At 43.3% G+C, this 121,896-nt stretch overlaps 5 protein-coding genes and 1 long non-coding RNA gene across 10 annotated transcripts in view; 4 read left to right on the forward strand and 2 right to left on the reverse strand.

The window, feature by feature from the left end:
* Window positions 1-3,647, forward strand: part of lrrc8ab (leucine rich repeat containing 8 VRAC subunit Ab) — a 14,096-nt gene extending 10,449 nt beyond the window's left edge. For both annotated transcript variants that reach the window (XM_010876077.5, XM_010876076.5), the window contains one exon: window positions 1-3,647. This exon is cut by the window's left edge and continues 940 nt beyond it. The gene's annotated coding sequence lies outside the window, so the exon portion shown is untranslated.
* A 7,352-nt stretch (window positions 3,648-10,999) lies between these two features.
* Window positions 11,000-13,209, forward strand: ppil3 (peptidylprolyl isomerase (cyclophilin)-like 3). Its single transcript, NM_001303780.1, is given in 6 exon segments — window positions 11,000-11,023; window positions 11,310-11,384; window positions 11,687-11,780; window positions 12,350-12,417; window positions 12,535-12,653; window positions 12,917-13,209. Coding segments are annotated over 6 exon segments (486 nt in total). The 5' UTR covers window positions 11,000-11,020; the 3' UTR covers window positions 13,044-13,209.
* A 960-nt stretch (window positions 13,210-14,169) lies between these two features.
* Window positions 14,170-20,821, forward strand: zgc:101858 (L-xylulose reductase-like). The gene is given in 8 exon segments (NM_001303782.1): window positions 14,170-14,294; window positions 14,456-14,626; window positions 14,981-15,159; window positions 18,181-18,274; window positions 18,627-18,696; window positions 18,804-18,840; window positions 18,933-18,996; window positions 20,524-20,821. Coding segments are annotated over 8 exon segments (798 nt in total). The 5' UTR covers window positions 14,170-14,270; the 3' UTR covers window positions 20,683-20,821.
* On the reverse strand, window positions 20,727-91,827 carry col27a1b (collagen, type XXVII, alpha 1b). Of its 2 annotated transcripts, none has more exons than XM_010876075.3 (60): window positions 91,395-91,827; window positions 89,044-89,114; window positions 81,767-83,139; window positions 78,352-78,405; window positions 72,055-72,108; window positions 69,089-69,142; window positions 68,216-68,269; window positions 62,990-63,034; window positions 61,591-61,644; window positions 60,471-60,515; window positions 57,512-57,565; window positions 55,306-55,350; window positions 52,692-52,745; window positions 50,785-50,829; window positions 50,445-50,498; window positions 50,261-50,305; window positions 49,535-49,588; window positions 49,356-49,409; window positions 48,905-48,958; window positions 48,754-48,807; window positions 48,337-48,390; window positions 47,749-47,793; window positions 45,809-45,862; window positions 45,578-45,622; window positions 45,318-45,371; window positions 44,914-44,967; window positions 42,960-43,013; window positions 41,971-42,024; window positions 39,831-39,884; window positions 38,985-39,029; window positions 38,486-38,530; window positions 38,132-38,185; window positions 36,895-36,948; window positions 36,483-36,536; window positions 36,198-36,251; window positions 36,048-36,101; window positions 33,957-34,064; window positions 33,588-33,641; window positions 33,195-33,302; window positions 33,059-33,112; window positions 32,829-32,882; window positions 31,881-31,937; window positions 30,981-31,034; window positions 30,755-30,808; window positions 30,594-30,647; window positions 29,681-29,734; window positions 29,490-29,597; window positions 29,278-29,385; window positions 27,432-27,539; window positions 27,213-27,266; window positions 25,976-26,038; window positions 25,620-25,673; window positions 25,475-25,510; window positions 25,032-25,085; window positions 24,885-24,908; window positions 24,711-24,776; window positions 24,301-24,472; window positions 23,910-24,019; window positions 23,239-23,457; window positions 20,727-23,006 (listed from the first exon to the last, which is right to left on the reverse strand). In XM_010876075.3, the coding sequence occupies exons 1-60, from the start codon at window positions 91,445-91,447 to the stop codon at window positions 22,860-22,862; spliced, it is 5,172 nt and encodes a 1,723-aa protein (XP_010874377.2). In that variant the 5' UTR covers window positions 91,448-91,827; the 3' UTR covers window positions 20,727-22,859. The 2 variants fall into 2 exon arrangements, with proteins under 2 accessions (XP_010874377.2, XP_019908216.2); XM_020052657.3 differs by lacking the exon at window positions 91,395-91,827 and adding an exon at window positions 89,944-90,083.
* Window positions 91,828-103,768: 11,941 nt separating this feature from the next.
* LOC105014070 lies at window positions 103,769-114,802 on the reverse strand. Of its 3 annotated transcripts, none has more exons than XM_010876072.4 (10): window positions 113,580-114,802; window positions 112,943-113,146; window positions 112,653-112,836; window positions 111,973-112,156; window positions 111,444-111,541; window positions 110,697-111,128; window positions 110,312-110,488; window positions 106,993-107,180; window positions 105,643-105,866; window positions 103,769-105,129 (listed from the first exon to the last, which is right to left on the reverse strand). In XM_010876072.4, exons 3-10 carry the CDS (start codon window positions 112,783-112,785, stop codon window positions 104,505-104,507), a joined length of 2,061 nt encoding a protein of 686 aa, XP_010874374.1. In that variant the 5' UTR covers window positions 112,786-112,836; window positions 112,943-113,146; window positions 113,580-114,802; the 3' UTR covers window positions 103,769-104,504. The 3 variants fall into 3 exon arrangements, with proteins under 3 accessions (XP_010874374.1, XP_010874373.1, XP_019908217.1); XM_010876071.4 differs by having other exon boundaries at window positions 110,697-111,170; XM_020052658.3 differs by lacking the exon at window positions 112,653-112,836 and having other exon boundaries at window positions 110,697-111,170; window positions 112,061-112,156.
* LOC109616522 lies at window positions 113,889-118,202 on the forward strand. The gene is made up of 3 exons (XR_002197671.3): window positions 113,889-113,974; window positions 116,502-116,572; window positions 116,675-118,202. It is a non-coding gene; the product is annotated as an uncharacterized LOC109616522 (long non-coding RNA).
* The last annotated feature ends 3,694 nt before the right edge of the window (window positions 118,203-121,896 follow it).

Here is a 121,896-nt window from a genome sequence, read left to right on the forward strand (position 1 = left end):
TTTTCTCATTTTTTTAAAAGTTGTTTATAATATCTCAACATGTGCCCGATTGCACCCTGCATCTCCGTGCTCCGCTGGGCACGAAATATCAAGTGTGCCTATAGGCTATTTAGTGTGGTCTAAAACAAACAATCTATAGCCTGTAGGCTTTGGGTTGGTTCAATTTGCTTGAACTGTCACTACGTTAAGAAAAGGTCTTTACTGAATGTCATCTGCCCCCAAAACATTGGTGAACAGTTTAAGTGTTAGGCAGGGTCAAACCTTTTCATTTCGGAGGGTTCAAAGTTCCTTCAAGCACACTTTATTATAAATAATATTTGCTATGCCATGAGAGATTTAATGTAGCAAGGACTGTGAACGTTTAACCAGTGGAAAATATTTTTGTTGTCCCTAGTTCGGTCCTGTGCTCATTACTCTGACGTGTGCACAACATGAGAATTTCAGATAAGAAAAGGTGGGGAAAATGTCAAAGGGACTGTTCCACTCCTAGCAAGATTCATAGAGTTGAAATACTCTTATGAGTGTTACTTTGCTCACTGACTAACATTTATTTAGAATGCTTTATAGAGAAACAAACAAAACCATAACACTGTTGCTTATCAGACTCAACGGGCATTTGAGGAATAACCTAGTGCTTTCTACATTGATCAATAGACAAGACGGGTTTATTTTAACAGTAAATTATCTTTATCGTCTTGGCATTAAGAACTGAAATATGCTGCTTTTGTTTGGTGGGGAAAATCTTTACTGAAATTGTGGCATTGTGTCCTCTACATTTATTGGACTGAGGTCACTGTAAGGAAAGATGGGCATTGTTTCAGATATTATGCCTTAAAATAAGTTAATTTCATAGTTACGTTATCAGGGATAAAAAAAATGTGTGTGCAACAATATGCCATTATTGACTGAAATAGTATGGGTCACAATTCCCATAAAACCATAAAACCACAATTCCCACAAAACATGAAAAGCGGTTGTTTGCATTTTTACACCATTATTTCTATGGGTAGTTTCTAGAACTAATTCAAAAAAAGAGTCTGTGTTTCAAGTTCCCCTCTGTGCTTTGTTTACTGTAAATACATATAGGGCAAGTTGAATTTATGAATATATTCACCTGTATTTAGCCAATTATGTTTTTGTAGAGTGAAATGATGCATACATATTCACAAACGTCACCTTGTCCTGAAGATATTTACATAGTTATCAAATACGGAGTCAGCATAAGCTTAAACGTAACACAGACCTTATTTGAAGTGAATCTGAAATTGAATGGTGAAATGCAAAAAGAACCAGCTTCGCATTTCATCGCTAGGTTGCTGGGGATAAGACAGGTGGACTATTTCAGTAAATGGTTAGCTATGCCTATATTCCAATAGAAAGAATGTTATTTCTGTCTGCAGGCTCAAATCAATATATTTTGCAGTGTGCTTAACTAGTAGATTTGTAGTAACCATATACTACAATCAAGGAAATTACATAAACAAGTTGAATCCCGTCTGTCCTTTACCCTGACTGTCAATGTACAGTTTCACTACTTCAGTAAAGCATAACCATAACTATGGACAGGGATCTTGTTAATTAAATTTCTTTTTTTGTCATTTCCAGAATTAAGGACCTTTGTCTAGGTGCCATATGCTACCAGTTGCCTACTGTTTCATGGGTTTGAATAGAGACCTTTTTACGACTCCGTGGAGAAGAATGATATAGTGTGTCCAGAATGGCTCCCTGTATATTGTGTTGTAGGGGTGCCATTTGTTTCAAATCATTCAATTTTGCTCATATTAATCTGACAACCATTTGTTTTCAATTTCTGTTTCTGTGGACTAAAGTCAATAATAATGTTCTTCTGGAGAAAAAACTAATGTCTGGCTGGCTTTTCCAGGTTTGGCTCAGTGAGCATGATGCAATGATTCCTGGCTTCAAAATGTTTGGTCGACGCGTGCATAAAAGGAGTCTGCTTTTTATCACAAAATCACCATTATCTCACAGTGACAATGAACAGTGGATGAACAAAAAGATGAACCAAATATGCACAGTGGTCTAATGACTGAAGGACAACAAATACATCATAGTAATGATGGGTGAACTTGGCATTGCGTGTCACTATTTGCTAGTGTGAAATGTGTGTTTCTTCTGGTCAAAGCTTACTACCGTATGATCACCCAGTAACGGGATTATTTAAATATGGTATGCCTGAACATTGGAAGGGATGAGAATAAGAAAGGGTTTTATGAAAATATATACGTATATTACACTTGATGGATGAAATCATCTTATGTATACTAAGAGGACAGCCTCAGTTAGGCAAATGCACAAATAATACAGTGTGCAGTGTACTTCTGTCATTGTGCAGCCTAATTTCCTCAGCAGTGCTATGCTAACATTGACAATCAGCTCTAATTTCATATTTTGTTATGTTTTGATGGAAGTATGTACCTATATATACACCTGTAGAAATCCATAGAAAGTGAGACAGTTCCAACAGTAGGGGCCAAAACCTGGTCTAGGAAGCATTTCATCTCAACATATTTTCTCTGAAGAGGTTTTCATTGCTGGACTAGAAGGAATCTCTGTCTAGTCTAACAGCCCTAGATGAGTCCCGCTCCTAATCAAGTGTGATTCTTCAAGGTGTGTCTCCTTGTATCTCGTTCATTATGGAAACTGAATTCAGAGCACAGATAAAACTATTTAAAGTAACTGTCCAGTGAAAATCTCACTTTTAAAAGTAATTTTTCTGTTTTCAAATAGTATTTGTGGCCTACACGTAAAATCACGTAAAGTAATCGCAAAAGAAAATCTCAAACTAGTCGTTTGAAAATAATTGCTCATTCCCTTTAAGACACCTAATGAAATTGCATTTTTGGGAAGGAAAGCTATATCAGTCATCTTGTTATTAATTGTAGATCATATTTCATAGAAATCTGGAAACACTAGACAATTACCTATAATGAGGTGTTTGGATTTTATTTCTTACATGTACTCACAAACCTAGCTAAATCAATTTTGTTGAAGCAATTACTTTTTTTTTGATTGGTCAACATGTTGATTTCATATTGATGTTTTCTGAATTGGGTAGCATAATGGAGTGGTAAACTCAATGCAAGCAATTTTCTGCTGAATATTAAGATAGGTTTAGACCCATTTTTCTTCAGTGTTGACAGCTATCAGTGCAGTACACTTAAACCTCAGGAAATGGACATTGTTTTATCTTTGCATTTTTTTCTGCATAAATTGCCTACTTTTGTTTTTATTCCACTCAGTATTTTATTTTACACAGTTGTTATACCACACATTTTTTATATTTCTATATTTTTTTAAACATTATTTTCTAGTTGTATTAGGATTTAATATAATATTTAATATTAATTGATGGTTCGAATTTATATGTCGAACTTTGAAGAAAAAATAAATCTGAAATCGTACATCACACATGACCATTTATGTCTCCTGTGTATTCACCTGTATTTCATCAGAATTTAACAGTTGTTTTTCTGTTCCTCACTTGAATTAACTAGATGAGGAAAGTCGTAGATTTATTCCCAATGTAGTTGTGTCAAATCTTAATGCATCGTTATCGCCCTACCTTTTCTCCTTTACTCCTTCATTCTTGTTATGAAATTACAGTATAATAAATGTAATTATGCACATGTTGGTCTCGTTTTTACCGTTTGTATCCTGAATCAATTTGCTTTCATTTAATTAGGTGAGAATATAGCAATGAATATTGGATTTTATCTTGTAATACATCAACCACTGTCACTATTTACTGAAATAATACTAAAACTGTTGAATGCCTCTTTAACTGCAGGACCACGACAACCACAATGAAGAGATAGACCTGGATTAATATTTGGGTGAAATTCCACTTACACAGAATTGTTATTGAAGGCAAACATTATTTTTCACAAGTTATTATTCACCTCTGCCCCAGGATTAACTTAGCACTATAAGTATCGTTTAAACTCATGAACTGAAACTGTGCACCGAGCAGAAACAGGCTTTCATGAACAACTCAAGGTAAGCAACTTCACCCAAGTATGAATCTAGGTCGAACCATTGCTTTAAGTTTTTAATGTGATCTGGCTCTAATTGTACTTTATGTGTGATGAATTATAATATATTATCGTTCATAGCATCATATATAATAACATTATTTGTAGATTAGTTAGTCACAACTTAACCATTATTAAGCCTACATGTTGACACTAGAATAGGCTTTTTAGGTATACACACACTTGCACACAAGCCTTATCAGCACCACATCATTGTCGGAGACACATTTGATTGGTCGATTTGTATATCTCAGGATGGATGGCATCACTAGCCTTTTAAAAAATTTGGTCTTTATGAGTGTAGAGGTGTGTTATGTCTTTTGGTTTAGAAAAAAACACCTCCCTGCTGTGGTGTCCAGTTGGACTCTGCTGTTCTATGGTGTCCGCTTCAAAGTGGGGGTCTCACGCCCTGCCAAATATTGACCATTACTCGTTAAAATTGTCTAGAAACCATATTCAGAGGATGCCCATACCTCCCAAGTCCATTGACTGACTGGAATATAGCCACACTTATATTCCAGTCAGGATGGTCCCCCACATCCACCTCCAAGCTGTGTTTTCCTGACCGTAACTCCTCAGAACCTAGAACAGTGACATACTGCCACTAATGATGTCTCGGGTTATTGGTGACTAAATAGACTATTAAAATTAACAAACTCAATAAGTACTACGCTAAAGGTCCCAGGCCAACTAGACATCTACTTTGTAGAAACTGACTACATTTTGTAGAACAAGACCAACAAGTCCGTCTAAAATGAATATCTACTAAAATGAATATCTATTTAAAGTGAACACAAACCAAATTTTCTATGCAAATCTAAATAGTTTATTTTGGAATTGTTGGGAGGGGAGGAGAAAAGAGTAGGTGAGGAGATGACAGAAAAGAGTCGGCGAAGAAGGGAGGAGGGTAGAGGATGGTGTTTGTTTTACTCATATGAGATTCTTATGAGATTCTATGGGAAAGAGGAGTGGGTTACAATAGCCCGTCACGAGCAGAAAAAAACAATGTGTTAATTGTCTATACCATTTTCTAATCCTTAACTGTCACCGTGCAATTTATTATTCATTCTCAACTTTCTGCTACTCAACATTCTTTTTAACTCTTGAACTAAGGCCTCTCTCTCCTTGACCTCGAAGACCTTCTCACCTTTTCGATCTCTCCCAACTTATTGTCCAGGAGTTGTGCTTGATTTGCCAGAGCATCTTCCTCTTTCCACCTTTGGATCAATGACTCCTGCCCAAGCCTGCTGATTTTTAGCCTTTCCTTCCATAGGATTCCTCCGTCTTTCTCCACACACCCTCAATTCGTCTCAACCTCCTCTCTCAACCTCCTCAGCCTCTCATTCTCGTTCTCCATCTTCACAGCATTTTGCTCTGCCCTCTCGTCTTTCACCAGCTGCTGTCTGAACCTCTCCACCTCTTCTCCCTTTACCTCCTCCGCCCAGGTCTTGGTCTTCTCCATCTCTTCCCTGACAGCCTTTTGATTCTAGGGACTTGAACTGAAGGTCTGTCTGCTCCTTCTCTCTCCTGATAAGGTTCTCTCCTTTCCCTGCAGCCTTCTCCCTACTCCCCACCTGCAATTCCCTCTGCTCCATGTTTGCCACCTCTATACTTTTCATCATCACCTGCTTGTCCCTCTTCTTAAACTCCTCAACCCTTATCAACTCCTACTTCTTCTGAATGGCCTCTGACCTGTTTTTCTGTTTTTTGATCTGAGGGACAATGAGTGTTTGCTTTATCCGACTTGGAGGGGAGGGCATACAATTCCATCAACTATTCTATTGGTCCATTGAGCCAAACAAGCATACTCAAGTATTGAAAAGTATTTCAAAATAATACTATTTAGTCAAATAATATAAGTGAAAAATGTCTTACTCCCAACATTGAACATGCTCAAAGTTGGTCATGTACAAAGATAACATCATATAAGTTAAAAGCAAAATAACAATCACAAACAAAGCTATAATTGGCTATATATCTTTCTACTCCTGAACATCACTTTGCAATTTATCTTTCATTCATGACTTCCTGCTACTCACTAGCCTCTTTCTCTCCAGAACCGCTCGATCTCTGCTTCTTAATGTCCAGGGATTTGGACATTCCCTGGAATATCTTGATCTTCTCCATCTTTTCCCTGACAACCATCCTTTCCTGTTTTAGGGACTTGAACTGCAGGTCTATCTGTTCACTCTCTCTCCTGATTCTCCCTCTTTTCCACCTGCACCTCCCTCTTCTCCACCTCCATTCTTGCCATCTCCACCTTCTTACACTCCTCCACCACATGGCTCATCTAATCTGTCAACTCCTTTCTCATATCCAGAATCTCTCCCCTCTCCAGAGCCTCCTCCCTCCTCCTAAACACTTCCTCCATCCTCCTCAACCCCTCCTCCTTCTTCTGATTAGACTCTGCCTTTTTTTCTCCTCCTCCATGGCTCTGACCGTAAGGACAGTCTATAAGAATGTCAGGTCCTGGTTGGTACCAGAGTACCCTAGGCCGAAAGTCGATGATTGATTTTGTGATCGTGTCATCGGATCTGAGGCCGCATGTTTTGGACACTCGGGTAAAGAGAGGGGTGGAGCTGTCAACCGATCACCATCTGGTGGTGAGTTGGGTCAGGGGGTGGGGGAAGACTCTGGACAGACTGGGAAAGCCCAAACGGCTAGTTCGGGTGAACTGGGAATGTCTGGAGGAGCTTTTCTGGCATCCCTGTGGAGGTTGGGGACATTGAACCTGAGTGGTCGATGTTCAAAGCCTCCATTGCCGAAGCTGCGGCGGGGAGTTGTGGTCTAAAGGTCTTAGGTGCATCAAGGGGCGGTAACGCTCGAACACCCTGGTGGACACTGGTGGTCAGGGAAGCCGTCCGACTGAAGTAGGAGGCCTTCCGGGATAGGTTATCCCGGAGGACTCCGGAGACGGTTGCAGTGTACCGATGGACCCGAAGGGCTGCGACCTCTGCTGTGAAAGAGGCAAAACAATGGGTGTGGGAGGAGTTTGGGGAAGCCATGGAGAAGGACTTTCGGTCTGCACCAAGGTGCTTCTGGAAAACCGTCTGCCACCTCAGGAGGGGAAAACGGGGAACTATCCTAGCTGTGTACAGTAAGGATGGGACACTGTTGACCTCAACTGAGGAGGTAATTGGGCAATGGAAGGAACACTTCGAGGAACTCCTAAATCCCATTAACACGCCCTTTATAGTGGAGGCAGAGCTGGAGGCTGATGGGGAAGCATCGTCAATTTCCATGGCAGAAGTCACTGAGGTAGTCAAACAACTCCACAGTGGCAAAGCTCCGGGGATTGAAGAGATCCGTCCAGAAATGTTGAAAGCTTTGGGTGTGGAGGGGATGTCTTGGATGACACGCCTCTTCAACATTGCGTGGGAGTCGGGGACAGTGCCAAAGGAGTGGTGGACCAGGGTGGTGGTTCCACCTGTTCAAAAAGGGGGTCCAGAGGGTGTGTGCCAATTACAGGGGTATCACACTTCTCAGCCTCCCTGGGAAAGTCTACTCAAAGGTACTGGAAAGGAGGGTTTGGCAGATAGTCGAACATCAGATTGAAGAGGAACAATGCGGATTCCGTCCTGGTCGGTTGTTTGACCAGCTCTTTACTCTTGCAAGGATCCTGGGAATATGCCCATACATGTGTTTTATGGATCTGGAGAAGGCGTATGACCAAGTCCCCCGGGAGATACTGTGGGAGGTGCTGCGGGAGTATGGGTTGAGGAGGTCCCTTCTGAAGGCTATCCAATCTCTGTTTGTCCAAAGTGAGAGCTGTGTTTGGGTTCTCGGTAGTAAGTTGGACTCATTCCAGGTGGGGGTTGGCCTCCGCCAGGGCTGCGCTTTGTCACCAATCCTGTTTGTAACTTTTATGGACAGGATATCGAGGCGTAGTCGGGTGGGGAGGGGTTGCAGTTCGGTGGGCTGGGGATCTCATTGCTGCTTTTTGCGGATGATGTGGTCCTGATGGCATCATCGGTCTGTGACCTTCAGCACTCACTGTACCGGTTTGCAGCCAAGTGCGAAGTGGTTGGGATGAGGATTAGCACCTCTAAATCTGAGGCCATGGTTCTCAGCAGGAAACCGATGGAGTGCCTCCTCCGGGTAGGGAATGAGGTGTTACCCCAAGTAAAGGAGTTCAAGTATCTCGGGGTCTTGTTCGCGAGTGAGTGGACAATGGAGCGGGAGATTGGCCGGAGAATCGTAGCAGCAGGGGCGGTATTGAATTCGCTTTACCGCACCGTTGTGACGAAAAGAAAGCTGAGCCAGAAGGCAAAGTTCTCGATATACCGGTCCATTTTCATTCCTACCCTCACTTATGGTCATGAAGGCTGGGTCATGACCGAAATAACTAGATCGCGAGTACAAGCGGCTGAAATGGGTTTTCTCAGAAGGGTGGCTGGCTTCTCTCTTAGAGAGAGAACCGTGAGGAACTCGGAGTAGAGCCACTGTAGAGTCAGGCATCTCGGAGTAAAGCCAGGCATCTGTTAAGGATGCCCCCAGGACGTCTCCCAAGGGAGGTGTTCCAGGCACGTCCAGCTGTTCACAGACTGTTAGCGTAATGACCTTCTACATAGCATTCAGAGGGTATTTAGACCCCTTCACTCGTTCCACATTCTGTTACACAAGATAATCCACAATGACCAAGTAAATACTTGGTGATTTGCCAAAGGTGATTTAACAAAGTACTATATGAAGGGGTCTGAATATTTAGGTAAATGTGTATCCCCCCCCCGAGATACACATTTACCTAAATATTCAGACCCCTTCATACAGTACTTTGTTAAATCACCTTTGGCAGTAATTCTAGCCCTTTGTCTTCTTGGGTCTGACGCTAGAAGTGTGGCACACCTGCATTATTGGAGTAGCTCTCGTTGTTCTCTGCAGATCCTCTCAAGTCGTGTAGAGTTGGGTAGGGAATGTTGCTGCACAGCCACTTTCAGCTCTCCAGAGGTCTTCGATTGGGTCCGGGCTCTGGCTGAGCTACTCAGGGACATTCACAGAATTTTCCCGAAGCCACTCCAGAGTTGTCTTGGCTGTGTGCTTAGGGTCATTGTCTAAGGTCTTGAGCAATCTGGAGGTTTTCATTAAGAGTATGTCTGTGCTTTGCTCCATTCCCTGTTCCCTTGATCCTGACTAGTCTCCCAGTCCATGCCTCTAAAGAACATCCCCACAGCATTATATATGTACACCACTATGCTTCATCTTAGGGATGGTATTGGCCTGGTGATAAGCAGTGCCTGGTTTTCTACAGACATGAATCATGGCATCGAGGATTATCTTGGTTTCATCAGACCAGAGAATTGTATTTCTCATGGTGTGTCAGTCCTTTAGGTGCCTTTTGAGAAACTCCAAGCGGTCTGTTATGTTTTCTTGTAGTGAGAAGTGTGTTCCGTCTGGCCACTCTACATAAACGCCTATTTGGTGGATTGCTGCAGATTTGAATGTCCTTTTGGAAGGTTCTCCTATCTCCACACATGAACTCCACAGTCTTCACAGCAATTCCCTTTGCCCTCTCCAGTGACCATCGGTCACCTCCCTGTCCAAGGCCCTTTGCCACAATTCTTCAGTTTTGCCAGGCCTCCAGATGTAACAAGAATGTTAGTGGGCAGGATTTGAAATAATCTATGACTCTTGGAGGGTCCCCTAAAATATAATCATTAACAATTCTGAAGACTATTTTGCCATCTTATCCAGTGTCTTTTCCACTTTTTAATGTTCTGAAATCTTATGTTTGGAATTTGAACAAGAACTTAGCCTACCAGATATTCACTCCTGAAAATTATATCAAGCCCTACTGACGTGTTACATATGAAAAAATTAGTCCGAGGCCCTCCATTAGTCTATGGACTTTAAAGCTGCACAAAAGTTTTGGTACCCTTCAAGTATTAAGCCTGGACATAATACTTTCTAGGCACTCTAGATAATCCCTTCAAACTCACTGCTTGTTTTTTGCTGTGACATGCGTTGTTTACTGTGGGGCCTGTCCAATCTTTTTAATACACAGGTGGACACCAATGAAGTTGTCAAAACATCTCAACAATAATTAATGGAAACAGGATGCACCTGAGCTTAAATTCGAGTGTCATCACAAAGGATCTGAATACTTATGTTAATTTGTTTTTGTTTTATATAGAAATGTGTTAACATTTCGGAAAACCTGTTTTTGCTTCATAATTATGGGATATAGTGAATGGATTGATTAGGAAAAAATATGTAATCAATTTTAAAATAATGCAACAAAGTTTGGAAACATTTAAGGTGTTTGTATACTTTCCAAATGCTCTTCAAATCTATCTGCTTACTGAGATTCTAGTACAACGACACAGGTCTAATAATAACAACCCACTCTATTACTTCATGACTATCAATAAAAAACCTATTTCATGAAGATGACAGAAACCCAGCAGTAAAAAACATTACACTCTGTGAGTTACATCTGCAACCCAAAAACCAGTGGTGTCTGGCTTTTTCAAAGCAAATTATTTGTTGAAATTGAATTACTTTCCAAACCTTCGAGTGGACACCGGTGGTTAATATACCTAATACATATCTCTACGTATAAATGGGAAATGTCTCATGAGTAAATATATATAAATAAATTATTCAATTGTTTTAGGCCTGAGAAAATTGTAAAAGTGAGGTGTTGAGAAGTATAAAGGGTGAGTAAATGATAAATGGAAGAGTAAAATGTGTTATTATTTTTATTTTGGGGGGGGGGGGCTTATAGTATGCAAAGAACTTGATAAAACACTTTTTTATATTATATCCTTTTAAATAATTTACTCGTCAAATGATTTTTTACTGATATTTGTCATTCCTAGGATTCCATATATCTCTGCAATTGAAATAAAATACCCTACAGTCACGTTCGATAATAGGAACGTCGGATAGTGCGGAACTTTCGTTTATACGGTTTACGACGCAAGTCGAATCTATTTCTCTGGCGCGCTATCTAATATTCTAGCGCTAAAATGGTGAGGCATTTCCCTCTTTCGCCACGTTTTTAATCTATAAAACTGTTGAAGATAACCACAAATTAAATATAATGAATACGCAATTATTTTACCCAGTCAACTTTAGTTGAAGTGTTTTTGTTATGTGTAGATTAGGGTGCTACGTTTCCCTAACGTTGACCTCCAATGCAATGTGAATATTATCTACTGTACTGTAGCTAGCAGTAAGCTCATTTGAACGATGTTATCACTAAGGTAGGTACAATTATTTAATTAAGTTCAAAAACTTTATTTTTCAATTTTAAAGGCAGTGACGCTTCACACAGATCTTGGGGATATAAAAATCGAGCTGTTCTGTGAGCGTGCCCCGAAATCATGTGAGGTAAGTATCAAAGGCTACATGTACACTTGCTATCTTGCTGTTAGAGACACTAAATATAATATCTGTTTAGCTAATAGCCTGGTACTTTCGTCGTCCTCATCCCCCCAGAAAATACACCAAACACAATAGTGCTAAATGCCACCAAGCAGTAATCAGTTGAATAGTGTGTGTCAGTAATAAGATGGAATAAAAGCCTTTAAACCCCTTGGGTCTCCATGGAAAGTATTACGGAACTGTGTTCTATATTACCTTGTAATTTCAATCAACTGTGGCAATATATTGGTCTCATATTGTCTTGACAGAACTTCCTAGCGCTGTCTGCTGGTGGTTTCTACAACAGCTGCATATTCCACAGGAACATCAAAGGCTTCATGGTTCAGACTGGAGACCCCACAGGTAGCTTAATCAGAGCTTTATCATCAGAGCTGTTCTTCAACGCAATCCTGGCACATTGGCACAGCCCACTGTTTTGAAAGCTGCATTTCAATGGCTTAATAGGCTCTTACATTTGAATAAATTAGCAAAACTCTTCACCACAGCAACAGTCAGAGCACTCTAGATGGCAATGTGGGATGACCACACAACCCGGTAGTGTATCTGCTTTTTGTCAGTGCTGTACTCCCCTCTGACAGTTACTGTACCTGTTAGATTGATAGTGACACAAATTGAGTTCCATTTAGAGGCCAGACATGCTTCTGTGATGCTTGTCACTGTGCCTGGTTCGCAGTGTTTCTTCTATTCTGTACTGTGTAGAACCCTAGGGATAATCTCTGTACCAAAGCTCGAACCACAGCTCGTCTGCTTAACAATACTATTAACCAGTTGAGCCACTGAAAAGCTTTCAGTTTGGTATCGTGGGTTAATCTTTTCAAGCTGTGCGATGTGCATGCGGTATAGTCTTACAATCACAGACACCTAACCTCTAAATTTTTTGACAGCATGGCTTACGGTTTTGTTTCCTTTAGGCACTGGAAAAGGGGGGACAAGTATATGGGGGAGGAAGTTCGAAGATGAGTTTAGTGAACACCTAAAAGTGAGTGTTTCTCTTTCATTGAGCTGAATTTAAGTCTATAACGTTGAACGAATTTGGACTCTGTAATGTGGATGAAATGTTTTGGTTCGTTACAAGCCGCGCCACTCTTCTCTGCAGCATAATGTGCGAGGTGTGGTTTCCATGGCAAACAATGGTCCCAACACCAACGCCTCCCAGTTCTTTTTCACCTACGCCAAGCAGCCCCATCTGGACATGAAGTACACAGTGTTTGGAAAGTATGTGAAATACATCTCGTTCCAAGACTAAATGTAATTTGTGTCCAGGAAACCAGACAAATATTTGGTAATAAGTGAATGGCTAACATGCGCAATATATGGCTGTATGAATCTAGTTTTGAACACAGCCCTCAGAGTACAACACTTTTCCGCAGCCCACAGAGCATTTTATGGGCTTTTTGTATATAAACCCATAAAAAAATATGCAAATAATAATAAAAATTATTATACTAATAAAATCCTTTTTATGTTTTTGTCTGTAGGATAATAGATGGCTTTGAAACACTGGATGAACTGGAGAAGCTCCCAGTCAATGAGAAGTCTTTTCGACCACTGACTGAGTGCCATATAAAGGATGTGACGATACATGCAAACCCATTTGCAGGATAGACTAGCTTAAACACCGTCGTATGCACAATATGATCCAAACACATTGTTTGTACCCAAAACAATATTTTGGTTTTATATATTTTTGACCTTTTTGTGTTCTTTTATTTCATTTTTTTACAGTTATTGATCATTCGTTATGTTTTGTAATAAAGAGTTTTTAAAATGTTACATCATAAACAGCTCTCGTTAATGGTTGTTCAATTTTCATTGGAATAACTGATGGCGTGTGGACTGTATAAATTAGCATGACGCCCCTCATACACGCTAATAATCCTTGCGATTGGGTTTTGTGATATTTTCCTTGCTACATTCTACGATATACATATTTTAAAAAGGTTGAAACGATGTCCAGTAAGTGCATTTTGCATTTGGGAACAAAAAAAATGAAAATGAATTCCCAAGTTGCTCTGGGTGGCGATATTGAATGTTAGTGAGTTCATCCTGCAAAGAGCCTGTTCATTTTCGTTCCAGAAGACGTTGAGGGATTTAACCAGGAAACTCAAGTGAATTTAACCAGAATTTGTTAGATCAAACAATAGTTTTCCGTTGGATACGACTGGAACCCGGTTTGTTTAATCGCATCAGTAGCCAATCACGGACAATGTTATTTACTTGTTGCCTCTGTTAGCTTGCGTGACTTTGCCATAGTCCGTTGACTTCTCATCAACAAGTTTTCGTCTGCCACTGACTGGATGTGATTGTTTTTCTGCACCATTCTATGTGAATAGTCCTGTAGGGAGGATAATGTCGAGTAGTTAGAACACTCGTTTGGCCATTCTAACATTCAGTTTAACAATACTTTCATGCCTATTTACCTGCTTTATGTAGAAAGCTGAGGCCATGTGACTCACCGGCTGACATTGTGGTATAGCTTAAAAACTGTCCAGAGTGTACTAATTGCTATATTTTGTATCGTTTACTATCAACATTGCATGTTAACATTGTTTTTCAGATAATAGTTCGGCAACAAAATAAATGCTGTTCCGATTATTGGGTTGGGACTTAGACGAATGTTTCAGTTTGGGTCCAAAGGTAAAACCTGTTGAGAACCACTTCTCTGTGGCATTTTGTGAACAGAAAAGTCTGTAGAGAAAACTACATTTTGGCTTCATCTTGATGACGTCATAGACGAACATAAACGTGAGACCGACCTGTCTAGTGAATTTCACTCGATTTCACATTGCTAGCTTTTTTTTAAACGTGATTGTGGTTATTTCGAAATCAGTTATGACTTCAGAAGAGGGGTTTAAAGTAAGTCGGATTATTTGCTTGCTTGTTTTAGATCAGGTCATTTATTAGTCGCCGCCTTATGCTATTACAACTTTCTATGTACATTTGCATATCCTTGTTTAAAAGATGGCCCGTACAGTATAGCTATAGTCTAATTGTTTTGAATACATGTTCGTCTCTAGGTAACTTCTTTGAAAGGCAAAGTGACTCTGATCACAGGTGCCAGTTCGGGCATCGGTGCAGGGGCAAGCGTCATGTTCGCTAAACTTGGTGCCTTGCTGGCATTGAACGGTCGCGATTTGGAAAACCTAACCAAAGTAGCCAAACAGTGCACGGACCTGGGTGCTGCGGAGGTACAGTATATTGTGAATTTCATGAAACTGTAATTGAAACATTGTTACCAAGGGTATGTCATGCTTCGCATCAATGGTGTAAGTTTCTATTGTTTTGGGGGGTTAGGGTCAATGGACCCAGGAATTTCACTCTTGTCCAGGCGGTTCACATTGACCTGTCTGTAATTCTACACCCCTGCTTCGCAGAATGCCTAGATACAGCTCTTAGCCATGGTATATCACAAACCCCATTAGGACTTATAAACCGGCTACCAACACAATTGGAGCAGTAAAAAGTTATTTGATGTCAGTCAGCGTTCAGAATTCTGCAAGATCTATTGCGCAACAATATATCTGTTTGTTGCGGTCAACCAGCCCCTGCTTGTACCTGGAGACCTGACTAACGAGGACACAGTAAAGAACACAGTGGAGCAGACCATCGCCCATTTTGGCCGTCTGGATGTGCTGATCAACAGTGCTGGCATCCTGGCCATGGGTAGCATTGAGACGGGTGACCTAGCTCAGTATGACAAGGTCATGAATGTCAACGTCAGGTAGGTGTGGTGTTCACATTTATTCCCTGGAACAGACTATCATCAGTTATCAGATGGTATATTGAAATGTCGTTCCGCCAGGGGTCTTCAACACAAACCACCCGTCAATCCAGGGAAACACAAACCCCTATATCCACACACACCTTTCAGGAGGTTATTTCAGCACAAATCTCTAACTATATACAGCACCAGTCAAAAGTTTTTAGTTTAACTATTTTCCGCATTGTAGAATAATATTGAAGCCATTAAAACTATGATATAACACATATGGAGTCATATAGTAAACAAAAGTGTTACAAAAATCTAAATACATAAATATTTTAGATTCTTTAAAGGAGCCTATGGCATTCTCTCAAAGGATTGAATCACTAGGTGTGTCCCACCTTTTGACTGGAACTGTACATCATTGTTTTCTTACATTTTCACTTTTTCAAGAAAATGAAACTTCAATTTATTGTAAGGTTACATTGGTTTTATGAGATAAAAGCTGAAATATGTAATTTGCATTAGTATTCAACCCTCTCACGTTAATATTTAGTAAGGACAGTCATGACAAAAAAATCATGGCACTGTCTCAAATAATGAAAAATATTTTGGGATTCATATTTATTTGCTTTGCAGATCAAGAAAAACAACCAAAAACTGGACTCATTTACTAAATTATAGCATATTCCTCAAATAAGACAATATTGATGGCACCTTCAAGAAGTAGTTAGAAATAAACAGATTCAACCAGTTTGAAAAACACTTATTCTCCTGTTTCATGTTACTGAAAAAAGCAACAACAGAATTGTCTGAGGAGGTCGTACACAAGATTCTAGCCAACCTCAAGGCAGCAGGTTGATCTCCAAACACCTTGATGTTCGTGTTTCCAACGTACATAATGCCGTCAGTAAGATGACGGCCCATGCCACTGTGGGCGACCTCTCTTCACATGGCCGCGAGACAGAACGTGACTGGAGATTGCGGCAAAGTGTTGTTGGATTGGTGGCGAAAGGACATCGATCCACTGCCTCTCAGCATCAAACTGACCTTCAGACACCAGGCTTTTGCAAGGCCCAACACGCACCATCATTCTCCAACTTAAAGTGGCTTGTATGGAAGGAGACCCAGGAGGATCCCAGAGCTAAAAGAGAGAAAGAATTTAAGACAGACTGCAATTTGCCAAAACACACCTGAACACGCACAGTCGTTCAGGGACCATCTAACCCTAGGAGAGCTTTTTGGTAAAGCACGCAATCTCTGCTTACAGAAAACAAAATTAAGCCTTCAAAGAAAACCACACCTTCCCCAGTTTAAACATAGTGGAGGTTTAATGATGTTTGGCATACAGGCTAGTGAACTATTTCATAGGTACTAGACATTTATGGATCCTTGTAAAATTTGAATAGTGACTAGTTAGAGTTTGAATAGGAACTATTCAACACAACCGCAATAGTCAGAAGTGAATAATTCCTATTCAAATGGTTCTTAACTGCAGAGACATCATAGAGATTAATTACATTTTAAGACATTTTATTCATGTAATTGAAGCTAGTAACAACTAGCATAGTGACTTGTACTTTTGGAAAATGTACTAATATCTATTTTAATTGGACTAGTAACCATTTAATATTAATTATTGAAACACTAATATTTAGCTAGCGTCTTTTGAATAAGTGAATGTGAAATAGTTACTAGTAACTTAATAGTTTCCAGTCGCTTATAAATGATGATAAGGCTAACCCATGGATTCAGTCGGTAGGATTAGAAGACTTAAAATGTACATTGAGTAATTAACTTCATGATAATCTTAAGGGCAACAGGGTAGACTAGTGGTCAAGAGCGTTGGGACAGTAATGGGTTAGTGAAAACCCCTGTCGTTCTGTACCCGAGCAAGACAATTAACCTTTACCTTAACAACAATGCTTTCATTGGATTGGAAGTCTGGAATACATGTTCAGTGCATTAATATGCCACTTATCTGGATGACCCTGTTTCTTTTCTGCAAGTATGTTTAATTATTGTGTGTACAATTTGACTGTGTTGAATGATTCTACAGATCAGTGTACCATTTGACTCGGCTGTGTTGAATGATCAGTGTACCATTTGACTCGGCTGTGTTGAATGATTCTACAGATCAGTGTACCATTTGACTTAGCTGTGTTGAAGGATTCTACAGATCAGTGTACCATTTGACTTAGCTGTGTTGAAGGATTCTACAGATCAGTGTACCATTTGACTCGGCTGTGTTGAATGATTCTACAGATCAGTGTACCATTTGACTTAGCTGTGTTGAAGGATTCTACAGATCAGTGTACCATTTGACTTAGCTGTGTTGAAGGATTCTACAGATCAGTGTACCATTTGACTCGGCTGTGTTGAAGGATTCTACAGATCAGTGTACCATTTGACTCGGCTGTGTTGAATGATTCTACAGATCAGTGTACCATTTGACTCGGCTGTGTTGAATTATTCTACAGATCAGTGTACCATTTGACTCAGCTGTGTTGAATGATTCTACAGATCAGTGTACCATTTGACTCGGCTGTGTTGAATGATTCTACAGATCAGTGTACCATTTGACTCGGCTGTGTTGAATGATTCTACAGATCAGTGTACCATTTGACTCGGCTGTGTTGAATGATTCTACAGATCAGTGTACCATTTGACTTAGCTGTGTTGAAGGATTCTACAGATCAGTGTACCATTTGACTCGGCTGTGTTGAATGATTCTACAGATCAGTGTACCATTTGACTTAGCTGTGTTGAAGGATTCTACAGATCAGTGTACCATTTGACTCAGCTGTGTTGAATGATTCTACAGATCAGTGTACCATTTGACTCGGTTGTGTTGAATGATTCTACAGATCAGTGTACCATTTGACTCGGTTGTGTTGAATGATTCTTCAGATCAGTGTACCATTTGACTCGGCTGTGTTGAATGATTCTACAGATCAGTGTACCATTTGACTCGGCTGTGTTGAATGATTCTACAGATCAGTGTACCATTTGACTCAACTGTGTTGAATGATTCTACAGATCAGTGTACCATTTGACTCAGCTGTGTGTGCCCCACCTTATCAAGACTAAGGGTTCTATTGTCAACGTGTCCAGCGTCAACGGGCAACGATCGGTAAGTATTACAGTGAATTAAAGAAAAGGGGGTGTGTCCGTGTACCAAACGTGCTGTCATTTCGAAAAAGGTTGATCCGATATGGATGAAACCCACCTCAATGACTATTCTTAAAGATGACAGTCCGCACTTTCAGTGCATTAACTATGTTGTATAACCAAGTCATTGAACTTGTTACAATGTAGCCCTGACCTTGACTTCCAAATCAGTATCAGCGTCTTGGTTAAGGAAGAAGGGGTTTATTCTTAGCCTATTAGATGTTGGTTTCCCAAGCGGGAGACTGAACTCCAGATCCCACCTGGGACACTGTTCTAGTATGATTTCTGATGCACGCATTTGTCCTTTTTTCTAGTTTCCAGGTGTCCTTGCTTATTGTATGTCCAAATCTGCTATCGACCAATTCACCCGATGCATTGCGCTTGGTAAATTTTTCTCCAGTTTACATTTAGTTTTAATTTCTTTCAAATGGATGAGTAAGGTGGGTAAACGTACACATGACGCTCTTATGTCTCATCCTTTGTTCGTCCAGAGCTAGCATCGAAGCAAGTGCGAGTGAACTCTGTCTGGTATGTCGAACCCTACACCTGTATATTTCCCGATATATTACCAAGTTATTGCAATGGTGTTGACGTCCGTCTCTCCTCCTTTCCTCCTCCAGCCCTGGCGTGATCATCACAGACGTCCACAGGAGAGCAGGTCTGGATGAGGACCAGTACGCTCAAGTACGTTTCGGTGTTCTACAGACACCCGATACATCTCTTTGTAAGAGGTCGTGTTTTCCGGACGGCGTAACAGAGTCTTCCGTACGCTGCCATGTTTCAGTGTTAGCAGAGCACTCTAAATATAAGGCGTCACCTTAGCTCAAAGGTTTTCAGGGTTTGAGTAAAGAGAAGGGAGAGATATTGGGCGGTATCATGCATGCTGTTGAGAGATGTGCCCTTCCACTGAAAGGTACCAGTTAGCACTTTTTATTATTATTCAGTGCTGCCAATTGTAGCCTGCTGTATGTAGGGTAATTGAGAGCTGCAAAGTTACCATTTAAGCCTATATAATGGCCGGTTACATTTTCTTATGTACTAGTTTTATGTCCCAATTTATTTCTTCTATCATCTTTTTTTAAGACATTCTTTTGGGAAATGGTGCGCTTTATTTGGCCGAGACAGTGGGAAAAGATAGAGGCGAGTGCTCCTGTTAAAGGCGCAGTGGAACCGATTTGAATCCACCCTGCGGCAGTGAATTCTCCCTCGGCAGGCAGCAGCCCAGACCACTGGACCGTTCCTGACCACACGACCCAGTTCTTAATGTCTGTTTAGTGATCGGCCGGTGCGGGGAGAGTCCAAATGTAAACATGTCCGTGTACACTTGCCAAGCCATCCTGCATCTGATCACACCACTCGCTCATCCGGGGCGCGCCTTAGCCCCGTGAACTGTGAACGTTTCATTTCCCCCAGCCAACACAAGGAGTTACTAGAGCACAGGAAGATAAGGCAGCCCTGTCCAACATCCATCCGTCGCCCTCCACCGAACCCCTGGGCACTGCAGGTATGTCACGCCTGGCAAACGCCCAGTTCTAATCATTACAATCCCTAGGGATTAGTATCTCCCCCACCTCAGGTTGGAAGACCACATCACAGCAATCACCAAGACACGACAGAGGATGAAATACTTGCTGCTGCCGAAGAGAAAACTATGGAAATCTCCTAATCACGTCCCAATCGTTGAGTCCATCCTCACCTCATCCGTCGCTGTTTGGTTTCTGTTTGCCTGCACATTAAGTAAACTGCTATGGATTATACGGCCTGTGGAAAGGATAATAGATCCAGTCTTTAAGCTCAGCAGAAAAGACCATAGACCTGACTTTTAATAAAGTCCTACAGGACTAGAAAGCTGAACAGTGTCTTTCCGGTGGTGTCACCCTCAGAAACCGGTCCCCTGTCCCGGAGAGACTAATAACACTATGCTTGGCATATGGAGCCACCTACAAACTGTAAACAACTGCAGTATACTTCACTCAGAATCTTCACCCTTCATCTAGGAAAGCCGATATTGTTAATAAGCACATTGACTGAAGTTGTATGGTCAATCAGTGTATTGTACAGGTTATTCACACTCCTGACTTAATTGTTTTAAATAGAGGGTTTAGTGAGGGTTTCCAGGTTAAAGTTATTGGGTTTTTATACATGCAGCAAACCTTCTCCATCTCAGTAACTCTCACCTTCGACCCTTTCCCTCGCTATCTTGTCCACCAGTTCCTGGAGAAGTGTAAGCAGACCCATGCCCTGGGAAGACCAGGTGAAGTGGAGGAGGTTGCCCATGCCATAGCTTTCCTGGCATCTGACGCGTCAACCTTCATTACCGGGGTCAACCTACCAGTGGACGGAGGGCGCCATGCCATGTGTCCAAGATAACGTCCTGTGATGTCATCACAGACCGGCAGCCAATACATAATTGCTCGGGTTGGATCATCTTTTATTTATCGAGTTTAGGCAGACAGAATGTTTACAGAATGGTCTTCTGCTATAAAAAATAAAATAAAAATTGACAACACAACGTTTTTGTTTTAGCTCCAGTCACGCACATGATTCAATTTAGCTTTCAACTTGGGGATATAAGGGCCCTCTTGTGGTGATGGTGTGAGGTGCATAATGATGGGACAACGTTTCATAATAGAAAACATTTTACTCAATAATAATGAATAATACATTCAGTATTTCTATTGTATTTTTTTACTTTTCTTTTGCTTTTATTAAATATCCCTCTGCTTAAGGAGTTTGACATAATTAAAACACACAGATCTACTTGGGTTTCAATTATTTATTCAACATCATAATGTTGAAGAAACATAAAAGGGTTGGACTCTAGAAGCTGCAATATTATCAAGCTGACAGACACAGGACCTGCGAAGATGAATAAATGAACATGATAACCACTAATAACATCTAACCCCTCCCCTAAAATGCCAGGAACAGCTGTTGCCCTCAATAGATGTGTTATGGTTATAATAATGAACGAAACGCAAACATATGGCTCTTTGAATTGTGTTCTATAAGAGGTATTCTGAGTTTGATTTGTTGGCCTGTGGAGTATCATGAATATGATTAACCATAAGATGTAAAACAGTCAGGTTTAAAAGCATTGGTCCAAATACAGTACAGCACAGTTGATTATTAAACAAAAAACTAAGAAATATAAAACAGAAGCCAAAGCCCGAATTTATACAAAATATAAAGCTCTGCTGACGACAAAGTGATAGATTTCTCGCTTAAAAGGTTTACAGAAAGTCGCGAAACCCATTGACATTAAATAACATAAATTAGCATGTTGGGATCCACTGTATACAACAAAGCTTTGCATAATTATACACATTTATACATTTTCGACAAGTCATAAAAACAACACCTAAATCTTCGATAATAGCTTCGGACTCGTACAAATAAGGGGATAGAAGTAACGCTGCAGGGGATAGAACGCTGTTTTGCTTGCGCGAAAAGTGAATTTGATCGGCTTATTTGCATTCATACAGTATAAAAAAATATTCCCTTTGAAGTATAAAAGGCATGTAGATATATTGTCAAAATTAAACAAGATGGCATCCTAACTCGCCACAGGAGGATCATTTAGCACCAGATATCGACATCTCTGTTCCTCTTGTAGTTGAAAGCACCAAAACTGGTTGAGAGATGGGAGGTAGACAGACTTACACTCATTTAGATCTGCTCTCTTCTCACCGCGTGCTTCAATTGACTTGGCTATGATAACACGTCCGAAATGTCCGCGTGTGAAAGGGAGAGATATTTATAGACTGGTGGGTATTTCTTCAGCTTCTAATCACCAGTATATCGATAAGTTATCATCATACAATAGGCAGGAGACGTTAATGGACAGCACACAGATGCTGTGGATGTAGAACTATGAAACCTCACCTGAATGTCATGATGAACATTATACCAAAGTAAACCTGAATTTCTCTGAAAAACTAAAGACTGTGATATGTCTATTGCACTTTTATATTAAGATATACATAAAACATGTATAAAAATAATATATGTGTATGTATGACAAAAGTTGCATAATATGCAAAAATACATTTATAATCGTTCTGTGTGAATTCACACGCCTTGCATTACATGTTGAGTTCAAAGTCTGTGAAAATTTGGTATCAAACCGTGGAAGTGAATAAGTTAAAAAAATAAAATAAAAGTTGTCCAAAGTGTGAATATGTCTGAAGAGAGACCATCATAATATTTCCTCTCGATCGGGCTCTCAGGTCTTGTGGTACGCGACAGTGAATCAAGTCCCTGAACGAAGCCCGATAATATCCTCTCCCCGGGCAGGCGGTAGGAACAATAGTGCGTCACGTCCCGGTATCTCTGCCATTTCTTCTGGGTCTGTCCCTCAATGGCGCCCACTTTCTGTTTCTGCAGTCCGAGCATATGCTGGAGGGTTAAAGGCCTGGCCTGCCTCTCCTCGTGGGCCCCAGGATGTGGGGACTGGGAGTCCCTCCTGACCTCCCCCATTCCCCCATAAGTCACTCCTATGAGGAGGCTGTGTTCACTGTGTTCTGGGCTCATATGCCAACAGGCCTCTATAAGAAGCACACTGGACCCACTTCAAGGTGGTAGTGCGAGCCGAGCTCCGTGGCCGGTAGGCTGTACACGTCCACAACTGGAAGTAAATTGGGGTCCTGGCTCTGGAAGACAAAATGGGTCTGGTGCCAGCGGCCATCTTTGATCTGAAAGACGAGAGTTAAAAAATCGTTGGCGAGATGCAGAGATAGGGTAACACAAACAGTTTGAATATTGGACTACAGATTGAATGAGATAAACCGAGACTGGGAAAATAGAATTGGACAGATATAATGTACGACTGAGTAATTAGGTTCTGGCTCGAAAAGCAATAACAGCGGTATCCCGATTCCTTGTTATGACGGCCCGTTAATGATAATCTTTGACCGGTCAACATACCCAGCAGTCATCTTTCTCCACCAGGGGCTCCAAGTGTCCCCCGGCCTGGATCATGTCCCCGCTCCAGGCCTTGAAGCGGACGGCTGTGGGCGAGGGCTCCAGGGAGGAGCTGTTGGCCCACACAGGGACGTTCAGGCAGTGGATGGTGACGTGTTGCACTGCCTCGGAGCTCAGAAGATGGAGGAAGTTCATTTGGATGCGACCTACCCCCATCTCCAGCTGCAAACAGAGACAAAGGTTAAGGGAATGCTTTTGGGTGCCAAGGTGACTAAGTCCCCCAAAATCCTATTTGAAATTAATAGTTTGGGCTTGTCAAAAGCTACGAGAGACAGGAAATTCCAATGAGCTGCACAGTATGATGGTTGTGTGTGGCAAAACAGTTATTTTAGAAGGTTTACCTTCATGCATGAACCTAGCAAGGTGAGAAATGTCATTCTGTCCTTGAGCAAGCATTAACCCTACCTCATGCAATTCATTCTGGGTATGAGTGTCTGCTAAAAATGATGTAAATGCTTTTTTTGGAGATATAATGCCCGTAGGTCAGTGCAATTTAGTAACGTCGTTCTCTGTGAACCTGACAGAAATTTGGCTCTCTATTATCAGTCTGTTTTTTATTGGACAGTGGCCAGTTTTCTTGAAACATCTGAGTATTAACATAAGTTGATGCTGACCTTAGATACGGTGATTGGTTTCAGACACGTCTGTCCGCCGCTGGTGAAGTTGCACGTCACCTCGATGGTGTCAGCCGAGCAGCCAAGGTTCGGGTCGATCCAGTAAGTGCCTTTTAGGGGCGGTGGGAAAGAGACGGAGTGATTTTGGGATACAGGAGTTGGATGACATTGGCAGCGCTGAGTGGATTTATGGCACTGACGTAGAGCTTTAGAGAGAAGTGTCACTAGCTTCATCTGGTGGAGACATTGTTCGGGCCCTTGTCGTATCAAGTACAAGCCCTGACATGGTCAGGTTTAAACTAATGTAAATTAAGCGCATATTATTTTCCTATGGAAATAGCGGTGCTGCTCTTTCAGTTTCATGGACAACATTAGTTTCCAGCTTTCTCACCATCGTTCATCCTCTGTTCACAGTCCTTGAGGTCTCGGCAGACGCGCGCAGGGTTGTCATGGGTGCCTAGCGGGTTCTTCAGGCTTTGGATCAGCGTGCTGAGGTAGTGGAGCGTCTTGAAGATCTCTGTGCCCTGGTGGTCCAACATGGGCAGGTCCATATCATGGTAACTCTAAAATGGAGGAAGAAGTGGTCAACCTCCAGTAGGAGATAAACCCCCACTGTATAACATTGAGACAATGTACTTACATTTATGATTAAAAGCCTTCGTATGAATAGCCTATAACCGTTAATTTGTCCGAGGCTAACTTCCATTATATACGTCCAACACCATATAACGGTGACCATGTTTGATTTAATGGACACACAATGTATGATTAAGTCCCAAGGGCACAGCTGACAGAGCTTACCTCTGACCTCAGCGAAGCATGGGAGTCAATAATGACTTGGAAAGCAGCTCCAATAGCATCCTTTCTCTGGAAGAAAAGACAGTCAGACCAACTTCATTCAATCTTACCTCCACACCACCTTCTTCCTCATCCATGAGACATTCTAGATTTTAAATAAGATTCAATCAGACTTACTAATGTCAGCGAACCAGGGAGTCCCTAGAAAGGCAATTGTAAGAGGTGTTTAACTGACAATACATTGCAATTTACAAAATAATAACTATTTTAAAAAGGTAGGACACCAATTTGTATCATATTGAGTAAGAAAAAAATAGGACTTACTGGGGGCCCAGGGGGTCCCCGAGGACCAGGAGGACCCCTCGGTCCTTGTACCCCCTGTTTGAGAAAATAAAAAGCAAACACATTTGGATAAAAAACTAAGAAAAATATACACTTCAAATTGCATTTTATTATTTACAGTCATTTGGTTCGAGAGGCAAAAGCAGCATTAAACATTAGCCTTGCTGTCTGAACTCATTTCGAAACAGAGAAACACAAAGAGAAATTAAATAAGCTTTGGGAGTAGAAGATGAATCCACCCATATAATGTGATGTCCATGCTAAGCACTTTATCCCCCCTGAGATAAATTGTGGGGAATGGGTCCAAAACGGCACAATTTTTTTTAATAGTGAACCGGGATCAAAAGTAGTACACCAAATGGAGAACAGTAGCATTTCAAACCCGCAAACTCAGTCTATAAGATTTATAAAAAATAGAAACGCACCGTCTCCCCTCGACTTCCTTTGTCACCTTGTGGTCCCTGGTAGAGAGAGAAGATATAAGTCACTCCATCATTGCCAAAAAAAAAGGGACAGGGATAATGTGTGCTTTTGCATATCAAAAGATATGAAATAAGATAATGTACACACAGGATTACCACTGGGGCCGATGATACCGACTGGGCCTATGGAACCAACATTACCCTGGGGAGGGAGAAAAACCATGGCGATGAAGTGATAGAGATTTACATTTCAGTCGATACAGGAGAAAAAAGGGTCAACAATTATGCTTTTAACTTTGCAGCTTGTGGATTAGAGCCAGCGACCTTTCGGTCTACTGGCCCAACACTGCAACCGATCAGGCAGTTCAACAAAGCAGTGATGACTAGACAAGACTAGACAATTGTTTACTTGGCTTGGACCAGGAAATACATGACCTTATATGGCTACGGCCCTTATTTTTCACTGGTCAGGTGATTATAACGTCCATAACGTTTGCTTCTTACCATCAGGCCATGTGGCCCTTTTGGACCCTGTATTCCAGCTGGACCCAGATCTCCTGGAGGTCCCTATGGGGATATAAACATATGCATTGACAACAATGTGTTGATGATAAACACTCAATGTGAAGAATGACAGCAGCGTGGGCTGAATGAGAGGGAGGTTGCACATAATGGTCTGTGTGTAAAATGCTCAGTAAGCAATGCAGTCTGCAAGAGAAACGTTACCGCAAGTGTCTTCAATTGAAAGCCCTTTCATTTCCATAGGATCAATTCTTCCATAAGTCGCGATGAGGAATCAATTAGCCTGCGCTACGCCTTGACCTGCTCTTACGTGCCAAGTTGGGGAAAAACGGCAACCTCAGCGAGAAGCCAAGACTCATCTGTTTAGCATCCTCTGTGTTGTATGAATGTACAGTATATCTGAAGCTAAAACTATAGGAAAACCAAGTGGAGTGCTGGCAGTCACACAACACATGAAAATGCCGCCTAAAAGATCTGAGAAGACTTCTAATGGTTCTGTCTCCTTAGCAACATCACTATAGAGCAGCTGACTAACCCTAACGATGGCGTGTAAGTGACAGGGGCATGTTAAACCTCTTCTGTGGCGCTATAGATTGTATGTCCCAATCCATCAAGTCTTTGATTCTGATTTATCCCTTTCAGTGCAAAGAGTAACACCAGCAAACCTTTTGAGGCTTCAAATTCCTTGCAAGGTCTTTCTTAATCTCCAGCCAATCTCTGATTTACCACTGATGGCTAATGCTTTTCGGCGTCGTTTTATCAGAACCATGTTTTTGGCCCAACTTGGAGACCGCTTTACTACTGAAGTCTTTTCGATGTGTATGCATGTACAGTATTTCTTCAAGAGTATTGTGTTTGTTGTGTTTCAATGTTTCTTCATTCAAATTCTTTTAAACTCCATCAGTCCCAGCCTTCCCTAGTTAATTTTTTTGTCAGTTTTCTTGATTTGTATAGGCTCAGTTTTGCATGGTAGCTAGCTCACTTTATTAGTTTTCGGTAATTAGAGAATTGTTTAAGCCCTAGCATGAAACAGGTGTTTGAAACTTACAAAGGCTGTCCATTTCTGATAAAGGAAATAGAGCTGCCTTTGTGAAGTCAGGCGGATACACATTCAAGACTGGGACGGTAATTCTCACGGGATGAACTTCAAGAATGGCTACTGAATTGTAATTTTTTTTAGATCACTTGTGAGTCAAAAGCAGAGGTAAGTGTTTCTTGCCTTTGGTCCGAACATTCCAAAGACGCCTGGGAACCCCGATTCACCAGTGTCACCCTGAAAAGAGGAGAAGCTGATGAAATCATAATCACCACCATTATCGGCCAAATAGCCTTTGAGTTAGAGAGGTGAACAATGACACACTGCTTTGGTGACCGCACATTTTGAGCTACTACATTCCAAATAGCTTCTTCTCTGACTTAGCACTCGGATGTTACTCACGGGCTGTCCTTTGGACCCCTGTTCACCCTGTTTCCCTGGCAACCCCATTCCACCAATGTGGCCTCTTTTCCCCGGAGGTCCAGTTTGGCCCGGAAGACCCCTCTCACCCTGTGAGACAAGAGGACAGAAACCAGTTTAGGGCCAGAACAATGTGAAGAATACAGGATGTTTTGGTGGACAAACAGGATTGCATGCTTCAGCAATTATGAGGGTTTTCATGAAAATGGGCAATGATTCTGTCCAATTTGTCACAAAATTGTGCGGACATGATAAATATTATGACATTACTATTGTTAAAACAGCCTAAACTTAGTTACTCTGGCTCAAAATGCATATGAGTCTATTCAAATTGTTGATTTATTATCATACATGAAAGAATTCTACATTGCAGCTGGTTTGCAATGTAGAAAACCTGGAATGTGTTAGCTTCATGATACTTTCAACAGATGGCAGTGGTTACTTCCTGGAACAAAATCTTGATTAGCTTATCAATGATCAAAGACTTATCCACCAACCAATGGCATTTCAAAGCAGTTGGTAAACCCTGTCAATTATAGGGAAGCTTTCTAATCCACTGTTTAATTTAGTTTTTTGGCAAAACTAGTCTCTTACTACCATGAGACGACGATATTAACTTTTAACTTTTTTGGCAAAATCCTTAGTTGTTGCTAGTTTTTAAACTTTTTACTTTACTGTCATTTAGCATTTTGAAATTCTTATCCAGAGTGACATACACAACCAATTTGGGTTAAATGTCTCACTCAGTAAGAACAACAGATTTTTTTAGTTTTACCTTGCTGCACCAATTTAGCAAAATTTCAGTTACTGGTCAGATGCGCTAACAGCTAAGCTAACAATCGCTAGAATGCTTCTGTTTCACCCATCCATGTGCTTTTAGGGATAAATATATGAATATGGTATTATAAGTTTATATGTTTACTGTACATCCTAAAAAATAGCCAGTCAAAACCAAACATAGGTTTGACGTCGGGAAGTCGTATTTACAGAACTTTTGTCAGGCAGATGGGTTTGAGCGGCCTCACATCCACCTATTACAGGTAAAAAATGTACTGACTGTCATTTTTGCCAAAGTGTAGAATTATAATAATGTCTGAATAACGATATACTAATGGTACTGTAGTATGTTCAAATGTTTCCTCGCCAGGAGAGGGGGTAATCACTCCGTTGGTCATTTGGTAGCCTATACCAGGCTTTCCCCCACAATACTGGCACCCCACAATACTGGCACCTTTTATTTGCAGAGTGCCAATACTGGCACTCTGCAAATAACTCACTCTAACTGACAAAGTAGATAGAAACCATATAATGTTGTAGTCCTACATTTAGGTATACAAATAATATATGTGGCCTTTTTGTTCTGCAAAGCTAAAGAAAGAGGTGGTAGCTGTTTACTGCAGGCTACATTTTCTATGCACCAACACAACACTTTTCATTCAACATTTCAAAGGGGGAAAAATCAATATCAGAAGTGGAGCAAGACCATCTGACGATCAGAGCGTGCTGTTGCCCTGAGGTACGATCAGGACACGTCCACCAACGTGTTGAAACGCGTCCAATTACGTCGACGATTTGTAATTGGCTGATCAAGAAAAGGTTCCAGGAAGTAATCGGTGTCAGCTGGTGAAATTAGCATAGGGCTAGTGTGGGCCAGCTAATCTGATGGGAACGGCTACAATGGAGCGTTCTGATGGGTTTAGGTAAATCAGCGAGTTTAGGTGGAAAATCTGCTGCATTTTGAGGAACTTTGGCCTGTTTCTAGAGTTCTTAAGTATGGCCTCCAAGTTTCTCAATAGTTCATGGGAGCATTGTCTATCTTCACACTCACCTTTGGTCCGATGGAACCTTGATCACCCGGAAGCCCCGGCACACCCGTTTTCCCGCGGTTACCGGATTTGCCGAACACCCCAAAATCTCCATCGTCCCCTTGCTCTCCCTGAGAAGTGAACTAACAGTCAATAATGACCAAGGCTTATCGGAGAATGCCATCTGGACATTTCCATCGATAAGGAGAACACAAATGTAGGGATCGGTTTTGACCTGCACTCCTTTGTCTCCGTCTTTTCCGGGAGGGCCGTCCGCTCCGGGCTGACCCTCGAGGCCTTCTCTGCCTATAACTCCTTTTGGGCCAGGAGGGCCCTCTGGACCCTGGGGAAGACAAAGTCATCAAACATACTGCACCATAAGCATCAATCAATCAATCAATCAAGGTAGGTACATGAACCACTAACCGGTGGTCCTTTGGTCCCAGATTCGCCTCGCTTCCCCTGTTTGCCTTTCTGACCCTAGAGTAGATCAGAGGAATAAATGTTCAACAACCAAATGCATTGTGTAATACGGGTATGCCATTAGCTTGAAAATAGTTCAAACAAACAGGTGTTACGGTATATTATAAAACATGTGGTTTGAGTACTGAATGCTTTTTTGTCTGAAAGCTGTGGTATATGTAAGCAATAAGGCACAAGGGGGTGTGGTATAGAACCCCTGAGATGTCTTATTGCTGTCATAAAGCGGTTACCAACACAATTAGAGAAATAAAACGGGATGTGATGTCATACCCATGGAATGTGGTCTTGTATACCACGGTTATCAGCCATTCAGCATTCTGGATTCAAATCACATGGTTTAAAAGAGTCTGAATACTACGGGTATGACATCAAAAAACTTTTGAATGCTCTAACTGCATTGGTAAAAGGTTTATTATAGCAAAATGGAATCTTGGAGGTTAGTGGTATACTGCTAATATACCACGGCTAAGGTCTGGAAATCAACTCTTTGTCATATTGGCTATATACCACACCCCTCATGTGTTATTGCTTACTTATAAACCAGGTTGTTCGAACCCGGGACACTGATTGGCTGAAATCTGTGCTATATGTAAGCAATCTTAGGCATGACGCATCACTAAGTATATACAGTCTCATATAACTTGGCTATCAGCAGTCAGAATTTAACAACCCGGTTTATAAAAGAGTGTATACCATCGGTATGGGCTGTATCGAGGCACTCAGCTTTGCATCATAGATAACAGCAGCACCTAGCTACTGGACATATAACATACACCCTTGTGCCTTGCGGCTACAATATGACAATGGACATGGATACCACTGTAAGGCTGTTACTCTCAGGGTCTGTTGTCCTTACTTGATCACCTTTGGATCCTTTCGGCCCCTGTGTTCCCCTGGGTCCAGGATGTCCCTATAATAAGAATGCAGACACAATGAATCCATGGGTAATGTGTTCATGTGGATACTGTCACTGTAGTGAATCAGACAAACAAATTATTTACACAACCACTGACTCACAGGCAGTCCAGTTGCTCCGGCCTTGCCCCTTTCTCCGTCAAATCCTTGCTGACCCTGTGAAGGAGACGTTTTGTTCACATTAGATTAAGCTAAAGTTTCAATTAAGCTAAAATGAAGCTATAATTTCAAATACTGTTACTTTCTTACTAGGTTGGTTTCCCCCGCTGTTGTACAGAGTATAGTATATGGCCATGAAAATAATTAGGCCAAGCAACATCCTACTCACTTGGTATCCCGGGTCCCCTGGTTCTCCTCGATCCCCTCTGTCTCCGGTAGGACCCTGGGTTCAGTTGACAATAACAAGAAATGAACCCTAATAGAGATCCCTAGTAACAGACATAATGAACCCTAATAGAGATCCCTAGTAACAAACATAATGAACCATAATAGAGATCCCTAGTAACAGACATAATGAACCATAATAGAGATCCCTAGTAACAGACGTAATGAACCCTAATAGGGATCCCTAGTAACAGACATAATGAACCCTAATATAGATCCCTAGTAACAGACATAATGAACCCTAATATAGATCCCTAGTAACACACATAATGAACCCTAATATGGATCCCTAGTAACAGACATAATGAACCCTAATAGAGATCCCTAGTAAAAGACATAATGAACCCTAATATTGATCCCTAGTAACAGACATAATGAACCCTAATAAAGATTCCTAGTAACAGACATAATGAACCCTAATAGAGATCCCTAGCTACAAAACCAAACTATAGAGGTGGAAAGAGGTGTTATTTGTAAAACTGCCGTTTTTACCTCTGTGACAAGAGGGGCAGTACATTTGAGACCGAATGTTTAATTTTTTTAAAAACTGGCTTGTTTTTCTTGATGACCTGGTTGGACAAGACCCAGAAGGGATCAGCCAATAGAGTTGTAAGGGTGGAGGGGGGATGGGTCTGGTTGTAAACATTCTCTTGTCACCCTTTTGGTTTCAGTTTGTGTCATGGTGCATTTTCTTTTTTTCCCCTGGTGGAATAGTGGAAACCCTCAATGGCAATGTCCACCCAAGAACATGTTATTTGTCAGATGCCATCTCAGTCCATCTGTACGCAACAGGACACCTTGACAGCGCAAAGGTCGGAATGGATACATGTTGTGAGGAACTCACTCTGTCACCTTGTGGACCAGCCGGGCCTTCCACCTTGCTGTCTTCCCCTTGCTCGCCCTAAAAAATAACAACACAGGATTTTGTGTGCGATCAAAACCAACAAGTTGTTTCCATTGGAATAGTACCAAGATTGTGCACAGCATTCCAGCGACGTTACAGGGACTGGTGAAAGATGCATGATGCTTGTACTATTTCAGAGTTCATATGCTGTGCATGTGCTTGGTGACACAGGAGCGGAAACAGGATGTTGAGGATCCAAAATGAAACAATTAATGAGGACTGGCACAATATTGGATCTAGTTAAAAAGTATGCTAGGACGTCAAATGTAATCAAAGGTTTCGAATCATTGGTTAACGGGAAACTCCTTAATATCCAAATCCTATTTATCACAACTGAACCATGATTGATCTCCTGAAAAATGATGACAAAGGAGTATTCCAAAAGTAGTTCAAAGCACTTTGTGGCCAATGATCTACATTTAATAGCTTTTCTCCTGAGTTAATGAGATGTGCCTCGATGCATGCTATCAATCAATTATATTTAATTACTACTCACAGGGTGTAGCCAGGAAAGCCCAGCCAATGTGTTATAGCCAGTGGTGTAGTTGAAAAAATAATATCGAAATAAAAAATCAGAGATTGGTAACCTCTTATCACCCATTGCAAAAAGTAAAGCTCTAATGCATTTTCCCACCCAAAATGTCATGAAGAATTTGAATCGGTGGTAAACTGGGTTAACCCACCTCCTTAACAATGGTTATAATTGGATATGTGGAAGGTAACAACATGAACTTAACACTGGACAATCAGCTGGAAGGATGGACAGGGTTGGGGGAGTGCTCACCAAACCCAAAGCTCTACATGCCATCAGTCCCCCCACCCCCCACACAATCAAAAAGTAGGATATCAGACAGTTATTTGTAACAGACCGGACTATGGGAAGTGTACCTTTTCACCTTTTGGTCCAGGAGGTCCCAGCGGGCCCTGTCGTCCTGTGTGGCCCTATAACAGTGGGGGTGCAATTTGTCACACTGAACCACTCTATACTCCTCACTTGGTTTTGACAAAACTATAGTTGTTGATGAAAATATCCCTGACGGCGATGAACCACATCAATCAATCATCAATCTCCTATTGAGGTGGATTCTACAAAATTTGAACTGATAATTCATTAGTACCTCGTAACCGGTAATGCCTGGTTCACCTTGTTGGCCCATTCTGCCCGGAGCGCCCTGTGAACATCAGATACGTCTAGTGAGCTACAGCCCTAAAAACACCACCACATCAGTCAGATGTCGTTGGACGGTGTCTTACCACTGGTCCAACAGTTCCCCTTGACCCCTTCGGCCCGACGGATCCCGCCTCTCCTTGTTCCCCGATTGGCCCAGTCTCCCCCAGGTGACCCATATGACCCTTGCTGCCCTGGAGAAGATCGCCATAGAGCAGGCATGCAAAAGGAGCAAGGTCACCTTTCAGTGGCTGTGAAGTTGCGCATGACTGGTTTTACAGTTGGTTTTGAAATGGCCACTGGCTGGCCACTAATCACAGTGTGGTGTGAGCGAGCCCATTCCCGTTGATGTTTGTTGACCACAGTTACGAGCGGTCATCAAACGTTCTTTACAATCCAAGATGGCTAGGGTAAAACGACTAACAGATTTCAGTGAATGAGAGATAGGGCCCTACTTAGTGACTGCAGGAACGACATACCTTCTCCCCTGGTTTTCCTCGTTCACCAAACTTGCCAGGTTTTCCTTCCTGACCCTGGGGGAATTGCATTGGGTGCGTAAGTCAAATAACATTCTTTGGAACAATAAAAAGACCTCTTTGGCCATGACAGAGACTAGACAATGGTTGGAACATTGCCATAGGCAGTTAGCTTTCTACACAATAAAACAGAAAAAGCATTTATCAGAGTGGGAAAGACGCGTTGGTATTCTTATCATAGTTGCCTAGATGTAGCGTGGTAACATTATTCATCCGACCACAAATGAGGCAAGAAAAAGATTTGAGGACCTGGAATTCAAGTATGGGACATGTAAGGTCATATTAAGGAACGTAATAATTGTAGATACTTACTCTGACACCCACTAAGCCAGGAGGTCCGGGAGACCCCTCCTTTCCTTTGAGTCCGATCTCACCCCGCTCTCCTTTACCCCCTTCAGGCCCCATGTCACCCTTCTCGCCCTGAGGACAGAACACGAGAAAGATGATTTGACCACATGGTGCTGACCAGTGCTGTAGATCGTCTAAGGCTGTAAAGGAGAAATGTTTGAACTGCAGTTGAATATGTAACTGAACTGCATCCTGGGTCCTTCTCAGTGTCAAAGCGTTTTAGTGTTAGTGTGAAGGCCTCCCCTACGACCTGGGTGCTATCCCAGGGTGTGTTGAAGCTTCTTGTAACCGGGAGTTCCTGGTAGGCAATGCATAAAGGTGTTAAGGGAGTGCATCCTGGGCTAAGGGAGATGAGGGCAGGCGGAGCATTCCTTTGCTCCTTTTGCCCTAGCAACTACCTTGGACAGGTTTGCGATTAAAAGGTTAACTGGAGATGATTCTACTAATTGCATGGGTGAGACAGCAGTTTGAGAAATAAGCAGAATGCCATGTCTCTGTGTTTCTGGGATAGGACACGGGCGTAACTACTAATTGGATGTCACGAAACAGAGAAAAGGAGGGTGAAATTGGATAAATAAATACAAATATTCCTTAATTTATAAGGTAATAACTGCATCTATAGTAGAGTTGTCCTGCATCATTTGACTGACTGACTGTAATATATTGTTTGCTGCTCAGAGAATGATGACTCAAAAGTCTTTGTCTAAGGGTTCCTGATGACTGAATAGTCTTTGTCTAAGGGTTACTGATGACTCATAAGTCTTTGTCTAAAGGGTTCCCGATGACTCCATAGTCTATGTGTCTAAAGGGTTCCCGATGACTCCATAGTCTATGTGTCTAAAGGGTTCCCGATGACTCCATAGTCTATGTGTCTAAAGGGTTCCCGATGACTCCATAGTCTATGTGTCTAAAGGGTTCCCGATGACTCCATAGTCTATGTGTCTAAAGGGTTCCCGATGACTCCATAGTCTATGTGTCTAAAGGGTTCCCGATGACTCCATAGTCTATGTGTCTAAAGGGTTCCCGATGACTCCATAGTCTATGTGTCTAAAGGGTTCCCGATGACTCCATAGTCTATGTGTCTAAAGGGTTCCCGATGACTCCATAGTCTATGTGTCTAAAGGGTTCCCGATGACTCCATAGTCTATGTGTCTAAAGGGTTCCCGATGACTCCATAGTCTATGTGTCTAAAGGGTTCCCGATGACTCCATAGTCTATGTGTCTAAAGGGTTCCCGATGACTCCATAGTCTATGTGTCTAAAGGGTTCCCGATGACTCCATAGTCTATGTGTCTAAAGGGTTCCCGATGACTCCATAGTCTATGTGTCTAAAGGGTTCCCGATGACTCCATAGTCTATGTGTCTAAAGGGTTCCCGATGACCCATTAGTCTGTGTCTGAGGGTTCCCGATGACTCCATAGTCTATGTGTCTGAGGGTTCCCGATGACCCATTAGTCTGTGTCTGAGGGTTCCCGATGACCCATTAGTCTGTGTCTGAGGGTTCCCGATGACCCATTAGTCTGTGTCTGAGGGTTCCCGATGACCCATTAGTCTGTGTCTGAGGGTTCCCGATGACCCATTAGTCTGTGTCTGAGGGTTCTTACATCACTATGCATGTCTTTGTATTATGTATGTATGTAGCCAGCCACTTGGCTCAGGAAACAAATTGTCTCTATTTTACTAAAATCCCTGCCAGATGAAAGTACTCAAAATGGGACTGTTTATTTAATTTCACTCTGCATCAACAGCATACACATACAGCACAGCACTCGAGAATGAATGAGAAGAACCATCTGCCAGTCCAGACACAGTAAAGTTCATTAGCTCCATATGAATTTGGCATTGATGAAAGGTTAAAATCACATTCTCTTGCGAATGGCAGATTGATGTCTGATCCCTAACAGGGGATATGAAACTGAAACCATCCCTCAATGTCCATTTAACATCTGCCAATGCATGTCAGGATGAGGCCAGCGATACGCTTAGGAAAAACATGTTGCCTTGGCAATGTGGGTCATACTGTTTGACTATTGCCATGACATTGTTCTTCTCTTACCTTGGTACCGTCGGGTCCGCTCTGTCCAGCCTCCCCATCGTTCCCTATCTCTCCCTGAAGACGAGGAGCGTTTAAGTACAAGTTAATTAAGCCAAAGTTAGTTCAAAAATCACCAACAACAGTAGAAATTAACATTTTGAGGGTACCCACCCTCTGTCCGATGAGGCCTTGCTCGCCTGTGCTTCCCGGTGGTCCAAAAGCACCCTGTCACACAGGTCAATTATGCAGAAGTCAATTATATACTCAGCACATCGGGGCTAGTTTCGATTTCAATACACCACGTGGCCTATGAAAACACACCCTACCTCATGTAAATACGTTATTAAAAAGTGATATGTTGGGTAATCCTTGAGAAAACGATTCTCCAGCCATTATTAACAGCAAGTAGTCGTCACTTATTTTCCACTGAATCAACTAATACATGTAGTGCCTCACCTTCTCTCCTGGTTCTCCTGGCAACCCCGGTTCTCCAACCTTTCCAGGAGGGCCCTGACAGAAAACAATCACAGATGACAAATTATGAATGGAAAAGAAACATTAGTCAATCTGTGCACAAGGTCCAACCAAGAACTGGCTTTCTCGTTTAAGCCCAACCGCTCCGAATTGGAGAGGCATGAGGAGCTGTCACGATGAGCGCCTGGGCAGCAATTACTGTTTGCTTAGGGACAAAACTACGAATTGTTTCACCTTGGCAGCTCAGGGATTCAATCTAGCAACGTTTTTGTTAGCGGTCAGATGCTATACCCGCTAGGCCTACCTGCTGCCCATGCCGGCTCAGAGACCAATTACACATGTTTCTGGATGCCAATGTTCTACAGCTCAGTTTAAATAGTGCAATTAAACATACCTTGAGTCCCATCTCCCCCAGTGGGCCCATTGTTCCTGCTGGGCCAGAAGGTCCCTATGATATGAGGACAGAGACAGTGCAGTGATGATGGTAGACTCAAAAGTACTAAGTTCCACACCATCCTAATATGATAGTAACTATGGTAAAGAACTACCGTGGACACTGAAAATCTATGCACCCATTACTATTAAAGCGATCTGTATGAGGGTGTCTGCTAAATGACTAAAATGTAAATGAGTGAAACCACACTGGAGTAAGTCAGTCCATTGCAGAAATAAAAAAAAAAAACATTTATGTGAGTGAAAAACATCAAGAATAGAAATGTTAAAAAGACATTAAGGATAAAACACAGAGTGGCAGAGATAAATTAATCTTAGGCATGAGGATTATATCCTGTTCCTCTCCAGGAGACACAGAGCACTTAGAACCCAGAGCCAAAGCTTCTGCGTGTGGTGGAAACCACCCAATGTTCCCACAGAGCCATTTCTGCCTCTACAGGAAGCTCATAGTAAATCATCTTATCTTACTCTCTCATTACTCTACTCTCTACATATTTCTCTTACCTGTCTCAATCTCTCCTCTTTCCATCTCACTATAAATTTAATTCAATGTGGATTTATTTGGCATGGGCAAACATGTTTAAATTGTCATAGCAAGTGAAAAAAAAATAATAATACATTACATTACATTTCTAGATAAACGTTCAGAAAATCTAAGTTAACATAACGCTCACAAATATTTTAAAAACGTTTCAAACGTCTCTTTCTCACAAGTTTCTTTCTCTTTAGTTACATAATGCAGGATGCAGGATTAGGGTTTTCCTGGTCTAACCAGAAGATTTTCCATTGCATGGACATGCCCACATTTGCCCATAGCTGATTCCTCTTTAAGATGTTGGTCTGGTGCAATAACCCCTGATCTAAAGCTTGTCGGATCCTCACTATGCAGGAGTGAAAATGCAGAAAGGAGAAAAAACAAGAGGACAGAACCAGTAAATGATTGTTATACCGAGGCCTTACGGAAAACAAAGTTAGGAACAATAATAAAATCAAAAACTCCTTCCTAGTTTGAAAGTGAAAACTCATGCAAACCTCATGCAGCATTGAGCGTGGATGTCTATAGGAATTTAAACACAGGACAGAATGGTCACATCCCCAATTGGCCCAGAGATACTCAGGACTGACAAGGATTTGGGAGATAAAGCCTGAACATATTTAAACGTTCAGGACAGACTTACTGGCTCTCCTGCTATTCCTTTGGCACCCGGAGATCCTGAGGGTCCCTGGCGACCCTGAAATACCATAAACCCATCGTTATTGGTGGAGTTAGTGAAACGCTGAAGGCACAGGAAGACGGTCCATTTCCACAGTACTTATACCAACCCCAGGCTAGCTGGCCGCTCTCAAATGTCGTGTCTGTGTTACACACAAGCTTCACATTCACCATGGTTGTCCCCACAGCTACTCTCAACCTCATGTACTATTGTGTCACTCGTGCTGCTTTCATGCCCCTTTTCCATTGCTAATGGTCACACCGTTGACATTAGTCACAACAAACCCGAAAGATCACTTTGTTAGCCCCATTCACTTACTGGAAATCCTTTAGGCCCCGCTTCTCCAGGCTCCCCAATCTTTCCCTGGAGAAAAATGACATGGAGGGAATTAAGGGTAAACAAACATCATTTGGGGGGGAATTTATGTTGTTACGCAGATGTTTGTCCAATGCGACGCACTGTTAATGTTCAGTAAATTATATTCAGTATCTGAAAATATCCCATGTGGGAATCAAACCAACAACCGTAGCGTTGTAAGACACCACACAAGAGCCACACTAAATAAATCAGGGACTGGGCTATTAGAAACCTCTAATGACAACGTGTTTACGAGCTGAACATGGTATGAATGTCCCCTTCACAGTCAAGTGTATTTCAATTAACAGTAAAGCATGAATGAAAAAACAAGTCACTTAGCATAGCTACTTAGCAATATCCAAAGGCACATGAGCTGGGTGCAGACCACGATTGGAAACAGGTCAGTGTGATTGTATATGCCAAAAAACAAATGTGATGATTTTGAAATGGTTGTACGTACCATCTCTCCTGGGAAGCCTGGTTTTCCTGGTGGACCATAAGGACCCTGTAAGGAATCACATTTGTCAATCTCGCATACGGCCTCACACACTACACTTCCAAGAGCAAATTTCCAATCGCTTTGATTAACTGTTTTCTGAAGTTGGCAAATAACATAGCCCTAAAAGAATATTGTGTCCCTAGAAGAAAGTCCCTCGCAAGTTTCCTTTCAACTTAAAATGTTGAAAGTGCCAAATTAAGACAAACAAATACTGAATTGTTTTCCATTGGTTGGTGTGTTCCATAAAGGAATTAAGTGACAGCATTAAAATACTCAGGGAATCAGGTCAGATAAAGCAGAGCTATTGTTGCAGTTATAGCCAAGTGGGAAAGTGGTAATCACCAGTTACGAAGTAGTAAATACCAACAGTATGCGTTCACTTATTTTTAAGTCATTAAGAAACAGAAATTGGCTAATTGCCAACAACAGCCATCATGTAAACAAATCGTCTTGTAAACAATTTATGGTGGTCACAAAAACATGAATGCATTTTTTACATTTAACTGCCTCTTATGTTTCTTAACGAGTTCAAAATAAGTCATAAAGGTAATTTCCTTGACCTCAATGGTCACCATGAAGCTTTGGTAATTGACTTGTGGAAAAGCTGCTGCCATAAGCAATCCTGTTGTCTCACATTGTTAAACATCAACGTAATTGCCAGTTGGAGGACAATTCAATGTATGTTTCCAAGTTGTATCTGGTGTGGTGTTTAACAACTTCCCACTTTTAGTTACAAAATCTTTGTTTACAGACCTCCTACAGGTGTAAGTCTAACCTTTGACCTCAAAACACTGAACACTTCCTCACCTTTCCTCCCACTGACCCCTTCTCTCCAGCTGGACCATCAGGACCCCTCGGACCCTAGGAGAGAGAGCAATAAATATATAGAGAAATAGAAAGACAGATAGAGATGGAGCGAGAAGCAAAAGGCAGAAATGAAGAGAGGAAGATATAGAAAAAGATTAATTCTATGAATCTAAAGTATCCACTTTTCAACCAAGGGCCCTTCAGCCAGATAGACTTTTACCAGCATGGCTCTGACATAAACGTTCCACTTAAATGTTCCCATCCTCCTGCATTTGTGTTAATTTGGGAAATTGCTTAAATATCACATATTTTTTCCCATGACTATGGATGGGTACCTTGGTTACTGGGAGGAAAGAATTATTACTGGAAACGGAGGAGGGAGATGTGACTGCTTCTAATGGGCTAGTTGTTTTCTCCCTAAAGCCCCCACATTATGAGACGAACACTGATGTCTATGTTCTTCATCCCATCTTTTTTCCAAGAACGCCCACTTTACAAACACGACATTGGAAAAGGGGCACAGAGTGAACCCATGACCTTAACAAGTCCAGAGCCCTACTGCTGACTAATCCCCGACCTTTCCCCATCTAACCCTTCCAGTTGGATGTGAATGTCTTTGATGTCATATCACAGAGCAGAAAGCCCCAAAATAATTAAGCAGTTTTCCAAAAAATATCACATCCAATTAATGCAATATCTATGTTTTTCATGCATCTCGCAGGACTACATTAATGATGTACAGTGAAAATGGTAAGGGTATGGATAGAGGAAAGAGGATATGTAGGAGCCATAGATGATAGTGTATAGGCCTCTGAAGCAGATGGTATTGATAAGGTAAGACTCTGACATCCCCAGACAATTCAGTGATCTCGGCAGCTTTTATCGTCCATGTGCATGAGCATCCAGTTAATCTTCTGATGAGGGCTCAACTGGAACAGACTGTAGATTCAGTCCTTCAGTTAGCCGAGTGAAGCCCGTTAATGTAATCATCTTTCTCTAGTGAGTTCATGGGAAATAAAGGGCACTGTTTCTTTTGGAGCAGAGATGAATCAGACGTTGGAGATCCTTTCACTACAACATTGGTTCATTCTCTTCACTAGCAGGGGATGCTATGATCTGTTCTGCATCATATCTAGTCCACTGGGCTACTGCTGGACTGTCTCCCTCTTTCATTTGCATGTATTTGCATCTAATTTGCTACACTGAGAAGTCTACGGCTCAGGTCAAAGACTTGAGGTAAATGTACTTCAGCAAAGAAGCATCCTTTGAGGGATTAAAGAGTCCCGGAATATGAGAGCTCATGCCAATTGTGCTTAGAGCTGACGGTATTCTGCTGTTCCTCTGTAACATGTTTTATTTAAGCACAACAGCTGGGGAGATAAGTACTTTACAAATTATGTTCGATTGATTCATTCAAAGCTCCACTGGCTTTGTCAGTCTGACCTCAATTTACAGTAGGCCAGCAAACATTTTTATCAAAAGAGTACTTGGAGAGAAGCTATAAAGTGAAAGGTACATTCGGCTGATGTCTTACTAGCCTTCTCTCAGATGTCAACAGCATCTCATCACTCTCTCCCAGCTTTGATGTGGTCTGAATCAAACAGGATGTTTGTTGGTGGTACTTTGCTGGTCAATTTAAGATACTATTGTTTCAGAAACCCAGCCCTAGACCTAGCTGGTGATTATCATCTCAAAAAGGCTAGGAGGCCTTATGTCATCTTTCAAAAGGAATATGCTTAGGGTTATTTTTCAATGCTAATTCTGCCTGAGCAGAGTTCAATTTAAATTATCTTCTGTGGTTTATTTTCATCAACCTTCTTATAATATACTGCAATTATAGTATATTTATGTAATAAGGCACAAGATGGTGTGGTATATGACCAACATTCCACAATTAAGTGCTGTTGTTAGGGAAGATGCATTGCAGGGTGCCTGGACAATGATTGATGCCTTATGACAATTATAACCCTGCTACCAACGCAATTGGAGCACTCAAAGTTGATGTACTGTCATACCCGTGGTATACAGTCTCATATTCGACAGTTAACAACCAATCAGCATTTAGGATTCAAATCACCCGCTTTAAAACATATTCACAGGATATCATTTAGACGCAGAAGGAGCAAATAAGGTTCCATACCCTCCGGCCTTTGGGTCCTCTGATCCCACCGAGACCCCTCGATCCAGCTGGGCCCTGCAGAAGGAAGAACATAAAACACATGACCTGACATTAAGCTGTACCGCTCCACTCCGAGGAGGTAGATCACACCCCCTGAAAGACAGCTTTACTTTAAACCTCCGCCTGCTACGCCAACTCTGGCGAGGGATGTCTCACACTCAACCCGCGTGATGTTGGTGCGCGGCGTAAACCGTACAGACACGCGGGTGAACCATAAAGAGGGAAGGCCGGGAGTCGCGTCAGCTTCACCCGGAGGCGTTAAACGGGAAGTTGACGGCAGCCTGGCAGGGTGTTATTCCTACTGCTGTTGAAGCGCGTGTCACTCCCACTTCCCGTCAGTGTCACCGGAGGTATGCACTAGGTGCACTTCCACGGTGAACAACTCAGCCTTTGTTCTCCCAAAACCAGGGAGGAGGAAATGGTTTTAACAGTGTAACCGTGTGGACCTCGTCCCAGACATTTATTGGCTGTGTTTATGTAGCCAGATTCCAAACGAGGAAGGCAACAAACCTCTTGAGGAGCCAGAGAGGGTAGCAGGCAGAGTTCTAGTCTGACCTTGAAAGATACTCCGTCTACACAGTGCTGCGCTGCCAAATGGGACGCCTGTTCAAACTGAACCCTTGTTCAGTTTGTGACATTTTTGTTCTGTTTACAGCAACCATACTTTCATTCTGAGCTCATTTTGCCACGCTGTGTCAAAAGCCAAACTAGAAACAACGATATTTCCATACAGTGTCCGGGTGATCGGGTTTGTTATCGTAAATCTACAGGTCACAGGAAATGTAAAATTAGACCGAACATCATCGGCCAGCTTCCCAGACCCAAATTGAGACTACTCCACTAACTAAAAAACAAATCTCAATTGTAACTAGTTTTTTTTATCCTGGATCAGGCAGGATTAGGGCCTGGGAAATGGGGCCTGAATGGTAAAATGAGACGGTTTTACTTACTGGTATCCCTGGAGGTCCAGAGGGGCCGCCCTCTCCAGGTGTTCCAGGATGACCCTGACAGACAGAACAATAAAACGCAATGAAGTTGTACATTAAAGACACGTTAAAACCCTATTTAATATTCTCTAAATAATAGAGAACCTCAACTGATGCGTACTGACAAACCTTTTGGCTATTTTCATGTATTGCCTTGCCTCTCTTCTCAGGCCGCATGACGTGGCTAACAGAACAGTTTAGGTGCTGAGACTGTAACTACATTTGTCCGACTTTGGCTCACACCAACAGCTGGATCAGTGAAGCGCTCGTTGCTATATAATAAAATGCAGCAAGACAGCTTGAGTCAATATGTTGTGGAGATGTGTAAACACAAACAATGGCACCTCCAGATGTCTCATTGCAGAGTAAGCAGCATCTTTCAGCATTTTACCATACCGAGTAGTGACTCGAGGCTTGTAACAGTATTTTTAAATATATTTTTTTAAAAGACTCTTGGGAAACTTGATTTTGGAAACTTCTCCAACCCTGGATCCAACGCAAATATGGCTGGTACACAGCCTTCTAGGGCATATTAAGAATTGATACACACACACACACACACACATAATATATATATATATATATATATATATATATATATATATATATTAAAATGTTGTAGAACTTTTTCCTTTTTAATTTATTTTTGCTTTTCCTTTGTTGTAATGGTCTTCTGATTAAATATGCTTCAGTTGAAAAGTGAAAGGGTTATAGCAAAGAGAAAATATTTTCCAATTTGAATCTTTCTGTGGTGGTATCCAGGCAACTCAAGACGACTAGTTTTGGCTCACGTTCTGGACAAAAGGCATCTGCCATGTAATTGTTTTTAAGCTGCCATTAGGAATGACTGTCAATTCAACCAATCACAATCGGACTGGGTTGAACAGTTTTGGAGGGGGGCAAATGACACAATTAGGCCTTCTAGAAGGCTCATGGAGACTTCCCTAACTGAGGGCGAAAAGCTAGCAGTTTGGTTGTTGTGAGCCTAGCGACACTTTTTGAGCCTAGCGACATTGGCAGCAGCAGGCATTCTCAACACTATTATATTGGCTAATTGGTTAACTTCTGGTGAACTGTGTTAGTTTCAGATCATCGTCATCTGGTAAGTGGCAACGCTCTTTTTTCCCAGCTTGCTTGCTGTTAGCTTTGCATGAAAACAGTAGCTGTGGAAATTGTGACCGTGCAAGATTGACAGTTTTGCATTCAAACGTGTGATGAATGTGTACTCATCGCTCACTAAGCACTCCTCTCCAGGCATGCAACATATATTTTTCTATGCTTGCTCAATATTCCTTCTATATTTTTTATTATATTTTACATAATTAACAAACACCGTGTCCACTTCTGTAATTATTTTAGCCACCCGTTACTTTTGAAGTAGACTGCCGGAGAGTAAGCGTTCAACAATTCAGTTGTAGGCTACGCCAAAATATGAACCACACTGTACTCCAACGAAATCACGCATACTGCTATCCATCATCACTGCGCTCTGACTCAGGCCTTTGTGATTAATATAGATGTCATCAAATCATAAATCATTTATTCTGTTCCATTACAGAAAGATTATGTTGGGTGCTTCAGGTAAATGAGTAATGCTTCCAATAAAAAGTTAATTCAGTTCAAAATTATTCAGCGTTTTTGAATAGTTTCCTAGTTCGAATAGCCACAGTTCATCATTATGGGTACAGACCATCTTTGCATGATCTCGGCTATGATCTTGGCTATGATCTCGGGTTTAAATTAAAAAAAAATTCATCCGGATGCTTAGCTATCTAAACACCCCCACACCTCATCACCGAGCCCCCATATAGCATCCCGTCAAAGCCCCTTGACCCTCACCCCAACATTACACTCTGCCCTACCCACATAAAGGTGAATGACCCTGGGAAGAGAGACGGGGTCCAGACTTACTCCTTACCATCGCCCCCTTTTCCCCTGGCGGTCCAGGGAAGCCCATCTCGCCACGGTCCCCCTAACGGAAAAACACAACTATGAAGACCCTGTATCACACAGGGAGGGTCAAGAGTAATCCCTGATCAAGTGACCTGCCTCGGAACCACTCTGGACCTGAAGTTAGTTTCTAGTCGGGTCACAAGGTCAGGGGTAACCCAGGGTCATAGCTCTATCACAGGACAGGAAGCAACCCCCAGCAGGCAAAACTAGTGGAAATTATGTTATTCAAACCAGACTGCAACCGCCCATAACTTGAATTATTTCCGCCAGCTGGTGGAGTAGAGCAATACAAATCATCATTCATGTATATTCAAACAGAATTCACGGTGCGTTTTAAAACGACGTCTAGCGTGAAAATTCACAGCTAACCTTTTCTCCTGAGAGGCCAGTCTCCCCGACAGGCCCGATGAAACCCATAAGCCCCTGCAGAACAACGCAGGAAAACAAACAGTCAGAGTCCTGTACTTGCCTCCGGAGCAGTGAGGCGAATGCAAAACACTCACACAAACAAATACACACACACACACACACACACACAACCACCCACACAATGAGAGAGATTAAAAGACAGACCCCCCCCACACACACACTCACACACAAAGTAAACAAACAGAGAGAGAAGTCTTTACCCTCTCGCCAGGTTTTCCGACCTCCCCTGTTATTCCCATCTCGCCCTAGAGCATGAGACAAAATTAGCATTTCATAAACAGAATGGGACCTTTTTAAAGTCCGAAAATATTGTCAAATATGGACAATATTAGTGGTCTAAAATGGTCAGAGATAGCTAGGCAGAAACAGAAAGAGAAAAAAAAGACAGAAAATAGAGAGGCTAATAGTCAATCCTACTAATATGATCTGACCTTCAATCCTTCAGGACCTGTTTTCCCTGGGAATCCCTGCCTTCCAGGTCTGCCCTGAACAGAAAACATACATGAAACAAACAGTACAGTACTTCAACACACTGGAAAGAAGAAACCCATCACAGTACCAAACCTACAGACTATAACTACGCCTCATAAGCTACACAAAACCAGAGGTGAAAATTTATAAAGTACTAGGCTGTGTTCACAAGATAAAGGAAGTTCCTAATTAAGGCCTAAAAGAACAGTTCATTAGGTCTTAATTAGGAACGTCCTTCAGCTGATGAACAAAGCCAAATACTGGTGAACACTGGGGAAGTTCTTATACAACCAAATATAAAACCAAGAACCATGTGTACAGTATCTGTACTGATGTCTGCAAAGGATTTGCAATGAGATATCTCTTTCTTAATAAAGCTTAATTGTGTCCAAGACATGACACTATCGAGGGCAAGCCGTCTTATCCTAGTGGCAGTGATATTAAGGTCTGAATAGCTTAGACCAATAAGTGACGAGAAAATATTCCAAAGATAATAAAAGCATTACGGAGGCACTCAGCTTTCAAACTAATTGGATGGAATGCTTTCTGCTATCGCAGACATTTTAACGGCTGAAAAATCACTCACTTTTTTGTGTTATGGCCTAAGTGCTATTTCTGGCAGAGAAACCTCAATCTATATTCATCAAGGGTCATAAATACTGTATATCCAGCAACAATAGAACACAGAACTAATTTCAGCATCAATGTTGCCTAAATGCATTATAATATTCACATATAGAATTGGAGGTGTTAGTTGCGGGGAATGTGTTTTTTGGAGATGGCAATTTGGTTTCAGCTGTTCTTCATTGTGCTGAGTCAGATGTAACAGTGAGTACAATTGGGTCGGGGCTTGGCTGTTGTTGAACTTAGGGCGACTCCAGGCTAACTCTTTATTCATGCTACGATGGATGAAAATAGAATGTCCCTGCAGGAAGATACAGTTTCGTGGAAACCGAGGTTACTGTCTGCTACCCAAATTACACCGTATTCTTTTCATAGTACACTACTTTTCACCAGGGCCTACAAGCCTCTGGTTGAAAAGTGGTGCACTTCATAGGGAATAGTGTGCCATTTGGGATGTACTCACTGATTGTCACAATCAGAGGTTTGGCTTTCATACCCAGCTGAACGGATCTAGGAGAAAAGAGAGAGGGAGTCCATCCACGTCCAGATGTTCATGATTATTTATAAGGAATGGGGAATCTGTCTGTCTACAACGGAGATCCACTTAACAATCTCAGTTACCCAGAAGACCTAACAAGCTAAAAAAAATATATGTGCATTAGTCCAAGGGAATGGGGAGGCATTCCATCAGACACTGACATTGTTCCAGCATTTTGATGATGACTTGACATTCACTATCAGTGTTTAGCTAAATTGCAGTGTTCCAAAAGTAACTGAAAAATTAATTCAGTTTTTTGGGGACGTCTTAATCCAAAGACATCATATCGTCTGGGCTAATGGTTAGGCACGGAAATGAGTGGCTCTGTTTTAATTGGTTTAGGGCCGTAAGACTTTTTTTTTTTTCAACGCTGTTGTTTTTCACAGTTGAGCACCATGTGAAGATGTAGCAGAGCACAGCAATTGTACTGACCAAATTGGTGCCACAAACACACAATAAGCAGTAAGCCATTTATCAAAATAGATTTTCTGCACAATAGACTGACAGCCTGCCAAGAGCTTACAATATATTGCTAACCTGACCATAGTGATTCAGACAGATTTAAATGTGGACTGCAACAAAATGCCTCCCACTCTGGAGTTTTCATGGTTAGGAAACAGACTTTTTGATGGTGGAAGTGGACATTTGGGAGGTTTTATGTGCTGAATGACCCATATTGTGTTTTTGGACTTTCTGGTTTTGTTTGTTTTGGTTTGTAGCTGTCCAATCAGCACTCACCTCTGGTCCTGTTGGCCCAGGTGGTCCCAATGGCCCTTCATCACCCTGAAAGTATGGAGACAGAGGGTCAATAAAGATAGAGGCCAGCAAGCATACCAGGAAAATTCCCAACGTATTAGATATGATTCCCATTAAAAGTTCTAGACGTGTTTTTTTGTTTAACATTAGTACAGTAACATCCCACAAAATATTTTTGATAACAAAATGTGTTCTGAGAAGATTTTTACTAAATCAGGTAAATACTTTATACAAACATGATACAACCATCAGCACAACTGGACATTTTTGGCTGGGTTTTTCTGCCTCGAAAAATAAACACAAACACCTTGGCCGCAAGCTAAAGAATGTCCTGGGAACTCACACAAAACCAACATTGGTTTGCTGGGAACTGCATTGTCACCAGTGTATGTGTCAATGTTATTCTATTGTTGTCATATGTGGTATATGTACTATATATATATATATATATATATATATATATATATATATATATATATATATATATATATATTTGTATGTAAGACTTGATATTAATGGAATTGGTAGTACAGTTTGCTTCAGTAAACTAAAGTAAATTAAAGATCTCACCTCTAGTCCAGCAGTTCCTCTTGGCCCAGGCAAACCTCTATTCCCTGGCTTCCCCTGTGGATAATAACACAGTAAGTTTGTGTAAGGACCACAAGCCAGTAGGCCCCAGACTCTCCAGAAAAAAAGACTTAATGCTCCATGCACCTGCCCTTTGCGAAGCACTTCATTTTAAAAACCAGTGAAACCTCTAAGACCACATCCCAGACCACTTCTAAGATCAACTAAAGGTTACATTGTTTATATAAGTTATTGATCCTGCCAACTACACCAAATGACACTGATACACAAACATTGTTTTCCCCACAAATGGTGTTACTCCAACCGACAAAATTGCCTTCAAAAATGTGCAGATGGAACGGTATCTGAGATAATACAATAGGACACTACTAAATATGGAAAGAGGTCCAGTATACTCACCTTTGGGCCTTCGGGGCCATTGTGACCTGGTGCGCCGATGTCTCCTGGGAAACCCTGAGAAATACAGAGAACAAGGGGTTCATCTACTTCCCTGAAGGTTATCTGAAGAGAGCTTACCTGGGTCATGTCTATTTGTTCCTCAGACCCTTACCTCTTGGCCTGGAGGACCAGGTATACCATCAGGACCACGGTCACCAGCCACCCCCTAGGAGAGATAAGAAAATCACAACATTACCTGACAACTTTCTATACCGAACAAAGGCTTAAAACACAAAAATCCACAGATGCAAAGATTTTACTGAGTTATGGATCCGTTTAGCAAGGGAGAAATGTTCACTTACAGGGGGATTTTAACCAATCAGTGTACAATATTTTAGAGGAATACATTGTTTCCTGCTCACGGAAGTTTCTGGTACGTTTTATTTCAGCTCAGGATGCGTGGAACAGAGACTTTACAGGTTGCGTTCATATTTCTGTGCAGCGAATTAATAATCATAATAATATTGTTAATTGTAATGCACTTTTCAAAAACCCAAAGTGCTGTGTTACAAAATTTTACGAATGAATTAAATCGAATAAAACACACAAAAGGATGGCCTCACCTGTTTCCCTGCTTTTCCACGGAGGCCTGGAATCCCCGGCAAACCCTGAACACCCTGTAAAACACCGTCTGAATCACAACCAGGGACCACTGACACTTCCAGTGTACATACACACACAGTGCATGGATAAACAACGGCAAACATCCGCTGAGCATCCAGTTCGCAGAAAAATGAAATACCTTGTCACCTTGGAAACCATTCTCGCCTGGCTCTCCCGGAAGACCAACTTCACCCTGACAGAAGAGACAGATTGGGGGTGGTTAAAACCAGACCAGGTTAGGTGGAAATGCATAAAACATACAGTTTAAATCCTCAACTCTAACCCCCAGATGCAGCACAGCAGGCAGCTATAGGCATGAAGCAGAGAAGCTACAGCCTTAGTACTTTCAGCTGTTGACATGTCAATGGTCCAGGACACATCTGGCCTTGTTATTGACCGAGCACAGCGTCTGTACTGTATAGATATACATATGACTTTTGTTTCTAAGAAAAGCTTATATTTGTCAGTAGCTGACATTTGCAACAGTTAAACGCACACATGAATCCAAAGCTGTACATTTGCAATGATTTATGATGAGCTACTGTAAAACAATGTAGTCGACCAGGGGACGTCTTTGAACTGTTCCAGAATCAGATGTCTAGGTATGTGTGTCGTTTTACCTCATGTAACCTCAACCCAGCTGGTTGGGCTCAATTCCATTTCAGTTCCAGTCAATTAAAAAAACGAAACCAAACTACATTTTTACATTTCCCACAATAAACTTCCTAAAATGACTGGATTTGTTAATGAGACGAACCAAAACACAGAATGCTGATTGACGAAACTTCACTTTGCATGCGTAATCTGATCTGGTTGGCGCAGCTTAATGATATACAGTAGGCTGATAATGAGGTATTCAGATCACCTTATCACCTTTCAGTCCTGGTTCTCCCGGGTTTCCTGTTACCCCCTGAAAAATAAACAACCACAGATGACGACACAGGCCATGCTACCCTGAGAGAAAATACTTCTTTATATGGTGATGACCCCTCCATCGTATTCGATCTACACCAATGTATAGGAAAAAGTGACACAGCAGGTCTGTTTACCTTGAGTCCAACCGGTCCTGGCAAACCTATTATCCCAACCGGACCCATGTCTCCCTACCACCAACAACACACAGAACAAACACACTTAGAACACGGCACGGGGAAATGCGGCGCTCTAGCTGCGCAACAACAGTGTGCATGTTGTATTACAGTCCGTATGTTTGTGGTGGTGGTGGTGGATGTATGGCGATGGCGTGAAACACTCTTGCGCCTCGTTCCCAGTGGCACAATTCTGTTTATTGTCGACAACACTGCAGTGACAGCAAAATTATAGAATTTTGTTGTCCCCTCGACCAAGCAGTGTCTCCTATAGACATACCACATGGCTATTAATACTCACAATGAGGCCAGGGACTCCGTTAGGACCAGGGGCTCCCAGTTCACCCTGAAATGGAGAGAGTGAGGGAGAGAAAGAGAGGGTAGATAAGAGAGAAAGAAAGCAGACTTCTAAGGTTAAAGGCTCTATTCTAAACAAACACAGTCAGAAGAGAGCGGCACTGTTTCCTCACTCTGCTGGGAGTAGGAGGGGGAGGGACCTCAGCCCAGTGTGTGTGTGTGTGTGTGTGTATGCATATGAGTTTGTGTGTGTGTGTGTCTGAGCGTGCAGCCTCATCCTTGTTTAATCTCCAGCCCCCGTCTCATGGGCCGGGCTAGGCTAATGAAAGGGGGACTGGTACGACACAGAGACAGGCTTGTTGTCCTCAGTAACTTCCCCACTGCTACAGGCCATGCCCACATCCTCTCTAGGTAGAGTGAGAGAAGGAGAGTGACAGACAGAGGGAGAGAGAGTGGAAGGGAGAGACAGAGGGAGAGAGAGGGGAAGGGAGAGAGATGGGAGGGAGGGGGACAGAAGGAGAAGCGAAGCGTTCTAAAACAGGAGATCAATGTTACAGTGGCCCTCACACCCCTCCATCTTCACTAGCCTGACTATGAATGAAGGAGAGGTTATTAAGCCAACTGGAACTTTCCTGATCCCTTTTTAAAAGAGGGGGAAAAGGGTCCGGATATGGTGTTAGAGTTCCAAAGAGGTCAGCCACATCACAGTATTTCTATACATCTGCCCCTTTAAAAAAAGACCAAAAGACAGAAGAGGGCAGAGTGCCCCTATGACAAACTGGGATATATTGTGTGGACGAAGTGGGATTTGATATAAGAAAATGCTTAGGTTAAGAAAGGATGACCCTTTTAACTCTTTTGCCATACACTCTCTGCTTCATTGCTTCAAGGGCAAAGTGCCCCCTACTGGCCTACTAACAGCATGTCCAGCATTGTGCTGATTCGCTAAAGTCCCAAATTCAGCTACAAAGAAACAAGAGTGTGTGCATACCGCTTTAAAATCTTGCCTAAATTATCTATAAGCATACTTGATCCTTGGGCAGGAAGCATTCTAGAAGACATCTTATCTTAATTTGCTCATCCTGTTTGTGCAGGACATTTTGGTGAGTAATGTTAACTAAAGCTTTTATAGTCAGTAGGTTCCACTTTCAAATGTAAGTATCAACCCCTAAATAAAATGAGAATTCATTTTTATTCAAATAACAATTCACAGTTCCTGCTCTGGTGCTCGTTGTTCTTTCTGTAGCGAACTGGCTGAAATGAAGACATGGGCCCTGTATGCCACTTATCCTTCAACTGGAATGGGCTCCAGAGTAGGAAGTCCTTCCAGTTTTGTGTCTGTGTATGTCAGTGTGGTGTGCGTTTATTTTAAGTTGTCTATATTGCCTGGAAGCGGACAGCCGTGGTATGCAGTCCAGACCACTTCAGGGCGCTCGTGAAGGGAACGAGACCCCTTGTGACGGCTTCACTAAGATTTTGTAAGTCATTTAGATTCTGTAAAAAGATTTTGTTGTTTTGGCCAGGGATAATTCACTGGATGATTACTGCATCCGAGCAAAGACTTATTAAAAATAGAACTTGTAAAAACTACAAGAGACGACACTCACACACAAAAAGCTAAAACTGAGCATTCGGTTGAGCCAGTCTGGAAAGCCAGATGTACATAATATACACTTAGGGGACTATTCAGCTGGTTCCATTGCGCCAGCCAGACTCAATCAATTGCAGCTTAGAAAAGAGTAGGTTGCTGCTGTTTCGGTGTGTTTTTCTTTCATTTGTTTAAGCCCTTCTGAGTTTCCAACGTCACCGGCGCTCCATTATTTAGAACAGTGTAATGTCTCGTTCTTTGGTGCAAATAAATGAAAAGCATGGAGTGACGGGCGTGGGGGTCACCCCTGCCTTTTCACTTACTGGGTTTCCATCTGGTCCTGGTGGTCCCCTCTCCCCGAAGTCCCCGGGAAACCCCTGGGTATACAAACACAGAAGCATGTTATCACTAGGTACTGTACAACACTAACAAAGAGATGTAACACACTATGGAAGAAACATCCCAGACATCAACAAAGCCGCAAGCAACCAAACTGCACACACAACAGAAAGAGATACTACTTGACCGTAAATTACATGGACAAGTCAACATACTGTACACTTCTTTTGTATTATATATTTTTTTTGAACCCAGAGTTGACTGCCAGTCAAAATGTTCTCAACTTTTATATAACTGGTGTTGCTTTTAACCACAGATCTGCAGTATTACATCCAGGGGACTTCTCAGATATTTTTTGTATTGCCCTTAGTCCACCACAGCAGCTAATGAGAAAAGTGATAGTGGTTGATATTATTCTCTGGCGGCTGTGTGATAACGAGTGATTAACATTTTCCACTTTGGTACTCCACATAGGCTACTGTCAATATAATTTGCATCCACATCTTCAAAACACTAAACCCATTAATCTCGTGTTTCTCTGCGCCGCGTTTCTCTGTGTGCCAAAAATAAACCGAGCACATCGTCAGCGCTTGGTGCGCAAACTCCCTCCCTTTCATTGAGTTTCGCTGAACAAACCATAAACGAGCAGATCGTCGGGCTGTACATGGCAAAACAAGCTACTTGGCCTCTTCATTCCTAGGAGACCGCGTGCGTCCGTGCGCGCCGTCGGCAGGAAATTCCACGGCTGAGTGTTTGGGAGCGCGCCGTGCTGCTCCTCACTGGCAGGAGCAGTAACCAGGGGACTGACTGGCCGGGCCCGAATTATGCTGACTGGGCTCTTTCCTTTCCTGGCGTTCACTGTTCCATTATAAAACCGGAGAACAAGAGCTCGTGACGCTCCCATAGGCTCTGCGCTAAGGCTCTCCGAGGCGGGGTGGGGTCCTCGCTGGGCCACACGCTCGACGTGTGCTGCTTGTCGCGTTGCCAAAGACCACAAGAGGTTTCCTCAGCCGCGTAAAACTGTCGCTTCAATCATTTAGTATTTTATTTTTTTCACCACAGAAGACCAGCACTAACTTTAAGGTAGACTCTCTGTGTAGGACGAATGGCACTAGCGGCAGTAGAGGTCTTTCTAGCCCAAGCTGTATGGAAAATGTAACATGAGATGATCTTTAGGAGATCGTACAAGCTGTTGTACTGCATGACATTATTCAGATATATTGTCTGAATGGTTGTGTGGCGAGCAAGAGTGTTGAGGTAAGCATTAGTCCAAGAACTGGGAGAAAGTCACAAGTTGGTAATTGTTGCAACGTGATGCCATTGAAAATGTGGAAAACTGCGTTTCTGGCCAAAACAGCGATAGAACTGGTTTAAAACAAAAACATATGGCTCCTCAGCTCTTGCCTTGCATTAACTCAAAGACGTTACTCGAAAGAGTGTAAGGTAGCGCGACATCTGCTACAGAGTAAATCATCTGATCCCAGAGCTGATCTCAGATTCTATTAACTTTGTGGGATTGCCAAAGTAACTTCCACAGGTAACAGTTAAAAAACGTGTGAATGAGAGGTAAAATTAGCTACTGGAGGTAAGATGGTTATTCCCAGAGAAAATAAATAAAATGATTTATATAAATAATTGTATTTATTTATTTTCTATTTATTTTCTCAGCTTATAACCATTTTACCTCCAATATATAGGTATATATGTGTGCGTGTGTATATATATATATATATATATATATATATACACACACACACACACATACAGATACATGACATCCCCAAATGCTGACGGTTTTCCTACACTTTGCCATGTTTCATTCTTGTTCAGTCGTCAGCTTGATAAACCACTTAATGGTGTAGCAATGTAGAGCCGGAGCATGGAAAAATTACTTTATATAAGTCATTGGGAACATCAGGATTTTCCATGTAAGCACAACTCTGTTTATGGGAAAATTGAAAATCCCTCTGCAGGCGCCAATTAATATACTTTCCTGGTCTGTGGCTAGCTGCTAAGGAAATCTAAAACCAAAAGTTCCTTCAGTACATTAGATACTTCGCACAATGTAATGTACTTTGTTTAACAGTCTTTACATGACAACCGTAATGCGGACATGCTCTGTGAACAAGCCACTGGATGAATTCCATTGGAATCATAGTTATATAATTGTTTACGAGTTATGAAATAAACGACCCCGCAAGCAGTGTCATTTCGTTGTCTTTTCAACCAGAAATATGTATTTCCCTCTTGAGCTGACAGGGTTGAACTTAATACAGTACCAATTCTAGTATCTGAACTTGTCATAGTTGTAGCCTTCCCAGCTCTCATAAGTTAACAAATGATATAATATAGGAACTTCAATAGACTTAAGGGGTAGCCAGCCATCTGAAGAAAGAAAAGACACTAACATAAATCAATGATTTATGGCTCAAGTGAAGGGGCCCCCAGTACACATGCAGCAGTCTTCCTCTGAAAAACAGGGAAGCCATACTCACTAAATTACCCTACAACTCCTGGGTATGACCGAATGGAAGAAATAACAGTTGATTTCACGGTATTGGAATTGTTATAAAAAGGTATGTTGAGAGAAAACTTTACCGGCCTACCCATCTTGCCCTTCGTCCCATGAACACCAGGAATTCCCTGAGGAAGTAGAGAAAAGAACAATGGAAAGAAGGAATAAAAAAGAGGGAAGGTAGAAGAGAGAAAAAGACCAGAAGAGGGAGCAAATATTAATGACTGTAGTATATCTATTTTACAAGGCTGTAATGGTCCCATATGGTAGTGTACAGTTAAAAGAGCATTGTAAGTCATTGGTCATGCCTTTGTTACCACTTGAAAGGTCAGGGGTCACTGACAGTTATATAATTATATTTCTGATGGTACAGCCAAACTTGGTTGTTACTCTAAGTTAATGCCCATGTTTATGCTTTAAAAAAACCTAATGTCCTTATTTCATGAAAACCTTGTTATTGCACTTTGTTCAAATTCAATTTATTCACAGATATAAAAATCAAACACTTCCTTTGATGTAGTCCAAACTATTTTCAAAATATCTTCATAATGTTTATAATTGTATGTCATTTTTTTATTACCCCAAAAATTTCTGTTTTGAAGATTTTTGTAATCAGATAGCAACAATTACCTAGTCCAAGGATCTCCAAAGAGACAACCTACACTGATGAGCCAAAACATTATGACCACCTGGCTAATATGGAGTTGGTCCTCTGTATGCCGCCAAAACAGCGCCGACCCGCCGAAGCATGAAGGTGTCTGGTGGTATCTGGCACCAAGACATTAGCAGCAGATCCTTCAAGTCCTGTAAGTTGCGAGGTGGAGCCGTTGTGGATCGGACTTGTTGGTCCAGCACATCCCAGAGATGCTCAATAAGATTAAAGATCTGGGGAATTTGGAGGCCAGCGCAACACCTTAAAACTCTTCATCATGGTCTTCAAACCATTCCTGAACAAAGTGTGTGATGTGGTAGGGCGCAATATCCTGCTGAAAGAGGCCACTATTATCAGGGTATACCCCTGCCATGAAGGGGTGTACCTGGTCTGCAACAGTGTGTAGGTAGGTGGCACGTGTCAAATTGACATCCACATGAATGCCCAGACCCAGGGTTTCCCAGCGGAACATTGTCCATAGCATCACACTCCCTCCACTGGCTTGTCGTCTTCCCACATTGCATCCTTGTGCCATCACTTCCCCAGGTAAACAGCATACACATACACGGCTGTCCACATAATGTAAAAGAAAATAGGACTTATTGGACCGAGCGATCTTCATCCACTGCTCCAAGGTCCAGTTCCGACTCTTGCATGCCCATTGTAGGCACTTTCGACAGGGGTTATAATGGGCACTTTGACCAGGCTGTGGCTATGCAGCCCATTACACAGCAGGGTGCGATGCACTGTGACACATTCCACCCGTAAACATCATTTACATTTTCTTTGACTTGTGCCACAGTAGGCTTTCTGTTGGTTCGGACCAGACAGAATAGCATTCATTGCCCTCATGCATCAATGAGCCTAGGACGCCCAACACTCTGTCACCAGTGATTTGTCCCTCTTCAGACCACTGTCAGTAGGGGCTCACGACTGCTGACCAGCAGCACCCCTGAAGCCTTACCGTTTCAGAGATGCTCTCACCCAGACGTCGGACCATAACAATTTGGCTCTTGTCAAATTCGCTCAGGTCTTAACTCCTGCCCATTTCTCCTGCATCTAACAAGCTGACTACAAGAACTGTTTGTTCACTTACCATCTAATCTACCCCGACCTTGACATGTGCCCTTGTTAGGATATGATCAACGTTATTGGTTTCAGTGAGTGGTCATAACATTTTGGCTTATCAGTATATGCTATAAATGACAATTATGCTCCAGTGGCCTGATGGGTTTTGGCAACATGAGTCAATGGGTTCTGGTCAGGCTAATCCAAAGCAATGATTGCTCCAGCTCCTTAGTATTAGCCAAGCTCCTGACTATTATCCCAAACAGTAGGGATTTCTGGAATTCCACCAAGCGCTTGATCCTGTGCAAATATTGTGAGAAGGGCCTAGTCCAGTCATCTCTGCATTTTGAAGCATGCCTAATGCTAGTCTTTCATCCAGTCTAACCTTCTCTATTTTGCAAATGTTTAGCCTCACTAAGAGTGAAATCGGATAATTGTGACTGACAACACTTGCCCCCAGGAAGGGGTTTCAGCGGCTGTGCATGTGGCTCACACGGGACTTATGATACTTTTACTATCTTTGTCACATTCCATTTTTGAGTAATTAAGTGACATTCAGGACTACTTACTCTCTCCCCATCAGGTCCAGGAAGGCCAAAAAGACCAGGGATTCCTATGAAACCCTACAGAGAAAGATGTAGGATGGGGGAGAGAGGAGGAGGTTGGGTGGAGGGGTGAAGAGACAGGTGAACAGGATGGAGGAAGAGGTGAAACAAGAGATGAGAGAATGAAAAAGAAACAACAAATAAAACCCATTAGAAAGAAGCATTCTTGCATGTCTCTTCCTTGGTACCGTCCCATTAGTTTTCATTTTCGGGTGCTTCTGTTGACTGCAGGTGGTTGGCTCTTCATGAAGAACCAAGCCTTGAGGCAAGTGTATATGCCCATGGACTGCATGGTGCTGGCTTCCACGATGTAGTCCAAGGGCACATACCCTCACGTCAGGGATCTCTGATGAGTCCAGGCCAGGGGGCCGGGGTGAACCGCTTGGGTTCGGAGGGGGGAGATGTGGAAGGAGGAGAGGGAGGGGAGAGAGGGGAAGGCGAACTGTATAAGGGGTAACACAAAAACATTGACAAGGGGCCAGACAAAAAAAGACACTTGAAATTCAAATGAGCCAAACCGGAAGCATCCACTGCAATAACAATTGACATTCAGGCAACTAGCGATTCAACACAGTACACAACAAAAACTGGTGTCTTGCTAATTGCTCGCACCGCCACGGTCGCCACTACATTACCACAGAGAGCTCTGTGATTTTGTCATCATGTTGAGTTAACAGGGCCAGCTCGTGTCGAAGTGCATGGTGTTTAGATTATGTCTCCTTTCACTCGACTGCTCTGGTTCTGTAGATTCATTTAACATTTTTCACAGTAAACTTAAGGAAGCAAGTGACACGCCACCTCTTGAACAAATTCATCTTTAGAGTGGCATGTTTTTTTTGAGTGAAAGCAGAAGATTTTACCATGTGGCCTTTTATACATCATCATATTAATCTGAACATGGTTAACATTTTCTTTCAAATACTTTGAGTATATAACAATAAAACAATACAAGCCACTTACTGGACACTTCAGTCCAACTAGTAATACAGTAGAGTGAGTACATTTTACGTATGTGGGACCCCAGCAGGAAACAAACACATGAGCAGATGGGTGTTTTGTATTTTGGGCGGCTTTCCCATTAAGCCAGACAGGTTTAATCAAGGGTTTTTGAAAAGACACAAATAATACTTAAACCCAGGTCTGCTGTGATATGTTATGAACCATTAGGAGACGTTGTGAACATGCTTTCATGCAACAAGAAATGTATATGCAGTGGATTTATACAGTATGTATACAGAACAAATAGCACACTTGAAACATACATTGAAAAAGTATGAACCGTATATATATTTGAATGGGTAAGTGTGTCCCAAATGTGACTGGGACTATATATACAGTATCTCACAAAAGTTAGCACACCCTTCACATTTCTGCAAATATTTGAGTATATTATTTCATGTGACAACACTGAAGAAATCACTCTCTGCTACAATGTAAAGTAATGAGTGTACAGCTTGTATAACAGTGTACATTTGCTGTCCCCTCAAAATAACTCAACACACAGTTATTAATGTCTAAACCGCTGGCAATATAAGTGAAAATGTCCAAATTGGGCCCAATTAGCCATTTTCCCTCCCCGGTGTCATATGACTCGTTAGTGTTACAAGGTCTCAGGTGTGAATGCGGAGCAGGTGTGTTAAATTTTGTGTTATTGCTCTCACACTCCCTCATACTGGTCACTGGAAGTTCAACATGGTACCTTATGGCAAAGAACATTCTGAGGATGTGAAATAAAGAAATGTTGCTCTACATAAAGATGGCCTAGGCTATAAGAAGATTGCCAAGACCCTGAAACTGAGCTGCAGCACCGTGGCCAAGACCATACAGCGGTTTAACAGGACAGGTTCCACTCAGAACAGGCCTCGCCATGGTCGACCAAAGAAGTTGAGTGCACGTGCTCAGTGTCATATCCAGAGGCCGGCCATGGGAAATAGACGAATGAGTGCTGCCAGCATTGCTGCAGAGGTTGAAGGGGTGAGGGGTCTGCTTGTCAGTACTCAGACCATAAGCCGAACACTGCATCAAATTGGTCTGCATGGCTGTTGTCCCAGAAGGAAGCCTCTTCAAAAGATGATGCACAAGAAAGCCCACAAACAGTTTGCTGAAGACAAGCAGACTAAGTTAAACTTATTTGGTTCAGATGGTGTGGCGGCAACCAGGTGAGGTGTACAAAGACAAGTGTGTCTTGCCTACAGTCAAGCATGGTGGTGGGAGTGTCATGGTCTGGGGCTGCATGAGTGCTGCCGTCACTGGGGAGCTACAGTTCATTGAGGGAACCATGAATGCCAACATGTACTGTGACATACTGAAGCAGAGCATGATCCCCTCCCTTCAGAGACTGGGCTGCAGGGCAGTATTCCAACATGATAACGACCCCAAACACACTTCCAAGACGACCACTGCCTTGCAAAAGAAGCTGAGGGTAAAGGTGATGGACTGGCCAAGCATGTCTCCAGACGTAGACCCTATTGAATATTGGGGCATCCTCAAACGGAAGGTGGAGGAGCGCAAGGTCTCTAACCTCCACCAGCACCGTGATCTCATCATGGAGGAGTGGAAGAGGACTCCAGTGGCAACCTGTGAAGCTCTGGTGAACTCCATGCCCAAAAGGGTTAAGGCAGTGCTGGAAATAATGGTGGCCACACAAAATATTGACACTTTGGGCCCAATTTGGACATTTTCACTTACTCACATTTGTTGCCAGCGGTTTTGACATTAATGGGTGTGTGTTGTGTTACTTTGAGCGGACAGCAAATTTACGCTGCTATACAAGCTATACACTCACTACTTTACATTGTAGCAAAGTGCCATTTCTTCAGTGTTGTCACATGAACAGATATAATCAAATATTTACAAAAATGTGAGGGGTGTACTCACTTTTGTGAGATACTGTATATTGACACTACATGCTAAGATCACTCACCCGGACTCCTTTAGGCCCCATCATACCGACAGGTCCAGGTAAACCCTACAGAAGAACACATAACAAATTACATTAGAAATACATTAACCCAACATAATGAATTACACAACCCTCACAATTCATTAAAGGTTATCGTGTCAACAGACTGAAGTGAAAGTGGATTAGACCTAAATTGTGGTTAAAGCTTTCAGCACGTAACTGATTAATTGTTAGTTCTGGCTGGAGATTTACGTATGTATATTTTTTTTCTTTACAGGTATTGAGGTCAGTGGAGAGACGGTTTTGTGCCTTTTTCAAAGAACATCTCAACTGTGCAATCATGATGAAGAGCAGACAGAAACTTGGACTACATCTATAATCCTTCAGGAGAGCAAATGATCCAGTGATTCACGGTATACAGATGATAGAGGGTGCTAAAGCCCAATCCATCAGTCTGGACTATGTGTGGGTGTCTGAAACAAGTGTGTGTCTAGCTGGAAAGTTACAACAGCGTGTGTCTATCTGGTGAGTTTCAACAGAGTCATAGAGAAAGCATAATAGCAACAGAGGCAAAACACAAAGACCCAAGCCTGAACTCTAAGCTATAATAAAGCCTGAACCCAAGCCTGAGCTCAAAGCTATCATAAACATTTTCCAACAACACTGAGCTGAAAGCGATTTCCCAGCTGCGTGTGTCAGCCGCATTGCAAATGTGCGTTCTGAAGACAGGGGGAGGAGTCATGTTTTACCAGGAAAACCCAAATACTACTCAGCAAATAGGGACTTAATATATTCAACTGAAATTCAACTGAAATTCTCCCATAGACAAACTAAAACTTATCCACAGCCTGCATTAGTCACAGATTAACAGCATTTAGTTGTTCCATTATGGTGCAATTTCATGAAATACCTCTATTTTACTTCAGAGGCACTGATAAGCAGACATGCTACGTTCAGCCTATACCCTTGGATCTCATGACAACATCTATTTAACTTCAACTTGGACCACCAACAAACATCTCAGCACTTTCGACAGTTCCCACTCCTAGTTCCACTCTTAAACCGCTCGCTTAAACGGGCGGCGTGTGTTTGGTGTGTGTGGACCTGCTTAACCGGCACCGCAACACTAGATTTACTGCACCTGCCTGCCAGGATAACCTTTGGCCCCCGGGCTTCCGTCTACACCTCGCTCGCCCTGCGGAAGGGGGAAGAAAAGAAAAAGAAGGAATCAGATGGAGTGAGATGAACGTCCGGGTTGTTCTTTGTCCCCCGCTGCGTTTGAATTGAATCTGTGAGAACAAGAGAGAAAGTGAGTGTATCCAGAGGGAAGGGAATCAGGCACTCGTTTAAAGAGCCTTTGTGTGGTCAGTATAGAAGAGGGCAGGCAGCAGAACCATCGCAGACACTATTTTCAGTCGAGTTCGGCTCGCGCTGGGTAGTTTTATGTTGCGGTAGAACCACGTCCAGTTTGACCACCGTCTCTTACTTCTGATGGATTTTTTAACTCAAACATACTGTACACTGTTCTTGATTCATCTGACGTGTTTTCCATATGTTTTTTCCATATGTGGTAAAACCAATATTGAATGAATCCCTTCATAAAACTAGTTTTATGAAGGGAGTTTTCCCGGGTTTTCTTTTGTTTGTTTTTTTTACCTTAAAAAAATATGCAAAACATATGTTATTTTATGACTGCATCTGGAAATGTACCACATGTTTGTATTTGCAGCCAACCAATGCAATTACAGACTAACGATGATTATGTTTACACATTTTTCTTTTGATGTCCTAATGAAAATGCACACGCACAACTGTGGACCAGTGGTTAAGGTGGCACCAGCACAAATTAAGTATCTCAGTGACACTACAATACGAAGACCAGGAGTTTTTCCTGACCACATACCTGACCAGGAACAAACCCTAGGCCCTAGTTATAGCCTTTAACTAAGGCCCAGATCCCTCCCTGGTCAGGCCATGTGGTCAGTGAAAACGTCACTTCTCTCGGTACTGATAGTACACTAAACACTATTTGTAGTTTTTCGAAAGGAATCCCAGGGAGTAGTGACTTTCGGGTGTCCAGACTATTTGGCCCACTTTAAGCTCTGCCAGAAACTACTTATCTCTGGCCAAGATTCCATAAGTAATCTCTTTCCATTTTTTTTTTATCTCTCTCTATCCTCACCTCCCCCCCTCTCTATTCTTCTCTCCGTTAAGGAATTCATGTGTTGGTCTTCAGGGAGCGATGAGTTCTGACAGCCAAGCCATAGCCTTAGCTTCGTTGGGTAAACAGCTATGGAGTCTATTGTCGGATGTGTTCCACTCCAACAGCTGCTCTAACCCAGTCAAGAAAACAGTAACACCAGTGCAAAGAGAGAGGAAGACAGGGGATGCTAGAATAACCTGTGAAACGCTACAGATGTAATTCATTAAACAGAGCTTTATGGAACAGCATCACTGAAGGAGTTAGTAAGTAGATGTTAGTGAGAAGGTTTTGTGAAAGATCGAACACCTTCTCATAGAACAGAAATTAGAATACTCACAGACTCTCCCGGTTGACCGGAGGGACCTGGATGGCCTTTCTGTCCCTGCCGGGAGAGGAACCACAAAGGACAATATATTAGTGGAACAGAAAGGCTTCATTCAACCATGGTACAGTCTTGCACGTTGTCAGTCAGAACCATATGAAGAACCACCTTACGAAGTGTGAGAGCAAGTGAGAAAGGAGAAAAGAAGAACTATATCAACATCATAGTATAGAGGGTCTGATGGAAATGTATTTCAATCTCGACATTCGAGAGTTTCTTACATAACACTGTAGTATGCGCGCGCAAACATGCACGCACACAACCACACACACAGACAGACACAGACAGGACAGAGCACCACGGGTTACTGTAATGATGTTTCCCCTTTGTGTTGAATTGAAGAAATGTCTCACCTCATTACCTTGCAAAACATTCACCAACAGAAGCAATTGATGATTTGGCTTAGGAAGGCCTACAAACAACACAGTTGTGAAACCGTCACCAACTCACCATCCGGGTGCTAGCTATGTCCGAGTGCTAGCTATGTCCGGGTGCTAGCTATGTCCGAGTGCTAGCTATGTCCGAGTGCTAGCTATGTCCGAGTGCTAGCTATGTCCGAGTGCTAGCTATGTCCGGGTGCTAGCTATGTCCGTGTGAACAAAAGTCTAGAAATGAACCAGAGACCCTCAGAGCAGTACCACAACAACCATAGCAGGCCGCGGGCTGACTCATTGTCCGTATTGGCCCAGTGTCCAATGCATCTTCCCACACCACGAGGACCGGGACTTATCTCCAATGCTGCAGTATATCTGATGTGCACTCGCCGGCGAAATAGCCAACAATTAAATCGGCCATGACGCTGGGAAATGGGTTCAGTTTACTGCAAAAGGCTTTGGCATGTAACAACTTGCCACTAAGGGGCATAGTTTAACAGAGTCAGAGAACCACGAATGCAGTAATATGTTAATACCCCGTGGCCTAATGTCAGCCTGTTTAACAGGGCCGGTTTGAGAACAACAATCATCCAGTGACAACACATAGTGGGTCTTCTATCATTTTAGAAGCTCATAGCAGACTCCTACAAGCTGACAACCTTTTGTGGAATCGAAGAGACAGGAGCGTATCCTGTGTGTGTGTCTGTGTGTGTGTGTGTGTCTGTCTCCATCAGTCGTGCCAGCGGCTGTCTCGGCAGGCTCCTGCTAATGAGCAGGCCCTCCGGCAGCAGCCGCAGAGAAAACAACTGCATGCCAACAGCACCGTAGAGCTTACCGTCAATGTAAACACACGCCAACCACCAGAGCCCGTAGTGCCAAGCGTTTGCACAGAGGGATCGTTAGTGTACTTCTACGAAGCCGAGTGGCTGCTGTCTCAAAAGGGTGATTCTAAAAAGACATTTTTTTTGGTCCTTTTTCCCCCTTCACCGTCCCTGCAACGGATCAGCCAGTGCTAGGAGCCGAGGAGAACAATGTCCCAGCCTCCCCAATACTGGCCCTGTGTCCTAAATGAAACTCAACCAGAGAGACCCTCAACAGTACACTAGTTTTAAATGCACTGTTTTTAACAATCAGGTCTGGTCCTAAGTAGCACACTACGCCAGAATAAGTTGCTGTCTGTTGATGGAAATATGCTACATAAAGGCCACGCTATCCTGCTTCCTAGAGAAGATTAGACCAGACCCAAGCCAACCCACGACCGTGTAGGGAGGAGGGGGGTGTCTGAGGCCCAGAGCCAATGACATACAGCGGAGTACTGTAAAGAGGCGGGAAAGGCAGTTCTTCACCGATCCAAGAGTCAAAGGCCTCCGAGGGGAGTAGGTTTGTGGCGATGTGCCTTAACATAAACCCAGAGTCCGTGTTCGAAGACGTACGACCCAATTGCCTTTTCATTATGTAGATCAATACAAATTGCATTGGAAACTGCCATAACCAAATGTTTCGGGCGGCACCGTTGAAATAATAATCTACAACGGCGGCTTTACCTGGTCACGTTGTCGTGCGTCAACGTGACCAGGTAAAGACCACACGCCGTCTGAACGTATGAGGCAGCAGAATTACTCTGGCAGACGGCGTTCTTTCCATTGGATAGTTTTTTTTCCCATCGTGAATGAGAAACTGGCTTTATGTTCTCACATTTTCCATTCCCCCTCTGCAATACAGACCCTGAGAGGGATGTGGATGAAAACTGTCATCTCTCGCTAATTGCACACTCACGCCGGCATCATTCTCTCCTAACGATGAATAGATATGACGCCAGGACACCAACCGTGTCACCCGCGCCTATAGCCAGGAATCAGGGCACGTCCGAAGAAAGACCTAGCTTCTAATCAAAACCTGAGTAATTCCACTCTGCCAATGCCATCATGACAGAGATGGCTGTAGGACGACCAAGACCAGATGTGAAACAGCAGGCAGGCAAAAACATGCACCCACACACACACACACACACACACACATCCGTTCAGATCAAGCTCCCGATCTGAGGCTTGTAATGGCCTCCATAGTGTGTGTGTGTGCGTCTTTTTTCCCGGACAGCTTGCCTGCCTCTTCTGATTCACCAGCCCAGATGCTGACGGCAGCCTAACTGCAGGGTTGCCTCGGCCCACCACATCTTCCCACACAGAGGGAGAGGCTCCTCCTGGACCCAGGCCAGGGACAAGGCCTTCGGGTACGACTTCCAAGAGGCACAGGGACCAAGCGCCCACCCAGCTGTTGAGGTCACTGTGTACAGATGAACAGAGCTAGCGAGGCCACAGTTACATGTAGCACAATGCCAACTCTGAGTGGAACTCCGTTTCGGTGATAAATGCATTCAACCGAAGCCTCAAAGAAAACATTCTTTATGGAAGAGGACATGTTTTAGGCACTAATGGAAAATGCTGAAGGTCAGCTGCCCCACAGAAAGCATGTTTCTGGGTTTGTAGTGAAGACAAAAGCGAGGAATTGATAACATATTCCACTTGGGCTCAGAGGACACCATGGGAAACTTCCCCACAGTGCACAGAGAAGACGGACAAAATAGCCACTTAACCTTTGTCCTCATCCGGAGAGAAACTACAATTACCATTATTCAGCAGAAAGAGCAGCTTTTTTCACCCCATAAACATTACTTTCCATTACTCACATCACATGTTGAGAGGGTCAAAAGAAACAGCCTTCTTCCTTGTTCAGGTCGCAGTCTAGTTTACTGCAGTGAATGAAAGAACCTTGACTGTAGCTCGGACCAGATGGTCTTTCGGCAGCGTCAGACCATCTATTACGTAATGGGCTGCTGCTTTGCCAGGTTTAGACGTTGCTTGCTCTCGTACGAACCGCGTCCAGACACAGGCTACATGAGGGTTGCGTGTGTTGCAGAACAGATCACTCTGGACCCCGACGGTCATTATCAAGCGCTGGGTTCAAATCATACAGGTTTTCTTTCAAAAACTTTTTTGGAACAGAGCCAAAAGCGAGAACACTCTCCCGTTTGGCAATTCAAACAAGCTTGTCCAAAGACTTGAAGCATCAGAAGGAAAACGAGTACTATCTGAATCCGGTTCGGCACCACTTGGTTCGAGGCCTAATGCTCCCCCCCCCCAGCTGTGGAGCTTTGTATTCCCAGTACAGCGCTGTCCAGAGTTTCTGTTCCTTCCTGCATTCAGATTTTTCTCTCTCTGGCAGTGGATCATGTGTGGAGTAACCCGATGATACATTGGCTGGCTGGAGTACTGTAGAGGTAGAGTGTCTCAACGTCTTTTTCCATCAGCTTTTAATCTTGTTTTTTTTGTCTCTCTCTCTCTCTTCCTTGTAATGAACAACATGTGTTCTCTGGGAGGCAGTCAGGTAACTAGACTGCAATATTTCTGCAATTATGTTTTGCGTTGAGCCCTAGTAAAGATCTATTCAGCACACGATGGTTGGCATTAGTCAACAAATACAGTATCCATCCAACTGTGTTTGTGTGTTTTGGCAAGTGTGTCTGCGTATATCTGCTGGCATGTGTCTGTATGCACTCTTTTGACTGCATTAGTGTGTGTGTGTGTGTGTGTGAGTGTGTGTGTGAGAGAGCATGGAGCAGATTTCTTTCTTCCCAGCTGAGAGTGAGTAACAGTGTCTCCCATGGGAACTGTTTGATACAGCTATATCACCAGCACGGGACAAGGCCACAGACGACCGAGCAAGTCCACATAACAGCTCTGGTAGCGTGGTAATCCTCTTTGACTGACCTTTAAACTACATCGTAAAGGACATTTCCACTTTTTTTTACTTCATGTTTGATGCTACATCACCATGAATGAAACTGTAATCCATGGTTCCATTTTCTTTAAACATAAGCTGAAAAAGGTCAATAACGGACCTGTTTAAGGACCGTACTGTCACTTAACGCCACTGTTCTGTTTGATGTGTGTTACATGGTTTATTGAATGGTGACAACAGACCTTCCCAAAAATACAGGAAAATCATGTTTAAATGCAATCCTTACCACCCTGTGTCATTGACTTCTATTTGCAGTCATTCCAGTTCAAATGCCCCTATAACTGACTTCCTTTCCGGGTGTATTATAATAGATTCCTCTGTCTGCTCCTAGGTGGTGGCTAAAGATAGCAGGGGTTTGCAATGGCTGTTTAAAAACTAATGAATTATGGATAACAGATTCTCTTGACCAACAGACTTCTTTCCAGGTATTGACCGATCAAATATATAGATCTAATATAAGTCATAGACTGAGTGCATACCACAGCAATACGCTGTGTACAGATTCAGTTGATGCAGTTCAGAAAAAAGACTCAACCTTTAGAAAATGCTATCAATACATCTGCAAAACCCTGTTACACGCCTTTCGCACTGTATGGACAGAACGCAGTTCCCCCCCCAAAAAAGACTCTCCTCAAACGCCCTCATTGTGTGAGAAGGATGAGTCACAGCCCAGCTAATATATTCCAATCCAGCTATCCCAAAGGGAGAGCCTAAAGAACAGTCTATGAACACAGGTGCCCTAATTTAATGTACTGCAACGCCTGCTCTGTGTTAGGCTACTCTCCGAACAAGCAAGGAAACGTCCTGTGAGAAGAAAATAAAAAGCTCTTGGCTTTGGCCTTCTGAGAGTCCCCTTAGCGGAATCCCTCCTGAACAGTGGAGAGAGGACATAGGAATGGACAGTGTAGTTTGTCTGGCCTAGGATCTACTGCACTTGAATATGTCCCTCCAAGAATCCAATTCATGCAACATCATGTTTGACAGGATTATGGGTAAAGCGGTTTCCTACCTTTCTGCCAACTTGACCCGTTAGCCCAGGGGGTCCAGAAACACCAGGGTCACCCTAGATGGATATCAATCAGTTAGATACTGTATACAGTTAAAGAGACACACAGGCCTCATAAAGGGACTAGGTTAACTGTTTGTTAGGTTAACTGTTGGAGCCAATCAGGACCCCCAAATTGTGGTTCCAATTATAATTTTTATCATATGGTAACAATATTATTCACCATTATTTTACCAGGTAGGTTTACTAACAACTCATTCTCATATACAACAATGACCTGGGGTGGCGTTACAGCGGAAGGAGAGGGGATAAATAAGCCAACTGGAAGCTGTGGATGAGTAGGTAGACAAATCGGAAATTTGTTCATGACACGGGGGTTAACAACCCTACTCTTACAAGCAGTCTCTATGGTAACAACTATGGATATTAACAAATAGATTGCTAAACTAGAAAAAAAGAAAAAAATGAATGACACAATGGGAGAAAAATTGTGGGTTTTGGTTAGGATTCGTGCCATTAATGGTAAAACACTCCCAGCCAGGAAAATTAAAGCAGCTGGCATTTCCTGGTATCATCGCATTATAGCGCCTCCTTCAGTTGGCTCTGGCACCTGCAAAGCTAACAGAGATCTCCAGGTGATTGGGGTTGCCCTCACATGACATTACCCATGTAACTTCCTCATTGAAAGAACAGTGCTGGAGAAGCTAGAAAAAGCCATGGCTCTGATGTCTATTTGAGAGGCCCCCCCGAAGCCACTAGGAGTTCTGGCAATGAGACAAGGCCGGAGATACAATCGGATATGACCAAATTGTGGGGGAACAAAAATGGGGGCTGAAAAAGAGGGGTAATAGAAAAGAAGAAACACTAGACGCTCACTTTCTCTCCTTTTGGTGCTCGGCCAGGTGATAGTCCAGGGTCTCCTTTCCGTCCCTAGAACAGACAACATACACAAACACACAGACAGAGAGAGAGACCGACAGAGAGAGACAGACAGAGGGAGAGAGAAAGAAAGGGACACAGCGAAAAACGTTTTAGCAGTCAGATTTCGTTGATTTTCCTGACATCTTACAGCAGTATTCTGTAGATAATGAACAGATGTAGATTTCTTAAAAGAAGGATCAGGGCGGGAAATGAATTCCACTCAATAGTACTTATTGTTGATGCATGATGGTGCAAGCTACTTCATCAAAGCACAGACAGTGTTTTCTCCCCAGTACTTAGACTTATCAAATATTAGATATAATAACCGTAGGTCTCTTTGAAGAGGTGCGTCAGTTAAAAGACAAAAATGTAAATGCATTTGAATCCATGTTCGGTTTAAATTTAACATATGTCTTTCTGTTTATGTTCTATGACAATGGCAGCAGAACATATAGCAGTGGTATTAAACTTGGGTTTTCAAAGCCAGTTCCACTCCACTTTTTTCACTGCAAACCCTCAATCAGGGACTTATTCGTCTGTTCTACCTCATCATTATTGCACCCACCTGGTGTCCCAGGTCAAAATAAGTCCCAGATTAGGGGGTTGCAATGAACAAATAGAGTGGAACTGGCTTGGAGGGTCAGATTTGAATACCACTGATATAAAGTGTAGCTCTAAGGTCTACAGAACACAGTACTAGTCAACGTTAGTGATACTTCACGTCGCTTAATTTAAATGGGGCATTTGCTGTTTAATCACACACACACATTGGAGCTTTGACGTTTACATGCTGGCCTGCAGTATTAGGGAGTGAACGGGTTAACATACACACAAACACACAATGGAAGAGGTTGTATTTACACAAGACATTTATTATAAGCCAGAGTCTGTTAATATTTCAGTTTACAGCAAGCTTCTTAAATGCCACTGGGAGTGACCAGGCACATTCCTTGTCCTTTTCAGGCAGCAGTGCGAAGCTGTCTTGGATGCCGCCGTACGCCAGGGGAGCGGGAAGTGACTCATTTTAAATCTTACTACCACATCATTAAGAACATCATTCCTGGTCTCACTCATACATCCGGGAGTTCTTTTTTTTGCCCTTCTTCCTTCTTATCATCAGATATGACCCTAAAAGAAAAACTTTAACGTGTGTTTGTTTACAAGCAGTACGAAATATTTGTTTGTTCAATGGAACGGGATCTAAGGGAAATAGGTTCATAAACACCGGACATCTGAACAAACACTGTCACTTTTGTGAATACTCTCCTGTAGTTTCTGACTTTCTTCGGTGTGCCTCAATTGAAAATGCTAAGGGAACATTTTACATCGCCACATCTGAATGCCCCAGGGAGTATTTCATTTGCAGGTGTTTCTAAAACTGTGAAAAGACATTGAAAGCCAGAGAATGATAAAAAAAAACGCTCTACAAGGTTATCGATAGTGGAAAAATCTACTAACTACGGCTTTTACATTATCACCTACATCCTATCATTTATGTCCACATTGTCGTGTAAACTCCAACTCAGCCTGAAATGGGACCCTCTTTCCTTCATAGCACACTAATATTAACAAATAGTGCACTACAGTATCTAGGCAATAGGACACCATTTGGTGCATGTACATCATCTTTTTCAAATCCTTACCAGCGCCTTCTAGACAGGACTGACGAAAGGAGGTCCAAACTGTTGCCAATATCTACACTCAAAAACATTGTTAGGATTTCATTTTCCAACAAACGTTTTTTTCCCCTGACTGGAAACTTTAAAACAAAATGTGGGGCAGTTTGGTTACACTCGAGGGCCAATTGTAAATAAATAAATACGTTATTTAATTGTTTCTATTAAAATCTAATACAAAAAATAAACCTGCTGCTTTTTCCAGTAATGCTCTCAATCTCTATGCAAGTACAGTCATAGTCAGTTGTCTGGTCTAGATGAATTGTGGTCCTGTGAAGGAGGAATGATAAACACCAATGGATTAACCCCTGTGATTCGACTCTCTCTATCATTATCTGGACTGACACTAGAGCAGTTCAAAGAGGACAGCACCACATAAAATGCAATTGCACTGGGGTTGTGTCAGACGCAAGGTTTGAACACAAATGAGCTTTTTCCATCGTCCAAAGTGGAACAGTGTGTATTGAGGCTTGTGGGTGTATATAGGTCAGGGTTCAGTTGGACCACCTTCGATGAGACCAGTTCACCTAATCTTAGTTCTCTCTCTTGCCTCCCTCTCTTTCTCCACTCTACTCTGTATTTCTCTGTTTCTCTCCCCTTCTGTCTTTCTCTTGGTCTCCCTCCCACATTCGTCCTCAGACTTTTTCTTGATCCTCCTCTCTTTTTTTCAATCTCTCTCTCATTTACTCTCCATTCTAACTCATAGTTACAATTTGGCCTAATATGAACACAGGCTCTTGTCAAAGGCTGGTATCAATTACATTTAACTATTGTCGACATGGAGTGGAAAAAGTAACAGTTGAAATTCAATGTGCCCATAAGGATTAAGTACGAACCAATAACATGAAAATGTTTCCATTCCAGTTGAGTCACGTATTACTTGTGAATTTAAAAAAGGAACAGAGTCAGCACTCTTGCTGTTATTCATCAATGATTCAGAGAGTTTGGAACATTATGTTTTAGGATCGATTATTTCTGGGTTTACATGTATTGAATGCATACAGTAGATTCACTACCCATAGGTTAGATTTACATGTGCCAGGGTCATTCAAATTATGTATTAACCTAGCATGGTGACAACTTCCCTGAGTAACCATTTTCAATGCTCCGGACAAACGCTACCTAGCGCCCGTGAATCAACAAAGCAGCAATTCAAGGTACCATTCTAACCAAAACACTTCTGCTCTCTGCATTGGCCCTCCATGACCGGTTTTATCGGTCAAAATGTATCCACTAAAAACATACCTTGAGTCCAGTGGGTCCGGGGCGACCAGGGTTTCCGTGGGGACCAGGAGGACCCTAAAAAAACAACAGGAAAACAATATGGAGGATATCAACCACACATTTCAGCATGTGTTAACATCCATCTACAGTACATTAAATAACCTCAGGTGAGCGCACGTGTGTGTGTGTCTGTGTGCATGCACACGGTAGTACTGCACGTCTGTTCGTCTGTCTCTCGGCCCACACCGCCTGTCTGTCTCCTAGGTTGCTTGTCTGAGTCATGACGTATGGATGTTATCTCCTCATCTCTGCTCTAACCCAGGGCCCCACAGCCCAGAGTGCAGGCAGGGCCAACGCTCCGTTTCCACTGGATAGTCCTTAACAGTTGTACCACAAACTGCCGAAACATGTTGAACCCTTCTGGACCACGCCTGCCAAAGGATCTAACTGGGGAACAACTAAATATAACATCCAGATAGATGTTAGCTTCTCAGACCACGCCGCAAGGCGGAGGGTTGCATTTTCGGAGGCATGGCCTAACCAGGCTAACTAGATATTGACCCACTGTTTTCATGAAACGGGGAGGAGTTTGCGTGGGGAAACCGAAAATACTTTCTAAGTGGGCCCCATTCAGCTGAACGGGGAGATGGGACTCATAACAGGACCCTTTGGAAAATAGCTTATTGAAAGTGTCTTGTGAGTTGCCTGACAAATTGATTAAAGTACATTCTTTTGGAGGGAGATGAAATGTTGATATTAGACAGTGTTGGATGTGCAAGCAGCCACAGTACGCTCATCACAAACACCTCTGGTGACAGGGATGATGACAGTTGAAGTTATTCATTGCATAACACAAGCTAAAAGCATTTTTGAAACCAAATCCCTCCGACTCCCCAAGTTTTCCATTGTGCAGGAAAGAAGAGAGAGGGAAGGGATTGTTCTCAACCACATGTAGAGGATGAAACAGAATCGGGAGACAGAAAAGGACAGGAAAGACACAGGGGAGGGCCCAGTGTAAGTGTCTGTGTGTACAGTCTATTCTGCCACCTCTGGTCTCTCGGCTGTCCCACACCTATGAGAGGTCAGTTACTGATCAGTCAAAGCTCTTCTCTGTCCTGGCATCCGATGGAACAAGCTTCCCCCTGATGCTAGGATAGAAGAGGTCCTGCCAATCTTCCAAAACCTTCTTAAATCCAACCTTTTCAAACAGTATCGAACCCCCAACTACTTAACGTGTTCTCTTGGACTCTTTCCATCATTGTTTTCCAAAAACTGTATTTTATTAAATAAAACTGTATATATATATATACACACACAGCATCTCACAAAAGTGAGTACACCCCTCACATTTTTGTTAATATTTCATTATATCTTTTCATGTGACCACACTGGACATTGCTTGAAGTCCAGTGTGAAGTTTCCACAGTCAGTGATGATTTGGGGTGCCATGTCATCTGCTGGTGTTGGTCCACTATGTTTTATCAAGTCCAGAGTCAATACAGCCATCTACCAGGAGATTTTAGAGCACTTCATGCTTCCATCTGCTGACAAGATTTATGGAGATGCTGATTTCCTTTTCCAGCAGGACTTGGTACCTGCCCACAGTGCCAAAATGACTGGTAACTGGTTTGCTGCCCCTGGTATTACTGTGCTTGATTGCCCAGCCAACTCGTCTGACCTAAACTCATCTGGCGTATTTCACTTTCAGGAGGAAAATGAGATACACTAGACCCAACAACAAAGACGAGCTGAAGGCCGCTATCAAAGCCTGGACTTCCAAACACCTCAGTAGTGCCACAGGCTGACTGCCTCCATGCCAAGCTGCATTGATGCATTTTTCGTGCAAAAGGAGCACTGACCAATTATTGTGTGCATAAATTAACATACTTAGGAAGCCTTTGCAAGTGTTTTGAGTTAATTAGCGCTTTTCAGGTTTACATTTCAGTATTGTAAATTGTTTATTGAAATATTCTGAGATACCGTAATAATCAAGGTTGAAATGAAAAAGGCTCGAAATGTTTCACTTTGTGTAATACATCTAGAATATATGAAAAGTGTCACTTTTTGAATTGAATTACATGAAAAAATAAACCTTTCCACAAGATTCACATTTTTGGAGATGCACCTTTGACAAACCATGTTACCTTTTAACAGTAGTAGACAACATTCAGAATAAAGCTTGGGAATTTTTAGACACATTTCCATTATACATTGCAGTCATTCATCACCAAGGACTACGCCAATGTGTACAAAAATGTCTCTTCATTTCCAGGGCGTATATAATGGTGTACATGCGTACACGTATACATACATATAAAAGCTTGGGAAAATAAGTTACCTTCCCCTTTAAGATGAGCATACTAAATGTAAATTCATCTAGGTAATAGTGTCTGGCACATGACTAACATGAAGAAGTGTGTGGTTTAGGCATTTCAGTCGTCCTGTTTCTCTCAGTGTCTGTCTGTATCTGTACTTCATTATCAGCCTTCGGGGAAGGCGGCAGCTCCACCTCCCCCACCTCGCCATCACCCCCCCGGCTGGTTTCGATCGCAGTCCCAGAATAATACCTCCGCAAAGCACAACTGGCCCAACATCTGGTAACACTTACCAGAAGCCTATCTACAGATTGCCTCCTTCTCCGTTCAACCATTCAGTGCATCTCGCTGCATTTGCATTAGCTGGCTACATAAACATATGGAAATCGTTATCTCCAGATACAGTGGGAAGAAAAGAAAAGAGAGAGCAGGAGAGATGGACGGAGTGAGGATTGTATGGATAGACAGATCTCCCTCCACCTCCATCTCCCCGTGGACGGAAGCCGTGGTTAGCAAAGTGACAAGAAGTACCTAGATGAAGGATAAATCCCTTTACTGAGACAGCAGCCGAGTCACCACGTCGACCCTCCATCCTTGCAGTTTGCAGCCTGACACGGGACCCTCACCATGACCCCAGTGAGAAAACGGCCTTTGGCATGTCTCCAAGGGAATACCTGATCCCTGAATGTACAGACAAACGCACAGACTAGACACACACACAAAACCCTATCACCATGACCCCTGGACCTGGACCAGTGTGTGTAGGTTCAGGTGCAGCTGTGTCAAGGGGTGGGGGGTTGGGGGTGGGGTTGTGCTACGACTAGGTTTACGATGTGAGCCAATGGCTTTTACAGGGGAGCCGCTCAGGGCGCTACTGTCTTTACGGCTTGTTAATCCAGAAGAGACATCCTAAAAACCACCTGAGGCCAAACGGGGCGGAGGGAGACATGACGTCCGGAGCCTGGTGATTTCAACTCAGACAACAGACCTCTGAACGCTCGGACGCGTGGCTAAACCCAGAGTGTGTGGAAATCAGACAGCATTGTCGTCTCACGAATGGTTAAAACAATCCACCTATTTCTATGAGCAGTGAATGGAAATGCAGCGGTGAGTGACACTAATGCGGCGTTAGCGTGCTAGTCGGACCAAGAAAAGTTTCCTAGTTTGGAATAACGCGTGGGAGTGGCTTTAGATAACCATCATAAGTGTTCTGTCAGAACCTTTGATAGGCAGCTCGGCTTGGAAATAATAGCAAAGTCCTGATTAGGACCCATGGATATTCCTCTTGATTTTCTATTCTGTGCCACTACCACGTTTCACTACTGTCAGATTCAATTTCCTCAACAGTCCTTTCTTGAAGAAAAAGTGACGGCAATAATTCCATTAGCAATCACGCTAATGCCCTTTTGTCACTCCACACTAGGTCATCTTCTGTTACTGCGCTAAATCTGCTAGGATGTCACCTACACAGTGCACTCCTATTGGCTAAACTGCTATCCAATGGAGTCCAATTGAATAGACTGCTATCTACTGCACTCCTATTGGTTAAGTTGCAATCTAATGCACTCTTATTAGCTAAACTGCTGTCTTTTGCATTTATATTGGCTAGAGTGCTATCTACTGCAGTCATATTGTCTAGGCTGCCATCTACTGCACTCCTATAGGCTAAACTGCTGACTACTGCACTCCTATTGGATAAACTACTGTGTATTGCATCCCTATTGGCTACACTGCTATCTGCTGAACTCCTATCTGCTAGAATGCCATCTCCTGGAAAACACACCACACTAGCCTCAAACTATCCCCTGCTACCTTCACTGCGCGAAGGGTCAGTCGCCCACCACACAAAGCCTCCTTTCAGGAACAAGTTGCCCTTGGGCAGGGTGGTATCCTCCTTAGGAAGGGCTTTCTTTGAGTGCTAGCCCAGGCTCGACAAATGGGCTGAGGAATGCTGCTGTGATGCTCTCCCTCATGTGAGAAGGTGGAGGTGGAGAGGCTGTCTGGCCACGGTCAGACATGACACCTTTCTGTCAAGAAGATTTAGCAGTTAGCACGCTAGCAGGTCAGTGAGCCTGCTCACGTTCACGAAGCACAGACTGCTACCAACAATACAGAAGAGGATTTGTCCAGACAATTCTGGATGGTCTGTCTAGACATTCAAAGAATCAAAGTGTTCCCCCTTAGTCATGACCCAGAGCGCATGGATATCTAGATCCTGCTGACAGGCAGGCAGCAACTCAACCACTCCTTTTAACCATTGTGCAGTTAGGGAGAAATCCTAACATCCATCTACACCACATATGAACTCATTTCACTTGTTTACGTCACATTTTTAATTGTCCCACTGACATTATTGCACGACTACTTAAAAATTGCACTTAGGTGGAAGCTAGGATTCACCTTATATGGACACTGGACTGCCAAACCACTCAGGAGTCATTCATTCCACAGTGAATTGAAATGAGTTGTCTTGCGGACCGGGTCCCAGTCTCTTGATCATGAATGAACTGTATGGAGGTAGTGTACTGAAGGAAGCTGGTGGTGAGCACCAGGCTGCCTCTTAAATGCCTTTAATAAGACGCGGACAAAGCCCTCTTTCTTTAGTTAAAGAGATTGGGTTCCCACAGACTACCCTTCTGAGGCCCCAACCCAGCCCCCTAGTCCTCAACCACAAAGCAGGCACAGTAGCAGTCTCACGGACTAGGTAGGCAGGTTGCTCTGGCGCGTGCGTGCCGGAGCTACCCCACACGCACGTGCACGCACACGCACACACACACCTTAGCCGGAGAACTAAGCACAGAATAGCTGAACTAGTCATATCTCAATTTTCTTCACTCGCTTCCTGTATTTATCACAAATGTTACAAGACACAGTATCCCTGAAAGATGCCCCCGTGATCATGGTGGGAAAGTCTAACGTTCTTATCTAAAAGATCCACTCTTGATCCACTGATGCCTTCGTTTCCCGTAATACTGAGATAACTAAGCTGGAGGTGGATTTAGTCCTGCTTCCTTCTGATTAGTATGACACTAGGCATGCATTTCAATATATTACGGGTTACATGGGCCTATGTCCAAAAGATCAAGAACTGACAAACAAAGCATGGCCATAAAAGGGGTCACAGAGAGTTTAAACACAACAAGGATGACTTTAACAATGCATGCACGGGTCATTCTTTTGTTATTCAGAACATGAACTTAGCTCCTACACTGTGCTCATTTCAGGACGCCCAAAAGCTATTCACATATTGAGCAGGGCCCAAGTGGAGAAGCCTAGTCATTATGAAGCATTCATTTCAGAGCACTAACACACAAGGGGCATTCATAGAAGTAAAAGTAGCCAAACATACAGCCTACTTTAAAATGAAGCACTAGCACTTTTCCAGTACTTGCTTGTATGCAATTTTTGTAGCGGTCCAGAAAGTTGTTTTTAAGTTTTACATAATATACTCATTCTAGAACGCTGAAATTGCTCACATACACACTCCTCATACAATGCAGATCTCTGTTGAATTCAGCGTAGGTTTCGACTCACTGATGTGACCTTGGCTCCATTGACTATCCTATCCTAACGTTACAGCTGTTTCTTGCTCTCCAGCTTTAGAGGCGTCCCTTGGCTATAGACAACATAGTTTGATCAGAGCCAAAGTAAAATTAGAACAAGGGTGAATGATGCCTGACATTGATGTTATTGAGTGCTTGATCATAATGCTCAAAAAGAAGGTCTGTATCTAGCCACTACTAATGGTGTTTTATTGATGTATTGCTGTTGGAATAAAGACTGTAAAATGGATGAGACAAGTGACAGCTGGCTTCAAAGAGCTTAGCATAAAGGATGGGCAATGGACGTGATTCTGGTTAGGAAGAAGATGGGAAAGGATTTTCTGAGGCGCGGCATTCGGTTTAGTGTCTGGGTTCCTGACCCTTTCAACTCAGAGGTTCACGGAAACTTAAACTTTCAGAGTATAACAGCAGGACCAAGAAGACAACAAAGACAAACTCACCCGTGGACCCCGCTTTCCTGGAGTTCCTGGCTTCCCGGGAGGTCCTTGAAGTCCCTGGAAGAGGAAAATTAATGATGTCAATAAGTTTAAGCAGAATGTGAGTAAGAACACTGACAGACATAATACAGGAAGTGGAGTGATTTGATCAAATCCACCTGGTAGAACAGTACCTGAATGTAACAGGTATTTCAAAGTAAAATGCAAACATGCAATCCAAAATGGCATGTGACATGCCATTGCTAGAAAAGGTAATTGCCCCCAGAACACAGGCAGAGAAAATCTGTCATACTTGGATTTTCATACTAGCATACTAGCATTGTCATACTTGGTGTGAAACAAAGCAGTTTAAAGAGCTGCATTTTGGCTAGGCTTTGTTCTCTTCCCTGTGTAGGTCTATTACATTTTGTACAGTTTAGATTAAACTGTACTCTATTGTTAGGTGTGGGGTTAATATTGGCAGGGTTGTTGTGAGCATATTGTTAAGCTAGCTACGGCTCACTCCAACTGAAACCAATATTATCCCAGTTCCAAAACCACTACAGTGCTTGGAAATGGAAGTGTGACTCATTGTGCTGGCAGCAGGCAGGCCTGGACTGGACTTTGGACCGGGGCCTGTGTTGTTCAGTTCCAACCACAGCCACTCTTGTTAATTACGAGCATCAGCTAGCTTTAAACCAATTACACACATGGATTGGTCCAGCTCTATAGGTCACAACTAATGAGGGGTCAACCTCTGCAAACCCAAGCAGAGAGTGGAACCTTAGTTTGAAAAGAGGTTTGGTCCCCTTTCTAATTGTCCAGAAGCATGATAAAAACATAGGATTGAGGAAATGAGAAGACAGCTTAATATGATATCACCAGGCCCTGACCTTTGCACCGAATCCTTTTGTTAACATACAGTAGTAACTTAATAGTGGATGTATAAAAAACTATTCAGAGAGGAAATTGTTCAAGTGAAGTCTCAGGAAATCCTAATTGACTGTAACTGAGAATGTACATCAAAGAGTCATTTATGTTATAACACTAACTACCCTTCTGGCAGCATATCTGGGCCAAACACAAGCTATGTCTGAAAGGTTAAATGCACAATAATATGGCAACTGCTACTAACTCTACCTTTTACTGATAGAGAAACAGGTCTCTTCAGTTACCCATTGAACAACCGTCAGAGAGGGTTGTTTTTTAATTGAGACCAGTGCTGAAAGGATACACATTTTGTGATCTGATTTAACTTACACTAAAGGGTATCTGCTTAATGACTCAAATGTACACATGAGCGACAGCTTGAACATATTATAGAACATGGCAGGCTATGCCAGATCCATTTATAACCTAGCAGATGCCAAGCCTGGAGCTCAATACAGTTTGAAGATTCCATTAGAGAAACTGGCTGCAAAATAGGCGCTTGGCGGTAGCGCTATCTAAATTCCAGTCAAACTGTAGCATTTTCCTACTATGAAGAAGGTCTACTCTCTAATTAAACTGAGAGGAACAGCAACAAAATGTAGTGGAATCTTTCACTGTAAATACCACCAGCAGGTATATACCTTGGAAGACAGCAATAAGTTACACAGCAGTGTAACATCTTATCACGCCAGAGGTGGAGAGTCGGTAGACTCAGTAGAACTATACGCCCTACAAACTTTCAGGCTTGACAAAGGTGTGAGTTGGACGGATCCAGCGTTGGACGCGTTGTAGCTAGCTCTCGAAAAAACACATTTCTCACAGCTTTAGCTGGCTATGACGTACATAGCGGTGTGGATTCCCTCGCTTCAGAAGCACAAGCCTTTCCAAGACTGCTCTGATCGGTGAAGTATGACCTGACTCTGGGGCTCGCCGTTAGCAGCGGAAAATGTGGCTATCCATCATCAGTACCCCAGACCGGTCCCCTCACTGGACCTGCATAAGGTTCACAAATGTCTTTCGTATAACTAGTTATATAAAAGCAATGAGATGTGCCATGTTTGAGCGCAATGGATGGTCTGAAAAGTTCTGACAAAAAAAACAGATCTAAGATCAGGGTTAAGGGCAAGACACCGACTTATTAGCACAAAAAGGTGTGATATAATCTGTGTCATTAACATACAATATTTGGGAATGTTTGCAGACAGCTTTGGATCTTGACAGCGCTATAGTAACCCGAGAAAACATCTGAAATATTACAGGGACACCTAGCCAAGGCTAAGTGTGAGAAAAGACCAATAAATCACATTTTATGAGAAGTTTCAAAACAAGCAAATCTTCAGGCGTGTGATCCCATCTGGCCACCATAACATTGCAAGGTTCCATAAGAACAAATTACTTACATGCAAAGATCCATCAGAGGTCTGTTGTGACTTGGACAGTCTTGCTTGTTATAGTTTTGAAAGTTGTTAAAACATCTGACATGATTCATAAAACCCAAATATCTCAATTCACTGTTTCCTCACAGGGAAATGGATTAATAATTTGAGAAACCCCTTCAATCCCGAATACATTGAACTGCAGGTTCAGGTCTGTGATGCTGGGTTTGTTGTGAAACAATGAAATGATCCAATGTACTTTATCCAATATGACCTTTGACCCTACTCTAAAAGGTCTTCATTCTTCCCGCAATTACACACCCTGCAGGGAGGAATCTCTCGTCCTGGCGTCAGGCTCTCAGCTCAGACCCACAGACCAGTAGCTGTCGGGTCCTGTCTGTGGGCCTAACTATTTCTACCCATACCGCTAAAAAGGAAATCTCACATTAGCAAGCATTGCTCTGAACTATATAGCTAGCAACAGCCCGCAAGCCATTCATATGGAATTTGGTGGGAGAGGGCGGGCTGGATGTTGACAGGCTATAGTGAAAGGTCACGTTTTGGTGAGCTCCTGCCGAAACACTACCTTTAATGAAATCAAACATCTGCGATGTGTTTCATAGACAGAACAGATGTATGACTGAGTGGCAGTTTAAAAACACAAGTGACACTCTTAAGTCCTAATTCCCAATAAGAACCTGCAAACCTTTCCCTGCAGCAGTTCCTCCCTGACATCATAGCGCCAGAGAACCTGGGCTCAGGGAGGCCCGTTTGTAACCCATGGAGGGGACTTTATGTCAGGCTATTTTAAAGGGCTTAACCTGTCCCAAACCCCCACCATCTACCAGCCCCTCATCCACAGCGAGACTTAGCATCCGACTGCTTGCTTGTTTAACAGCATGGGCGGCGGAGGGATTAGAGGCAGAACAGGGCAGAACAGCTCCCAGAGTTTAGTGTGAAATATGGCTACCAGGAGGTTAAGACATCATGCTACCGTCACACATGCCAGCCAGTTCTGAGTCCCTCCCGCACATTAAAGTATACTGAATATATATACATACAGCACATGGACACATGAACTCATGCGCACACTCACACCGAACATACACATCTACTTGAAAACATGTTCTTACCACAGGTCCTGGTTCTCCCTTTAGTCCAGGTGGTCCAGGCTCAGCCAGAAGTGAGAACTGGGTTGGTTCCAGATCCCAGGTTTGGAAACTATCTGTGGCAGGCGAAGTGACAGGGATAAACGAGGTGGGTTTGACGGCCGCCACACTGATCACTCTGGGTTTAGGTTTCTGTGTGGGCAGCACGTTCACCTGCCTCCTCTGGATTGAGAGAGTAGTGCTGTTCGAGAATAAAGAAGGAGACAACGGGGTCTGTTTTGGTGCCGACGTGGTTTGGAGAACTGACTTCTTCTTCGGTGGCCTTGCGGTGGTGAAATGAGGTGCCGAAGCCAAACTTCTCCCTGTGGGCTTCTGGGTTTTAACACCATGTTCCACAGCCATGCTCTTTTTAGCACCGCTGTCACCACGGGACGTTGGCTTCGGGGATGTTTGTACTCTGCCTGTCCTGAGCGACGCAGTGACAGTTTGGGCCGTGGCCACTAAGGGGTGCTCTAATCCCGACCGGGGCACGCTCGAGGCGACGGTCGCCGGGAGGGACGTAGTTCCACGCTTCGGGGTGACTGGACCCCCGCGTACCGAGAGGGTAGGGGCCACCGTGGAGCGGTTACTCGTGACGACAACCTTAGTCCTGGTTCCGCCCACGGTGGAGAGAACTCTAGGAGCCTGGGTTTTCTTCGTTAACTCGGTCGGGGACAGAGAGGTGCGGGGAGTGACGGTAAGATTGGGCTCGTAAGGGATCAGAGGTAGCAGGGGTGGGAGATTGATAGGCCTATAAGTGTCCGCCTCTCTGCACTGTTTCTTAATGTACTTACAATAGTTATGAGCTGCCTTGGCAGAGGGGTAAATGTCAAACTGGCAAATGGCGCCCTCGAACTGCACCGAATCCTGGGCCATCTTGCCCAACAGAAAAGAGCCCTCCGGGTCCAGGGCCTCCTCTTTCCTGGAGTGCAGATCGGCATGCACGCCAGGCTTCCCACAAGTGGAGTACAACGACACCCGCTGCCCTTGGATGTCCAGGGCCAGGCTGTGCCACTGGCCGTTGTGAACGTCATAGTCGAAACTGACCGAGTCCTTCTGGCCCACGTAAACCAGGACCTTCCCCGGGATGAACTGGACCCCCAGCTGCAGTCTCTTCCTCTTGGACAAGACAGTGAAGAGGAAGGCGCTGTTGATGCGGTGGGAGCACAGGCTGAGGATCAGAGAGAGGTTGGTGGTGGGGTAGGAGGCCGAGGGGAGGACCAAGGACAATGGGGCCTGGACCCGGGCCCGCTGGGTGAGGATGACCCCTGACTTGAAGGGGATGACTCCCTGGGGCGATGAGCGGGCCCCTGAGGACCTGGTCCCTGAAAGCCCCAGCTGCTGCAGGATGTCCACATCTACAGAGAAAACCACAGATCAGACCCAATGGAAATGTCAACAGAGGACATGAAAGACACCTCACATTAGGGTCGTGACACTGTACACACTACAAAGAAAAGGTCTGTCTGAATCCTGTAGGACTTATTCATGTTTCAAAAGTTTCAAGTTTTTTTTTAAATGTAACTCCTTAATGTTTAAAAAAATAACATCTAAGTAACCTACCAACTCCAAAATAAACCGTGCACCCAGTTTCAATTTAAAAAAATTATAAAAGACCCTCCAAGAACCTAATTCTTTTTGGTGTAGATATTGTTATTCACCTTGGGACACTACGGAAAGAAAACAGAAGATACTCTGTCCAAAAAGTTATTCCAAAACAAATGTATTTCAGACACAAAGATTCAACCACATGGTACTTCAAGACAGTTTCCAGATGATGTCAGATTGCTCGTTCTGTAACTGTGATAAGACACCAAACGCGTAACGGTATTCATCTCAGTGTTGGCCTTTTTGTCTTCCATCACCATAAGGAAGGGGGTAATGGGGGTGTGAACTTGACAGAGGAGATCTTGTTCTTTGCTAGAAGGATATGTTCCAGGCATGCAGCCATGTTTCCAGGATTTCTACGAGACAGAGAGCCTCTCCTGAGCTCTGCAGAATTTACATAATGTGTTAGTTTAATTCAGAAGTGCTTTTAAACCTCCTCAAATTCAAACTTTTGTAATATTGTCAGTTGTGACATGCTTTAACCGCAATACTGGACAAGAACGCAGACAAAGTATAAAACTAATTGGAAAAGATTAATAGATTTTCTGATATCAGACATTACTGTATTACCAAAAGCAGCGCCGCATGTCTCGTACACTGACACCTCATGAGGTCAAGCAGCTGAATCAGTTTATCCAAAGCTGTAGCCACCACTGCTCACACTGCCCATAAATAGGCCTACAGAAAATATGTACTCTTCATGATCTATTTATAATGTGATTTCAGTTGTCAGTCATAATCCTTTCTTGTTCTAATATCGACAGCTACATGGTAATACATATTCCTGAGGTTCTGTTCCAACCATCAATCTTTGTAAGCAAACCCATTCTAAGGATGCTTGACCAACCACAGTGAAAGAGCGGACATCACAAATGCCAATTTTTTTGGCTTTTGACTTTTCACTTTTGAAGTATTGGCAATTGAGTAAATCTGTCAGTGGGTCCGCTTAAGTTTAAAAACAATACATGTAATAGAATAATGTGATTTGATATCTTCATTATAACTGAATTTATTTCATAACCTCAACCTGTTTCATGTCCAAACTGGCAGATCCCTGAAACCAAATGTGAGACTGAATAAGCTAAATGGAAATGTACCGATAAACACCACATTTAGTTATAGCCAGCAATCTCCACTGGGGATGTACATCAATGTCTAGCTTAATTGATGTTCCACAGATTATGTAACCATTATGTCAATCTTCATAAAAAAATTATTGCGTAAAAATTGGATATTTACAGATGTGATGTACTGAGTAAAGACGAGGACTGGAGTTTACTTGGGTTAAGATTTATTAGGATGTATTGCGGAAACTTGATAGTAGCCTGGACATTTTTAATTGTGATCTCATGGGAAAGAATGGAGAATATAGAATAAATAATTGATGTAACTGTACTCTAGTTACTCTACTCTAAGTGCTTTGTCTTAACTCATACATGTTAATGGTTGGCCCTGTCTGGGGCTAGACAGGGGCATAGAGTCTCTGGACACCCGTCTCAGTCCATAGTTTTACACTAGAATAGTTTATGTGAAGGGGGACTTGGGTCAGTCTGAATTAAATATTTTTCGAAAATCCTCTTGGATGTGCTGCAGATCTAGATTCTTCCTAATGATTCCTGCTGTCACTGCCCACAGCCTGTGCCGGTTGGCACACAGCAGTTTTATTTACTCAAACATCTTCTGAAGGCAGAGAGAAATATGATTGGTACAAGCAAACACACAATCGAAATGGAGAGGAGGCAGTGCTCATGAACATTTCATATTAGATTTCATATTACACTTCTGCTAACGTCTGCAAAAAAGTAAATTTGCCTGTTATGTTATAAGGAACATTACTCGATTACGTGCTAAACGTGATGTAGGTAACATTCAGTGGAGAATCTTTGCTCTAGATAACATTCACTTGCTCTTTTGATCCAGTTTGAAATGTTCACGAGCAGCGCCTCCTCTCCATTTCGATTGGGTGTTCGACTGAACCAATCACACTTCATTCTGCCCCTAGAAGATGTTTGAGTAAGTTAAACTGCCATCTGCACGTGGCCGTCCCTGTCCTTTTTTCATCTGGTTGGAAAGCTGATCTCGATTCTGCCTAAAGACTGGACACACCCAGTTGCATTTATGTATTGACATGCTGGTCATCTGAAGAGGCCAAAAAAATAATGTCAGGGTGGTAGATTATAGTGTAAGCGCAAAGAGTAATTACCAAAGGGTTAGTGCAAAAGGGGTGGAAACAGGGTGAATAGTCCAGGTACTCATTTAGTAACCATGCAGAAGCCCTATTTAACAGCCTTATAGCTTGAGGGTAGAAGCAGTAAAAGGTTCTTTCAGTTCTAGACATCATGCACTTTCCATGCCTGCCGGCTCCGGTGATGACTTCTGCCGTGCGCGCCACTACCAGAGGAGTCTTGCGATGGATGGCACTTCAGCTGCCACACCAATCATGCGGCCAGTCAAGAGGGTTTCAAATGGTGCAATGGTGTAGGAAAGGATCTGAGGGGCCCGCTCCAAATCTCTTTGGAATTCTCTAACTTGGAAGACCGAACCCATTTCTTTGTGATGAGTACAATGAAGAACTAGGAGCTCTCGAACCCACTCCACTTCAGCACTGTCTATATGGACGGGGTCATTCTCATCCCTCAGGGCTGAGACATTGTGGATGATGTGGATCCGGTCTGTCAGGGACGACAGTGTTGTTGTTGTTAGCCATGGCCAGACTTTCATTACGTTTCATTGCTACGGATGCGAGCGCTAATGAACGATAGTCATTTAGACAGGTTGCCTCTGCGTTCTTGGGCACAGGGACAATGGCGGTCGGTTTGAAGCCGGTCGGTATAACTGGTTTACCAGCCGGTATGAACATACTCTGAACACACAACCTGGCCTTGGGAATGTTAACCTGCTTAATAGTCTCACTCACATCAGCTGCGGGGAGCGAGATCACATAGTTGTCCAAAACAGCAGACACTCCCATGCATGTTCCAGTGTTACCTGGGTCAGGCCAACGTACAATGCGTTTAGTTAATCTGGTAGTTTAGTTAGCACAACCGGCTTCATTCGATGAAAGTCAGAGTTGTCCATTTGATGGGTCCCTGGAGGTCTTTTTTGGGGATGTTTCTTAGAAGCTGCAGTTCTAGACTTCAGAGTGTACTTTGGCTGTAATCTGTGGCTTCCGGTAGGGGTACGTGTGTAGGCATGCTCACTGTACAGAAGAAGTCATCAATGCACTTATCAATAAAGCCACTGAACGATGAGACAAACTCTTCAGTGTTCAGTGTTGAACAAACACCGAAACATAATCCAGCCTGTGATCACAATACAGTCCTGTAGTTTAGCATCCAATTCATACATATCGAGTGCATTATTGGTCCTTAGTGTTTGGGATTTTACTTACGAACAGGAAGGGGTATGCAGTTGTAGTGATTTCTGGGATGGGGAGGAACTTTTGATGCAATTCTGTTTGATGAATAAAGGTGACCTACTGTAATTCTAATTTCTGCAATTCTGCATGAAAAAGTAACTAGCAAACTGAAATATCCTCTCCAGGTGTGCATTATCTAGGTAGTTAAGCACTCTGAAAAGCCCATTGAGTCTGGTCTTTTATCCACCATGGGATTGTGGTGGGACACAAGCAACAAAAAAAACACACATATAAATTAACTGTATGTATTTGCAATCAGGGTTAAGCACTTTCCTGAAGTACAGAGCAACTAATTATTCACCTTCTCAGCGAAATGTGTTCCAATTCAAGCGGGGTAAAAACTCAAGACTTGCTTAACATTAGAGGTTGCTGACCAGTTGCTTTAACATACCCCATCGCCGTTCAGCCTGACACAGTCCAGTACGACTTCTACGGCTTGCCTATAGGACACGGTCTATTGCATTGAAAAAATAATCTGTCCTTCGTCTCTACGTGAAACATGGTGTGAAGTATCTGAAATACGGCGGTGAGATTAGCCATCTGGGTCCCACCGGGTACAGTGCTTGTAGCGTTGAGCCGTTGGAGGCCAATAAGACGCTGAATCAGCAGTGTCAACCAGCTCCCTGTACCAGCCAGGCAGAGTCTGCATTTGTGCAGGAAAAACATTGCTTAAAATCGCTGACAGAATCAACACAAACAACAAAGCTGTCACTATTCTACATAATTCACATATTTAATCCTTTCACAATATTATGCTCCACTTGCTACTAAACGAACCAAAGGTTGAAGTGCGGCCGGTGGCTGAAACTGGTTAATCCTCTCTCTGCGAGCTACATTAAGGCTACAGTACAAGGGCTCCGGTGTCCAAGAGCAGCTTCCTCCTGAGCTAACTTAAAACAAATGTGGGCAACAGTCAACTAGACACACAGCATGTTGAATTATAGTGTTACAATGAGAGAGTAGGAAACACACACCGCTGCAGACAATCTGATTCCCGAAGGATGTTGGGCCATAAGTCTGGTTTAGGGGAAAGGGGTGGGATGTATATTATTATAGCTGCTTAAAGCCCATTCCAAACTTAGAGCACTACTTTTAACCAAGGGCCCATAGAAGCGCAATATAGGAAGTAGAGTGTCATTTTGAACGTGGCTATGCGCAGGACAGTGGTAAGAAGCAGCAGCGAGGTCATGACCTCTTTACAGACCCCCCCCCCCCCCACACACACACACACACACACACACGTGGAAAGAACATAAAACTGCAGCTGAACTCGAAGACCAGAGCAAAAATGTCCCTCTTCAACAAACTCCCACACTGATTTTGTGGCTAAGAATGCTTTGGGTTCAATTAAAATTTTTTAGATGGATTGTGTAAACAGTCATGATATAATAATATTTCTTTGAAAATCCACTATTAAACTTAGAAGATACATGATGAAATGAAATAATATACTATAGAAGAAGTAGGTTGCTTTTGGAGTGGGCTCAGTCAGAAACACACTTTAAGTTTGACCCTATTACATTATTAAAGTAAAGTACATTCAGATATCCACAAACATTCCCATTTAGAAAATATTGGCAGTGTTTTTAAGTAGGTTTAGCTGAGGGGGTGATATACAGTATTGTTTGATGGAATCCCAAATTTGAAAGATATCACAAGATTCCAGATAATCCAAGTATAAAATTTAATAGACATATCCCACTGTAGAAATAGAACAGATATAGTTTTATCTCCCCTGTGTCTCCATTTCCACATTAAAAAGGGTTACAGGAGATAAGAACCATCCCTCCTGCACCGCTATTGTTATCTCTCCCCGAGCAGAAAAACATCCTTCAGTTGAGCCTCTGGACTAGATAGATAGATGATCTAACAGAGGCGCTAGCAGAGACAGCTGAACCTGTCATTATGAAGGGATCCACTGATTACCACTGTCACAGTTAATCCTCCGACATCCGATGATAAAGGACTCATGTTTGGAAGGTTGAATGAAATAAAGCTGTTTTATCTTGAATAATATCTATTTTCCAAAACCCCCTTTACCCCTATCCGGTAATCATATACTTTTGATCCCCCGCTCTTTCCAATGCTATTTCCATTGAAGATTTTCCCCCAATGACACCCACAGTACACAACAAGAAGTTCAGCTATATAGAAATACTAAACAAAAGGAAAAAGCATGATTAAAGTCCAAAATCATTACGCATGTTCAAAACAAAATGAAAGACTGAAACCTCACCTTCAGGGTGTGCGTTAGTCAGTCCAAAGAAACATGTAAAACAGAGAACCGTCCAGAGTATCAGAGCTCTCCTGTGGGGTAAAAAAAAAAAATCAAGATTAAACAATCAATTGTGAGCTCATTGATTAAAAACAAGGCCCAATCACGATACGCTTTTAACTAAACCCCTGTTCATTGGAGAACAGCGGGGCTCTGCCAGATTGGGCACTCAGTGAGCAATTAGGGTTAGCTGTCTTGTCCAGGGAATGCAGAATGGTTACACAACACATGGGTAAACAAACACACAAACACTTACACTAAACTAAACTAAAGCCTTTACCTCATTACAGAGACTGTCAAAAGTGTATACACAGCACATTCATTTTCTACATGCTTTTAATCCTTAGTTCCTAAGCAGTAGATAGGCACCACAGCTCCTGAGTGGTCAGATCTCACGCAGAGTAGCAAAAGAGGAGGCACCACTGCCAAAAGCAGAACTATTCCTTTTACCCAAAGCCCATCCAGCTGGTTCTAGTCACTGGGACACTTTCTTATCCACTAGCCAGGTAATCTGCCCTTCAGGGGGGGCTAAGTGCAAACTGATCTCCCCAGCTTCTTCTCCTACGAGCCCCTACCACCTAGCGTTGTACAGTGAGAAACGTGAACCAAGCACAAAAAGAAGTGCCCTAAATCAAGAATAGGGTGCCATTTTTGATAGTGCCTCAATGTGAACCCTACAAAGGCCTGAATTGCATAACACCCACCCCCCAACAAATTGTCTTTAGGAATCAAATCAAGGAGGTAAACATAGAGAGAAAAAGAGCTGGTCTTTGTTTACCACAACGGGGGGGGGCACATCTGGAAACATACACTCTAAAGGAACTCAACACCGGAAACCGACAGTCATCAGCCAGCACCTACAGTTTAGAGTCAGCCACGGAGGTCGCACACGTCAACGATGACATTATCCCGCGTGGTCGTTTTGCAGCACCGTGACTACCTACTTCAAACATCACACACGGAAAGCGGATGTGACCGAAAGATGAGTCTCATCGACGGTCCGGGGGTACGTCTGAAGAGTTTTTAGCCTGAATGTCAGTTTCAGCGTGGGTCTACATCGAAAACAAAGTGGAAACGTCCATGTTGCGCCTGTATTTGGTTTCACCAGCTATGCAGTATTCACCAGCTACGAGTGTTTGATCCATTTCCCGTATGTGGTTATGGCGGAGTTACTTGTCCACAATCTGTGAAACTCATTGCCTTCCTGGTGTTTCTTCTTACAGTGAGGCCTCTCAGTGACCTACAGGCCTGGGACTCCAGTTAGGCAGTGAGAGGAGGGAGACACTGAGTGCTATTCCAGCGCCCAAAAACAGCCACAAAGTGACCACAGGCATATAACACTTAGTACTACTATTACCACTATCGTCATCTTTCTGTGCATTTTGCCTCATTGTTTTCATATTCAACATTTAGAGAAGTGTACATTAAAAGGCCATCATGTGCAGTTCGTTGAGTTGTAACTTAATCGGTTTTAATATGAAATGCAACTTCTCTATAAATTGTGCATCCCCACCCGCTCATCAAACTATCCAACCAGCACAGAGAGATTTCAGGAAATAAACGGAGAGGACGAGTGCAAAAAGACAAGAGCCAAAGGGGATCCCACCCCCCCCCCCCCCCCCCCCCGCCCTACTCTCTCTCCAACCTATCCCAAAAAACGCACTCCCACAGCATTCACTGGCAGCCGCGCACAGCTGCACAAGCAGCAGAATGCAACTCCAAGTCAATTGGTCTAGCAGAGTTGAAAAAGGGGAATGCTTGCACTTTGAAAACAAACTGCTTTGAATTGCAGTGCGCCGAGTCTGAAATCAAGTATGTCTTTTTGCTATTACTAATAGGCTTACTAATAATCCACTAATAGTTGATACTAGGCTGTATAGCCACGAGGCTATTCAACTTTCCTCTGACCTGGTTTCTGCAAGTCCTCTGCATGGGACACTAAACTAACAAAGCTTTCCCCAAAATAGTTCTTATTCCACGAGGATGCTCTAAAACACTGGTTAATTGAGTTTATACAACGTGTTGGTGTAATAGATAGATGACAATCCCAAACCAAAATATGATTTAAACAAAATATAGCACATTGGAATTAAATAATACGTATCATTCATTCATTGAAATCGACATAATTCCTAGTTCGTTGCCTATTCTTATGCGCTCTCGAGAAGAATAACATGCACTTTTTCAGGAATGCATTGAAAGGTTCCACTGAGTTGCTACAGCTGCACAGATGTTCACAACTTAGTGATTCATGATCAATCTGATAGATAAGAGGGGAGACCTTTTGTTTGGATAATTTGTAGCCTACTCACCCCCCGACTCCAGCTGTTTTGAGTTTGGAGTACGGGGCATTGTCCGGCTCCATAGCGGTTACTTCATTCTTCCTTGAGAGTTTTTACAACGGTCCAGACGTGGCAGAAGACATACGCGAATTATTTCCATTACAGCTGATCCTTACTGTACAACTTTAATATGGAACCAAAAAAGCACCGTTGATAAGATATGAACAGATCAATATAAAGTGGCTTCCTCCTGTTTCAAAGTGGTTCCGTTATCTTCCTTCAGGCGATCTTGACATAGAAGAAACCTCGATCTACAGAGCTCCATCGGAGTGTTACGTTTCCGCGCGAGGGAACCAACAGACCGGTGGATATCACAATGTGGGAGAAGTCCAATCTCTTCCGCACTCATACGAGTACCACGGTGGAATGTATTACGACCGCCTTGTACGCCGACCTTTCTAATATGCAAGATGTGGAGCGAGTGAGGGAATTTTCTGCTCTGGACTCGGAGAAACACACCTCCCTCTGTCGCCCTCAGCTGACATTAAAGGAGGAAACAAATGTAACACACATGAATGGTGTAAAGAAGAAGACGACGTTTCATTAGAAGGTGTGTGTTGCTTGGAAAGCAAGCATTCTCAAATTGTTCTTAGCCTTAGTAAGGTACCATGCATGCAGATGTATTGCCATAAACTGAGTGGCATCCATGACCTAGACCTCTTTTAAGACTGTCTTCACTCAGGATATGTTTGAGTGCAGCTGTTCTTTTTGGGGCCAGGTGACAGGTCTCTTGTTTAGACTGTTGACAAATAAGTGCCTGGCCTGTTTGTTTAACCAGCTCAATGTAGGGCAAGGTGCCACAGAATTTCACTTCTCTCAAACCTGTCCCTAGCACATCATACTTCACACAGGCCCTAGGTTATATATCACATCAGAAGGAAATACAGCAGTTCCCCTATTGTTAAATACAGGCTGTGAAATATGACACATTTCTCTCCTGGACTTTGAACTAGCCTACCATTCTTTATTGAATTCTTACTGTTTACCAAGATTTAGTGTTCCACCTAGGCCATACTGTATCTGCAATTCTCCCGGTTCCCCTAGCCTACAGTGATTACTGTACATTCATCAGCTCAATCCAGTGAGCTGAAGCCGGAGTGGAGCTGGCCTGCTCCGCCGACTATTTCTGAGGCTGCTGTTGCAGTCGTGTGCTGTGAAATTCCTCTGCCAAAGAAAGTCCTCATTGACCCACCCTCAACAAACACGCGGTGACAGTGTCCAGCCGAGCCCCAACAGAGCACTGATTCAGCTCCCTGCAACTGGATCCCCCGTGCCGGAGCCCAGGCTCCCGACGCACAGAGCCCCATACAGTTCTCCTCTCGCATGCAGCTAGGACTGGAGCTGGTTGCCAAATGGCACCCTATTCCCTATCTAGTGCACTACTATGTCTATTCCCTATCTAGTGCACTACTGTCTATTCCCTATCTAGTGCACTACTATGTCTATTCCCTATCTAGTGCACTACTATGTCTATTCCCTATCTAGTGCACTACTGTCTATTCCCTATCTAGTGCACTACTGTCTTTTCCCTATCTAGTGCACTACTGTCTTTTCCCTATCTAGTGCACTACTGTCTATTCCCTATCTAGTGCACTACTATGTCTATTCCCTATCTAGTGCACTACTGTCTATTCCCTATCTAGTGCACTACTGTCTATTCCCTATCTAGTGCACTACTATGTCTATTCCCTATCTAGTGCACTACTATGTCTATTCCCTATCTAGTGCACTACTGTCTATTCCCTATCTAGTGCACTACTGTCTATTCCCTATCTAGTGCACTACTATGTACCAGCTCCGGTCACTACAGCGGGGGTAACGGGGTGCGATTTGGCATGATTCCCGGGAAGGGTGCACACCAGACCCCAGCTTGAGAGAGCGCTTCCCATGTACCTGTCTGAGCTTACATGTCAGAAGGCAGATTCTGTTACCTCAGGCTCTCATTTTGCGGACAAAGGGAGGCAATGTACGTCCGGCCCCCGAACAGAGCAGTTACATTCTGAGCGTCTGGTTGTTTCAGCACTGTAGGTTTTTGATGAGAGACGTAAGTTACTGCACTGTACTTTGAGTCATGGGAGCAAGGGCCACCATATATTACAGTGGAATGTCTATGTACGTTACTGTTTCTTGATTTAAGCCCCCCCCCCCCAAAGAACTCAGCCAATCATCCAACCGCTGCCTTCCATTCAGTTGGCCAATCCCTGGCGTACATCAAGAATACATTAGATTAAATTTGCGACCATTTTGCCAATTGTTCGATGGAAAACATCAATGAGTAGCATGGAAATGAATGGACAGCTAGAACGCAGCTTCAACAAATATCATACAATATGACCAGATGTTTTGGGTCATATTGGGGAAAGACTTAAGACCTAGGGGCCAGTTTATATATTAGGGTTTATGAGTTGATTTTCTTCCATTCATCACGTATAACTGCAATGTTGCAACCCCAGTCTTTAACTATTGTCAGGTGTGGCAGGCTCTGCGATCCATCTTTATTCCAGACCGGTGGCAGATAACTGAAGTCAGCTGGCCTTTTATACCCTGATATTACAATGGATATAAGAAGTTCAGTGTCTGCAGGAAATTGGAGGTTGTTCCTGCAGGCGGTCAGTGAGCACGGCCAGTAGGCCTAACCTTGGACCCTCCAAGCCCATGGAACAAGAAGTCATGTATGGAATTGATGAGTTAAATGAGGTTGATGTACAACGTAAGTGACCTGAACAAGAACCTGGATTTTAATGGACGGAATCTATACCTTTTTATGGTAATGTTGTTCATGTTATAGAGAGGTGATATTAGAAACATCTACCTCAGCACATTCAGTGAAGGTGTTAGTGTCATCGTCATCATTTCTCCATAGTCTGATGTTAGTCCCTTCGGGCTTCTTCTACCAGTTAATTAAGTTGCTGAATATGAGGTTGATACTGTAACGATGGAAAGACTTGTATGATGAACACAGAGATGTTGTTTTTTCACTCCCGTGTCTTTAAGAATTAGGCCCAGCTGAAAGCATCCATCAGGACACAGCTGTATTCAATATGGCCTCCTCTGACATCAACCCATTCCATACATTTAAACAGGAAATTTGGAGGAAATATCTATTCATTTGGGGTAGAAGACTCCCTTTCGATTCGGTGTGAAAAGGTTTGGCATCTTACCATACAAACATTGAGGTATACAGTATACCTGTATGGAGCTTGTATTTCCACTATTAAACCTGTGTTCTATGTTGAATGTGTAAAGGATCGTTCATATTAGCACAACTCTCTAATTTTACTGAATTGCAAATACATTGAAATTTTGTTCTGATTGATTTTTTATTGTAAGACACTGACTTTCCAAATCTTTTATTATAAGGTGACCTTGGTTTAAAGTTGGGGAATATCATAAGAAAATGAAATGAAATATGTTGCTTGCATGAGTATTCAACAAATTTGTATTCATGTTTTGTCAATCCACCTTTTGCTGCAATAACCGCTTTAAGTCTTTCAGTTAATGTGTACCTGCTTTGTACACAATGTCAGAGTTATTTTGACCTTTTCTTCTTGTCAGATTTGCTCCAGGTTGTTCAGGTTGGTTAGAGGATGCTTGTGGACCGGAATTTTCAAATAGTGCCATTCTACTGTAGGACATTCACATTTTAGTGCTTGAGCCACTCCAATATTGCTTTGGCTTTGTGCTTGACATCATTGTCCTGCTGAAAGTGTAATTTCCTTCCAAGCTTAATTTTATTAACAGACTGAAGAAGGTTCTCTTGCAGTATTTACTTTCATTTTGCTCCATCCATTCTTTCTTCAATTTTAACAAGATACTAATGTATTGAGGCATGGGCATTGTTAGGTTTGTGCTACACATAACACTTTGAGTCTTGGCCAGAATGCTTGGTCTCATTTGACCATAAAACCTTTTTCCATATTGCAGCTGGATCGCTTTCATGCTTTCAGCCAGTATCATGCAAAGCTCCTAATATGGTTGACTATTGAACCATTACTTCACTTCTCTCCACATGTCTCCACAACACTTTAGCTCATTCAAAGTGATTGTTGGCCTCTTTGTGGCTTCTCTCACAAGTCTTTCTTCTTTGAGCACAGCATTTTGAGGGACAGACTTTTCTTGGCAGTGTCTAGGTGATGTGACTCAGCTTCTACTTTCTTATAATAGAACCAACTGTGCTCACGGGGTCATCCAACCTCTTGGATATTATTTTGTATCATTTAATCTAATCTATGTATTTGTAATGCTTTATCTCAAACTTCTGTAGAATGCTCTTCATTATTCATTAACCTTCAGGTTCACAGTCTGACCAATACAGTGGGTATTTAATCCAGAAAATATGACAGCAACTTTAATGGTTCACAAATGGAGGTCTGTAGTAAATTAAATGTTTCTTGAGACCGTAAGGTAACTGTATCAAGGAAGTTTAATCTGTGTAGGCTGGGAGTTTTTAAAGGACACTGGTTAAATACTTATGCAAATCAGATTTTGTTTTCTTACGGATATTTCCCAACATAAAACAAATGTGACCATGCAATAATTACATTAAAAAAAAATATTTAAAAAAATTAATTGTGCCATTAGAGAATTGGTTTGAGGTCCAAGGTACCATACATCATGAGGTGATATGGCCTGGAGAAGACCCTTACAGATGTCATGTGGGTGGTATTCCAGGCATGTCAGGTGTTGTGGGTGACTATATGGTGTTTGTGTGTGAAAGGGGATGGATGGTGTGCAGACCGACACTTGAGTGGGTGTTTAATGTGTGTGTGTATGTGTGTGGTCATTCCTGTGAGTAGGCTACATACCAAGAAATTTGTGGTGATTGACAAAAGTAAATATGGATTAGAGCTGCTTAGGAATTCCAACACTTTTGTTATATTAGGCTTACTGTTCCCATTACAGAGAACACAATGTGTTAGCACTTTTTTGTACAATGTAATATTTTGTTTAAATATTTCCCATACCGGCTGAATCTTGCTAACTGTAACTCCCTCTTGAGGATTGAGTGGAAAAGTCTGTTACTTGTCAGTTGTATATAATACAGCTTTTAGCAATGGAGTTGAGAGGAAGGTAGTTGATATCATTCCATATAGACTTGTTTAAGAGAAGAGTGCCCACTCAGTGAGGCGCTAGGGTGGATAATGTCAGAACTGAGAGGTTGGGCCTAGGTGCTCTGGGATTTTCCATTCCCCTGAGTCAGTCGGTTCAAGGCCAGTCTATAGACAGTAGAAGACAGACACTTCAACAGAGCTCACAGAACACTAACAATACTCGTGTTGTTTATCTCAAGGAAAAGTAGGGCTTGGTTAAAACCACTGACTTATTTAGCCTCATATTTATTTGTTTATTTTTATTTTAAGGCCATAGGTGGTACCTGAATAAAGAATGTCTTCACTGTGAAGTAGTAAATTCATTTAGAAAAAAAAAACCTTCAACTTAGGAAGGTACATAATTAAGTATTTATGTATTCTTACAGTAGGTGTGGCATGTTTTGCTGTAGATGGGAGTGTGAATGCTTTCATCCCAAAATAATTTAATTTACATGCGTTCCTAGTTTAGTCAAGTAAGTACCTGTTCTGATGCAAACAAATGTGAAAGAAAGTATTTTTGGACATTTTCCATAACACATATCTGTGAAAGAAACTTGTTAAGTATCGATTGAGTTGTAAAACATAACATTTCTTGAAAGTCTGTAACATTTGCTATCTTAACCAAATTAGCTTATGCAGAAACAGAGTTAATATATATTTGTTAATTTGATTTGGTACCTTTGTATGAGTGAATCAAACACAACATAATCAGCCATATGTCCATGAAAGCATGGCCTTTTGTGTAGTAATATCAAAGAGCAGCATGAGCCATTGTTCATGGAACAGCCATGACATTTTCCATGGAAATACCAGGTGACATTGCATGGTAAATAGATAATGAAATGGCAAAGTGGCATACTTACTGCCAATAACACAGAAGTAGTAAAAAAGTAGTAAAAAAGTAGATACATTTCTGACGCTTTCTCTCAATATGATGTCAAATTCTTTTTTTTCACTAGTTACTTTAATTCAACAATTTTACCCCAAAATGTGTGTTAGTATTATGGTACCGCTACATGTGACATTGAATGGTCATTCTATACAGAGCTAGAGCCCTTCTATAAATCACAAGCTTTACAGTAAGACCTCTCCAAGATCTCTCCAAATCCACCCTTGGCAGAGCCTTCATCCCGCCCCAGCCGGAGCCTTTGTGGTGGGCTGCCCAAAAGACCAACAGCCCTGTCGACTGGGCTTTGGAGAAATCTCACTGTAGCGCTACATCTCACAGATATATAGCTAGCTTCACTCTCCCTCATCCTCAGCCAAGCCTGTCCACAGGCATCCTTTAGCTAGTTATTTTATGCTGGCTGAACTAGGGGCTGATTTAGTGATTTGGAGGCCTAAGGTAGAAGCCAATCTGAGCGCACTCAACCATCCAGATCCTAAACCAGGTAAACCATGTCCCAACCTTTATGTAAAACTCACTATACCTCCTGAAAACAGCACTAATAGTCATAATTATCTCATCAGTTGGCCTGTAGTTAAGTGTAGTTAATTATGAATTCTTATAAATGCCATACGGTATAGACAGTAGAGACAGTTAGTACTTACTAACAGAGACTAGTATAGTATAATCACAAGGAAAATGCACAATAGAGATAATTATGAAACAAACCAAATGTAAAATGTTTCTAAGGGTAAAATAAATGCCATGTGTCGTCAGACAGTACAAACTAGACTACCACTTTTAGCTGGATACTGCCCCACCTGATCTGGTACCACAGAGAGCATCTGTTCCTCACTCAAACAATTTTCTTTATTCCAATTGAGGAACCAAAAATAAGTCCGGCTTCGGGATGGAATTGCTTTACTGCTATGAAAGTAATTTTTGTTAAAAAGGGTATCGCTAACTGGCTGCCACCTTATGGAAGTTAGCAACAGTGCATTCCTGCTAACTAATCCCTTGACAAGTTTAACTTTCACTGTTGGTCAACCAACTTAAAAAAGCTGTATAAGCAATATTTTTGGATATTTAATATTTTTTACAGTGGTCTGCAACAGGTGGGCCACAGGCAATAGTTTTTGGCCCCTCAAATATTTTGGTAAAAAATAAGGATGTTACCTAAAAATCCCTCATGTCCATAGAAGGAGTTAACCCAACCAAACATATTTTTTCTCCTTTGACACATTTCAATTGTGACTTTTTTTCTAATAGTTTTATGCTCATTTGGACATAAAATGTATGTTTTACTCAAACCTATTTTTGCCACCAATGAACGCACAGAGAAATAGGCCTATATCACAACAACAGTAATAATTCAATAATTTTATGTAGGCCTACATATTTTACAAGAGTTTGTATATTAACTTGCAGTCATTGAATTTCTCATGTATTTATGCTGTATGTGTTACATCAATAGGTACAATTCTCTATTAACTGCAGGGTAATTCATGTTCTAGCCTGTGAAAAATTTGCTTAAAACTAATTTGTCCTTGGGCAAAACATAGTTCCCAACCCTTGCCCTACACTATTCAGTGCATGTTTTGTCACTCAAACAGAAATTGCGTGAACTGTGTAGAATTTAAGAAACCATGAAATGAGAGATTTTGCTTGCCCCCATCTCCCATTGCTCATTTGAGGGATGGTGTTTCTTAGTAACAAGGCGGAAGAGATAACGTTCCCTTTTTCCATTGTCCATTTCCTTGCCTTCTTTTGACCAATCGAAATTCTGTATTTTTGGATGTGCTAACATGCCGGAGTCAACAAATTGTATGAATTCTTGGTCCACTGTGATGAATTATCAATTCCAAATGTATCCTTTGCCCCTCTAGGCTTCCAACAGCATTTTGTATGTTCATGATGTACAATTGCTGGATACCAATCCGGCTGTAGAAGTCATGACGGCTTTCAGGTCAACAAAATGATTCAATGAATGAGTTACTGAAATCAATTCAGTAATGTGAGAGTTGTCACAAAAAAAGTTATTATTTCTAAACTTAATATCACCAATGCTGCAACCATACTGAACAAGAACGGTGAGCTGGACAGGCGGCAACAGTCTCACTGAGGAAAATAATAAAAAATAATTATTTGTAATGTCCTTTTCGGGGTCTTTTAAACCAGAAAGTCTTTTCAACGTCTTGTGCTACTTGGGGTGGGTCATTCAGGTCGTCGGAGAGGCAGAAGGGTCCTCGAGCTTGTTCTTTAAATTAAAATTGTATCATTGTGTTCTTTTGACTTTGTCTAGTACACAAAGCCCCTGATGATGCGAAGCCTGAGGCAGTGGCCGCTTCTGCCTTATGGAAAGTGCCACTGGCAATGGTTCAGCTTTGGCTGCCCTTTCTGTTACTGTACGTCTCACATACTGAAAGCAGTTGATCCTCCTTCGGGTAAAGAGGAGAAAGAAGAGGAGGATGATGATGAATAGAGAGCACCATTTTTTTTTAGCAGGTGAAAGAGTAGTAATGTCATAACCATTTTGTCATATCACTAATACCAGACCGATATCAGTTGGACACAAACTCACTACAGAATCTTCTGTTCCTCTATCCACCAGATTGGCAAACAGGAACACCAAACAGTGACATCACTAACCGCCGAGCTACCATAAGCACTGACTCCGCTGGCTCTTCACGACACTTGTTAAACTAATATTTAGAGTTGAAAATAAACAACCTGCGCCGGTCAAACGATGCCAGTGACATCTGATTGGTTCAGACCAGACAAAAACAAATTAGGCCGGTGCGCGCACAGAGCCAGTACAGCGCGAACCCAAACCGACCCAACAGAGGCTCCGCTGTTCAGCCACAGGCACTGGTCTATACACCGCCTTCAGCCCTCTGTACACACAAACACACTGCCTGGCTTTTCAAATGGAGGGACTGGAAAAGACTAGCTCTACAGTATACTACAGTACAGTAAACACACTTCATCCAAGCCCTTCCCTGTTCTGAGATGGAGACACAGAGGGCCAACTAACCCTTACTGGCTACACTGATCAAATAATTATTTCAGGACCTACCATTTGTTAATGGCGTGTCGTTATAACGGGATGGTCACCCAAAGGAATGATCTGTGACCTGCGACGTGAAAGACCCAACATAGAGAGTAACAGGGTTATGTCTGTGTCTTAGCCAGTGTCAGAAAGCGTCCCAGTGTTTACAACTCGCTGACGAGTGTGGTCAAGACCCTTTTTAAACGCTGGAACAAACCGACCGTGTTTCCTCATCCTTGAACCCGTGTCAAGTCAGTTTGTGACATGTCTCAGTTAACTTACTGATCGGTCGGCAGCCGTGTGCATTTCAGCAAATGACTACGGGGCGGAAACTTTCACCTGCCGCCCAGACAGATGTTCGCACGTTGACAAAAGAGGTGTGACCGAGGCGTTTTCACAAGTGAGCACAGACCTTAATATGACCGGTCAGAAGGATGCACAGAGGAAGACCTGTGTTTGTGTGTTTCACACCTTTCCAGGGACGTCACCCTTTACGTGTCTGAAAAGTAAAGTTAAATATCGACTCAGTGACTAACATACACAACCTGGTCTTTGAAACTATTTAAGAGACGTTGAATCACTTAAAATAATTACTTAAATGACCTGTTACGGTCTAGAAAAAGGAAACCAGGTTTTGCACGTGACACTGAAACCTACAAAGAGTCATAACGTGTATGTTATTTTTTACAGTTTGCCTGAATATTCTCAGTCCTTGCTCTGGCCAAACTGTACAGGCAGTTGTTTCCACCAGGAATCTGGACCTGCTCATTTAATGTATTATTATTATTCATCTTGATATAAGGACTCCCCGTTTGTAAGAAGACCAAAACATCTGATTGTTCAATGAAACCGATGGGTTGGGCCACAGCCAGAACACACTTCTGTGAAGTGACACTTAGAGAATTGGCTTTGGCTTTGATACTTTGTTTAGGTTCATATGTAACAAAATATAATAATGTTTCCATTATCTAAATAACTGCAATGGAAATAGTCCCACTGAAGTAATGTATTTAGCAGAAAATGTCTGTTTAATTGGTCAGGCTTGTGTACGATTCCTTCATATGGTATACTGTCACTGCATGCTGCCAAGCGTTGAAATGAAAATCCCTTTCTTTTCCCCGAGCATACCTGTAAGCATCTTGAAGTCGGAGGTCCTATCATCGGCCGCTGTTTTTGGCAGAGGGAATAGTTGGAAAGACTCATGAAAGCCTTTCCAACATTACATTATTGTACAGGTAGAGGCAGAACAGTTGAAAGAGCCTTGTAACAGTATTCGTTTCAGGACTGATTTTAGATAGCATTGCTGGGGAGACAATGGGGTCACTGATCTGAGTCCAGTGGTAAAAGAGAAGCCTGAAGGTCTCCAGTAGATTACGGTCCAGCTCTTTGTTGTCCAGGCTGGTTTAACAATACAAGAAACAATGTTTATGCATTGGAGCAGAACAATTATAATTGTGCACCACTTTGTCTTAACAATATTCCATTAACTGTACATAGAGGTTGGAAGGTCTTTGACCATCAGGGCAAAAACAGTAAGATCTGTTGGCTACCCCAGAGATGAGTTTTAGTAGGCCCCTGATATTCCCATGTAAATGGTAGAAAATAAAATGATGGGTTTTCAATTATGAGTTTTCAATGTACATAAGTTGAGTGAGTGAAGATCCTTTTTCTTCAGTCACTACGTTCATTCTTGGTTGTCTCCTGCACCTCAGCAACTGATCGGTGTGTGACCGCTTGTCCTGATTAAAGTTTATTTTTGAATTACCAATAAGAGGAATCAAAAAGAATATAGAGTTCAAAGGGACATAATAGTCAGGATATCTGTACAAAATGTTTGTCATGACTGAGGTATCATTGATGGAGACGACACGCATTCCGACAGGATTCCCACGCTATCTTGTCAGCGGGCGCTATACCGCACAACCGTAATGAGCTAACGGTCTCATTGAGATGATCGTCAGGTGCACCGGTCAGTCACCCCCATCCATCCATCTGTCAGCCCACAGAAAGGCTCAGAAAGGACCCCTTATCAGGGGCTGTGGAGAGGAAACTAGGCCAGGGGAGGAGGGCTACTGAGGGACGACGTGGGGATTGGTTTCAGGAGGGCAGAGGAATAGAGGGACTGAGGAATTGGTTTCAGCCAAGCATCTATTGGCAGCAGCCCTGACCCTGGGGGTAATCAGCATGACAACAGGCTTTGATCACACGAATACAGTTATTCTACAGTTATTCTCAGAATGTCAGTCGGTCCAAAGAACAATAGCATGTATATGCAGGGGCCAAAACGCTTTCTCTCTCAGCTCTTTCGTTCTCCAATTCCTCTCTCTCTCCTCTGCCTGAAACATTCATGCTCTTGTTAGAATCTTGTCCTGAAAGGACGTTTTGAACAAGGAAATTGCAGTATACACTAATACACTACGTGGTTTGGCTGAATTGTCTGTGTTCCATTTTTGATTTGTAAACGTTATATATCTTTTTTTGAACGGTGACTACTGTCCATTGACTGATTGCTGTTTTATGTTTTGACACGGTGAAGTAGTGGGAAATAGAGGAGGGATTAGACGGTAATCGGTCCTACCCTGCAGCAGTATTTCTGCACCGTACGTAGTGGCGCTGTTATTAAAATGAATGTGTTCTGGGTGAATGTTACATTAAATTCAGGATAGAAGGTTTAGTATTTCAATTCTACTACAGTACAACCTTAGAAACAGTGAACAGTTGGTGCTTTGCAAAGAAACTATGGCAAGTCCTTATCTTAGAAAGGGACAATTACCTTCAAATATCCCTTAAAAGTCATTATTTAGTCATTACTGAGTAATGACAATTTGAATTGGTAATTTTGAAGTAAATACCGTGTAGCAATGCCCAACCATATAAAGTGTACCCAGTGTTTCTACTCAACGAAATGTGTTACCTATGAACACTCCCACACCATAGTGACGTTTTCCCTCTCCGGGTTTGAGACACTTAGAAGAAAAGCACTGTGCCTTTCTTTCATCTGAAAGAAATGAGTGTGCATTAGCAGGTTATTTTTGGGGCTAAATTCGTATGTTGCCACTGTCCGCCCTCTCATTTCCCTCAGATAGAATAGTGACTTTGTGCATTTGAAATGACTCCACCTTCAGTACTCCTCAGCCAGCTCTGTCAAGTGCATTTCCTACTGAAACCAAACATTCTGCTTCTTGGACTCGCTGCCCTAAAGCTTCCCTTCATACAATCCCTCTATCCCTCTCTGTCCCTCATATGACAGACAGATAAAAACACCTACTGAGGTCATTACATGAACCGAAGTATGACAGACATGCACGTGAGGTGGGATGTGAATGTCTTTATTACTGACTTCGAACTGTAGTGAGATGGCTTTTGACACCAGTCTCTAACAGGAAGTGCTATTTAATAGTGTTGTTTCATGTTGGCGTCACCGTGGTTGCACTGGGATGGAAATGTATCCCATCAAAGTATTCCAGGGGATTACTAAACTCTGGGGAATAACAAACTCTAACAAGGAAGTGAGTGTGGTCCGAAGGGCAGTGTCCGTGCATACATAGGATCGGGGGGGGGAAAATAACACAAGGTGAATGTCTCTGCCTGGCCTCACCACAGACGCTCTGAAGAAAGGCCTACTTCATGGGGCTTCGCTCTGAAGACTCATCCACACCATAGACCTGGCCTAGTTTAATCACAACACCACTCGTACCTGCTGAGCTGAAAGTCAGGTCTGTGACTGAGAGCTCTACAAAGGTAGTTTAAATTAGGGCCACCCGAGAAGTCAAGGGAAAGGACCTCCATGCCTGTTGGCAAAGAGTCTCAAATGTTTTTTTTCCAGTTTTTTTCCACTGACCTGCAATTTACACTGACTGAGATTCAACTGAGAAGATTCAACATAGCTGTCAGAAGTCATTTGTGAAAGAGGAATAGTCTGATTTGCAGTTCGACAAATCTATATCAATAATGTTGCTGTAGTCACATATCATCTCTTTTGACTGTTCCTCTTTTTTGCTATGGGCTCTGACCTTTCAGTATCCAGAATTTCTGAACAACTCTGTACATTTGTATCAATTAAATATCACTTCCTGTTGTATTCTCTCCAGCAACACGGCACTGATACCATTCCCCTCCAGACTCAGGTGTTTCAGCGGAAACTGTCTCCGCCTATAAAGCAGCGCCTCTATGATGTCACTACCTCCTGCCTCGCCAATCTCATTCCGGTCCAGATCCACCTGCCTCAGGCTCTGATTGGCTCTTAGCATTTCAGCAAATAGCCTAGCTCCCTGGTCTCCTAGATTACTCTCATCCAGTATAATATGGCTGAGGGTCGTGTTTCCCTTCAGACTGTCAAAGAACTCCCGCCAAGCCTCTAGGTCTGCACCGTCAGTCTGGGCCAGCCCCAGGTACTGCAGTCTGGAGTGGTTTCTCATATAAAACGCTAGCCCTCTCAGGCCATTGCTGGTGAGTCTGTTCCCTCCTAGGTCCAGCTCCAACAGTGAAAAGGGGTAGGCAGCGCCCCTGGTGTTTAGAGGGACACTGTCAACTGAGGGTGTTATCGGATTCAGGCGGTGATCCTGTGGCTCTTCGATCCGCGGTTGCGTGGTTAGGTCTTTCATGGTTCTCTCCTGGAGCTGAGCGAGTCCAGCAAGTAGTGTCAGAACTCCAGGGTCTCCCAGATGGTTTCCGAACAAGCTGTGAAGAAGAAAAGGCATCAGCGGTCAGTAACACCTTCCAAAGAACATCTTAATTTTGTCTTTGAAGTTCCTCACCTAACTGCCAAAGCTTTCTTTGGACAGCTGTTGTGCTGTGGACCTTTAACCAATTTCAACCCATTGGTGTTAAAATACCTCTGTCCAGAGTAGACCGGAGGGCATTCTCAACTGACAACACACATCTTCTTTAGAGTTATACACGTGTATGCTTGTACGCCCATGGTTTAAACAATAGTTTAGAGGTAATGGTATGGCATTAGTTGCAACTAGACATCAAAGGGTTTGTGACACTCAGTCAGAGCAGCCCTCTGGACGAAGGGCGGGGTATTTTTCAGAGATGTGGTCTACATGCTCAGTAAGTCAGTGGCTAACCCCTAAAACAAACTCGCCTCCCACCCGTCAGTATTCCCCTTGGTTTGCTCCAACCAAGAGGCAGGGAATTCAGGTTGTCGCTAGTATTATACCACAGGAACTCACGCACACAGTGACTCACAGCAGTCCTTTGACTTGGGGCACGGACCCCAGAAGGTCCAGAAGGATATGGGCCCCGTTGGGTCCAAGGTGGTTGAGGTTGAGGTTAAGGAGCGTGACCTCTGAGGGGCTCCTCTTTAGAGCCGCAGCCAGGCTCAGTAGGAGCTCGTCGGTCAGGCCTGTGTTCCTCAGCACAAGCTGCTCCACCTCGTCAGATGTGTCCAGCACCTGCATCATGGCTTCCAGCTGCAGACAGACAACAAGCTGCAATGTTATTAGTGACAAACCGATGTCAATTCAGGCAGGGTTGAGGTACAGTTATATCAGGGATAGACCAGTGTCAACGCCTAGAGGTTTTGTAAAAGAAAGAGAAAGAAAGACAGAAATGTTAGAGTACAGAGGAAAAAGGGAGACAGGGACAGGGCACCGCCAACAGAAAGAAAGAGGGAAAGAGAGAGAGGGAGAAAATAGAACCCTAATTATATGGCCAGGAATGGTGATGACCAGAAAAGGAGACAGAGGGAGAATTTATTTCTGGTTGCTAGATAAAAGTAGTCATATCTGTTTGAAATGTTGTACAGTAGGTGGTTTGTGTTTTATGACCGAGAGAAAAAGCGACAGCCTGTCATCAACTTGTCTTGGAATCCAGCTGTTTGTGAAGTACTGGAGTGTTTTTTATTTAAATTGTTTTTACATTTTGCACCTCTCATCCTACTAAGGAATTACAACCCATATAGAATAGCAAGAATGATGTATTACTTAAATAAATGTTACATGTTTCATACTCTGATCTATTGTTATTGGCTCAGACTACAGAATATCTGAGATTCCTGTTGCCACCCGGGTCACATTTGATTGAAATGTAAGCCATTTTGGAACCTTAATATGTAAGCATAGGTTTGAGGCATTTGCTGTCTGTCTATGAGCATAACTGAGGAATGTCTTGGACAGAGCTCTGACTAAGACTGTGGTGGTACGGACTGGAGGTATGGAGAGAACAGACCTGGATTTGAATACATATTTTAAATCCTTTTGAATACTTAAACTGTGCTTAATAAAGAGTTACCATTGAAGGTTATTCTACGATGGAAATGTCGAAGCAAATGTTCCTTCATCATCATTTGAAGTTAACTCTGAGCCAAGTGTGTAACAGACACAGTAACTGACACACACAAACTGCAGTGTTTTAAATGTACTCTATCAAGCCATGTCATTGCGAGGCAGGGTGACACTGGAGAAGCTGGCAACTTTTTCTACACCTGTTCTCCAATTAGTACATTTGTTATTTTTGGCACTACATTACTTCCATTGTGTTTCACTTCCTAAATATACAGCCTACAAAGATCCTATATTTACACAACGTGTACTACACCTGGACATGTAGATCTCGTTCTGTCGTTAGGACGTGTGGTTGAGCATTGTTAAGTTTAGTTCTGTCCTCGTCCCTTAGCACTCTTTCAGGGTGCCGAGTGCTGTCACTCTCCTCACTGAGCTCCACATCTGAGCCCAAGATGTTAGAACAAGACGACAGCTTCTTCTTCAGACGCCGCCTCTCCAGGACTTGACACACAGGGAAAAACACAAGGGAAAACAAGACTCATCAGTCGCTTGCTTTTTGGGGTTTCAGGCTGGGTGTCTATAAAAGCATTTTGTGACAACTGCACATTTTGCCTGACAGGCACTCACTGACCTGGTTTTTCTGGTCATAAAATTGGGTTGCAATTGTTGCGGACTAAGATTGCACATGCTGGACTGGACAGAACCCAGTATAGTATCCAGTGCTGGCTCTAGCCATTTGGGGGACCTAAGCAAAATGTTACCTTCTATTGGTCAGGGGCCCCCTAGCAGTCAGGGGCCCCCTAGCGGTCAGGGGTCCTAAGTGACCACTTACAGTGGGGAGAACAAGTATTTGATACACTGCCGATTTTGCAGGTTTTCCTACTTACAAACCATGTAGAGGTCTGTAATTTTTATCATAGGTACTCTTCAACTGTGAGTGACGGAATCTAAAACAAAACTCCAGAAAATCACATTGTATGATTTTTAAATAATTAATTTGCATTTTATTGCATGACATAAGTATTTGATCACCTACCAACCAGTAAGAAATCCGTCTCTCACAGACATGTTAGTTTTTCTTTAAGAAGCCCTCCTGTTCTCCACTCTTTACCTGTATTAACTGCACCTGTTTGAACTTGTTACCTGTATAAAAGACACCTGTCCACACACTCAATCAAACAGACTCCAACCTCTCCACAATGGCCAAGACCAGAGAGCTGTGTAAGGACATCAGGGATAAAATTGTAGACCTGCACAAGGCTGGGAAGGACTACAGGACAATAGGCAAGCAGCTTGGTGAGAAGGCAACAACTGTTGGCGCAATTATTAGAAAATGGAAGAAGTTCAAGATGACGCTCAATCTCCCTCGGTCTGGGGCTCCATGCAAGATCTCACCTCGTGGGGTATCAATGATCATGAGGAAGGTGAGGGATCAGCCCAGAACTACATGGCAGGACCTGGTCAATGATCTGAAGAGAGCTGGGACCACAGTCTCAAAGAAAACCATTAGTAACACACTACTCCGTCATGGATTCAAATCCTGCAGTGCACGCAAGGTCCCCCTGCTCAAGCCAGCGCATGTCCAGGCCTGTCTGAAGTTTGCCAATGACCATCTGGATGATCCAGAGGAGGAATGGGAGAGGGTCATGTGGTCTGATGAGACAAAAATAGAGCTTTTTGGTCTAAACTCCACTTGCAGTGTTTGGAGGAAGAAGAAGGATGAGTACAACCCCAAGAACACCATCTCAACCGTGAAGCATGGAGGTGGAAACATCATTCTTTGGGGATGCTTTTCTGCAAAGGGGACAGGACTACTGCACCGTATTGAGGGGAGGATGGATGGGGCCATGTATCGCAAGATCTTGGCCAACAACCTCCTTCCCTCAGTACGAGCATTGAAGATGGGTCGTGGCTGGGTCTTCCAGCATGACAATGACCCGAAACACACAGCCAGGGCAACTAAGGAGTGGCTCCGTAAGAAGCATCTCAAGGTCCTGGAGTGGGCTAGCCAATAGGGAGCTGAAAGTCCGTATTGCCCAGCGACAGCCCCGAAACCTGAAGGATCTGGAGAAGGTCTGTATGGAGGAGTGGGCCAAAATCCCCGCTGCAGTGTGTGCAAACCTGGTCAAGAACTACAGGAAACGTATGATCTATGTAATGCAAACAAAGTTCTGCTTTTCTGATGTATCAAATACTTATGTCATGCAATAAAATTCAAATGATTTACTTAAAAATCATACAATGTGATTTTCTGGATATTTGTTTTAGATTCCGTCACACACAGTTGAATTGTACCTATGATAAAAATTACAGATTTCTACATGCTTTGTAAGTGGGAAAACCTGCAAAATCGGCAGTATATCAAATACTTGTTCTCCCCACTGTATGTTGCTTATGCCTGGAGCCAGCCCTGATTGTATCTACTGTATAGTTATAAATAATAGCTGATTATTGACCTTGAAACTTCTGCTTAAAGTACTGGAAGGCTGGTTGATAACGACATGCACTATTTTATTTGACGTTTTTACCTTTATTTTAACCTTTCGGTGACCTGTAAGATGCTCTAACCATTAGGCTACTTGCAGCTCTATGCTTTAAAAGGCCAGTTCCATGCTAAATTGCTAAGTATGCAACTGGATAGACGCTGTGGGAGGCACACATTGAGAATCCTTTGCTTACTCGAAATGACCCCCTTCTATTCCAGGTTCTTCCAACTCTCCTCGACTCTGCCAAGCTGAGAATTACATCCAAAGACCAAACAATACTGCCAGAATTTGTTTCTAAGTCTGACAGATTTGGAAAGAAGCCACTGTGTATTAGAAGACTTGCAGACAGCACTTTATGTTGGTCTGCCTTGGTTGGGGGTCTAATGATGTGACACGTAATTAGTTACTGTAGGTGGCAGTGGTGATAGACTGTCCTCTCTCGCTAATATAGCTTATAGCTTGTTAGCTTGTCCACCTGATTAGTTCTTGACTTTCTTCCATGGATCATTGATCAAAATTATGGTCCGGGCTATGGCCCGATCCAATCCCTCTGACTTGCTGTAGCATATTACAAAATGTAGTGATTAGACTGCTCATAAAACTCTTGATTCATTCATGCTTTTCTATTGAAATGCATGTTATGCAAGACACCCTAAGAAACTACTAATTATTAGAAGATGTGGCTTACATTCAATTAGTGGAATGTGAGAGGTTTGAGTGGACCAATGAGTGTAACTTGATGCAAGTTTGTAGCCCAGTGGTAGTCACTGTCTTCTGGCAGAATAGTTTGGTGTGTACTTTGCTTTGATGTCTCTGTTTATTTTTGTCTGTTTCACATGTTGTCTTAAATGTTAAAAAATGAATCATTTCTGCAAATTTAACTGCTCTGTATACTGCTTCTAATAAAAAATACTTCAAAACAAAGACAATTGTCAGTTCACTAATTAGATAAAAAGGAAAAGTTGAATGGATGAGAAAATACATCATAAAACAATCATGAAACGCATCATGAGTCTAAATTTAGAAACCCATTGATATAATTTTTTTATTCTCGATCTCAAATTTATACATGTCTTATGTAAATCAGATACAGTGGTCTGGGAGTACCCTGGTCATCTCTACTGAGCTGCAAGTTTTTTTACTCACTGTTTGCCTTGAACCAGTTCTGTTTGTTTGGGCTCATGTCCAACCCAGCACTCATTTCCACACATTCTTTATAGAAGTCTTTCAGTCTTTCCCCATTTCTGCTTTTCCCATTTGTTCCTAGATACTTCTTTTTCTTCCCATTCTCCTCATTCAGAGCTTCCTCATCCTGCAATGAATCTTCAAAAAGCAACACTTCGGTTTGTTCCAACTTTTTCCAACTTACAAAGTACGTATAAATGGAAATACCTTGATAAAAATGAATGGCAGGTCATCTGTTTCTTAACCTCAAAGTACGGTAGCACAATACGACACTGGACATTTACCATTCTCTCCCCTCCAGGTGAATAACAGACACAGGCAGTAAAAGCTGTTAAATAGTACTCACCAGACACTTTTGCTGAGTTGTTGAATTCTTGATGATCATATTTTTTGGAGTTATTGAGATTGTCTTTTTCTGGGGTCGTCTTAACATTTCTGGTCTTCATCCTATGAGTTCTGTGTTGAGTGGCAGACTGGGACAGGTCCCACCTCTCACCTGTGACCATTGACCCCTCGCAGTCTTCTTTCTCATTAGCAGGGGCAATGCTGACTTCTCTGAGATTGTCCGGGGCCTCAATATACTCCCTCTTGCTGGCAAGGACCTTGCTGTGTTCTTTTGGACTGGACTGACACCTGCGCTGTTTGGGCTTCATTAGCTTGTGGTTCCCCTTCATGTTGGTGCTAGCGGAGTCTTCACTACTGTCTGTGGCTTTGCTGCCCGTGCTCCCATGCTTCAGGTGTTTCCTGGCTCTCCTCCTCACAGCCTTCTTTGGCTTGACTGGGAGGAACAGAGGAGAGGAGGGACATGACCCCACCATCTCTGCACAGAAGATAGTTCAATTATTGAAGTATATTACTATAGTACAATATAAAGTCCATTCTTTCTGACTAAAGCAGTAAATCACTTTGTTTCTGCAATAGCCTACTTGATGTGTCTACAATAGGGACAACCAAGAGGCAGGGGTTTATGTGTACTGTGCTGTTTTATGACATTATGACTCTGCAGAATATTAAAAACAGGCATTGTATCATCTTTCAAAAAAATACGAATACGTTTAGGAAAGTGAAAGACTGTTGTAGTGATGCTTTATACCATTGCCAAGGTTTTGGTCTGGTGGGAGACTGAGGTTCTCTTGTGTGTCATTGTTCAGTTGCTGGCAGGAGCTGTATTTTCTTCGGAGACTTGTACATCTAAAAAGGATTAAAAATATACTTTGTAATATTTCCACAGTGAAAATATAGGGCCAATAGAAACACAATGGGTGACATCATTCTTCGATGTCATACAACATTACATGGAACTTTTCTTCTTTCTGCATTCAGCATCTTTAAAGTAAATGTAATGGTTTTGTTATAGCCATGGCTTTGGTTTAAGCTAAAATTGATGTGTAGGCTAGAAATTAGAACTATATACATTTTTCAGGACTTTACTATAGTTTTTGTATTTATTCATGGATTTTCTCATATGTCAAAAAATAAATAAAAGAGAACATTTCTCTGAATGGCAAATAATGTCTCTAGTCTTAACAATGAATCCAACATTTCCAGTCTTACTCCACAAACAGAGAGACTTAATCTAGAAGTAATGTAACAGTGATATTATCGATGGTTTCAATGTTCACCTATAGCAGGGCAACCCTCCCGCTAGCCAGTTGAGTCTGAAGCAGCTGTTTCTGCCCTGCTGGAAGCCCGGGGCGTAGCGGTACTCACAGCAGGAGCTGATCCTGGCAGCCAGGAGGCCGTTCAAGTACAGGGTGCAGCTAAAGGGGTAACCCCGGTGCCTTTTGGAGACCCACTGGAACTGCTCTGCACCAGCGGACACAGGAGAACAGACCGGGGTGCAATTTGAGGATATAAAAGTGTATAACAGAATTAATTCTAGCTAGTCTGAAAGGTACAGGCTTTAGCTTGTCTTTGTTTCCTGACACGCACACTACGCCATACATGTATATTGTATTGGACCGCCCCTGTAGCAGTTGAATGACTGTTTCCACAGGGTTCTTTTTTGTTGGTAAAGTTGGCTCAGTTTTACGTTAGTCATTTATCTGACTCTCATAGCCTAAAGCAACTCACAGTTTGTGCTTTCGTCTTAAGAGAGCTAGGTTGGACAATCAGTCATTGACAGCACAGCAGAAAAGAAAAGGGCTCATGGATATTTTTTACTTCATGAGATTACAATTCTTTTAAACGAGTGTCTATCTATTTTTAAATACCATTTGGTGGTCTCAGTTTGGGAGCTCCAATGCTACCAGTTAAATAAGTTATGAAGTGACCTGTACAGTAAAGACCTTCTTGGACCTACCTCCTGGTTTTACCATACCCTTGAAGACAGACATATTTTCACCCCCGCAGACCTGCTGTAGCACTTTCAGCTCGTCTTGCCGTGGCACTGCCGACCCTGACCGCATGTGACCAGTTGACCCCAGGTATGTCATTGTCACAGTAACGTTAGACCTCTTGGCCTCCTTCAAAGCTTTGAGGTTACTCTGGTATAACGGACCAAGGTGAGGTGATCAAACAGTAGATATTACATGTTCTCCTATTTGTTTTCATTTATTGTTTTAATACGTCTTGGTAAGTTGTCTTAATTACCTGTTGGTTTTTGTCATAGTCTGATGTTCTCTGAGAGCCTACAGAGGCCAAGGATCCTCTGTGATTCCCGTACAGATGGGGGGAGAAACAAGTCAGAGAACCTCTGACTGAAGATAGACTGGAGGCCTTGTTCTTGGCTGTTAAGGCTGGGAGATAGACATGTCCGATTCCTGTTAGCCCCTGTCGCACCACTGGTTTATTGAGCTGTGGAAATTCATTACACAACCCGTTATGGTGAATGCCGTGAAACAAACTGTGAGCAGAGATTTTGATCACAATTAGTGTGGAAATTATACTTCATCGTTTAAATTGTTTTGGTCGTCTTTATACTCCAGCAGTTGGTTCAATGGCAAAGGTACGTCAAGTTACAATAATTCCGACATGGTTTTAGCACTAGGCCACAGATACTTTAAACTATATGTTGCGGGACATGCACTCTGTTCTTTTCTTTTCTTTAAATTGCTAATGTTAATGCAAGCACTGTAGGACAGCAATGTTTTAACACCGTAAATATGTCGAACTATACGTGTGGTATGCGGATATATGGGCCATTTCAAGAACTTAAGTGCAGTCTAATCTAGTCAATGACAAGATAATGAGTAAAATAATCAAGTAACCACAGAATAGGTAGAAGTACCTTGTAAATTTCCACAGTGTCAGGGTTTTCCAACAGAAGAAGGTTGGTTTTCCCATTGATGACTCTCGCAGCTACACTTTTATTAGCACCTCCATATTTGGCTGGTATCTGTAGCGTGATAGATCACGTGTACGTCAGGTCAAGATCCCTCAAGAAACATTTTATCCCTAGGAAATACGTGTCCATCCTTCAGAGTTGTGCACTCACAGGTGTGTCTCTGTCCCTAGCTTGAACTCCACTATAGAAGAGATCCTGGAGGAGGCTCTGACTGTGTCTTCTCATCCGCCTCAAAGACTCCTCCTGATATGATGCCATCACTGCTGTCTGCCTGAGACTGTCCTGCATCCAGACACGGGAACATTACGGTTTCACCAAACCCTTACATTCACTAGACCGTAAGTGTAGATGAGATGCTACTCTTCAGTTTGCCAAAATCTTTTCAGCATTATCACCGTGAATTAGCGAAACGAGCTAATCGCCGGCCGCGTCGTCTGCTAGACAGATAGGAGTGGAGTTGGAACAGGAGGCGGGCAGGCAGGCAGCCAGGGTCCTCTCTAACAGACAGTCATCTGGCCATAACTTAGGTTACAGTATGCATGACCACAACATCAGATGTTAGGGAACAGGGACTGACTTCAGGCTGCTTTCATTAAAACACACTGCTAGAGGGGGTAGGTTGCTTGCTACCTCGGAAGACTGTATTGGGTTGACATCTACTGGAAGACGTCAATTATAACCCAGTAACTTCTTGTTACATACATTACATTCTACCGGTAATAATTCAAAAATGTTGTGGAGGAGTTTGGGCCAGTATCACAGACATTTAAAGAGTCATAAAGCAAAAACACTATTAAGCAGAACATTAATTGTGCCTTGTTACATCTTGAAATTGTACTCTGATACATCTCTCATTCCCCAATAACCTCTGTTGTAAAACATATAATCTACATATAATCTATTCATCTGACCAGTAACTATCAGTGATACAGATTATACTATAACAGCAACAAACTACATGTAAACAGCATCATACCTGTTGTCTTCCCAATGGTTTGTATGTTTATTTCAAATCTCCCTTGAGGAAATCTGACTCCAATTCCCCTGTTGATCTTCTGTTCTGTGCTCGGGTCTCACACCCACAGCACTGACAGTGTCACCTGAGCACATGGGTCGCTTCCCAAAAGTAGTGGCTTTTAATATGACCCAAATGTTAATTAACACTGTTACCCTCATCTTGAATTGTCAAACGCATGTATTAGATTAAATGCTCTCCAATAAATGAAATATAATGTTTTTTGTGTGTGATTATTTTCTGTCTGTCCCCCGCTTTAGGGTCAACCCTGTATTGTGAACTAAAGTTTTCTCCAAGCACACAGGTGCTGGAAAGTACTTCCTGGTTGAGCAAGCAGTGTAATGAGAAGCAAAATGACTTGGCAAGTTACGCTTCAGGGGAAAGGTGTCTCGACCTTTGACTCTCTCAAGCCTGCTGGGAGTTGCTAGGCTGTGTTTAGCGCTAAATTGGGAATTCTCAGGCCCGATTTGCACAGAACACATTTCCATTCCCTATTACAAGGGAATCGTCTGTGATTTGATGAAATTGTCATCCCTTATTAAATACGTACTCACTGAATATTTTTTGAAACAACCTTTTGAGATGGGAATGTTAGAATTAGGCGATATGCAGTGTCTCTTCTTCACTGCCACCATGTTGAGGGAACAACCCACACCTGAGTAACTGACAGCTTTGTCACCATGTCACACTGGGTCCTCATGCATATTTAAACAGCCTGACCTTATTTCCTACTGCTTCCCTCTGACTACATATGCTACTACATACTACAACACATGAGAAATAAACTGCAGTAAATTTATGTCTCTGGTTGGGAATTTTCTGTAACCACTGCTATGTAAAGGGCTTTTTGATATTATATTCTGCACTGTTTACATACTGGTATGATTTTTGTTGACAAGCTTGTGGGCAAAGACAATCAGAATAAAACATTTTGAGTTTGAGGTTGTATTTATGACCAAACCTTTAGGCTTGGCTACTCAATAAATGTAAATACAGCTGTGGAAAAAATTAAGAGACCACTGCACCTTTTTCTTTCCTTTCCAAAAAAGGTGAGGAACAGAGACCACTGCAAATTAAACACTTCTGTTCCTCACTCGAAACTTTCCTTTTCAACTTTTTTGGAAAGGAAAGATTAAAGGTTCAGTGATCTCTTAATTTTTTCCGGAGCTGTATATCTCAAATTAGCCCAAGGGTCCTGTGGAAGGCGGTTTAATTGGCCAGCACAGGTTTGGCGGTTAGTAATTGAAGTTGATTGTCTTGCCTTGTTGTTCTCAAGTGGAGGTTTCAAAATGCCATTGAACCATCATTTTCTAGGGTTGTAAAGAAATACTTTGTCTGAGCTGAGACTAACGTCCATCACTAGGCAACCAGCACTGTCAATCAAATTATGTTGAGCTGCATTCACACATCCTGTCTGCCAGCTGCCTGGGTGAAGACCACAGTTTCCTAAAAAAAACATCAGTACAGTTTATCAATGTCATAATAGAATTAAACAAGTCTTGCTACTGCACCATGAAAAACAGCATAAAAACAAGATGTAGCACAAAAATCCGAATCAGGCAGATTCTCATGTCCGAAACGGTATAGATGCTTCTGATGTGCCACTGTTTTTAATTGTCTGAACAGTTACGAGTGGATGCCATAAACCCATAACTGAAATTAAAAAAACACAATTAGGATGATAATTTTCATGAATTGCAGAGGTTTTTTTTTAATGTCAAATAAAAATATATTTATTTCAAAATGCAATTAGAAGACTCATGTAAAGTATAATAAATAAATGTATTTTCATTATTCCTATTTTTAATATGAGCTTATAATCACTTACAGAAAACCTCCTGTATTTCCAGAACGTCACCACTAGAGAGCAAAAGAGGACGCTGTTGATCCAGTCAATCCCCATCAGGATTACTATTCAGAGGTGGGCCTGGCTGGTTCTGTGTTATTGTTGGCTGGTTTCCCTGACCCTCCTGTGACTAATTGTCTCTCTTTGTTGCACTGCATCATCTGCTTATGCTCTTAGGACCGCTGAAGCCCCTTCCCACGCTAATGTAGCCAGCTGCTCTTTTCCTGAAGTGAACATTTAACTGATGTAATATGTGCCAGGGATCCAAAGCTGCTGTTGTACCCCCAGCTGTATGTCACCCACGTTATGACAGCAAAGGCATCGGCAGCCATTTTGGTCGTCTTGACACGGTGTGATGTAATAAAGATCTGAAGCAGCATTTCAAATAGTCAGCTGATCAACAATTATTTAGTCTCCACAGAGTGATGAATAACAAAGCTATACATATATGTACCACCTAATGACACCTCACTGTCCCAAGCTGACATCCACCCGACCATATGGATTCTGGGACAGCACACGTCTCCAATTGAGCTGACATCCACCCGACCATATGGATTCTGGGACAGCACACGTCTCCAATTGAGCTGACATCCACCCGACCATATGGATTCTGGGACAGCACACGTCTCCAATTGAGCTGACATCCACCCGACCATATGGATTCTGGGACAGCACACGTCTCCAATTGAGCTGACATCCACCCAACCAGACAGATTCTAAGACAGCACACGTCTCCAATGAAGCCGACATCCACCCGACCATATGGATTCTGGGACAGCACACATATCCAAAGAAGCCGACAACCACACAACCAGATGGATTCTGGGACAGCACATGTCTCCAATGGAGCTGACATCCACCCGACCAGATGGATTCTGGGACAGCACACGTCTCCAATGGAGCTGACATCCACCCGACCAGATGGATTCTGGGACACCACACGTCTCCAATGGAGCTGACATCCACCCGATCAGATGGATTCTGGGACAGCACACGTCTCCAATGGAGCTTACATCCACCCGATCAGATGGATTCTGGGACAGCACACGTCTCCAGTGGAGCTGACATCCAACCGACCATATGGATTCTGGGACAGCACACGTCTCCAATGGAGCTTACATCCACCCGACCAGATGGATTCTGGGACAGCACACGTCTCTGCTGTATCAGCCATGAGTATCCAATCTCATGTCTCCTGTCATCACTCTCTGTCAGCAGGCCTCCCTCTCTTCAACTTTTTCTCCCTCCATCCAATCGCTCTGGAAAAGCCTGCCAATCTGTGAGGAGGAGGCAGACCCTTGAACCATTTTTTTATAAACTGAATTAAGCATTTTTTACCCATTTAATGTTTTGTCTGCTTTGTTTTATTCTAACGTTCCTCATATCTGGATCAGCTTCACTAACTCCCTAAAGTCTGTTGTTGTTGTGCACTGTATGTATCTATGTCGTCTCTGTTCTGGATTTCTCTGTTGAACTTTAAATTAATTGTGATCAGATTTAAACACCCACCATCCTCGACAGCAGCCCCCCTCTCTGAAGCAGACATGGAGGCGAATGAGGGCTGCCTGCTCCCTGCTCTGCTCCATCTGTGCACGACAGCAGGGGTGAAGACAGACCGGAGATGATCTATACTGGTGACCAGGACATGCTTGTGGACAGCCAGCACCTCTCACCCTCTCTTAGACTCACAGAACACACACACACAGTCTCTCTCACTTTCTCTCACACACACACACACACACACACACACACTATCTTCAGACTTTTTTCTCTCTTCATTTCTCCCATACTCTCTATTTTCTTGTGCTATCTTTTTTTCTCCTCTCCTACAGCTTTACCTGCTGGTCTCGATGACATGTCGGCTCCTATGTTTAACATTAAAAGTGTGATTCATATATACACACACTCAGGGGTTCAAACCTGGTTCATACAAACCTATTGTATTCCTTCTAACCTGCTCAATATATTTGCAACCTAACTTTTGGTAACTCTTACTTCAGCCAGGGAAGTGTACTTTACAATATCAATTTGTATCTTATTCCAGCTGCAATACAATGAAACTGGTACTGAAAAGTGCAGTAGCATGACATGAAGTCTTAGAAGTAGACATGCTTATCATGTTTCTCTGGCCCTTAAGTTTCCAGGACAACAGATACCAATTTCACCTGTAGCGTTGTCTTGTTCTCACACCCCTGAAAGCAACCTCTTGCCTGACAAATATATTGAAAGTGAAAAAATACACCTGAAGTGTAGCGACTCGTCTTGGTGTAGTGTTGGAGGGAACCAGGCGCAGGCAGATATCACGTTCGTTGGTTTTATTAAACAAACAAACCAAACACAAACGGAAAACAATACTAATGACTGAATGAAGTCAAAGTGCGCAACATGCGTCTTAACAATAAACATTCAAACAGTACATTAAACAACACTCACCGATTAACTAACAAACAGCAACAATGACAGCGACAGCAACAATGATCCACAATGTGGGGAGCAGAGGGGAAACATATATACACATACAAACGAGCTAGATTGGGACCTGGTGTGGAAGATGGGAAACATGTGACAGTCCGGGATGTGTTCGTGAGAATATGGGAACTTGTGGAAATATGGCACGGTGGCGCTGCTGCTCACCGCACCATGACAGTACCCCCCCCCCAAAGAGAGAGCCGACGGCTCACACCAGGTCCCAATCTAGCTCGTTTGTATGTGTATATATGTTTCCCCGGGAGAGCCGACGGAGGGTCGGTGGCCGGCGGAGGGTCAGAGGCCGGGAGAGCCGACGGAGGGTCGGTGGCCGGCGGAGGGTCAGAGGCCGGGAGAGCCGACGGAGGGTCGGTGGCCGGAAGAGCCGACGGTGGGTCGGTGGCCGGAAGAGCCGACGGTGGGTCGGTGGCCGGAAGAGCCGACGGTGGGTCGGTGGCCGGAAGAGCCGACGGTGGGTCGGTGGCCGGAAGAGCCGACGGTGGGTCGGTGGCCGGAAGAGCCGACGGTGGGTCGGTGGCCGGAAGAGCCGAAGGAGGGGCCGGGGCGGCCGGGACAGGAAGGGGCGCCGGGGCGGCCGGGACAGGAAGGGGCGCCGGGGCGACCGTGACAGGAAGGGGCGCCGGGGCGACCGGGACAGGAAGGGGCGCCGGGGCGGCCGGGACAGGAAGGGGCGCCGGGGCGGCCGGGACAGGAAGGGGCGCCGGGGCGGCCGGGACAGGAAGGGGCGCCGGGGCGGCCGGGACAGGAAGGGGCGCCGGGGCGACCGGGACAGGAAGGGGCGCCGGGGCGACCGGGACAGGAAGGGGCGACCGGGACAGGAAGGGGCGGCCGGGACAGGAAGGGGCGGCCGGGACAGGAAGGGGCGGCCGGGACAGGAAGGGGCGGCCGGGACAGGAAGGGGCGCCGGGGCGGCCGGGACAGGAAGGGGCGCCGGGGCGGCCGGGACAGGAAGGGGCGCCGGGGCGGCCGGGACAGGAAGGGGCGCCGGGGCGGCCGGGACAGGAAGGGGCGCCGGGGCGGCCGGGACAGGAAGGGGCTCCGGGGCGGCCGGGACAGAAAGGGGCGCCGGGGCGGCCGGGACAGAAAGGGGCGCCGGGGCGGCCAAACCCCGGCAAGCTCAGGCGGTGCAGGCCACTCCTCCTCGGCCTCAGGCGGTGCAGGCCACTCCTCCTCGGCCTCAGGCGGTGCAGGCCACTCCTCCTCGGCCTCAGGCGGTGCAGGCCACTCGGCCTCAGGCGGTGCAGGCCACTCGGCCTCAGGCGGTGCAGGCCACTCGGCCTCAGGCGGTGCAGGCCACTCGGCCTCAGGCGGTGCAGGCCACTCGGCCTCAGGCGGTGCAGGCCACTCGGCCTCAGGCGGTGCAGGCCACTCGGCCTCAGGCGGTGCAGGCCACTCGGCCTCAGGCGGTGCAGGCCACACGGCCTCAGGCGGTGCAGGCCACTCGGCCTCAGGCGGTGCAGGCCACTCGGCCTCAGGCGGTGCAGGCCACTCGGCCTCAGGCGGTGCAGGCCACTGCTGCCGCTGGCAGGAAGGAGGCGCTGGCTGCTGCTCCAATGCAGCAGTGGGCAATCGGCGCCGTGGCGCAGGGACAGGGGCGGCGGAAGGCCGCGGAGCAGGAAGCGGTGTGCGCCTAATTGCCAGCCTACAGCCTGGCCAGCCTGCACGGGGTCGAGGAGGCACCGGACATAGAGGGGGCGTCGTCTGGACTTCCCCCGGGCACCCACTCAGCCCCCCCCTAAAATTTTCCTGGGGGGACCTCGGACCGAGCGTTGGGCACCTCGCCCTCTTCTTCCTCCGGCCTCGCCTACATCCTGTCCCTCCTGCCTCCTGCATGTCCTGCAGGAGACCCTTCACCAGCTCCCCTTGTTCTTTGGTGAGGGGCTTGACCACTCCATACTGGTCCATGCCCCACAGCGGCACCCCGAACCCATCTTGGGGCAACCCCCAGCACTGCTCCCCAAGGGGATCCTCCTCCACTCTCTCGTAGACCGCTTCATCATCATCCGATGAGAGGGAGTCAGACCCCCAATCGCCCCTCCAGGTATACATCCTCTCTGGAGGGGCTGCCTGCTGGTTCCAGTTGTGGTGGATCATTCTGTAGCGACTCGTCTTGGTGTAGTGTTGGAGGGAACCAGGCGCAGGCAGATATCACGTTCGTTGGTTTTATTAAACAACAAACAAACCAAACACGAACGGAAAACAATACTAATGACTGAATGAAATCAAAGTGCGCAACATGCGTCTTAACAATAAACATTCAAACAGTACATTAAGCAACACTCACCGATTAACTAACAGACAGCAACAATGATCCACAATGTGGGGAGCAGAGGGGAAACATATATACACATACAAACGAGCTAGATTGGGACCTGGTGTGGAAGATGGGAAACATGTGACAGTCCGGGATGTGTTCGTGAGAATATGGGAACTTGTGGAAATATGGCACGGTGGCGCTGCTGCTCACCGCACCATGTCAGTACCCCCCCCCAAAGAGAGAGCCGACGGCTCACACCAGGTCCCAATCTAGCTCGTTTGTATGTGTATATATGTTTCCCCGGGAGAGCCGACGGAGGGTCGGTGGCCGGCGGAGGGTCAGAGGCCGGGAGAGCCAACGGAGGGTCGGTGGCCGGCGGAGGGTCAGAGGCCGGGAGAGCCGACGGAGGGTCGGTGGCCGGAAGAGCCGACGGAGGGTCGGTGGCCGGAAGAGCCGACGGTGGGTCGGTGGCCGGAAGAGCCGACGGTGGGTCGGTGGCCGGAAGAGCCGACGGTGGGTCGGTGGCCGGAAGAGCCGAAGGAGGGGCCGGGGCGGCCGGGACAGGAAGGGGCGCCGGGGCGGCCGGGACAGGAAGGGGCGCCGGGGCGACCGGGACAGGAATGGGCGCCGGGGCGTCCGGGACAGGAAGGGG

The sequence above is a fragment of the Esox lucius genome, chromosome 13, assembly GCF_011004845.1.
Source record: "Esox lucius isolate fEsoLuc1 chromosome 13, fEsoLuc1.pri, whole genome shotgun sequence".
Taxonomy (NCBI): domain Eukaryota; kingdom Metazoa; phylum Chordata; class Actinopteri; order Esociformes; family Esocidae; genus Esox; species Esox lucius.

Bases quoted from the DNA above. Each gene is read 5' to 3' on its own strand.
- col27a1b (XM_020052657.3), bottom strand. From the start codon at position 90,035: ATGTTTGAAGTAGGTAGTCACGGTGCTGCAAAACGACCACGCGGGATA. The intron at 48,959-49,355 runs GTGAGGCCATCC...TATCTCTCCTAG, and splicing joins GTGGAAAAGCAGGGAAACAG to GGGGTGGCTGGTGACCGTGG. The intron at 24,909-25,031 runs GTAAGTCCTATT...TTGCCTTTCTAG, and splicing joins GGGGACCCCCTGGGCCCCCA to GGACTCCCTGGTTCGCTGAC.
- LOC105014070 (XM_010876071.4), bottom strand. From the start codon at position 112,785: ATGACATACCTGGGGTCAACTGGTCACATGCGGTCAGGGTCGGCAGTG. The intron at 112,157-112,652 runs GTAGGTCCAAGA...CCGCTGGTGCAG, and splicing joins GGGTATGGTAAAACCAGGAG to AGCAGTTCCAGTGGGTCTCC. The intron at 110,489-110,696 runs GTGAGTACTATT...TGCTTTTTGAAG, and splicing joins CAACTCAGCAAAAGTGTCTG to ATTCATTGCAGGATGAGGAA.